This window comes from Xyrauchen texanus, chromosome 47 (assembly GCF_025860055.1).
Source record: "Xyrauchen texanus isolate HMW12.3.18 chromosome 47, RBS_HiC_50CHRs, whole genome shotgun sequence".
NCBI lineage: Eukaryota > Metazoa > Chordata > Actinopteri > Cypriniformes > Catostomidae > Xyrauchen > Xyrauchen texanus.
This window is the reverse complement of record NC_068322.1, coordinates 21792046-21934408: the sequence shown is the minus strand read 5'-3', so window position 1 is coordinate 21934408 and position 142363 is coordinate 21792046. Positions and strand designations below refer to the sequence as shown.

The 142363-nt window shown below is 38.8% G+C and overlaps 4 protein-coding genes and 1 long non-coding RNA gene across 8 annotated transcripts; 4 read left to right on the top strand and 1 right to left on the bottom strand.

The window, feature by feature from the left end:
- Nucleotides 1-1241: 1241 nt before the first annotated feature.
- Nucleotides 1242-5532, top strand: ndufa12 (NADH:ubiquinone oxidoreductase subunit A12). The gene is made up of 4 exons (XM_052121029.1): nucleotides 1242-1360; nucleotides 3193-3275; nucleotides 4109-4196; nucleotides 5248-5532. Exons 1-4 carry the CDS (start codon nucleotides 1272-1274, stop codon nucleotides 5420-5422), a joined length of 435 nt encoding a protein of 144 aa, XP_051976989.1. The 5' UTR covers nucleotides 1242-1271; the 3' UTR covers nucleotides 5423-5532.
- A 24128-nt stretch (nucleotides 5533-29660) lies between these two features.
- On the top strand, nucleotides 29661-58178 carry tmcc3 (transmembrane and coiled-coil domain family 3). Its single transcript, XM_052120280.1, has 4 exons — nucleotides 29661-29894; nucleotides 52828-53783; nucleotides 54618-54753; nucleotides 57238-58178. The coding sequence occupies exons 1-4, from the start codon at nucleotides 29832-29834 to the stop codon at nucleotides 57538-57540; spliced, it is 1458 nt and encodes a 485-aa protein (XP_051976240.1). The 5' UTR covers nucleotides 29661-29831; the 3' UTR covers nucleotides 57541-58178.
- Nucleotides 58179-65251: 7073 nt separating this feature from the next.
- On the bottom strand, nucleotides 65252-118671 carry lamb1b (laminin, beta 1b). Of its 2 annotated transcripts, XM_052120681.1 has the most exons (32): nucleotides 118551-118671; nucleotides 117480-117652; nucleotides 114152-114287; nucleotides 108575-108648; nucleotides 108227-108415; nucleotides 108037-108100; nucleotides 107526-107722; nucleotides 107322-107442; nucleotides 103985-104173; nucleotides 102784-102960; nucleotides 102559-102671; nucleotides 102157-102236; nucleotides 101906-102041; nucleotides 101429-101587; nucleotides 101186-101307; nucleotides 98141-98261; nucleotides 97174-97363; nucleotides 96795-96938; nucleotides 96271-96502; nucleotides 93350-93738; nucleotides 91430-91644; nucleotides 91143-91239; nucleotides 80872-81241; nucleotides 72291-72475; nucleotides 71964-72205; nucleotides 71184-71384; nucleotides 68407-68551; nucleotides 68021-68225; nucleotides 67510-67651; nucleotides 67208-67384; nucleotides 65700-65859; nucleotides 65252-65609 (listed from the first exon to the last, which is right to left on the bottom strand). In XM_052120681.1, the coding sequence occupies exons 1-32, from the start codon at nucleotides 118582-118584 to the stop codon at nucleotides 65473-65475; spliced, it is 5316 nt and encodes a 1771-aa protein (XP_051976641.1). In that variant the 5' UTR covers nucleotides 118585-118671; the 3' UTR covers nucleotides 65252-65472. The 2 variants fall into 2 exon arrangements, with proteins under 2 accessions (XP_051976641.1, XP_051976643.1); XM_052120683.1 differs by lacking the exons at nucleotides 65252-65609; nucleotides 65700-65859; nucleotides 67208-67384 and having other exon boundaries at nucleotides 67514-67651; nucleotides 68007-68225.
- Nucleotides 118672-121863: 3192 nt separating this feature from the next.
- LOC127638878 (G2/M phase-specific E3 ubiquitin-protein ligase-like) lies at nucleotides 121864-123735 on the top strand. Its single transcript, XM_052120601.1, has 4 exons — nucleotides 121864-122124; nucleotides 122309-122463; nucleotides 122650-122906; nucleotides 123485-123735. The coding sequence occupies exons 1-4, from the start codon at nucleotides 121864-121866 to the stop codon at nucleotides 123733-123735; spliced, it is 924 nt and encodes a 307-aa protein (XP_051976561.1).
- A 210-nt stretch (nucleotides 123736-123945) lies between these two features.
- On the top strand, nucleotides 123946-131115 carry LOC127639168 (uncharacterized). 3 transcript variants are annotated; one of them, XR_007969936.1, is made up of 6 exons: nucleotides 123946-124120; nucleotides 125010-125370; nucleotides 126563-127055; nucleotides 127279-127491; nucleotides 128523-128621; nucleotides 129938-131115. It is a non-coding gene; the product is annotated as an uncharacterized LOC127639168 (long non-coding RNA). The 3 variants fall into 3 exon arrangements; XR_007969935.1 differs by having other exon boundaries at nucleotides 126563-126718; nucleotides 126846-127491; nucleotides 129938-131114; XR_007969934.1 differs by having other exon boundaries at nucleotides 126563-127491; nucleotides 129938-131114.
- The last annotated feature ends 11248 nt before the right edge of the window (nucleotides 131116-142363 follow it).

Sequence of the window (142363 nt, the reverse complement as noted above, 5' to 3'; positions counted from 1 at the left end):
GTCATTTCATTCAGAATTCATCAATAAATAATTTTGCCCAGATTTTTTAAATTCAGCCCCCCCCCCGTTTTCGTCCGTCCCGAATTTTACCAATTCTGATCTGGTCACCCTATTAATAGCTCTTCCGCCCCTTTTCTCTCCAAGATGAACAAGGTAGACTCACATGCCGATGCTGAAGTAAAGGAACAACATACACCTCTCATTCAGCCGGTCTGTACTAGTACCAGGTCATTCAGTTTGTTTATGAATAAGAAGTTTTACGAATGCCGCTTCTTACTTTGCATGCGTCGCTGAAGCAAAGCACGTGATTGGTCGTAGCTGTAACCAATCAAGAGATCTGCCTCTGTTGGACCATGATTGCCAAGCACACGATTGGCTGCTGCTGTAATCAATCATGAGGGTGTAAGCGCCCTTAACCTCAGATGTTGTTTCACAATGCGCAGCCACCAGCAGTGAAAGACTATACAAATGTGTGTATTTGACTTCTATTCCGAGTCAGATCGTTACTATGTTTTGTGCTTGTAACGGAAATATTGCTAGCAACACAGTCAAATGGTTATATTAATATTTTCCAGGACAAATCATTGTTTCCATGACATTTAGGTATTTTTCAAATTTTCCATGACTGGACAACTGCATTGCAAAATTCCAGGTTTTACAGGACGCGTGGGAACCCTGGATAAGTGTGTACATTTGTACAGCGATTATTTTACCTCTAAAGAACTAAATTGTGCCAAAAAATTACCAAAACAATTACTAAAACAGCAATTGCGAGTGGGGTGGCCAATGGATGGCTATGCTTCGGTGCCCTTGCTCCGGACATATCAACATCTCGAAAAAAGCTTCCAACATTTCGTTTTAGTGAACCACCACTTTAAAAAGTATGGGTGTCTGAAGTATTACTTATTCCCATAAATTGCCCTTTTAATAAAAACGTTATGGATCTTACGTGGGTTTTCTGCGTCAAATATATAATAAAAAGGGATTCAAAGGCAAATATGCCGGAATATATATTATATTGTGAAGGAACTCATGAAAGATTATTAGTTTGTGAGGTGATGCAAGGCAGAGATGCAGTAATATAATTTCCATGTTATGAGAAATCCCATCTGAGAAAATATTTTCAGTTTTTGAGAGTTTTGATGCAAATAAAAAACACATTAGATATGATTGATTGGGGCATGAACTCTTATCAAGTTCTGTACGACAGCGGAACTGAACACTACATGGTCGTGTGCAGTGGGAACAGTAATAGTGCAGGACAGTCCGTCATGGCGGAGTACGTGAATTTAGTGCGGCGGGCCGCGGGCCAGCTCACCGGTCACGGCGGAGTCAAAGGCTTTCTACTGCAGCTGTTAAGGTGAGTCACTCGAGTAAATGTCACTTAAAGCTTTAGAGAATAATAGTGTAGTGAAATAAAGTGTGCAAAAGCTGTATGACACTGAACCACTGCAATGACCTCTCTGTACATCTGAATGTGAAACACCAAACAAACTGTTTAAAAGGTGTTTCATTGCACATGAACACTGCAAAATAAAAAAAAATAAAATAAAGAACAGAACCGGGTTAGGACATGTAGCATGATATTAATGTTTTTATTTTCTTTTTATACATGTAACATGGTTTTACAGTTATGTATTATGGTATTACTGTGTTTTTAGGACATGTACCATAGTATTACCATGTTTTTTTTTAGACATTATCTTAATTAAGCATTACTTGAAATGCCAAGTTTTTGGCTGATAACTCTGTGTATGTTGCATGAAATTATTTATTTTACAAATCTATAGACTTCGAATTTTAAGTGTTAATAACTCAAATGATTGAGTAAACAATTTAGGCCATGGGGAATACCCATAATGCCCTCCCCTTTGCTTTAGTTGTTCCTCGTTCACAAACTAGTTCAGTTCTCCTTGTGTACATGGGTGCATTTCTGTGGGGAGTTAATTCTATGTAACGATTAACCTAGAATCAAATTAAATCACTTTCGTTTGAGCCGTGTTATTGGATGATCTACACTTAAGTAAATTCAACTCAAATTATTAAGTAGAAACAACAATATTTAAATGACAAATCTGAGATAAGTCTACTTGCACCTAGTTACTTAAATTGTTAAATTCATTATATATGAACATCAAGTTAAGTGAACGTGATTGCACAGGTTTTGGAGATTCCCTCAATTCAGTTGAGGGAATAAGTTGACTCAATCAATTGGGGAGCAAATAAATAAGAGGAACAGCTGAGATGTAATTAATTCAAGCAAATAGAAATATATTGCACATAGGTCAGCATATGTAAGTGTGTTAAGGCAGGCGTACACGGTGCGATTTTCGGCTGACGTGTGAGCTCCCAGTCGGGAGAGATCGCGTGAAAATCGTTGGTGTCGTGTGGTTGCGGCTTGCATCGTGTGAGAGGAATTACAAGCCAAGTGGCTTACAAGCAGCTCACAACCTCTCAATCATTTTTTTAAATGTCTAAAAAAACTTGGACACTGTCGGCTTGAATTCACGAGGGGTGTGTGGTTGAACGAGCTGATTTGGGAATCTGCTTGAAGTGTTCATGAAGCTTTTACACATTTGGAGAAAATGGTTGTGTTAAAACCGTTTCCCCCTTATTATTCCTGACCACATTACTGTGAATTATTCTACAGAAAGGCAATGCTTTTCTCTGCGCTTCAAACAAATCATTTGCCATACGGGTTTGCCATGCTCTAGAAATCAAATGGACGGAGTCATCAAATTTCCGTCATGGTCCAATTTTATTCGTCATACTTGCTTTGGTTTCAGTTCTAGGGCTACATTTAAGAGGGCTTCTTGGTGGAAATGTCTGCCTGTCAATCAACCGCTGCGCTAAAACTAGGGCTGTAAAGTGATATCACTGATGGAGCTTCTCTGTGCTTGTGGCGCATATCCAACTAATCGATAATGAAATTCGAAAAAATGAGGCGCAGCTGTTCATACTATGTGAAGAAATCCTCAGTCTCCACTCGTGTTACCACCTGATACAATCCCTGTTCCATGGTACCACCACAGTACTTTCTGTAGAGGATTAAAAAGGGTTTATAATTTAAGAATTCATTCTGGTTTTATTTGCATATATTCAATTGTTGCAATGTTATTTTGTTTGTTTTATTTTTTATAAAGAATCTTAAGTTTATGTATGATATGTTTGATTAACTTTTTCCTTTCTCAGGGTAAATGATATCAAGACTGGAGCCTTGGTGGGTATCGACAAATATGGCAACAAATACTTCGAGGACAATAGAAACTTCTTCGGTATGACTTTAGCAACCTTTGTAAAGTGTAAAAGTGTTTAACCCTTGTGTGACCTTCGGGAAATTAAAATACATCTATAATGCACTGTGTACACAAAATAGTTACACTCAGGACCTTCAGGACAAAAATGTCCCCATTGAAACTGCAATATTTGATCCCAGTGCCATTAAAGAATAAAATCATCAATTCTATGATATTTTGCTTTCATTCCGGAACTCTGGCTTCATTTCTTTAAATTTTTCATCAGATGGTGCAATTTTTCTTATGTTTAGCCTATGGAGCAAATACATGCTTTTTTCCTATTTTCTGTTTTCTGTATTATGGAGCACTGCAGGCCAATTGAATATATGATGCAGCTAACAATGTGTGGGTGTGTTGGTTTTGATATCAGAGTGTGTTTTGTATGTGTGTATTGAGAAATGTGTGTTTGTTTAAAAAAACAACAGTAGCATTATGTAAACAAACTGGCATTTAAAGGGTTAAAATCATGAAAATGAATGAATATTAGGTAGTTATGATCAGGACTGAAGTCGGCGAAAGTGGAAAATAATATTAATATATAATATTTTTATGGCAGTTTTTTGACACGGACAATCCTGAAAATGAATGAATATTTGGTAGTTAAGAAAAATTAACTAATTGAAAGTGGAAAATAATATTAATATATAATATTATGGTGGCAGTTTTTTTGATGTTTTTATCCTCTAAGGACCTCCTGAGTAAATTTTTTTTATCGACGCACAAGGGTTAAGTAAGATTATTATGCATTCTTTTTAATCACTCTGATTCATGTTCACCTTCTGAATGTGTACTTTTCAATTCATGACTTGCAGGCCGTCACCGATGGGTGATTTACACCACAGAGATGAACGGCAAGAAGACTTTATGGGATGTTGATGGCAGCATGGTCCCTGCTGAATGGTAATATACTGAGTTATTTTAGCCCTGCAATATTCACAGACTTTGTACTTCTGATCTGATAATTTTTTCAAATAATACCATGAATTTTGGGGGGAATAGTGGAATACCTTTATACATGGTATAATTTGTTAAAACAACCTTGGAGAACCTCAATCTTATTAATAGCTAATTGCATGATGAAATTAGCGAAAATATATTAAAAAAAAAATCAAATGCAAGAGGTAAGAGATGAGCAGAACTTTGTGAGTGAGGGGTGTTTATGGAGTTCTGTGCATGCAGATTCAGATTTATGTTGTTTGTTTATTTTATTTTAAATGGGTAGTTCATCCAGAAATGAAAATTCTCTCATTATTTATTCACCCTCACTTAGTTTAATTTCACTTTCACATCTGAAAGAAAGACATCCACATCTTGGATGGCATGAGGGTGAGTAAATGATGTGAGAATTTTCATTTTTGGGTGAACTATTCCTTTAACCTTTAAATGCATGGGTTTTTCACCAAACATTATAAGGGAATATACCTCGGATCTTTAGTGACATGGCAATCACAAATGGGTATTCAAAATGTCCAGACAATGTAACATTTTTAAAGCATTTTCAAGTCAATTAGAAAATAATAGAATGGAATACATATGTTTTATATATTTTTTTTCCACTGTCCAATGGCATCATCAAATGTAAACCATGTCAGTCACTGAAATAACAGTGCCACCTTGAGCAAGTGTACAAAATGTATGTGTACACTTATACTGTATGAGGTGCTGATTATTCAGCATTGTTACGCTGAACCTCTGCATAATATAGTAGTCATTTTTATGAATAAAGTTCTCATTTGTCTTGTAAGAAACAAGGAAATAGATACTATTGATATGAAATAATCATATAAATATAATTTATGAAAGCACAAATATATATATATATATATATATATATATAGTGCAGCACTATTACATATCTCGGGACACTGCTGGCCTTATGTGTGGAATTTGTATATGAATTGTTTCAGAATTAAATCTTATTTTGAAATCCTCACTGCTATGGTTCTTTCAGGCACCGTTGGCTGCACTGCATGACCGATGACCCTCCCACTACTCACCCTCCTGAACCCAAGAAGTTCCTGGCCGAAGTTCATCAGTTTAACCACAGCGGCACGTCTAACTGCTATGTGCCATACTCCACCACCCGCAAGAAGATCCATGAGTGGGTGCCCCCAAAAACTGCCTAGAAATACCCCCCATCCCTAACTCTGTCCCTTTACCACCCATGTTCTGTCTGGGACATTCTGTAAATTGTAGTTCAAATTTATAATCCGAAATAAAATTAAATTGAACTTTGTCTCTGTGTGATTATGTGCATTATTGAAGGATATTTTTTACATTAACCTAAGCATTTGAGATTACAAAGAACTTTTTTTAAAAGTTGATTTTGATAATTTTTCCAGTCTTAAATACTTTTTTTCTATCCCTGCTTGATATGCAGAGACCACTATATAGGTATATCATTCATAGGTTGATTTCTCGGAATAGAGCAAACGCTGTGGAAACTTTGATGCAATCAGTGACGTAACTTTGTGGCGGTGCTATCTGTTTGACCAATGGAAAACCGCAGCAGTATTCATGTTTACTGTTTAAAAACAATGTTTATTTTTGCAATTCCATTTGGTGAGGCTAGTGGCACAGAAATGACCCACTTCAGCTTTGAAGTCAACATGAAATGCAATTTACAGCCCACTTCCATTATGTTCCCCTCCAAAATATGTCACAGGATATCTAACGATAAAATATGTTGTGCGGCACTTGATTTTATCAATCGTACATTATTTGGATCTTAAAGTGGCCTTTAAATAGGAGGTATGAAAAAATATAATGGCTTCATGAAAAGAAAAGTTATTTTATAGATGGAGCAAGTCATTGCGTTTTGATGAGAAATTACGAAAAGACGTTTTTTTTTGTATTTGTTATAACACTGCATAAGACTAGGATTGAATGTAAATAAGATCTGTTTGTATTTCATGTTGACTAATCAATAAATCATGTTTGTATGAATGATCAAAGGAAAATTCCACGTTTAATACAAGTTAAGCTCAAGCAACAGCATTTGATGAATACCCCAAAAACCCTCCTTTTTATTAGAGCAAAGCAATTCTCGGTGACAGTGAGGCGCTTGCAATGGAAGTCAATGGGGCCAGTCTGTAAACATTAAAGTACTCACTGTTTCTAATGTATAGCCACAAGACAAACAATATGTGCGATAACATGATTTTAGAGTGAAAAAATCACTTACTAACCTTTTCTGTGTAAAGTTCTAGCCAATTTTACAACTTCATTGCCATGACGACATAACGCAGTAATCCCACAAAAATTATGATTTAAATGTCACTACAGCTGAAATAATATTCAACTTTTAATAGAATAATTAATCTAAGTGCTTTTGAAAAATTATAAGCTTCAATTTTCTGCCTTTAAACTCTCCAAAAATGTTCCCCAATCACTTGTATTGTAATTGCCTCACCGTTCCCTCGATTTTAGCATTTTATAATGAAAATGAGGGACGAGTAAAAGTTATATTCTGTGCTAATAAACAATATGCCACAAATGCTGTCGATTGAGCTTAACTTGAATTAAACCCAGAATATTCCTTTAAGTATAATTGTGTTTGGCCTCATGTTGCTTTATTTCCTGTGTGACCCAATGTTGAAGAGATCAGTTAGTGTAACTGAAGTATTTCACAGGTCTGTGAGCAGTGCGAATATGTGAGATGGCAATGTATCAGATGACCATAAAATGTGCCATGAACACACCCCACTCCAAAAGTCTGTTATGGTCTTCAACATTTTATGGATCTAATGTTTGGTAGCCACACTCAGGTAAGCCGTGTGAACAGTTTACATGTCTGTGTAGTTTAGCTGTGAGCTAATGTTTATGGATGATTTTAGGATATATATATATATATGAAGTTTAGCTTGTGTTAAACTGAAGTTAAATATATTATATGAGTTGAAATAAAGCTCTTTTTTTGTCTACACATGAAAACTTAAAGGCTTGATGTGTATAGGGGGATTGAAGGAGATGGTTTACATCCGATTATCTCTTTCGCATTGTTTCCTTATTGAGGGTGGGTGAGTGTTTACAATGTGAGCCAGCAGAGGCCGCTGTTTGCATAGTTTGAGGGATTTTGCCTACTAAGGATTTCTGAGTTTATGGGGAAGGGATTTTTGTTATGAAACTAAAGCATGCTTATTGTTCATGTTGAAACCAGAAACCTGCGTGAAAGAAAAACAAGGCCTTTATTTGGCTGGGCTCAAATTTCAGGATTTCTTTTCTCTTTGGAGACATGGTAGGTTAGGGTTGCACCAGCTGTGCTTAAGGTCTTAAGTTGTGGTGAAAAGTTCACACTAATGGCTTAGTTAGTACTTGTTAATTTGTAACTAAGTCAGTGCTTAATTTCTTTGCACCATCTGTTCTTAAGGAAAGAATTAACAATAAGTCATTTTTATTTGTATAGCACTTTTCACAACACACATCTTTTCACAGCAGCTTTACAGAAAGTCATGTATTAACAGAAAATGAAACTGCAATATCTATTATGTCTTAGTCATCATTGTGTAGTTTGATAAAATATGATTGTAAATTAAATAATGATTGTATTTAGAAACCTAGTGAGCAAGCCGAAGGCGACTGTGTCAAGGAACACAAAACTCCAAAAGATGTTGGTTAATGGAGAAAAATAACACTGGGAGTAACCAGACTTACTGTGGGGGCCAGTTTCTCTCTGATAACAGCATGAATATAAAGCCAGTATTACTTCTGTACAGCCCTGGCCATAAGTATTGGCAGTGACATACATTTTGTGTTTTGTAAAGTTTGCTGCTTCAGTATTTGTAGATTATTTTTTCACGTTTCTATAGTATACTGGAAAACAATGATAAGCGTTTCATATGTTTTAAAGTCTTTTATTGGCAAAAACATTCATTATATGCAAAGAGTCAATATTTACAGTGTTGACCCTTGTTCTTCATAACCTCTGCAATTCGCTCTGGCATGCTGGATATCAGCTTCTGGACCAAATCCTGACTAATGCCGATCCATTCTTGCCTTATTAGTGCTTGGACTTGATCACAATTTGTGGGCTTCTGCTTGTCCACTCGCCATTTGAGGATTGACCACAGGTTCTCTATGGGATCATTATCCAGGGAGTTGCCAAACCACGGATCCAAAATTTCAATGTCCACTTCATTATTACTCTTGCCTTGTGACATGGTGCTTCATCATGCTGGAAAATGCAAGGATCATCACTAAATTGCTCCTTGGGAGAAATTGTCCTTGCAGGATGTTTTGATACCATTCTTTATTCATGGCAGTGTTTTTGGGCAGAATTGTGAGAGAGCCCACTCCCTTGGATGAAAAGCAACCCCACACATGGATGGTCTCAGGATGCTTCATTGTTGGCACAACACAGGACTCATGGTAGTGTTTACCTTTTCTTCTCCGGACTATGGATTTTCCAGATGTCCCAAACAGTCGGTCAGAGAAAATAACTTTGCACCAGTCTTCTTCTGTCCAATCCTTGTACTTCCTGCAGAATTTCAGTCTGTCTTTGATGTTTTTCTTGGAGAGAAGTGGCTTCTTTGCTACCCATCTTGACACCAGGCCATTGTCCAAAAGTCTTTGCCTCACTGTGCGTGCAGATGCACTCACACCAACCTGCAGAAATATTGAGCAAGCTCTGCACTGGTGGTGACACAATTCCGTAGCTGACTCCTCAGGAGGAGACTGGTATCTGCTGGACACTGAGATGTCCTGAAGCCTTCTTCACTGCAGTTGAACCTCTCTCCTTGAAGTTCTTGATGATCCGGTAAATGTTTCTTTTAGGTGCAATATTCTTTGCAGCAATTTCCTTGCATGTGAGGCCATTTTGATTCAAAGCCATGATGGCTGCACGTCTTTCTTTAGAGGTAACCATTGCTAACAATAACACAATGACTGGAAGCACTTCTTTCCTCCTTTTATAGCAATCAGTCTACTCTTATAATCCAATCAGAATGATAGATTGATTTCACCTGACTAGTACTCATTCACACTTTCCCAGGTGCTGCTGATTTGATTAGTGAAATGATGTTGGCTGGTCATTTTGTGCCAGGGCCAGAAAACTGTGAAATTTGGGTTTTTGTCATAAAGTAATTTTTTTGGCCAATTAAGCTTTTTGCAATTATTTAAAATGCATCTGATCACTCAGCACAATAATCTAGAAACAAAGTGAATCAACACCACATCTGAAGCAGAAAACTTCACGAAACACAAAATTGATGTCACTACCAATACTTTTGGCCACGGCTGTATAGTTCAAGTCATGGTTTAAAATTATTAAACCAAGTGTTAACGGCCAGTATTTAAACAAAGATTTTGTATGAACTATAATATTAATGACTAATGTCTTTGAAGTCCATCCTGGATTAACTGCAGCAGTTCACATAGATGCATTGTCCTTGTTAGTTGGCTGATGAAGGGTTTTGTTGGCAATTCATTGATAGTCTATGTATTCCATTATAAGAGGTGATGCAGGCAGAAATCGGTGAGGTGCATCGCAGTTCAACCGGCCGGTAATTTCGGTGAGGTCTATCCTAAATCCAAGGTTTAGGCAATGGCATATGATGTATCCCATGTCTTATGGTTGGAGTTGGCATCAGTTCATCCTCTGAAGTCCATCATAATAGACTGAAGTGATGTTTGGCTTCATCGTGAGGCTTGCTTTTAGAGGTTTTTGGTCCAATCATTAGTACCTCTGTTTTGTTGGAATTGAGCAGACGGAAATTTCTGGCCATCCAATCTTTTATTTAATTGATGCACTGGAGAATTGTGAAATTTCATCAGGTTTTGAAGAAATATAAAGTTGGGTATCGTCGACTCTATGCTTCCACCCACCCTGAATAGTATCTCAATGGTCACCACAGAATACGTGTTAATATCCAACATTTAGCCATGCCACGAGGTAGCTGGGTGATGAACTGATCCAGTACCACTAGGGCTACGATGTCCAGAGCGCTGCGGGTCCCCTCAGCCAGCAACCATTTTTGTCAGGCATCCCGGACCTGCTGCACGAAGGGGCAGCCTTGCCATCCCAATCTCAGGGCACAGAAATGTTGGTGACTCTGCTCCGGACTACCACTGACCTATTGCACGATTGCTGTTTTCGGGTCATTGTACATGACGAGGTTAGCGGCAAGGACTTTTTGGGCCGCTAGTTGTGCTTCCCCGGAGAGCAGTGTGACCACTGGTCAGACAGCCATTTCCAAACCTCTGCCACCTTCTCAAAGAGGTCGAGGTAGGCTTCGGGATCATCGGCAGGCCTCATTTTTACTAGGCCAACTGGTATGACAGTCGAGGTGGGGTGCTGACACTCACCGCTAACTAACTCTCTGGCAGACAGACACACCACCATGCCCCCCATCCCCACAGGTACTATGGCAATTCCCTGTTTTCTGAGCACTCACCATGGCACATTTTTTACATGTTCCATGGTAGAACCATGGTATTCTTTGGAGTAAATACCATCCCAGCCAACAAAATGTTACATCATGGTTGTGAGAACAAACAAAGATCAAAATATCAAGTTCTCACATTACTACTCGTGTCAGTAGAACGTTATGTACTGATTAGCATAACATTCTTGAAAATGTGAAAACTTAATTTGACTTCATATTAATAATGTAAAAAAGAATGTTTCTTATTATGCTTTTAATGTCGTAGAGATGTACCATTAATGCTTATTTTAGGAACATTTGTTTGAAAACTTTAAATAATGTTAGCCAAAATTGTTGTTACAGGGAATGGAAACAAATAGTACTGACAATGTGTGTATGACACCAGCAGCTTATGGTTAACACAGCAAGTCAGAGTTGTTTGTAATTGACTGTAAAGTCCCTTTCACACCAAACAAATATTTGACTCTGCTAATATATGATGTGTAGTTTTGTTATGTAGTGTTCTAGCTCACACAAACACATGTTCATTGCAAAATGGTTTGGGCTAATCAGTTACGAATACACACATTAGCATGGTGTCATTTCACTCCGCCAATTGGTTCAAATTTAATAGAGATGAAGTCAATTCCTTTAGGATGAGGTTGGTCTTTTATCAACAGGAAATGGCACAAAACAAACAGCTTTTCCAATCTGGCCACTTCTTGTTGAAAGGATGAACACCACATCCTCAACATTTTCGAACAATGAAGATATATTAATGGGTTCATATTACCATTCTGAAGTAATACTGTAGCTATGAACTGTCTTCTCCACTGTTGTATGTACTGTATACTGTATGTGTGACAGAAAGACACATTGTGAATTGTAAACAGGCCAAAAACAGGAAGAGCATAGAACACAGTGTGAAAGTCTCTGTTTACAATCCGTTTATATTTGTCCTGTTTGCACATTATAAACTTCGTAATATTCCGTGTTAAGATCTATAGAATACCACAGTCAATTAACATAGAAAATAGTTTCGACTTGTACCTTCGTTTGTGATAGAAACAAACAAAAGGAATTGCACCTTAATACATGTTGAAATACACATCATAAGTATAGTCACAAGACTAGTGTGAGAAACTTGCTTACTAACCATGTCTGTGCAAACTTATTCATGCAAAGGCAGTCTTTCAAATCATGTCATGACCATGTAAAGTTGGCAAACTCTGTAACTTTTAGATGACACATGCAAGGATACCAAAAAAGGACATAACATTACTATTCACAAAGTACTGAAAGAGCAAACTCCATCCACAGGAATCACATCGCCAATGCACAACCAGAATTTCATCTCATTTTCATCTGGATTTAGACCATTTTAATGCTCAAATAACACAGAATATGTATAAATATATATATATAACTTATTTATTTACAAAAATATATATTTTTTATATTATGACCATGTATGTTACCTTTTTATTTAGTTTATTTTTATAATAAATATGAATTAATATTTTATTAATTAACTTTTTATATATAAGAAATCAAATAAAATGATTAAATAATAAATAAGTGCATTACTGTAAAAATTATTTTGTAATTGACATTATGACATGCATTAACCATTCCCTCAATCTAACAAAAAGTCCTTTTACTTAAGTTGGGGTTCATGGCTACTCCAGAAAGTGCATCTATGTTTAGAATGTTTAAATGTCAAGAAATGGAGGAGTCACATGATACCATGCGAGGTTCGGACATATGAACAGCGAGCTCTGTCCACTTTGCTAGTTTTAATACTTTTTATGTCATAAACCAGTGTAATTCGATGCACCCTGATTCTTAACAGTTTTATGAAGATAATATGTCAAAGAATTAAAATTCCTCAGGCTCTGAAGATATTAAAAGACACTTAGGTGCTCAAGCTGATACCCCTGACAGGGCCGCAGACAAGGGACTCCGTTTGGATGGTGTGAGGGGAGAAATCCAGCGTCAGATGTCGAGTATGTCTGCAATGCCGGCGAAGGTCATCGCAGACTTGGAGGATTTGGCTTTAATACGTCGATCGATCACTTACATGGAGACCAAGTTGATTACAAGAATGGGGGTCGTCGAAAAACGGATCGATTATCTGGAGTCATCGGAGAGGGAATTTGCTAGCGACCAAGACAGACTTGCAACGTGTTTGGGAAAACTGTAGGATTTGGAGAATCGTAATCGATGAAACAACGTCCGAATTCTTGGAATTCTTAAGCATGAGGAAGGCCGAGATAAGGTAAAATTCTTAGACAAGCTCTTTCCGAGTCTGCTCAACATAACAGGCCATAAGCTGGAAATCGAGCGAGTTCACAGTGCCCAGTTCAGAATTCCGCTGATGTGTGTCAACTACACTTCTCACTACACGTGTCACACTTCTCAGCCTCCCTAGTAAAGTTCACTCCAAGGTGCTGGATAGGAGGGTTCAGCCAATTGTCAAACCTCGGATTGAAGAGGAACAATGCGGGTTCCGTCCTGGCCGTGGAACAATGTACTAGATCTTTACTTTCGCAAGTATCCTGGAGGGGGCCTGGGAGTATGCCCATCCGGTCTACTTGTGTTTTGTGGATCTGGAGAAGGCGTATGACTGGTTCCCCCAGGAGATACTGTGGGAGGTGCTGCAGGAGTACGGGGTGGTGGTGGGGGGGTCCCTTCTTAGGGTGATCAAATCCCTGTACGTCCAAAGCGAGAGCTGTGTCTGGATCCTCGGCATGAAGTCGATTTCATTCCATATGGGGGTTGGTCTCCGCCAGGGCTGCGCTTTGTCACATATCCTGTTTGTGATTTTCATGGACAGGATATCGAGGCATAGTCGGTGTGGGGAAGGGGTGCGGTTCGGAGGGCTGGGGATCTCATCGCTGATTTTGCAGATGATGTGGTCTTCATGTCATCATTGATGCGTGACTTTCAGCTCTCACTGGATCGCTTGGCAGTCGAGTGTGAAGTGGCTAGGATCAGGATTAGCACCTCTAAATCTGAGGCCATGGTTCTCGGCAGGAAACCGATAGAGTGTGCACTCCGGGTAGGGAAGGAGGTATTGCCCCAAGTGAAGGAGTTCAAGTACCTCGGGGTCTTGTACACGAGTGAGGGAACAATGGAGCGTGAGTTTGGCCACAGAATCGTTGCAGCGGGGGCGGCATTGCACTCGTTCTATCGCACCGTTGTCACGAAAAGAGAGCTGAGCCAGAGGGCAAAGCTCTCGATCTACCGGTCAATTTTCATTCCTACCATCACCTATGGTCATGAAGGCTGGGTCATGACCGAAATAACTAGGTCACGAGTACAAGCGGCCGAAATGGGTTTCCTCAGAAGGGTGGCAGGCTTCTCCCTGAGAGATAGGGTGATGAGCTCAGTCATCCGTGAGGAGCTTGGAGTAGAGCCGCTCCTTTGCGTCGAAAGGAACCAGTTGAGTTGGTTTGGGCTTCTGGTAAGGATGCCCCCGGGGCACCTCCCTAGGGAGGTTTTTCAGGCACGTCCAGCTGGGAGGAGGCCTTGGGGAAGACCCAGGAGTAGGTGGAGAGATTACATCTCCAAACTAGACTGGGAACGCCTTGGGGTCCCCCAGTCAGAGCTGGTTAATGTGGCACGCTATAGGGAAGTTTGGGGCCCCCTGCTGGAGCTGCTGCCCCTGTGACCTGATTTCGGATAAGCAGTTGAAGATGGATGGATGGATGGATGGATGGATGGATGGATAAGAGCCAAGAGTTTTGGTTGGAGGATCAATGTGTCATATGTGAAATCTTGAGCATTCAAATTTAGTTTGCAAATTTAATATTTTCTTATTTGTTATTGTTGTTTTGCTTTGGGGTGGGGTGGGGGGGATTTTTTAAATGTTATGTGTGTGTGTGTATTATATTTGTGACCACAGGAGTTTTCGTTGGGAGTCAGGTGGGGTTGGTGATTGGGGAGGAGGAGGGGCTCAATGTATATATGTTGTGTTTTTTCTTTGTTATATGTTTGAGTCAATAAATAATTTTAATTGAAAAGAAAATGTCAAGAAATGGTGGTAGATTAAAGATTTTTTTTATTGGTGATAAAAAAACAGTTGACCATTGTTTACATTAGCACTGGAGAGACATTGATTCTTATATCCATTTTACCATGCAATATAGGTGGAAACGTTTTTTTAGCTGTTTTTAACACAAATTATGTAACTTGAAACCAGAGAAATCGTTAGTGCCTAAGTGACAGTAAACATGATAAAATGCTTTATGAATGCTCATAAGAATTATATCATCCTTGTTTGTCCACATTCAAATAACATATAGATAATTTAGTTATCTATATGTACATTTCCAGTCTCACTGACCTGTAGAAGTCAAATCTTTGGTCATTTCACACACACAAACTGTCTTCATCAATAATTCATTTCTGAATGGTAGACAGGAAGATTAATTATTAATAATGTGACAGTAAGGCTCCTAATGAAATCACCTCTAGAGACTGTTTATGCCTGTGTTTTAGATTTACTGAGCGGAGGTGCGTGTGACATGTCAGATCTTGAGTTCTCATTTTGGGCTTTTGATCCTCAAGACATTAGAGCACAACATGGGTTCTGGAAGTAAAAATCCCATTCTTATGCTCAAAAGGGGAACTTATTTATTTATTATTATTATTATTATTATTTTTTATAAAATCTTTCAAGACAGACCTACCATGAGATATCAGGTTGTTATTTGATGGTATGTGCAATGGTATGAGTTAGTGCAATTACCATTGCATTTTAATAAAAATCATGTTTAAGTGATGAATTCCTGGTAAAGAAATACACTACCCATAATCCTCAAAGGAGATCCACCAATAAGAGAAGACACTGTTACTATAGAGTGCAACAGTGCCTGCTTTCTTCGTTCCAGAAGTATACAAATATACAAGTAGTTTAAGTGCAGCTCGATTGCGTCAATCATAGTACATCATGTGAGTGTGCAGTCACGGCAGAGCTCTTATGCCGTGGGTTGTGACCTGTGGTTCTCTGATTGGTAGATCTCTCTTCAGGATTATGGGCAGTATTGTTTTTCACCAGGAATTCCACCATTAAACATTATTTAAAAAAAGAAATTGAAATAACATGGACTGATGGTTTCAACATCTTTAAAGGTTTATAAGTTAACATTAAAAAAACATATTTGCCTATAGAAAACAAATATTTGTTTAACAGATATAGTAGTAACAAGTGTGATTTAGTTTGTGCGCAAAAATACTTCCAACACCAAGGCAGCATAAATAGCGAGCGGTTGTGCTCTATTCTTGATTTTTAAAAAAAAGCGGGCAGGCTATTTGATGTTTTGGTATTTGGGATGAAATTGCCCCCCTTCGTCTTGGTTGTAAGGGACAGGCTCTTGAATCTGGCATATGTCATGAAAGAAACAGCTAGAGATGAAAGGATGACCAACTGGTGAATTGGTGTGCACATATAGTTGCTCTTTTCATCTCTTCCTTCAGAGGATCAAAACTACATAGTGATGTCATGTCCTGCAGGAGGGCTGAGGGAGCTGAAACGGCAAAGGTCATTTTTCTTTCTTTTATCTTTCAATCTCTTTGTCTCTCTTTCTCTTCTCTTTGCTCTTTTTTGTAGTTGACACCACTAATTCACAAGAGAAGGGACAAAAGTAGCCAAAATGAGTGTGTGAGAGATATTAATGCACAGATAGTGTACCAACTTATACACAGATTCCCAACTGAATATGGAGAAAATATAGTACTTTCTTGATTCTGAATAAATTGCCCAAGGTGATATAAAATTACAAGTGGTCCATTACAAATGACTAATTACCTCTCCCTCTCCTTTTCCATTTTATCTTGTTCCAAAACCTATTTTTCCCCTTCATTGGTGGGAATTGCATGTGGTTTCTGAGTGAGCAGCACTGGTCAATCTTTTAGACACTGTTTTTGGTTAGTTTTCAGTAGAAAAGCTTTCAGTTAGAAAGAAACAGCCTGTGGGAATTCTCATGGATTGGGATTGAGAGAGGTATCTTCTGAACAAACCAATATTTTGCGATAACCATTAAATGGATTGTTCACCCTCATGCCATCCCAGATGTGTATGAATTTCTTTCTTTTGCTGAACACATATGAATATGTTTAGAAGAATATCTCCGCTCTGTAGGTCCATACAATGCAAGTGAATGATGATCAGACCTTTGCGGCTCCAGAAATCACATAAAGGTAATATAGAAGTAATCCATAAAACTCCAGTGGTTACATTTATATCTTCTGAAGAAATATAATAGGTGTGGGTGAGAAACAGATCAATATTTAAGTCCTTAAATCTCCACTTAAATTGAACTTTCAGATGTGAAAGTGAAACTAAACAGGCACCACTTGTGACTTTCAGATGTAAAAGCGAAAGTGGAGATTTAGAGTAAAAAAAGGATTTTAATTTTCACCCACACCTATTATATTGCTTCTGAAGGTATTGATTAAACCACTGGAGTTTTATGGATTACTTCTATATTACCTTTATGTGATTTTTGGAGCTACAAATGTCTGATCACTAGGGCTGGGATAAACGATTATTTTTTAAACAATTAATCTAGCGATTTATTTTTTCGATGCATCGATTAATCTAACGATTCATTTTTTTTTTTCAGTCCGATTCGATTTCGATTCGATTAATCGACTTGTGACAACACCGGTAATACCAGTTTCATCGGGGGTGGGGGCGTATAAAATGTTTTAAAAAAAACATTTGCCGGGAGTTTGATTGACTGGCGATCTGATCAATCAATCATAATACGCAATTTTTGTCCGACAAAGTAGTCAGGAGAGAGAAGATTAACGTCGGTGAATTTGAATAATGGATTGTAGGCTACTGTACTGACATCTTTCCGCGGTTAAAACAACAGTCCTTCTGATGTAGGCTACATTCATGTTTAGCCTATTTGATGCTATAAATTAATCAAGGAAAAGATGATCGGTTCACGAGCAGCTTTAACTGAGGCAATCTGTCACGACACATTAAAGAACCACAAAATAGTAGGCCTATTTATGGTTTAATTTTCTTTGAATGACCAAATTTGAAAGTTGAGACTTTATTAAAGTAGTAGTAGTATGTTTTATTTAATGACATATCAGCGATCAAAGCTATTTTCATGGCAAGAATTCAATTACAAAAAACAAATATCATATAAATACAATAAAAACAAAACAAATATAAATAGCAAGTCATATTATACAATATTTCTTTTAAGATTAATATATGATAAGAAATCCAAAACCTTTTCAGGCACAATCTCATTAAATAAGTCCTTTAACGAGGTAACTTCATAAAAGAGCATTCTACTTGTGTTAAGACCAGGACAATCTAGTAAAATATGTTTGACAGATAAGGGAATATTACAAAACATACATAGGGTTGGGTCTTCACCTTTAAGCAAAAGGCATGGGTCAGATTTGCGTGACCTATACGGCATCTGGTGTAGACCACTTGATCAAATCTTGTTTTAAAATTGATAAAAAGTCTGTTTGAAATTTCCGGATGAATTACATACAACTTATTGTTCTTGCACATATTCCACTCTTCTTGCCACTTATTTAAAATATATCGGTTAATAATCGGTCTGATATCTGAGGGAGGGATTTGACATTCATTAACTTCCTGATTAAGAGCTTCCTTAGCAGCTGCATCAGCTTGTTCATTTCCTGCAAGACCAACATGTCCTGGAACCCAGCAAAAGATAATGCTGAAAAACTGATTTAGTAGATAATCCACTTTGGTTAAGATGCAGTCCACTAAAGGATGGTCAATTTTTAAAGTGTCCATTGCTTGAAGGCAGGATTTAGAGTCAGTAAAAATTATAAAAAATTTTTGCAGAGAATTTTCAATGTGCTCCAAAGCTAAAAGTAAAGCACGAGCCTCAGCAGAGAAAATTGAGCACTGTTTTGGAATACGAATTCCATAGCGTTGATTTCCAGTCACCATTGCTGCCTTTACACTGTTTTTCATCTTCGAGCCATCTGTGAATATAGGTACATGGGAGGGGAATTGGTTTCTTATTTCCAAATATTGCTGTCTATATACATTTGGATGGGTCACTCCTTTCTTCTGATGAGTCAAATCCAAATTGATATTAGGCTTCTTTAGTTTCCAGGGAGATATAGAATTGAATTGTATTTGGGTTAGAATGTTCAAATTTATATTCAAGTTCTCCAAATGAGGTTTAATACGAATACCAAAGGATCTGATACTTTTAGGTTTGCTCTCATACAAAGGAGTAAATTGTGGGTTGAAGATTGAAGAATAAGCGGGGTTGGTTTTATTTGCCTTTATTTTGATAGCATATTGGAGTGAGAGCTTCAATCGTCTGTTTTGAAGTGAAGGTTCATTGGCTTCGATGTACAAGCTTTGCATCGGCGAAGTTCTAAATGCTCCCAAGGCGAGTCGTAAGCCCTGATGATGTACTGAGTCCAACATCCGCTTATATGATTCTCTGGCAGAGTCATAAATTATGCTTCCATAGTCCAGCCGGGAACGAATTAGTGTTCTATAGAGTCTCAAAAGAACCATGTAATCTGCTCCCCATTTTGTTTTTGCCAGTACTTTCATTATATTCATGGCTTTAAGACACCTATTTTTAAGTGCTTTCAAATGAGGAATGAAAGTCATTTTGTTGTCAAGAAGGAGTCCTAAGAACTTAATTTCTTTAACAACATTAATCGGTTCTCTATTAATGAAGAGTTCTGGGTCAAGATGAAGGGATCGCTGGATACAGAAGTGGGTACAGACTGTTTTTGATTTAGAGAATTTGAATCCATTTTCAACTGACCAATGATATATTTTGTGAATGCATAACTGCAGTTGTCTTTCAATTGTACTCATGTTCTTCCCTCTATAGCAGATGCAGAGATCGTCCACATATAAGCTGCAGAATATATTAGATCCAATGATACTCTCAATGCTGTTTATTTTAATACTGAAGAGAGTGACAGAAAGAATGCTTCCCTGAGGAACTCCAGTTTCTTGTTTGTGAATATCCGACAAGGTGTTTCCTACTTGGACTTTGAAATATCTGCTGGTCAAAAAATTGGAAATAAAGATGGGTAATCGTCCTCTAAAACCCATGTGGTAAAGATCTTTCAAAATCCCATACCTCCATGTTGTATCATATGCTTTTTCCAAGACTTTATTAAATGTTACCTGCTTGGTCCTGTCTGTCAGCGCGTTGTCAGTGTCCTCTATGTATTTTTCACGACATTCATAGCTATAAGAGCATTATTAATAGCTATAAGCGAAAACTTTAGGTGTCGACAACGTATTGTAGCCTACTCCAACATCGAGTGCAAAGTGGGGAGTTGGAAAAAACTTACAGTGCTCTGTCATCTGCAGCTGCTCCCGGGTGGTGCCTCTTCAGATGCTGGTGCATTGCCGTGGTGCTAGAATGGAAGGCCATCTCCATTTTGCAAAGACGACATATCACGGAATTGTTTCCTTTTAAATTAAAGAATTCCCATACTTAAGAGGAACGAGTGCATGCCGCCTTGCACTTCGGCGCCGCCATCTTTGTTTTGGGTCCGACGAATCGATGCGCATATTTTGCGTCGACGTATTTTTTGCATCGACGTCATCGATGACGTCGACGCGTTGTCCCAGCCCTACTGATCACCATTCACATGCGTTGTATGGACCTACAGAGCTGAGATAATCTTCTAAAAATCTGAATTTGTGTTCTGCTGAAGAGAGAAAATCATACACATCTGGGATGGTATGAGGTAAGTGATGAGAGAATTTTCATTTTTGGGTGAACTATCCCTTTAAGAGAGTAACTAGATGTATATTTTTAAATTAATGTTGTACTTGCCTATGCTAAACTCACAGCCAAGATGTTAGAGCGTTGTGGGTGGTAGCCAGTGCATTGCTATGCAGTTGCTTAGGTGGTTATTTCCTGGCCAGATGAAAATTGCCCACTCCCAAGTCTCAGGGTGATTTCACTGAATATATACTGAATATTATACAGTACATTATCTATATAATTAAATCAAATCGGTCTGTGTTTAGGTTGAAAAAATGTGCTGCATCTTTTCTTTTGATTACTATGTTGTGTGTGCAGTTGTTTAATATCATAAAATGAATTCTGTGAATGTTGTGAATCGAATGCATTCCTGAAACGTCCACAAACTGATAGTCTAGTGTTTATGGAGAGGAAACTCATTCATATGGTGATTCATTCATTTAATTATGCTTGGCAGTTGGCAGATACAGCCTGTAGGTCACTGAAACCATCTGTCTCTATGTGAGATTGACATCATTATATTAAAATGTCACTCTGCTCTAACAGTTGTGGGAGAGGGACAAAGCTGCTCCACATCATATCAATTTAGAAATTCGCAAAAGTATTCCAATCTAAAACAGTTTTTTTGCCTTTGCTAAAGCCTCTGCCACTATGCTGCAGTGTTCTGGATGGTTGCCATGACACTGCAGTGTGGTTGCTAGGATTTTGTGTGTGGTTACTAGGCTGTTCCTAGCCTGTTCTGTGTGGTTGCTAGGAAGTTGCTATGCAGTTGCTAGGGTGTTCTGAATGGTTTTTAGCATGTTGCTTAGGGTGCTGCTCAGGGTGGTTGTTAGGTTACAAATAACAAATTACTAATTACCTCTCCCTCTCCTTTTCCATTTTATCTTGTTCCAAAACCTATTTTTCCCCTTTATTACTGGGAATTGCATGTGGTTTCTGAGTGAGCAGCGCTTGTCAATCTTTTAGACACTGTTTTTGGTTAGTTTTTAGTAGAAAAGCTTTTAGTTAGAAAGAAACAGCCTGTGGGCATTCTCATGGATTGGGGGCGGGCAGAGAGGGATCTTCTGAACAAACCAATATTTTGCCATAACCATTAAAGGGATTGTGAATGAAAATTGAAAAGTGCTGATAGGGTACTCTGGGAGGTTGTTAGGGTTTTGAGTTGTTTATAGCATGTTGTTAGGGTGCTCAGGATGGTTTTAGGGTGCTCTGGGTGGTTGCTAGCATATTACTACATAGTTGTGAGAGTTTCTGGGTGGTTGCTAGTAGGTTACTTGAGAGCACAGGGTGGTTTCTAGGGTTTGTGAGTGATTGCTAGGTTGTTCATCGGGTGTTCTAGGTGGTTGCTAGCGTGTTACTTTGCGGTTGCTAGGGTGTTCTGGATGGTTGGTCAGGCCTTGCTAAATGATTATTGTTGCTATGCAGTTGTTCTGAGTGGTTTTAACATGTTGCTAGAGTGCTCATTATGGAAGTCGGGGTGTCTAGGTAGTTGTTAGCGTATTGCTATGCCATTGCTAGAGTTTTGTTGATGTTTGGTCAAGCATTGCTAGGTGGTTACGTGGGTCAGGTGATTGCAAGGGTGTTCTGGATCATTGCTAGGGTGCTGATTGGGTGTGCTGTGTTGTTTCTAGCATGTTGCTATGCGGTTGTTAGGGCGTTCAGAGTGGTTTCTAGTGTATTGCTATGCAGTTGCTATTGTGTTCTTAGTGGTTTTTTAACATATTGCTAGGGTGCTCAGGGTGGTACTTAGGATGGTCTAGGTGGCTGCTAGCGTATTGCTATGCGGTTGCTAGGGTTTGTTGATGGATGATTAGGCATTGCTAGGTGTTGGAATGATCTGGGTGGTTGCTAGGCTGTTATTTTGGTGTTCTGGGAGGTTGGTCAGGCATTGCCTCTAAAGCCACAGTTGCCAAACTTAATGAATAATCTATCCATATGCTTGTGCACACACACTATTTGTCATTTTAGACAGACACATCTCCAGACACGGAGTGGTGGTGGTGTAGTGGTGGTGTAGTGGTCTAAAGCACATAACTGGTAATCTGGTAATCAGAAGGTTGTAGGTTCGTTCCCCACAGCCACCACCATTGTGTCCTTGAGCAAGGCACTTAACTCCAGGTTGCTCTGGGGGGATTGTCCCTGTAATAAGTGCACTGTAAGTCGCTTTGGATAAAAGCGACTTACAAAGCGTCTGCCAAATGCATAAATGTAAATGTAATGTAAATGCAGACACATGATCTGCTCTGGTATGAATGTGTGTGCAAGCTCTCACAGGTAAGATATGTGCCGGTGTAATTGTGCAAGATGCTTGTGCATGGAGAGGGAAGCAGGTGTGTGTTAATTTGTGTGTGTGTGTGTGTGTGTGTGTGTGTGTTTGTGTGTGTGTGTCTGACTCTTAATGTGTGAGATATCATTACATTGTCTGTTCAGTTTAGTGCACATCAAGTTTAATGGTGTATCCGTCTGATGGTTCTTTGTGTGTGTGTGTGTGTGTGTGTGTGTGTGTGTTTGTGTGTGTTTGGTGCTACTTACAGGGCAATTTCTCACACTTGAAATAAAGTAGGCCCTTGACGGCAGTATATTTTGTACTGGTGAATATTTTATGTTCTTCCTTTGTTTTAAAAACAGCAGGAGATTAGGTGTTCTAGAACTGGTCATAGTCACAAAAAGTGTGTATTTTCTTATCGCAAAGTCTTTCCACTTGATTTTTGATGTAGAAAATACATTTTGAAGCCGCATGTGAAGTATATGGGAGTTAATTGTGCAAACATTTGAAGGCAACTCTATCTCACACACACACACACACACACACACACACACACACACACACACACGTCCAACATTCTTTTGAATGTCCATGTACTAAAATAAAATAGTTGATGCCATGAGTGGTCATGGAAAATGAAGCAATGTGGTCGCAAAATTTTACCTTAAGTTGTCCGTTAATTTACCTGATGAACTTTCACCTTTTGCTGACCCTTTATGCTTTGCAGAGCTAACGTGTGCTTCTAAAGCACTTGCACCTTTATTAACATCTAACACATAAGTGCCAGCTTTACATGTCATACATTCTGCTTCCAACGGATCTCGACCTTGACGAAAGCATGGGAATTTTTGGTAAATTTGCACTTTCATTTGGCCATTCTTTCCACTCAGCTGTCATTTGCTGCTACTGTCAAGCAACTGTTTGATGCCGAATACAACAGTGCTTCGCGTGTTCACAGAGAGATTGACAGGCAGGAATTTGGCCAATAGTTGCTGCAAGCCTCTTATAATTGACCAATTGTTAGGCAGGACTTACAATGAGGAGTTAAAGCAATGCAAATATGCGTGCACACACAATAAAGTATTAGACCAGATGCACATCATAATGCAACTAAAGCTGAATCCTGGACATTTTCACAAATTTAGAGGTCCGAAGAAGAGGCCGTGTTCACCCTAAGTTACCTAATATTACTCAGTACTTTCTTGGGTAAGTGCACTAAGTATACTAAAAGAACACATACTGTAAAATAAGTGTAATGTGTGCTATTTCTGTATTATTATTTCTGTATCATAATAAATGGCGTTTGATAAGGCAAGCATGACTATTACTATTGCACATACTCATTTGTGTAATGTATTGGTGGGATAGGTGGGATATGTCTCCAACACTTGCCATGGCCAAGTTTGTATCGCACCACAATGACTTTGATTCGCTTGAAATCACGAGTAAAAAGGCAGATTGAACACTTACAATGAACACTGACAAGTCAGATCATAAAACAGGTGAATAATGCCATTAAAGGTGGTGTCTGAGCCATATCTAATAATAATCTAATATAAGGTTCCCTGTCCTTTACTGCATATCGCGGCACCATTTTGTGGTCTGTTCTACATAACGCAGTGGCTCATTGTTGCTTATCGTGGTCCATTCGGCACGTTTTGTGATCGAACCACTGGCCTGCTCGGTTCTCCCGATGGACATTCCATCCCCGATCATCCCAAAAGTGCGTCGGCCCAGCGAGAAAATGCCCGGTATGCCAGATTACCAGTCCAGCCCTGGCAACGCCCTGTAACCACCCACAACACCCTAGTAATCTGGCAATGAGTTTTGCACTTGCAAACACCACTCACATACTGTAAATTATTCTGTGTATTAAAAGAGAACTCATAGTATGGGTTTGTTAACTTATGTAATAAGCAAGTGTATGTCATCTGCTAAATGTGGTCACAAACATATTCAAGATGCCATAGTGTAGCAGTGAGTAGACCTTTGACCTTGTGGTTCTTAACTTCTATAATGTGTGTGTATAAGAGAGAGAGAGAGAGAGAAAGAAAGAGAGAATGGTTTTTAAAGCTTGATACTCCCTGAATGACTCTGGCCTGCACACGTAACTCTGTCAAACCAGCAGATGTTCATTTCAATATTCAGCACTCATTTGAAAAGGGTTTTCCTCTGAAAGATTAATGCTGTTAGATTCTCTATAAAGTTTATTTATGGTTAGGGACAATCGGGTGAAATGTTTTCTAAATTGTAGCTATTGTCTTGGTCAGAGCGTCTATGCAACACTATCACATGGAAAGACGGCATGTTGTTTCCGAAAGTTTCAGCATCCTAGGATCAGCCACATTATGCCAACTCACTGACAAGCGTCATCTCTCGTTAGACATTTTTGCATTGGCTCCAGTGTGTACCTTCCCTTGTGGCATGACAGGATTTGTGTTTTCATCAGCAGTGATCTGGGCTCATATTCCGTGTTGAAACCAGGAAGTAAGTGATGAGTGCAAAATGAAGGATGCATTTTTCCCTCTAACATTCAATTTTTACTCCACTGATGGTTAGGTTCCCTTACGACTTCAGTCCACTTGACATTGTGTTTACTAATGCATATGGGAGTGCCTTCATACACAACCTATTTGAAAACTCTACAAATCTTCTAATATTGGCAATGGTGTTTGAGCCCCACCTGTTTTGGCGCGAAACTGACCGCTCGTTTCAGCGCGAACTGACCGCCATAAAACAGGTGCACAGACACCATTTCCTCAGAATTTCTTCCTTCAAGACAGCGATTACTTTTTGTCTCGAAGCTCTCTACCTTCGCCGTCGATACACACCAGTCAGTGGATGGAATCTTCATGGCAGCGAGAAGACTCTCCGCTCCGCTGCAGTGCTCCGGCAAACATCACTCCGCTACGTCGTTTGATGCTTCGCTGGTGAACGGACCTCAGCATCCTGATTCTCCACAGCACGTCGGCAGGTGTAGAGTATCCTTTTAAAGCAAAATTGTACTTGTGTGTTATAAACACAAGTTATATAAATATAAATCTATATTTGTATTTATATATTTAGAAGAGCCAGTTACGTGTTCGCGTCTTTTTCAAGATGTCGTTCCGTAAATGTTCCTTGAGCGAGAGACACATCCCGCCGTCAGACAAGCATGAGAGCTGCGTTTTCTGTCTGGGCCGTGCCCACGCAGAGTCAGCTCTCATGGAGACAGACTGTCCTCACTGTGAGGACATGAGTCTCAAGTCGCTTCGCTCATGAATCACCCTCATTGTGGTATATATAAACAGCCAAGGTGGAATTAATTCACCGCCACTGTTGAGAATGACACGTCACCCACTCCTATGGAGTGAGCATCATCTCTCCCTGAGAGTGACATATGTTCCAGGTTGCCTGAATTACGGTGCAGGTCTACTGTCACGCTAATGCGTGATACCAGGCGAATGGAGACTTCATCCTCAAATTATACTGAGGATTTGGGAAATATTCGGCAAAGCAGAAATCAATCTATTTGCTTCAGTGGAGAATGCCCACTGTCCCCTCTGTTATTCGAAGTCCCAAGCCCTGCTGGGAAGGGATGCAATGGCACACAAATGGCCGGTGAAAAACAAATATACATTTCCTCCGGTATGCCTGATCCACTCTGCCATATGCAAAGTCTGAGAGGACAAGGAAATGGTTCTATTAGTTGCACCGAAATGGCCAACCAGCCATGGTTTCCGGAAATGATGGAGGTGCTGTACAGATCACCATGGGAAATACCACTGAGGAGGGATCTTCTCTCTTAGGCACACGGCACAATCTGGCATCCCCAGCTGTGGAACCTGCATGTGAGACCCCAGAATGGAGCGCACTACACACACCAGAACTGACGTGTTGAGTCATGAACACCATTTTACAAGCCAGTGCACCGTCCACTAGATGCTTCTACGCACTAAAATGGAAGGTGTTCGATTGGTGTCTCTCACACAGCAAGGACCCAGTAAACTGCCCATACATGAAATTGTAATATATCTTCAAGAGCGATTAGACGCAGGACTCACCCCGTCAACACTCAGTGTATGTGGAAACTATATCTGCGTATCACGCACATGAAACTGGCACCTCTATAGGCAAGCATGATTTAATCATAAAGTTCCTTATAGGAGCAAGACGATTAAACCCACCTCGGCAGGCTACAGTCCCGACTTGGGACTTAACTTTAGTCCTAAAAGCTCTTGCAGGGCCCCCCCTTCGAGATTTGTGTATGCTCTCTAAGAACACACTGCTGCTGGCTCTGGCCTCAGAAAAATGGGTCAGTGACCTACATGCATTATCAGTTGACAATTCAGGTCTGGAGTTTGGCCCTGGTCTTTCAAGAGCCACTGTCAAACCCAGGAAAGGCTATGTACCCAAGGTCCTGTCCACACCCTTCAAAGTGCAGGTGGTTCACCTTCAGGCCTTCTTCCCTACTCCATTTAATTCAGATGAGGAACAATCATTGCATTTGTTATGCCCTGTGCGGGCGCTACATACATACATTGAGCGTACTTGCCAGTTCAGACTGTCTGAACAGCTCTTTACATGCTATTGAGTACACGCAAAAGGAATGTCCGTCTCCAAGCAAAGAATTTCTTACTGGATTGTCAATGCAAATACCCTGGCTTACGAATCGCAGGGTCAGACTTGCCTAATTGGTGTGAAAGCACACTCAACTAGAGGCATGGCCTCCTCATGGGCATGGACAAATGGTGTGTCCTTACAAGCCATATGTTTTGCAGCAGGATGGTCCTCGCAAAACATGTTCACAAGGTTTTACAACTTTGACGTAACGTCTCTTTCTTCACAAGTCCTCTCTGTTTAGAGAACTTGCTATTCATTGGCTATATATATATACAGTATATATATATATATATATATATATATATATATATATATACAGTATATATATATATATATATATATATATATATATATATATATATATATATATATATATATATACTTATGCCCCTTTTTAAGTACGGGCTCTGCATCATTTACACAACCGCCTGCATTCAGGTTGTTATAATTCCATAAGTCACAAGCACGTCATTATAAATAAACTCCCTTCCCGGCCGGGTTCATAAGGAGTAATTCATACTATATGTCTAAAGCTCATATATTCATTATGAGTGCTCTCCTCCTGGCCATCATGAGGCATACACACGTCGGTCGCCATCCCATAAGACTACGCCACCTTGTTGCCTCTCTAGGAAGTGTAATGTCGTGTAATGCGGCATGATGGGATTCTGTTCCCCATATGCGTTAGTAAACGCAATGTCAAGTGGACTGAAGTTGTAAGGGAACGTCTCGTTTACGTGCGTAACCTCTGTTCCCTGAGATGAAGGGAACGAGACATTGTGAACGCTAACCGCACCAGAAGACTCAGAGTTCTTGAAGTACGAGCAATGCGTTCCTTGTTCTCAGTCAGAAATTCTGAGGAAATGTTGTCTGTGCACCAGTTATATAGTGGTCAGTTCGTGCCGAAACGAGTGGTCAGTTTTGCGCCAAAACAGGCAGGGCTCAAACACCATAGCCAATATTAGAATATTGCCGTTATTGTAGAGAGGTTTCAAATAGGTTGTGTATGAAAGCACTCCCATATGCATTAGTAAATGCAATGTCTCGTTCCCTTCGTCTCAGGGAACCGAGGTTACATACATATAACCGAGACATTTTGGTTTGGGGATTGTGTTGAGGGCTTCAGTTTATAAAACATGCATTCCTCTTCACTGTATAACAATATGAACAGATGAAAACAACTCTCTTCACAACTCGCTTTTAGTGCCCCTCCGTGGACATTTCACCCGGAAATTGGAGCTTGCACGCGCACATACCCCCAACAACAGTTACCGCTTTGGCCACCATGGGCAGTGTTTTGCATTTCAGTATTTACAGACCGATTTTATTTAAAGAAATGTCAACCTACTCTTTCTGATTTGTCATTGTGCTTGTTACTATTTACTTTAAGACTTGAGATTTTGATGAAGCTTTAACAAAACACATTGCAATTTATCACACCATTATCAGATGTTCTTCTTTAATTTGCATGGACTGCAGCCAGTTAATGTAAATGCATCATTATGATCTGCTTCATGAAGCTACAGAACAGGCACTATAGGCATAAGTAATGATTTTTGGTTGGATTTAAAAATCCTTCCTTTCCACTGTTTTGTTTTTAACTATATTAAGAAATATATTTTCAAGAATTAAGCATTTAATTTTTTTAACAAATCCACCTTAAATTGAATTGAGTAATATTTAACAACATTAAATAAATTATAATATCATTAGCAATTTACACAGTTCAATTTAAAGGAAATTTGTTATAACGTTGAAATGAGATAATCTTAATCTTAAATTAAAATTAATGTATTATTTGAGTGTACAAAACATAAAAAAAATAATAGCTAAAAGAAAATATAAACAGTTAAATGTAATGATTTTATACTAGCATTTTCTTCATAATATGTTTTCATAATATGTTCATACCCCTAATTTTAGATTTCGCCTCTTAAATCGGTTTCTTGTCTGGTAATTTTTTATTTTTAAGAGGACAATTTATCTCACAAAGGGGCAAACAAGCATGTTCATTTACATAGCCTATGCAAAATGTTTAATTAAATATATTGCAAAAAAAAAAAAAGAAAAGTGTGTGACAATTGAAAAATGGCTGACAACCCCTGAGACGTTGACTTTAATACTAAAAGAATACACATTTTCAGTGGGATCTATTGCCATACTTCTAATATAATTCAGATGTGTGCATATTTATTAATTTCCATATTTTTAAATCTTAAATCGATAAGTTATTATTTGTATGTGTACTTCATTGCAAAAAATAGAAAAGAAAAAAGTACCACCTGTAGCACCTCCCCTTGAATGGCGGTGACGTCATCATAACATTATTCCCCTTTGTCTCTCTCTCCCTATCTCGACAAATGTGTACAAGGATTGAGCGCGCGTGTGTGTTGTGTGTGTGTGTGTGTGTGTGTCTCGCGCAGATTACAAAGAGGATTCTACAGAGAGAGCGCGCGATGTAGCGACGAGATGTAGCGAACCGTGCCACCATTAACACGCGCACGAGAGTCCATTTTCACCGGACCGAGTGGACTGAACTATGCCCGGCGCTGACAGAACTTTACCTGAAGTCGACAGGAACACTTTCTTACACTGCGACATGGTAGTTATACTCGAGTCTTCTCTTAATCTATGCGGCATGTTATCTAACCCACTGTGCTCGAGACCATATGTTCAAATGTGTGTGCGTGTCTCATCTCATTATTCTTTTGATTACGAGCCTTCACTCTCATTCTTACCATGGGATTTGACGCATTACAGTGGTTTTACTATAGTAATGCGGCAGTAACCTTTTTTGTTGTGCTGGAAATCTTGGTTTTGATACCATATAGTATGGCATTTTACTGCTACTATGCTTTTGTTTTACCACGTTTTCCTGCTTGGAATGTTTTTATTGTTTTTTTTATTACTAATACGATAAAGTAGTGTGTAGTTAAAGCATGCTAAATTCTCAGAAGGGGCTTTCTTTAATACTGCATTTAAACTGTGAAACTGGATAGTATTAGCAAAACGGCAATACGTTGTAGATTTGAAAAGTAATATAGGCTACTGTTTTTGCTTTAAGTTGTAAACTTTTCCATATTTCATCAGAATAATGTTTATTCCAGTCCCATGAAAAAATTCCTTCAATTATTCACATCTCTGCTTGTTTTTCAAGTTTATGCCATTCCCATTCAAAAAAAATTTAAGGAATGCAAACAGAATTTCTATAATAAATTGAAACCAAACCTAAAATGATCAAATAAAAATCTTCAAATGTACAAAGATTCAACTGGATGAACTGTATTAAGTCAAAAAATCCTGAAGTAGTTTATAACTTGCAGGGCTGAACATTAAGCATTGTGATTTGCTTGTAAATTGTTATTCACTTTCCCAGTAAAAAAGTTACTTGTCCGGAAACTAAAGACATTTAAGGATTGGTTACATTATAGAACAAGTAGTAACATGTCGAAGTTTCTGTTGTATTTTTTCTAAAATTACGACAGATGCCCAACCTAATAGTATTATACATATGCAACCAACTCGATTCTCTGTGACAGAAATGTAAAGCGCACTGGGTAGTGGAGGAGGTTATTTACAAATGGTTGTTAAATTATTTTATGTATGGTAGTCAAATAAATGAAATGCTCCATCGCCATCATTTACAGCTGGGGTTATCACACTTCTATGTAATGAGATATCATCATGATATACCAGCAAGTTCTACCATGCACAACATTTACACCATCACAATACCAACATTTTAGTAGTCTGAAGTGAAATATGATCATTTGTTAAGAATTGAATAGAACAAATAAAAAACACTAGACCAAAATACTAATTATGAAGAAATAGCTTTTTAACAGCTTTAAAGGTTAAATATTCACTTTAGACATTTTTGAATGGGAATGACAAACATGAAAAACAAGCAGAGTTATAAACTGCTTTACTACTCCAACAACCATTGTTAGAGTGCTTACAAACTTGCTCAGCTCAACAGTGTGTTCAAAGGTAATCAAACCAGACCATAGGAATACTTAAACCAGTTAGACCGGTTTCACTGATGTTTTCAGAAATGGAGGGAGTTCATGTTGATCATTTTATTCATGGAAGTATAAATTCCAAGTATCTGTTACACGTGGCTAAACTGCAATGCATTTGAAACACTGTGGTGATGGTGGCGTGCTGGGGCATGTGCTTGTGTTTTGAGTCAGGCTGTTGTAAGCAGAACAAGTGCTTTAGTGTCCCGTGTATGTGTGTCCTGGTGACCCCCGACCACTGGCACCAAGAACAGTGTGTGTGCCATAGTGATGCTGCACCCACATAATGGCTTGTTTTCAAAGTCTTGGAGAGTGTGTCTTTTTAAACATGTGGCTAGCTCTTGGTCGTGCTGTGTTATGATAAACATTGAGATGGTGTTTAGTGTGCAATTTTGAAAGAATCGTTTGCCTAAAAATTATAATTCTGTCATCATTTACTAATGTTGCATTTAGTTCCAAACCCATTTGACTAACTTTCTTCTGTGGAATACAAAACAAGTTATTGAGCAGAATGTTTAAGCTGCTCTTTTCCTTACAATGAGAGTGAATGGTGACCACAGCTGTCATGGGAAGATATCCAGTGAAAAACTATAAATTTCAGTCTGTTTCTCACAGAAAGAAATGTGATTATTTCAGAAGACTTGGAATTGGGGATTAGCGATACCACTTATTTTCTTTTGGGTCCGATACCAAGTAACTATCAATATCGATTAAATATCAACTCTATTAAATACATTTTTATTTAGCAATTTCTGAGGATAAAATTGACAATTTTAGACATTTAACATTATATTTACAAGCCATGATATTTTATATTTATATTTAGAGCTCTGTCTGCAACTGCTTACAAGTGGCTTTTAGCATTTCCGTGCATTAATGTGAGTGGAGGGAAAAATAGGTCCAAACATAGACATGCATTTGCTTATAATTGTTCATTTTTGTCACTTTGAATCTTATGAAACTCTATCGTTTGTATGGTAAATAAATAATAAAATGACTAGTTTGGCAAACACCTTTAGTATCTATATTTGTATGTGAGTATCATCGTGAAACAACTTCAGCATCGGAAGTATTGATACTTGGAATACAATAACCTAGTTGCTGATATGGCGTTAAAACTAAATAAATAGAAACTTGAAATACAGTGCACAAGTCATATACTGTAGACTAATTGTATTGTTCTTTTTGGAGCTTAAGCCCCCAGCTACAGCCCCCATTCACTTTCATTTAGGACTGGGTTACAGTGAAAAACACTAATTCAACAACATTGTGAATATCACAATGATTTTATTGAGCCTTTAATTTGGCCATTAAGTTTCATAGACTGCATCAGTAGACTACTTTCCCGATCCTTCAGGACTGTATAATTAATCAAAATAACATCAAAATGTCAATATGATCATATGTGATTATTTAACTGCCAAAGGATGTAATTAAAGACAGATAAACAACATGGTCTGTGTGCATTTCAGAATGACCCGGTGATGTGCTGATCTGTGCACACGCGGGGGCAGCGCAGGTCACTTGCATTGTGAAGTACTTCTGGTTCAAGCATTTGCGCAATTCCAAACATTAGCAACCGCTATAAAGTTATTGTACAAATCTACAAATGTGGAACAGTAAAGGAGAGTTTGACAGCGGTTCACAAGATGCGAAACTGTCAAACAAACATCACACTTCTCATTTCATAATAAAAGCTCCTGGTGAAGGTGAAATAAACACGACTGCAAACCCCAGTTTAGGGTGAATTAACTTAAATAGGACAGAAATATATGAATTTATCTTAAACAAATCTTATCCTGAAAACAATAATAATTCATTATTATATTATAATAATAAACTTGACTGGGTTCCACAGTAATAATTTTGTACTATATTCATCTGTTTTCCCAAAATAAGTGAAGTAGTTTCTGCACATCTCGTTCATTCACAAAGAAAAATGTTTTAGTAAAATATATGAAGTAAATAAGATAATGAAAATTATTACATTTTACTCTCTCTTGTGTTAATTTAGTGTAAAACTTTGGGAAACATGTCTTCAACATTTTTAAATAGATTTTGATTTAATGCCTTTAAAATATTCATTCTACATGGCTGCAATGGCTGTTGAAATTATGATTCCTCTGATTTAGAAAAAAGAAAAACAACACTTTCATGCTATTTCAGAGCAAAAACATAATTATCGAGATATATTGAAGTACATTTGCTGAAAAATATAGATAATTTCTGAAGCTACATCGCCCATCCATTCTTTCATTAAACTCTGCCTAAATGTGTGTGAAATATACTGGTCATACTGGTTTGGAATGCCATTATGGTGAATAAATGACAGAATTAACATTTTTGGGTGAGCTATCCCTTTAAATGAAGTGCATTAAGAGCACTTTCTCAGTCTAGTTTTAATGCAGCTTTCAGTGAAAGCACATTTACATACTGTGTTAGCACAGAAGTGAACAGAGGGGGTGCTGATAGATTTAATTGATTGTCTTGAAAGTGTCTGGCTGTTCATGCATTATTAAGCTTGGCGTTAATGGATAGAGAACACAATACTCATTCGATTAACTTTTCGTAATTGCTGTGTGCACAGCCTGATGTTTCATAAACGCATTGCGTTAGTGAAGCTGTCGGTTTGTAGTGATCGAGTATTGATTAAATGACAGATTATACTTGTGTTGAGTCATATGATGGTCAACTGTTTGTAAACATTTATATTTTTCCCATTGGGGATGCCTAATCAAAATATAACGTAGCTACGTTTGTGTATTTCAATTTGGACATACCATAGACTTCACATGATGTTAGTTACTTAAAGCTTAAGCAAGTTTCCCCCTAAAAGGAAAATTTAGCATTTTCAAAACTAAAAAAAGTATGTATTTTTTATTTACTCTTGAGGATGTCCTCAAAGGAGGGATGTTTTGTCAGATTTAGCTCACTTCTGGGAACAGTATTGTCTACAAATTATAGAACACATACATAAAAACACACTCTTAGGAGTGTTCAATTGTTCTTCTGAGGACATTGTAGGGGACATGGGCGTGCTGCACTCCTGTTGTTTCCAGGGAAACACAGAGTCCCCTCGAAACCCCCACCTCAGCATGTGGAAGATCGGCCCATTGAAGCACACTCCCATTATAATTGATCTAGCTGTCTATATGACGACTTGCGATCTCCTCCTTCTCAAGTGTTATTCATTGTGTCCTCTCGTGGCCATAATTTACAACCATACTACTGTGTGTGTGTTCGGCAAATAAGATTGTAGAACTGGCTTTGCCCCAGAAACCTCTATGAAAAGACTTGATTTGTGGATGAGGGTGGATCTGGTATTTTATATCTTCCTACTCTAAAACAATAGAGACTCTGTGTGTTTACTCGTGGAATACAAATCAACAGGATGTTCTGGGTTTAGTACAAGTTTTATCAACTGAATCTGTGACATGCTGTCCATTACTACAGGAATTAAAAAAATGTTTTAAAACAAACAAAAATCTTGTTCAGAAAGTCATGAAAAGTTCCAGCACATCTCAAACTCTGTATTGTGTCTAATAGAAATGTAGGGGAAATGATGCTGATGGAAATTACATTTAAGTTTTTGGGGAAAAAAAGACCAACTTTTTTGTCTTTCTAAGGGTAATTACATAACTTACATTTGATGTACTCTAAACACTAAACTATTTTCACAGTTTTGGCAATTTAGAAAACTTACAGCTTGATTGGAAATGACGCCCAATAAAAATAAAATCTACTCAAAAGTTATATTTACCTTTTTGATATTTATTTGTTTTCTTCAAACATTACTTGTCACATATTTCATCTAAAATTACAAGTGATGCACATATATGGAATTTCAGGCGTGATACGATAACCCACAGCTCATTGTGGCCGATACAGATACCGATAACAGATCACGTTTTAATTTTTCATCCTTCAACCTGGAACTGCTTGCTAATTCATGAAAAGCTTTTAATTTTAAAATAGGTGTAATTTCAGTATCGGCCGATTCCAGTGCTGTTTTTTGCATAATCAGTTTATAATACCTTTACATTATTGTGTGGAACTAATTGGGTGTACTCTTTAATATGTAAAGAAACACAAACCTCTAACTACACATTATTTCATATAAATGTATCGCTTATTAAGAAACACTTTATTGTTAACTAGTATACTGGATAATGTAGCAGCAATATTAACAGTAGTTCCAGTCATCAGTAAAAAAAAAGTGCTGGAAAGTGTTTTTGCAAAAATAAAATTCAACTTGTATCTGGACTTTAAAGGATTCAGTTCTCTTTTTTTGTTCAGTTTAGTTATAAGATATCAGCTCACTTTTCATTCACAGTTATTTTCTGGAACACATTCAACTTAAATATTATTATAATTTGTTTGCAAATTATAATAATATTTAATAATAATATATTATAATAGTAACATATCTCAATCGTGTACCTTTTAACTTTTAAACCTTCAAACCTTCACGCTTTTATTTTGACAATATGAACTCTCCAGGAAGTTCTGTAAGTGTCTGTTTGTAGGCAAGTTCTCAGTAGTTTAATTTGCTGCTTATTTAAATTCTAGTAAAATGCACCTCCAGTGCCTTTCTAAATGCATATTATAAGTGAACCGATCTATTGAGTATCTACATCTGAGATGTTGTTTGTGAGTAGCACTCAAATATTGTGCACCGTTGTGAAGGCTAAAAATAGGCCACGAGTGTGTGTGTGTGTGTGTGTGTGTGTGTGTGTGTGTGTGTGTGTGTGTGTGTGTGTGTGTGTGTGTGTGTGTGTGTGTGTGTGTGTAAACAGAGCAGCGCCATTCACTGACACCCTGGAGCTGCACATATGATATATTTACTTACTAAACACAGATTTGGATCGGGCTTATCGGACCGATACACGATCCGTCTAAAAGCTTCAGTATCGGAGCCAATACTGATCCAGGTATCGGATCGGTGCATCCCTAATTCCTCTAATATCACATTTGTAGTCAGTTGATTGAATTGTGGCACAGAAACACAAGTTTATTAATGCTTAGTAACACAATGTGCATTTATGGAAGTTTTATTTCTTGAGTAGGTACAGATAAGAGATGGGAAGTTGATCTGTTGTCATTACATCTTTGATGTCTGTACGCAGGTATTGATGTTACCTGTGTGTGTGTGTGTGTGTATATAATTAATTTGCATGTTTGTTGCAGAGATATTTGAGCAGCATCAAACATATATACAGTGGGTTCAGAAGTTCACAATACAAACATCTACATGTCTTTGCCCTTCAGTCCTTGAGTTTCTATAGTCTTAGTCACATGACAAGCAAGAATTGGCAAGTTTCTGCACAACCCATATGCTGAACACACCCGAGTGCTTATGTGTGTCTTCATGCAGATATGTGTGTTAGAAGTAACAACGGTGTGATAACGCATTGCTCGTGACGTGTTTGTTTACAGGAAGTATTTAAGATATGGTTATGTCCCGTGTACCAGAATGCTGAAGTGTTTTTGTATAAGAGATGATCGAATCCATATGGCTCTTTTATACTTTAAAGCAGGTAAAAATCTTTTTGCTGGAGTTCAGAAATGTTTGTTGTGGTTTTGATCTAGAAATTAAATTAACTGATCACATTGTGATAATTTTCAATACTCTAGCATGAAACAGTTTAATGTAAAAAAAAAAAAATGGTATAGTATAAGTGTGTTTATTCAATTTAGGTCTACTTTAAATAAAAACAAGTTTTTTTTTCCCCCTGTAATTGTAAGATCTGCTCAACTCTAAGTGTGTAATGTACTAATGTTACTGTTTGAAAATGGTTCGAATCATGTTTTGTGTATTTGTCACACTAAATTGTTTTAGATCTTCAAATGAGATGTAACAAAACTAAGGCAACCTGAGTAAACACAAAATACAGTTTTCATATATATATATTTTTTATTGAAGCAAAAGTTATCAAACACCTATATCACCCATGTGAAAAACTAACTGCCCTCTTAAGCTTAATACAGTTGATATAAAAAGTCTAAACACCCCTGTTAAAATGCCAGGTTTTTGTGATGTAAAAGAATGAGACCAAGATAAATCATGTCAGAAATTTTTCCACCTTTACTGTGACCTATAAAGTGAACAATTCAATTGAAAAACAAACTGAAATCTTTGAGGGGGAAAAAAAATTATAATAAAAAAATCACAATAAGTGACTAAGGTTGCATAAGTGATTTATCTTTGTCTCATTCTTTTACATCACAAAAACCTGGCATTTTAACAGGGGTGTGTAGACTTTTTATATCCACTGTAGCTGGTTTTGCCTCCTTTAGATCAGTCTTTTACAACACTCTGGTGGAATTGTGGCTCACTCATATTTGCAAAACTGATTTAGTGGAGGGTTTTCAAGTATGAACTGCCCGTTTAAGGTCCTGCCACAGCATCTCAATCGGGTTCAAGTCAGAACTTTGACTAGGCCACTCCAAAATTTTGCTTCTTTTGAGCCATTCAGAGGTGGACTTACTCCTATGATTTGGATCATTGTCTTGCTGCATAATCCAGTTGCACTTGAACTTCAACTCATGGAATGCTGACTGGACGTTCTCCTTTAGGATTTTCTGGTAGAGAACAGACTTCATGTTTCCCTCAATTATTGCAAGTAGCCCTGGCCCTGAATCAGCAAAGCATCCCCACACCATCAAACTACCTCCATGCTTGACAGTAGGTGTGTTGTACTTTTTGTGTAATTCTGTGTTTGATTTACGCCAGATGTACCCAGGACCCCTGTCTTAGAAACAGTTCCACTTTCAACTTAACAGTCCACAGAACATTCTCCCAAAAGCTTTAAGAATAATCAAGGTGTGTTTTGGCAAGATTCAGACGAGCCTTAATGTTCTTCTAGGCTAGCAGTTTCTTTTCACCACACCACTCTTCCATGAATGGCGTTTTTGACTAATAGTGGACTCATGAACGGTGACCTTTATTGATTCGAGAGAGGCCTGCAGTTCCTTGGATGTTGCTGGCTTATTTGGCAGTGGGCTTGGATTTTAATGAGCTGAGTGATTTAACTAAAATAATTCTCAATATTGATTGATTAAGGCCAGAAACATACTTTGCACAATTATGCGTATTGCGAGTGCTTGGCCAACACACTGCTAATGCGTGGTCTAGTTGAACACGCCTAACATACGTATTTGCGCTACTGTTTACTAGGGCTGTCAACGAATATTCTAAATTCGAATATATATTCGAATAGTTTTAAAAAACAGAAATTCGAAGGTGAAAATTAATATTCGAATGTGGAAAAAAACAGCGCCCGTGGTAGCAGATGTGCGGCTGTCTGCTTTGCGAGTGGGCGTGCTGCCTGAGGGGTCTTTGTTGTCACATTTCTCGAATTGTGTGCCTCATTTTATTTAACGTTAAACAGAAACATGACTAAAATGTAAGGCTACTGTACTGACTGAATAGATGTTGCATGAATAAGGTAGGTTAGATACAGCAGTTTCATGCACTGCAGGCTTCCACTGGTTTGATTATTTACCGTTTCATGTCAAGGAAAAGTTCCATGTTTACCACAGCACAGCTCGCTCGGAGCGTTCAATGTCGGTTCTATATACTGTAAAACTTCAATTAATGTTAATAATTTGTTTTAATCACTGAATGAAGCCTGCTATATTTGGGACAAGAGTCGCGACCTTATATTGCTTGCACAAAACTCTTGATCAGCACTCAACATTTGTTTATTGTTGTTGTTCTTTTAAACCGTTATGCTAGAGAGCGTGAGGGCGAGAGAGAGAGAAAGAGTGCCTGCGGCGTCGCGGCGAGAGTGAGGTCTTGGCCATTAGTTGATTTACTTGTTTTTGTGTAGGTAATACGTTGTCAAATATGTTTAAACTTAAATAAACTACCTATACAAATAGTTATGTCTCTTTGTATTAATTTGTCCTGTTATTGACGTAATGCGCGTCATTGACCAAATGCGCAACCAGATATTCGAATAGTTCGAATATATGTGTTTTTTTTAGAGGGAATATTCGAATGTCATTTTTGAGCAATTTTGACAGCCCTACTGTTTACGCTACTGTAGTGTTAACAAACCTCAGTACTCGAAGGGGCAATAAAGTTACCTTTAGAAGTCTGTACCATGCGTTATTCAAGTAATGTGCAAACAAAATATTGCTTTTATTGTACATGCTCGGCAATATTCTCTTCAAACTTTTGATCTGCCATGACAGTAGGTGACTTGAAAAAGAAAACTACAGTTCACGCTAATGTCAAGTGAGATAGTAGTGACCGGATTCTGATCATTCTCCATTGACCACATGATACTGATAAAATTACTAATGTTATCAGAAGAGTTACGGCCCCAAATACACCCCACCTGATCTATATGTATAAGAGATGTCATAACTTAATTTTATTGGTTAGCCAATATGTTTGACAATATTTCAATGTCTTGTGGATCAGGGAAATTGGACCGTAACTCATACACTCGCTTGAATCTTTGTTCTTTTTTAAGAATCAGACTGATCCGGGCTTGCATCATGGTTGGCAGAAGCTTTACATTCTTTAATGATGCCGTATAAATTCTAACAAAGTGGAGCTAATACTGTAGCATAAGATCTAAAAAATTCAGCGACCAAGCCATCTGGCATCCGGCCTTAATTACCTTGCTAAAGCTCCTCCAAGGTTATCTCTGAATCAAGAGAATTGTTTTGCTCAGCCATCAATTTAGGAAGTTCTAATGGTTCCACAAAGTTTCTAATGTCCTCATCAGTAGATGAAGATGTGAAACTATAGAGATCAAGATAGAATTCTTTAAACGCATTATTAATATCAATGGCTGCGGTAAAAATTTCACCACCAGCAGATTTCACTGACGGAATGGTAGAAGAAGACTTTTTATGTTTTATGTAACTAGCCAGAAGTTTTCCTGCCTTGTCCTCAGACTCAAAATAGCCCTGAATAGCCAAAACTCCACCTTCCATCACAAAATAGAATTATATCTGTATTTCAATCGGGTGAATTCTCTGAGGCCATTGAATGACATTCGGCACTTCAACTCAGCACTTTTAATATTCCCTTCCAATTCCACAAGTTCTTTTGCTTTGGATTGGATATGGTATGATTCAGCCCTAAGTACTGCCCTAAGTGATATATATATATTATTCATATTCTAGATTAAATCTTATGGATTTATGAAAAAAAATTTTAGTCCCTACCAGATGGGTTCAAAAGTCTCCAAATATCTGTAAGGCTAACATTTGTACACATCCTATGAAGTGTCAATGTTGCTCTAGGGGGCTTGCACATGGTTGCTGCACTATGATCAAGGACTGAGTCCATCAAAAGATTAAAGTCTCCTCCCAAAATTATATCATGAGGCTTGCCAGCAGCTTGCAACATCCCTTCAAGATTGATAAAAAAAGATTGTATCGAATCTCACTGGTTTGTATCATTAAAAGTGTTAAAACTAGCAAAGTACATAGAGCTCGCCGTTCACACGTCCAATCCTCGCATGGTGTCACGTGACTTCCCCCTTGAGACAATGTTGATAAAATGTGGTGTTGTGAATTTGACAAATAACATTTTTAACTTCCATGATATTTTGAGCATGAATAGCTTCTGAACCAATGAATTCTGCAGGCTAACACTTTACAACAATGTACTTGTTAACATTAGTAAATGCATCATTAACAAACAAAAAAACAATATTTTTGGTAATATTGTTTCAATAAGGTTCCTTTAGTTAACATTGGTTGCATTACGTATCATAACCTAACAATGAACTATAAAGTATATTTTTTCATCATTTATTCATCTAAATGTTAATTTATAAAAATACAATTGTTCATTCTTGCTTATTTTAGTTCAAAATTCATAAATGTTTATATATACCATTATATTAAAATATTTTTTAGAATTAATATTAACCAAGATTAATATGTGCTATAAGTATTGTTCATTGTTAGTTTTAAATAACTAATGTAGTTAACTTATGTTGACCATTGCAGCTTTATTGTAAAGTGTTACAGATATTTTGTGGGGTTATAAATTACGAAAACTAAAACTATTCTTAGACTACATAAAAACTAAAGAGACATTTTTGAAAAATAAAAAAATTAAATCTATGCTTTTTCTAAACTGAAATTTTTCTGATGTCTGTACTCTGTCTGCAGTAATTATACATACAAATGGCTTAATATACTAGTAATATGTACTTTCTATGAGAAGTACAATTTTACATTTTGACTGCAAATGTCAAATCCTTAATGCTGCATTGCCCAGAGAAGATACACAATCTCAAGTATTTGATTACGTATTGTATCGTGTATATAGACAAATGATGACCGTAGCTCGACTACGCTAAACCCTCTGTAGCTCGATAATAACTGAGCATTTAAACATACTGACTGATATGACTCTTCATCAAATATGAGTGATGAAAATACAATACATTTGAACATTTGTCAAAAGTACTGTCAATTTCTTTGGGTGTAAAACATTTTACAGTAGAAAAAGTTACTGCACCTTGAAGCCTCTTGACATTTCATAATTTTGTGCGGAACACTTCTGTATTGCAACATTGTTAAACTGCCAGCTCTTTGTCCTTCAACATGAGTTTTTTTTATTCTGCTCGTCTTTTTTCGTTTCCTCTTTCATTTCACTCCATTTGACACATACACACAAATAAACACTTCTCATTTGAATGCAGACTCTACAGTACTTGCAGTGTGTTTTGTTGGTTAACTTGTGATGTGTAAAGTTCTATTAGTTCAGTTTTATGCAGAAAGCTTCACTTCAACAGCTTTTTGCAGCCCTCAGCATTATGTAAAGCATGTGAACAGAATTCATCACACACAAGGGTTTTTATTAGTCTGCTGGCCCATGTGTGTGTGTGTGTGTGTGTGTGTGTGTGTGTGTGTGTGTGTGTGTGTGTGTGTGTGTGTGTAGGAATGTTCTTTACTGAGAGCCCTTCACATGACAAGGCCTCTATGAGGCCACTGGCCACTTGACAACTGTAATCTTTTTTTATCTTTACCGAACACACACACACTCTCTCTATCTGAGTAATAATCCTGTTCTGGATTATAATCTCAGTACACAACCCTTTTTATTTGACTGCTATTTTTATGACAGTCAAAATAGTCTCTACAAAACTGCACAGGGGGTCCAGAGACAGCCAAAGCAGTGGGGTCTGCGGGATCTTTTACACATTTTACCATCTTTTATCAATTGAAATGAATGTTAAAAGATTATCTTTGTTCTGAAGCATAGTGACAGCAGTCCAGTATTTGTTGGAATATCTTTACATTAAAATGAAATATTTATTTATATTTCTTTTAGATTCAGATACCAAAGTATGGGGGCATAGAAGCCCTTGTGACTGTGGAATGATGCTGAATCAGGGGTGTCCCGAGAGAAAATTTAGAAAATGTTTTACATTTATTTTGTATATTTTCATTAAAGTCAGAGACTAGTCTACAACTAGTCATTTTAGTCTTTCCTTATCCATTCCAGACATCTAATTAATTTTCACAAAATTAGAACAAAAATCAATTTGTTTATTCGATTTGTAAAGGTTTGTAACATGCTGATTAATAAATATACATTTAGAAGGGAAAAAGTTATGGTATAAATGTTACTTTGAAACCACGTTAACTCTTGCGGCGCTTCATGTCTACACACATGCAGGGAAAAGAGGCAACGCGTGCGGAGCGGGACAGGAATGATGCATGATGCTGTTGTCCACATCACTGTTGTTCTGTCGCGCTCTTCACTAGAGATGATGAGAGGTCGCAACCGTTGTCATGATGTCTTGTGGTGCGAATGGAATCAATCCGGTGTCCGACGTAACCTAATTGTTAGTAAGGCAGCTAGCATTAGCAAGTTCATCCAGTCTGACCCTACGTTACCACTGGCGCGTTGTGAGCGAAGCTGGAGCGTTTTCAATTAATTCCTATGAAGGCAGAGCGTCATGCTCGCAGGTGGATTGTAGGATTGGCAGCGGGGCGGAGCGAACTCTCTCCTAGCGCTGTGAGCGTCTTTGAGCAGATTCCGTCCGCCCCAGTGGAAACGCAGCCTGAGAAAGCCTAACTGCTTGTGTTTTTAGCGACATGCAATATATATCGAAAATTCCTCAAAAGCTAACTTGAAAACCCGTTTCTTCAATTCTCTCAGTCTCACATAAAGCTGCTCCATCTTCCTCATCCATTTCTCCGACAGATTGTGTACGTGATATGTGAAAAGAATGAGGTGCCCATTTCTTGCATTCGGTGACGGTTTTGCATAACCGTAATACAGGCGATAACCCAAAATGTACACTGGTTGCCAAATTTCAACCTGTCTACCAGTATATTGCCCTCTCCTATCTCCATGTAAACATTATTTTGGGAATAGTTCAAGTCAAGTCCATTTCTAGTGTCCTTGTGCATATCGATCAAAGTTACCAGGTTTACAGATTAGACAATAGAGTTGAAAAACTGGAAGTAATTTTACTTTAACATTTTACACTAGGGGTGTAAAAAATATTGTATTGTATCGTATAAAACATATTATAGTGTAATTAAAACCAAGCAGTGCTTGGAACAACAAAGCAACAGATCTACAGTACATATGTGAGAAGATAGATGGAAAAGACAAAGTAGATTATACTGTAGCATTACAGCTTGTCGAATTTACCAAACAATGGCATCATGTCCTGCCGCTACAGTACATCAAACATTGCGTTTTATTTACTCCAATATCACAGTGCAAATGGATGAAAATGACTTTATTATAGAGCTTTACTTTTTGCTGCCAATGTCAAACAGTGTTGTGTAATTTATGATTTAAAAGACATGCATGTTCAATCCTTGAATAAGTTTAAGTAAAACATTTGTTGGCACTGCTTTTTAATTTTTTATTGTATCGTATCACAAGGCTTTGCATTGTATTGTATAGTCAAATTTGTGTTTCGTTACTTGCCTGTTTTACACAGACACGGGTAGTAAGCAATTGTCTCCAGACTGATCTAAGTGTGAATTCGGTAACCGTAGGCCAAATGTTCTGCTGTTGAAAATGGTCTGCTTACTGAAATTCAAAACATTTCCCACTGTGGCCAAAGCTGGAAGTGCTCTTGAACGTATGGGCATGTGTGAGCTCCAGTTTGCGGGTGAAATGTCCACAGAGTTGCCCCCAGACGTGGCGGCAGCCGATTTTGCCGGGGCTTCAGCCCCGAATGTTTCGAGTGTAGCCCCGAATGAATTTTGAAAAGTTGACTGACAAATATGAAACTGGACAATAGCCTATGTAAACCCCCGAAATCATAAGTTGCCTTATTTCATTGTGCTTTGGCTTTGCACATACTGCATACAGCCTGTAAAAATAGACATAGGCATAATCTAGCCTATAGAATAAGTTTCTTTGCTGTCTGTAGCCTATGGGCGACTCCGTTTCTTCCTCTCTGTTGAATATGCAGCAGGTAGGGAGGAGCTGATATCAACTTACATTACTTAGTGGCGAGTTAACAGCAGTTAGCAGGAAAGACAGCAAAAATGAAGCAAATGAGGCTTCTTAAATTTCCGAAAGAAGTCAGTGCGTAAGAATTCACATTTGTTTTTGTCCTTAAAGTTTAAAGATTATCATCTGGCTGGCTTTCACTCACAGTAGGCTAAACCTCAAAATGACGACTTCAGAGTAGCCTCTAGCCTCGTGGTTAGCACATCCGCCTCTCATGCCGGCGACGGTGGTTCGAGTCCCGTTCTGAGCATAATACTCTTGTTTATCAGGTATTGTTTTCTCTAAGGATAACCAATAAGCATTAGCATAAAATGTATGTGTGACTTGTTTTGTGATATTAGTTTGTAGTAAATATACACTTTGAGGGTAGCAAAGATGTGCCAGAATCAGGCATGGAAACTGGTAACAATTAATCAGTCACTTTACTTTAGAGAAAGTTAAAAGTGAAACATTGTTTATCCCAATGATCCTAATGAAAGGATTTTGACAGATGAACATGGAGAATTATATACAGTTCGATACCATGGTGTGTCAATGAACTTAGACTAAAGTCATTCATACTATTTATGTCAAAAAATATAAATTATTTATATTAAAAAAATGTTTTACCTCACTTTACTCACTATAATATAACTCTTTTGTGATGACTTTATGTTAATGTACATGAAAATTCAAGAATCATGATAGATATTAGGGCAATCCCACTGATCTGCTCTTCTTCAATGGTATTGGTCTACAATTTGAAATATGTAGCACTTGATGAATTAGTTGTTTGAAGCTGATTTGCAATAAGTTATGTGCTGTATCTGTTCTTTTGCATCACAGATGATTCAGGGAGGAGAGAGGATGAGTTAGTCGAGGATAGTACTAGAATGGAAGATTTGGGAACTGTAGAAACAGGCCCAGCCAGAGCAAAACTCAAAGAATACCCTCTCACCAGCTTTGGACTACAGGGAATTGGTTGCTAGTGTGAAAATAAAATGGTCTGGGCTAAGCCCCGGATGTCCTTCAATGATGGAAACACCTCTGGTTGCCCCAAAAGCAAAACTTATTTTTTGTTGTAAATGATGTTGTACAGTCAACAGGAATACATATTTTATTAAACATATAGCCTAAACCTAACCATCAGTGAACTAAAAATTGAATTTTAGAGCGAAAATGCAACCTCAGAATCGTGCTCACTATTGTTTATGTTTATGTATTGTTTCTCATAAAACCGAATCCTCAACTCATCCGCATTTAAATTTCAGAATGCTGTATATTTCATTGGAGACGTTTTTAATAAAATATTATAAAAAATAGATAACTGCAAGAATGGAAATCAGCTCAGTATCATAAAAACATTTTTGAAATCCTCATCCAGTAATAAAGACTAATTGGCCCAACACTTACTAGCGCTGAGAAAAGTGACAGGTACCATGTGACATCCCCGTCTATGCATTGTTTCGGTACTGGTATGGAACTCTGGACTAATATATATATATATATATATATATATATATATATATATATATATTATAGCTCACCTAAAAATGACAATTTCTAAAATTATTTACTCACCCTCATTGTTCAAAACCATTATGAACATCTTTGTTTACTTGAGCCAGCGCTCCTGACACCAGGAGCTGTCCACTGCTTCGTGGAGTGTGTGCAAAAGACTTGCTGCTGTGCCAGGCGAGTTTAAACAATGTAGTAGAAAAGGCAGAGGAGACAAAATTGTGTGCATTGGTTTTTACTGGTATTCTGTTACTATTTTTGTTAAACGTGTGAAAGTGAACTAGTTATTAGAACGGGGCATTCTTCCACACCCCCCTTACAATACGCCACACAATTCGAGAACCACTGGTTTATTAGAATGCAATTAATTTCCGGATCACATGGGACCAGAACTCATGTCTCTGAGGGCGCTCGCTATCAGTAGCGCCAAAGGAAAAAGTAACCACATTTGAGTTGATGTAAAAATGTCTGTTCAGGTGTGGCATTTGTCAGTAATTCGGTAGAATGGGGGTCGATTTCAGGATACATGAAATTTCTCTAGCAACATGTCGATTTTCCAGTTGATCATGTTGTTCTGTCACACAAATAGTGATATTTCGGCCTATATTAGCCTTTCACCGATATATCATATCGGCAAATATGTTCACCGATATGAGCAGATATGAAAACATTTTTTCAGAACATAATGCAGAAAACAATGCTTTAGAATTGGTGTCATAATTTAGTTTGTCCAGCAGAGCACACTCCGACTCCATTGTTTACAGAGCTGACTCTGAACTGACAGTAGCTCTGCAGACAGTGCGGAGTTAAGCGGTGTCTTCACGATAAGTTGATAACTAGTTTGTGAAATACATACTGGAAAGTTAATAAACAATGACCCCATCATTTTCCCTTTTCAATATAATTAATATAATATTAACCATGTCCCTGACAACCATGTCACATGTTTGTTTGCTGAAAGCCATCAATAGTTTGTTAGTCCATTCTTTAAAGTAGCTGATTGAAAGGTAAACATCAGAGCATCTTTTTGCAGCTCAGCAGACAACGATGCGGTGGTGGATTGTGTCTGTTGTGTGTTGATTTCACGCTATGCTGTTACCTAGTTGGTGAAATGCAATGCTGGTCCATCTTTTGCTCTCTGTGACAACAAGCTTATAGCTAACTAGCTAACCACGTAGCTACTTACAATGCTTTTCAGCTAATGTTTAAACATGTATTAACCAAACTGTTTTGTTCAGGATTCACAGTTTGGTACACCTTCAATCGAACAATTCCAGTCGTTGCATTTATAAAATGTAATATTTAAAAGTTTTTCACCGTTGAAAGTTTAATGGTCAGCAACTGACTGATACTAAACAGTACTGATGTTTATTTAGCTATTTATTTTTATTTATTCTTTATATTAATGGTCAGCAACTGACTGATACTAAACAGTACTGATGTTTATTTAGCTATTTATTTTTATTTATTCTTTATATTAATGGTCAGCAACTGACTGATACTAAACAGTACTGATGTTTATTTAGCTATTTATTTTTATTTATTCTTTATATTAATGGTCAGCAACTGACTGATACTAAACAGTACTGATGTTTATTTAGCTATTTATTTTTATTTATTCTTTATTTTAATGGTCAGCAACTGACTGATGGACCAAGGACAAGTTTGAAATCATGTTGTGTGTTTTACTACATGTTATGACCCCAGAAAATAGATTAAGTTCAGATGAGAACATCTGGTTCTGATCATATGAGTCAGATATGTAAGCTTATGTCATGGGAAGGAGAAAGTAAACCGAGGAGCCAGACTTACTCTTACACATTTGATATGACTGACCTAGTTGAAGACATCAATACAGTCAGTCAGAGTCTAACACACACACACACACACACACACGATGACACTTACGTAAACATAATCCTTTTCAAGCATTAATCCCTATTCACAATCTACACAGTAAAAGTGTGTATCTGGGAATTAATGCTACATCTTGAATGTATAGTTTTGATATATATTCATACAATTGGAAATCATGTTAAAAGTGGTTGTGAAGGGGTTTCCAAGTTGCTACACTGCATGCAAAAAATATATATTTATTTTTAAAAGAAAATATCCAAATCTTTTGTTTCAGTTAATAGTATTTTAAGTATGCTTACACATACAAGGAATTTGTCTTGGTGACAGGAGCTTCCAGTCTACAACAATACAAACAATACCAAAAACAGCAGCAAGACATAGGTAATTAAAAACAAAAAAGAATAAAAAATTAATAATTATACATATACGTACATAATGGCAGAAGTGGATATGTTGGATAATATAAATAGACTAAGTTGTGTATTGCACATAATTATTGCTCAATGGGGAAAATGTAATTGTTCATTAGATGAATAGCCTGAGGGAAAAACTGTTCCTGTGTCTGACGGTTCTGGTGTTCAGAGCTCTGAAGCGCCGGCCAGAAGGCAACAGTTCAAAAAGGTAGTGGGCTGGGTGAGTGGGGTCCAGAGTGATTTTACCAGCCTTTTTCCTCACTCTGGAAGTGTATAGTTCTTGAAGGGGGGGCAGGGGGCAACCAATAATCCTCTCAGCAGACCGAACTGTCCTTTGTAGTCTTCTGATGTCTGATTTTGTAGCTGCACCAATCCAGACAGTTATTGAAGTGCAGAGGACAGACTCAATGACTGCTGAGTAGAACTGTTTCAGCAGCACCTGTGGCAGGTTGAACTTCTTCAGCTGCCGAAGGAAGTACAACCTCTGCTGGGCCCTTTTCACAATGGAGTCGATTTTTATTATAAGCTATCACTTTCTATTTTTTCTTTCATAAGATTTATAGAAATGTATCTGGAATCAGAGTCCCTGGGTCAAAACACAGTCGATTCAAGAAAATTCTGGAATCAAGCTGCATAGACAACATGCAACTGCTGAGAACAAACAACACTCAGGCTTGCTTGATGCTGGTGACAGCACAAAATGAGAATGAGTACTTGTGTTCAAACACAGCTGGACAGAGCGGAATATTGAATGCAGGGATTTCGAGATACGTTTTTCTAAGTTTAAAACTTCGTTTAACTTGACGCAGCGGCCTAAAAATGCAGTGTTTTTGACTCAAGGCAACCAAAGTAAGATGCTTCAAAAGCATCCGTCTGACACAAGTGTACGGTGGCGCGTCCTTATAAAAGCCTCGGACAGATTGACAAACTAATTAGCAAAATGGATTTCTGTGGACTGTATGATCAATAAAGAAGACATATTGCCTTTTAAAACCACTTTGTTTTGTCTCTTTTGTATTTGATTGTGTTGCCAGAATATAGGTTTCAAATTTCTCATATGGTGACGATTTTCCCGCACAATGAAAATGTCTCGGACAGAATGGTCTCTTCTCCGTACGGACAGTGCCGTTTCAGCCTTGGTAGTGTTTGGATTTAGGTGTTTTTTAAATAGCAATATTTTATTATACAGAGAAATACATCGTTTTGATATTTTATATCCTGTAACCCTACACCATAATATAGATATTTTGAGTGGCTAATCCTAACCAATTGTCAATAATATTAGGCCTAACAGCAGATACAAGTACATTCACAATAAATTGTTCCAAAAAATGCTCTGCAAAAGTATGCCAAATGGCAAACATGATAAAGCAATTTGTAAACGATTACAGAATTTGTGTTAAGTAATTCTCCAGACTGAGTCGAATACTAAATGTCACTCCGAGTGACATTTAAACAGACCAAGGGTGACATTATGGTGATGCAGACAAGGAAGGATATAAAAAAACTGAAAGGAAACTAGAATAAGTGATGACTGTTCTTGTACTGACATTTTGAAACTTCTGTTAACAGAAATACATCATATTCTCAACTGTTCAAGGCCAAAGTACGATTCGTTGTGTATTTATAAAATAATTGTTGTTCAGATTTATAAAGAGTGTCAATAATTCTTGAGTTGACTATCACTCATTCCCTGTAGTCTGTATTTGCTTGTTTTTGCAAGCTGCTTATCTTCTTTTTCTTCCAGTGCGGTAGAGTCGTAAAAGCCAGTGTCCCTGATCTCTGACGGTCTGTTGCCGCTTGATGACTGGCTGTCATGGAAACAGACACATTTGATTTCATTGCAGATATCTGACAACTGTATCAAACTTTATACAAGCATATACAACCTTAAGAGCTGATCAGAAGATTTCTTGTGCACTGAAAAGAGCCATAGAGATGCCTCATAATTTATAATGTAATAAAGAAATTACAGCTCCATCTGTCTCCGGGTGGTGTGTCTGCGTGTTCTTATGTATTATGTAAATTTTATTGCACTTTGACTTTGTACAGACAGAAAATTGTCTGTGGTGATCAATAGCATGTCACAGATGTGGTCCATAGAGATTAACTTTATTTAACCTGGAACATACTTTTCACATTTGCTTGAATGCCTTTTCTGTCTCTGGAGAGTTGGATAATGTCAGCCCATTGCACAAGCTCATAAACAGGCCTTTCCCAGAGCTACATTCATTCAGAACCTTATTGTGTTTACTGGCCTAATTTGTATATCAGTTTGTCCACAGCTTGTTAAAGCAGTCGAGAAATGTTGACCTTGTTTTCCTATAAGTCATGTGACTGTGTGACAAAAAAAATTGTCTTATTTCCGATTCCAATAAATGCCGCATTTTACGCAAGTGCATGTAGTAGGCAATTTTGTGGCTATGTTTTTTGGGTCTTGTCCATATGTTATCTATTGGCTGACCACAATATTCATTAACAAGGTTCCTAATTGTTTACACGGCCTTCAGAGACATGTAGTCTTTAGCAAAAAAATCAATTATGTAGCCTTTTAAAGACCTTCATGTACTTTCACTCTTGTTTTCATTTAAGGCTCTTCCTAGAAAAAGGATAAAGTGTAAGCTGTGCCACTCACTATTTTACTTGTGAAATGATTTGCTTGTAAGTGAAGCCCATTTTTACAGCCATTAAGATTGTTTTACACTTCCATTTAATTTTCAATACAGTTAACCATTTTACCCCCAAATCTAATTCTTAAACTCTATAAAAGCATTTTTGTTTTCAGCAAATGGTCAGTGAAAGGATGTACTTCAGGAAGTTGAAAAAAAAACAGTGCTTTTATTTTACATGTTTATCATTATTATGTTTTGGGGAAAATTGGTAATAAACATTCAAATTAAATTGACAAAATTAGCAAGTAATGGGGTTTCTATACTCAGTAGTATCAATTAGTGTAGGATCAAATGTTTATTTTTAGTTACTGATAAACTTATATTTTCCAATAATTTGAAAATATTTGATCATTTTCTTCAAAAACACACTTTTCTTGCAATAACGTTGGAGTGGTTGAGCTCAACTGTATTTGGTAATCAAATTTATTGATCGTTTTTTAGGGGCTGTTTACACGACAAAGGTTTCAACTAAAAACGGAAAACTTATGCGTTTTGGCTGTTCGTTTACAGGACAACGGCGTTTTGGGGCCTGAAACGTAAACTTGTGAAAACGGGGTTCAAATTGCAATTTTTTGAAAACGATGTCGTTATCATCTCCGTGTAAACGTACAAAAAGGCGAATTTGTGAAAACGATGAAGTCATGCACACTTATATTACGTGTTCAGTCTATAGGCATGAACTTAGAGAACTTTGTCCTTACCTCCAGGGCGAACAGACCAACATGAGATCACCAGTTGGAGTCCTTAAACAGGTGGCGTGTTTTATAGTCCAGGGTCACTTGTGTAGAAATTAAGCAACCTCATCGTCCATCCAGACAAAATTGCTAGATGCTTTCGCCATCTTCAATGTTTGTGTTCACCGCTCGTTGGAAGAATGCATATGTGCGCAGGCGCGTAGTGTTGATTTAGTGACCTCGCTAACTACTGGCCTGGCATGCATATTACAGCGTTTTTAGGCGTTTTCACTGATACGTGTGAACTGTGAACGGGATTGTTTTGACGACGTTGTCGTCTATACGCTAAACTTTTCAAAAAAGCAATGGAAAATGGTTTACGTTTTAGTACATCGTTGTCGTGTAAACGTACACTTAATTACAATGTATTCGATATTCAATTCAGAAAATAATGTTCTTAGATAATGTTGTCTCCAGAAAATGTTTACACATAATAATTTATCTTGTATAGCTAGAAGTTCTCAATACACAAAAGCATGTGATTTGTGCCTGTAATGCTTTGAAAGAATAGTTCATCCCAAAATGAAAATTCTCTCATCATTAGTCATATTCATGCCATCCCAGATGTGCATTACATACTTTCTACTGTAGAACACAAAAAACAAAGATTTTTAGAAGAATATTTCAGCGTTGTAGGTCCATACAATGCAAGTGAATGGTGACCAGAACTTAGAAGGGCCAAAAAGCAAATAAAGGCAGCATAAATGTAATCCATATGGCTCCAGTTCTGTTTTCTTTGTGCTTTTTGGAACTTCTAAGTTCTGGTCACCATTCACTTGCATTGTATGGACCTACAATGCTGAAATATTCTTCTAAAAATATTATTGTTGTTATATAATGAATATATGTTATTAATTTTAGTCTCTGTTTCTTTTCAGGTGGATCGGGGTGGCGATGTGAACACACTCAGCGTGCCGATGGTCATGCGTAGAGGAGGCTCGGAGACATGCTTAGACCTGGACACAACAGACATGGTGGGACGAGACACCCCGCGATCTCGTTCTGGCCTGGACAGCCTGCAGCAGAAAGTTCTCAAGTTGAAAGAGCAGCTGCGAATAGAGCAAAATTTGCAGGATGAGAACGTGGCTGAGTATCTCAAGCTCATTAACAGTGCCGATAAGCAGCAAAGCAGCCGCATCAAACAAGTTTTTGAGAAAAAGAACCAGAAAACAGTGCAAAATATCGCTCAACTACAGAAGAAGCTGGAGCAGTATCAGCGTAAGATGAAGGAGTACGACGTCTCGAATGGGACCAAACAAACGCCACCACACTCCAAAGACTACAATGAGTTGCCCAAAGACAACCTCAAGGAGAGCATGGTCACAGGTAGTGGGCGGCTCCTACATTTGGATAAGGTCAAAACGATTGGCCCGGGAGTCTCGCTGTCACCGCCTTTCTTCTTCAGCAAGCCCAGAGAAATTGCAAACCTCATTCGTAACAAGTTTGGCAGTGCGGACAACATTGCACACCTAAAGAGCTCGATGGAGACTGGAAGTGGGCTGCAGGCTGAAGGGGGAAGTCGAGCTTTGAGTGGCAGTGCTACACTAACCTCTAAACCTAAATATCCCAGTGATGATGAGTGCTCCACGGAGACGTCAGTATCGGTGGAAAGTAACGGCCATGTGAGTGGATCAGGTGCGATGGGTCAGCACAGTGGATCTGGAAAGGAAGGAGGACATAACGACGGCAGTAGCCGAATAGTGGAGGCCTGGGAGGAAATCAGGGAGTTGAGGGAGGCTCAGAATCTGCTGGCTGAAGACGTCGAGAGCTTGAAGACCCAGTTTAAATGTGAATTTGAGCATGTTACGCAAACACTTCAAGAGGAGCGGTACAGGTTAGTATATGATTTTACAATCACATTTGAATTCAAATCTTTTTGTTTTAGTGATGCTTTACATGTACCTTGCCTCATTCCACTCCCTTGTTCCTCATGAGTATATCATAAACATTTGGGCACAAGCATTTATTCATTTATTTATTTTTTCACTAAACATTTGAACCTTGATGACTCAATTAATTGCTGTGCAATTACAAGTCCCATTCAAATGTAGTTGGTATTTATCAACAACATTGCAACAACACATTCAAAGATGTCTCTTTTAGCTCATTAAATATCGGTATCGGTCAATTAAAGCAATTATCGAAGCTATCAAATATAGGCCGATTGGTTGGGTGACAATAACAGTAAAGAAGCAGATTGTAAGCTTTGCAATGGTAAAATTTAAATTTAAAACATTTAATAAAACAAAATATATTTTTAGTTAAAGGCCTTAAGGCTTGACATAACAAGGAATATGATGTGTTAAATTTAAGGCAGATGGTGATTAAACATGGTTGCATTAAATAAAGAAAACTATTGGCAGATGTTCTAAATAATCGGATATCGGTATCGGCACACAAAATGTATTCCTTTGCATCCCTAATGTTCACTGAAACTCTTCCTTTCCAATGCAGCTCTCAAATTAATTATAATTCACATGTGCACATATTCAAACCTGGCAACTGACTATGCATCAAGCCAGGTTTTATGTCATTGTCATCAAATGTCATGATTTCTTGCTTGACTCATGACGAGTCGTGATGGGGCAGATTGTTTTGTTTACTCTATATTTTTTTATTATAGGCTCTTTCTTTCTCTTACACACTAACACACTTAATGTTGTTTCAGGTGTGAGCGGTTGGAAGACCAGCTAAACGACCTAACAGAGCTCCATCAGAACGAGACAGCGAACCTCAAACAAGAGCTAGCAAGCATTGAGGAGAAGATAGCCTATCAGGCCTATGAACGAGCCAGAGATATACAGGTAAAGAAGCAGTTGCAGGACTGTATACACACCCAATCAAACTCAGATGCACTGACCCTTTCATTCAGCTTGAGACACATTTTGCCCATTTTTATTCTGGAATGTTTGGGCTAAAGAGAAGTAAAATAACACTACAGAATTGAGAGGACTTCTCATTTTGCTAAAATCAGAACAGCACACTATTCTTTAACAAATTTTTATTGGAAACCTAATTGAAGCTATCAAAATAAGGAATTGCCAATAGGGGTTGATCGATTGTCAGTCTGGCCGATAATCGGATCCGATATTCAGAATTTATCTAATTATCGGAATAAATTTATTGGCTGATCTGATTGCTGATTGACAAATTATAAAATGTGCCCCTTTGGCTCTGATGCCACCGCCTCTCTCTGAAAGGTTACTGCTTTTAGTCTGGCTCAATGTCTCGCCCACAGTGTTATTGTATTGGCTATATGTCACAAGTAAATGGCCAATCAACACTGTACTCTGTATTCATGGGGAGAGGTGGGAAAGAGGAAAGCAGCGAGAGAAAAATTAATCACTGAGTGGACAAGCTGTTTTCAAACGTAAGAATTCAGATACTGAAGTTGCAATAAACATCACAATACTCTATGCCAGCGGTCACCAATTAGCGGGACCAAGAACATAATTCTAGATATCTACTGCGGACAAAGCGTGGGTTCCCATGAACAGTGTTCTCAGAAAACTGACACCTGCCGAGTTGACTACTGCCATCGGATGCTCCCACAACATTTCCGAGAGACTGAGGAAATCTCACAGCTTCTAATCAAACATGTAGCTTGAAATTGTGGTATGTCAATCATAAACATAATTACTGTAAAATACTGTTCATTTTTATTATTTGTAATGCTTATTAACTATCTGTTAATAAATGCATGAATAAAGTAGGTTTTCCCCAGATTTCTACTAGCCCTAGCTCTGTAACCAGTGGAACCTCAAACTCAGAAAATTTTAAGTTCCTATCTGGTCCCACACCAGAGATAATCAACCCGAAAATGAGGGGGAAATGTTAAAAAATTGCACTTTCTTTCCCCATAGAAAAAGAGAAGTCTCAAATCTGAAATGTTCTGCATGCACACTATACCTACCTAGGCACCCACTCAATTTTTTTTAGGACTTGACTCTAAACACTTCCAATTATAAATTAACCCTAAAAGTGGAACTTTCAGTGATCTTGATCATTACATTAGTACTTAAGTTCTAAGTCTAAGGAACAAGAATGTGCAAAATATATATATTTTTAGAGATCAGTTTTTGTTCCAAGGAGCTAGGACCATCTTGAGCCGAGATATTGAGGTGTCCATAAACATCTGTATAACCAAAATTTGTCATGCTCCATGACACAAAGATGGCTGCCGTAGTTAAACCAAGTAAAAAATAAAAATAAAAACTGGTGGTTTACCAATACATTTAAAATGGAAAATTAGATATGGTCAAGCAACCTATGTTGGACCACTTGAAATGGATTAACCCAAAAAATAATGTTGATATGTTGTTTTGCAGTATTTCATTAAGCACGTGTTCAGTCATTTAAAGAACGTTTTGTTTTGGAGTTTGTGTTTTGAAACTACAATTTTCATTTTTACTGCCAATGTATGTCGGCCCCAAATATCCATTATCGGTCTCCTTGATTAATAATAATCGGTATCAGCCCTGAAAAAAAAACATCAGTCAACTCCTTATTGCCAGTCTATGTGCAACATTTCTGTAGTATCATGCTGGGTTGTCCTGCCTACACTTGAGTCTCATTGGTTCAAATTCTCGCTCCAATGAACTGTATTTTAAACATCAAGTATGTTCTCATTGGCTTATTGGCTAGATTTGATCACTTCATCGCTGCATTTCACTTTCAGCATTAGGCCGATAATCAGTTTGATGGTATTTAGTTTTTTTACAGATATTTCCACTTTTCTAATTAATCTGTTCTTTAATATTGAGTTTACAAATAAATGGTGTGCCCTCAATAGTAATGTAACTAACACAAAACAAGTTAATGATAATATTTATAATACATTTTGTTATTGATGTAATCTAATGATTATTATTGCGTTAAAAAAAACATAAAATAATAGTGAAAAGTCTGAATGCATTTCAGCTCATGTACACTTAAACATATAAATAATCTGTATCAGCCCTGAAAAAGAAACAATATCGCGATCTCTATTCGTGTCAAAGAAAAATTACATCGAAAACTAGAGATTTACTGATATTACTTTATATGTGTTACTGATATAGTGTAGTACACATTTAAAAATTACAATTTTGTCATCATTTGCTCATCCTAATTTTCTTCCATTGAACTCAGACACAACCACAATATATATATTGGTCGAACTGCTTGTCTGAAAGAAAAACATCGGTCAGCCTCTACTGAAAACCTGCCTTGTTGTATCTGGTTTTGACAGTTATTTGACAATGAAATACTATAACTTAACTCAGCATTTACTCTGTCTCTCTCTGCAGGACGCGTTGGAGGTTTGTCAGACGCGAGTGAGCAAGTTAGAGTTGCAGCAACAGCAGCAGCAGGTCTTGCAGTTAGAAAGCGCAGATGCCAAAGTGCTGCTGGGAAAATGTATCAACATCATGTTGGCCATTGTCACGGTGATATTGGTGTGCGTCTCCACAGCTGCTAAGTTCTCCGCACCGCTACTACGGAGTCGTCTCCACATGTTTGGAACCTTTGTATGTGTGTGTCTACTGGCGTTTGGCTGGAGCAACTGGGAGCATTTGCAGTGTGCTGTAGAACGAATGCTGCTGCCCAGATGAGGGATGACAAACGTGTTTCTATGTGCGTCACTAGCATTGTTTAAAAAACTCCTTCATGGACTTCCCACTTCCGCATTGTGACTGTCCGAGGACAATGTCTTTAATAAACTGTGTGTGTGTGTGTGTGTGTGTGTGTGTGTAGAGAGAGAGTATTCATGATGTACTGTAGCAGAAACGGGTCCATCTCTCTGACTGTATTGTGTTCATGCGATTAACATGTTTCTATTTGTTTGTTGTGTCTTAAAAGTAAAGGTTCACATTTTTACCCTTCTGTTTTATGTACCTTTTTAAGTAGGACTTGATATGTGGTAACGGCGTGTTTAGGTAATTCTTATGAAAAATATATCTGGGTCATTTTCTCTCCAAAATACATGGAACAATTTAAAGATATATTTTGTATAAAGAAAATGGTGCTGTTTTTGTTCCATTAAAAAATGTGTTTGTGTTTTTTTTTTTTTTTTTTTTGCATTTGAAAATAATTTTCATGAAAATTAAGCACATTTCCACAAAAGTTGTCATTACTGTAATGCATCTGGATGTTTGTATTTACCATCATTTATATAAACATTCTCAATGAAGATTTTATTAAATTTTTATTTAAAGCATCATAATTAACATACATTAAACCACTATGATTTATAAATACATTACAATTTATATTTAATATTTTTTTTGCATTACGGTTTTTTTATATATATATATATATTAGAGGGATTAGTTTGGTGATTTCCCCACTTCAATAGCCTTTTGGGCATGAGGTGGGAATTCTCAATGGAGAACAACTTAGCTGCTTCATAGCAGCTCCTCAGCAATCACTCAGAATCCTCAAGAAACCACAAGGTAATGCACTTAAAAGCACTGAGAATACCTTAGCAACTACATACCAACATCTATGCAACCACTCAGAACACTAGCAACCATGGAAACATTTACCAGAAAGTACAGAGAACACCTTAGCAACTAAAATTGGTGGCCAAAAGTTTGGAATAATGTACAGAATTTGCTCTTATGGAAAGAAATGTTTTCTTTTATTCACCAAAGTGGAATTGATCTGATCACAATGTATAGTCAGGACATGAATAATGTGAAAAATTACTATTACAATTTGAAATTTTATTTCAGAACTTCTTAAATTTCTTCAGTGTTTTTATCAAAAAAAATCCTCCACGTGCAGCAATGACAGCTTTGCAGATTCTTGACATTCTTGCTGTCAGATTGTCCAGATACTCGGGTGACATTTCACCCCACACTTCCTGTAACACGTGCCATAGATGTGACTGTCTTGTCGGGCACTTCTCACACACCTTACAGTCTAGCTGATCCCACAAACGCTCAATGGAGTTAAGATCCATAACACTCTTTTCCAATTATCTGTAGTCCAATAGCTGTTTCATTGCCCACTCTAACCTTTCATTTTTGTTTCAAATGTGTCTTTTTCTTTGCAATTCTTCCCATAATACCTGCACCCCTGAGTCTTCTCTTTACTGTTGTACATGAAACTGGTGTTTAGCGGGTAGAATTCAATGAAGCTGTAAGCGGAGGACATGTGAGGCATCTATTTCTCAAACTAGAGACTCTGATGTACTTATCCTCTTGTTTAGTTGTACATCTGGTCTTCCACATCTCTTTCTGTTCTTCTTTGGCAATTTCATGCATTGTTTAGCCTTCATTCTTCAAAACAATGATTGACTGATGAGTTTCTAGAGAAAGCTGTTTTTGCCATTTTTGACTTAATATTGACCTGCCAGTCTATTGCATACTGTGGCAACTCAAAAACAAACACAAATACAATGTTAAGCTTCATTTAACTTCATTTTCTAGTACTAAATTATTAATTTAGCATAATTACTAAAGGATAAGGTGTTGGAGTGATGGCTGCTGGTAATGGGGTCTGTCTAGATTTGATCAAAAATTTATTTTTTTCAAATAGTGATGGTGCTGTTTTTTACATCAGTAATGTTCTGACTATATTTTGTGATCAGTTGAATTCCACTTTGGTGAATTAAAGTACCAATTTCCTTCTTAAACAGCAAAATCTGTACATTATTCCAGACGTTTGGCCGCCAGTGTAGCAACGCCTCTGCAACCACTCAGAACAACAGCAACCATAGAAAAATATACCAAAAAGCATTGAGAACACCGTAGAAAATGAATAGCAATGCCTCAGCAACCACTCAGAACACTCAAGCAACCACAAAGCATTTCATTAAAAGGCATTAAGAACACCTTTGCAATTACACGGCAATGCCCGACAACCACTCAGAACACTAGCAACCAAAAAAGCAATGTTTTAAAAATCACTGAGCACACCTTAGAAACTGCATAGCAACACCAAGGTCAGTGTATCCCAACCTTTTGTTCTGCCAACAGTTTTTACGATAAAAAATACCATGGCACACCACTATCCCACATAACCACTGTCGATAGTTTTCCTTTTCAAAAACGTTTCCATGTTTTCTGTCCATCTTGAAAGTCACGTAAGTGTGTTGTATAATGAGGTCACAGATGGCAAGAGCAACACACACAGAATTAAATTATTAAATTATATGTCTCTACCCCTGAACACCCAAAAGTCCAAATACCTGCCACATTTCTTGTTATATGCATCCAAACTGCCAAGCCATCTATAAGACATCCCTTCAAATTACTCTACCTTGCCCAATTTGGTGCACCATTCATTAAAAGAGGGCTGATTTCCATCCCCTTAGAATTATCTGTCTCCCAATCATCACACTGGTGAGGACCCACCTTTTTACATATTTATCAGTTATAGCAATAACCGCCCTATGACCCAACACACAAAGTCCGGACCGAACAGAATTTGAGTGCCCAGGACCTCTCAAACAAAATTCTGGAGTCTCAACCAAAACTCCTGAATCCTAGTACAAGACAAGAAAGCATGGGTAATATCTCATCCTCTAAGTGGCATCTCCAGCAGGTAGGTATATCTTTTAGACCCAGCCTAAATAACATGGAGAGAGTCCAGTAGAAGTGTGATATCTTAAATTGCATAAGGCGAACCCTTGCATCTCTGGGCATGATCTTAACATTTTTCAAAATCCTTCTCCACACTCCATCTTCCAATATCATAACCTCTTAAGAGATGTTAACGCCCCATCCCCAAGATTCTGGATCAATAAGGAATTATATGCTGAAGCTTCATGACCTTTTATAAAAGCAGCAACCTCCTCAAGGGTATCTGCTGCTTTAAGGAGCTGCGTACTACTCCCAAAGGTGGTACAGAGTAGATGGCGCAACTGTAAGTACCTGAAGAATTGAGATCTGGGAATCCCAAAATGTTGAACCATATTTTCAAAGGATCTCAACACTCCACTCTCATATAGGTCACCGAGTGTATTCATCTCCCTCACAATCCACTCTGACCAGCAGAAAGAGGACTTATTAATACATCATTTTGGGTTCAGCCACTTGCTCGAGGCAACATTTAAATAATTGTCTGAATTAAACACTCTGGACACTTTTGTCCAGAGTGCAAATGCAAGATAATGGGGTTGTCACGATTCAATGTTGTCTGCCCTGTGTTTTGCCTATGCAATCTATTCCTCCCAGACTACATTTCCCATAATTCCCTACCCTCATCACTGCCAGCTGTCCTTGATTGTTTCTCACCTGTGTCTCATTCTCCTCATTAGTCTTTGTGTATTTAAAGCCCTGTTGTTTCCTTGTCAGATGTTGTATGTTTTTCCCCCATTGTGGATGTTGTCTTTGTTCCTGTGTTTACCCTGTTATTCTGTACTTTGTTTATTTTTTATTAAATACTTTTTGCTCCATTTAGATTCTGCTATGCTATCAGTTTGATTTAAATAAGAGAGGGGTACTATAGGGAGGGATTGTAGCAGGTAGTTGAATTTTGGAATACAGTTCATTTTAATAACATTAACCTTCCAAATCATAGATAAATGTAAAGAAGCCCACATGCCCACATCTCTTGAAAACCTCTAAATTATATAAATTTGCTGGGAATAAAATACCCAAATACTTAATGCCCTTTTTGGGCCATTGGAAGGTGCCCGGCTGAAAATCCATCACCGGGCAGTATGCTGTCAGAGCCAAAGCTTTGGATTTAGACCAATTCACTCTGTATGCTGAGAATTTAGAAAAGGAATTAATAATTATGTGGAGGCAAGGCATAAATCTAGTGGGGTTGGAGATGAATAATAAAACATCATCTGTGTAAAGCAAAAGCTTATGCACCACACCTCCCGCCACCACGTGGTGCCCCTATCCAGAGAAAATAATCTGAAATTAATCCATTTGTTTATACATGTCCATAAAGTAACTTAATCCATTCAATAAAAGTATTCCCAAACCCATACATTTCCACAATCTTAAAATAATAACATTCTACCATATCAAACGCCTTTTCGCCATCAAGTGCAATAGTAATGACCGGAGTCTGATCATTTGCCACTGACCACATGATATTGATCAACACCTAATGTTATCAGAAGCGCTGCGGCCCACGCTAATGGTTCCATGAAGTTTCTAGTATCTTCATCAGTAGAAGAAGACGTGGAACTATAAGATCAAGATAGAATATTTTAAAAGCATTATTAATATCAATGGCCGAGGTAAAAATGTAATGGTAATGGTAGAAAAAGACTCCCCTGCTTTATATATCTATCCAAAAGCTTTCCTGCTTTGTCCCCTGACTCAAAGTATGACTGTCTTGCTAAATAACCAAAACTCCACCTTCTGCGACAAAGTAGTATTATATCTGTATTTCAATCTGATCAATTCTCTGAGGTCATTAGTCAACATTCGTTGCTTCAGCTCTGCCTTGGCATCTTTAAGATTCTCGTCCAACTCCACAAGTTCTTGTGCTTCGGATTTTTGGATGAATAAGGTGTTGCCTCCCAAGCCACACCCACAGAGGATGCTGAGGACCAGTTGGTCTTCTTATAGACTTTGATTTCAGCATTTAACATTTGTTGGAATTCAGGATTTTGAAAAAGGGATACATTAATGTGCCAGCTATATGATTTCTTTTTCTCCATATGTGTAATACCAGATGGGTTCAAAAGTCTCCAAATATCTGTAAGACCAAGATTTTTACACATCCTGTGAAGTGTCAATGTTGATCTAGGGGGCTTACACACTTTTGCTCCACTATGATCAAGGACTGATTCAATCAAAAGATTAAAGTCTCCTCCCAATATTATATCATGAGGGGTGCCAGCGGCTTGCAACATCCCTTTAAGATCTATAAAAAAAAGCCTTGATCATCAACGTTAGGTAAGTGAATATTTGCCAAAATAAGACTTTACCTCTGAATTTCTGCAAAAACAGTAATGACTCTTCCTAATTTATCTTTACTCTGTTTAAGACATTTGAATTGTAGATATTTATTTATCAGTATAATGACTCCCCTGCTCTTACTTGAGCCAGCACTAAAGAAAACATGCCCATCCCATATTCTCCCAAATTTTTCAGCTTCCTGCAGAGAAAGATGCATTTCTTGTAGAAACACTATATCACATTTCTTATGCTTTAGAAGAGAAATAACCTTGTTTCTTTTTATGGGGTGCCCCAACCCATTCACATTCCACATGGAGAGAATCCACTCATATTAGCATTTGACATAATGACATATAAGAAAAAATGCTCAAGTGCAGTGTTTTCATACAAGTTTTGTGAGACAGAATTACACAGCAAAAGATCATCTATAAAACAAACTCCAGCCAATAGGTGGAATAAGCACAAAGAATATTTAGATTCATCCATAAAACTGTCCTGAAGGTGTGACACTCTACAAAATAAACACAAAAAATTTTGCAGATTCCTCAAACAGTCAAGTGAATGTTCAGTGAGCCGGTCTACTTGGCTGCAACGTGAGTAAAACAAGATGACTTACTCCATTGACTTTATGAAGGACAATGCTTGCTGTGGGAAGGTGAATGTTTTATGGCCATCCTTAGCATCTGTTCTGTGACCTTCCGTTGATGTAAAAGTTTCTTGCATTCCTTGAATCAATCACGTTTCTCTCTTGTCGATTCGCAAAGTCTGGGAACAAGAAAATGTTGTGGTTCTTCCAAGAAAGCCTTCCTTTAATCCTCGCCTTGCGTAACACGAGATCTTGATCGGATAATCTCAGAAATTTGGACAGAATTGATCAGGGCCTGTCTCCCTCCGTGGATCGCCGAGCAGGAACCCTGTGAGCTCGCTCAATTTCCAGCTTATGGCCTGTTATGTTGAGCAGATTCGGAAGGAGCCCATCCAGGAATTTCACCATACACTGTCCCTCTTCGCATGTGCAATGAGTGAGTCATTGAATAATTTTGAGATGTTAACGGACACAATTTGCCATGGTACTTTATGGTATTTTAACATAATAAGAACAAAGGAGATCTAGTTTTCCTTTAGTTTGAGCATTATTTTTCATCCAACAAGACAACAATAATAGTCTAATAATAGTGAGTTTCAATAACGTCCTTCTCCTTTATTAAAAGTTGCATGGCTACAAATCTACTGACTTAAGTAGAATGTTTAAGCATTATAAGAAGAAAGCAGATATACTGTATCATTTTCCTACAATATTTAAACTGTTGGGCATTACTTTCATAAGAAAATACAACAATAATAGCCTAATAATAATAATTTTGAGTTTCAATAATGTCCTTTGGTCATTGTAAAGCACATTTTACATGAGTTGAGTCGAGGAGTCAATGCTCCGTTCAACACCAGCTTCAAGCGCCGCATCGCCCTCCACATGACGACATATGCAGAAAGTGTCACGAAGGAGAATTTTACGAGTTTGCTGCACAAGAAAGTAGGAGATGTGCACAATAAACAATGAAAACATGTATTTGGAAGAGAGCGAGAAAAAACTGTCAGTTGTTTTGATAGCAGAAATAATTAAAGGACTTGTTCATGTTTAGGTCGAAGCATTTTTTGGATGGTCAGAAACGATAAGGTAATATTTAATTAAAAGAAATTATGAGACATCTCTTGGACAGTTTTTCTTGTTGCTTCGAACTCTTAAAGACATTACTGGTGAAGCAAAAACATGTGTGTGAAAAACACTGTTGTGACGTCACTTCACAGACTTCAATGTATTCTGCAGCGCTGACGTGAGTCATGTGATGACCCTTAACACGTATAAATATCAGTCACATTTGTACATTAATTGTAGCTCTTCACAGTTACAAAAGTGACCGATTATGGTTTCAAATGACGAATTTCATCAAAAGGTGAGCAATTTGCATCCCTGTAAATTATTTTATTTATGCATTTATTTATTTTGTGGAATTTTCTAATTTTTCATGGCACACCTTACAATCTTTCACGGCACACTTGTGTGCTATGGGCCTAGGCAACAACTCAGAACACTGAAGCAACCACAAAGCAATGCTTTGTGAACACTTTAACATCCATAGAGAAATGCTTGAAAAATAATTCAGAACACCTTGGCAACTGCATAGCAACACACTGGCAACCATTCTGAACACTCTAGCATTGCTCAGAAAAGTAAAAATCTCATATTCATAAAATGTAAAAAATATTGATTTGATACTGATAATAATGTTGTTATTTTTTTCTGTTTGTTTTCTTCAGTATCCAATGATAATGTCAGTGTTCAAAAGGTAAAGAAACCATTAGAGATGATCATTCGATTTTCACAACCTTCACAAATGTCTTAACCCCGACCCTGCCCATGGCAGGAAGACACAATAAAACTGAGTGAGCTTCTTTTGACTTTTTCTTTAATACAAATGTTGCTGTGATACAAAGACTGTTTACATTCAGAAAAGGTGTGCTCAAATACATTGTTTTTCAAATGACCTAACACCAATTAAATGAATTGCAGTCAGGCAGTTAGTTATACAGTATATTTTTGACATTATACATTTTGCGTGCATGGTTCATGACAACTTTGCAGTTGAACCTTGATCAATATTTCAGTGATAGTTATTAAGCGCAGGTGCTGTAGATGGCGACTTTCTGACTCATTTCTTGCAAAACGTCTCTGGCTTCATTCTCCAGTCCATCCAGCTCCTGAACTTTCTCCACCAGAGTCCGCTGATTTACTGTAAAAGATCTCTCCAGTTCTAAGAAGGAAAAGTGAGGAAGAATCAATCATAGTTTAATTTCACAGTTCATGATAAATATGAGAGTGCATAAGCGGTCTTTGTGTTCACCTCTTAGTCTCTGTAGTTTGTTTGTGGCATCTATTAATAGGTCTTTTGCCTCCTGTCGTAGTTGTTCCGCCCTCTGACGTGCATCAAACACGCCTGCTGCGTTTTGATCAATCAGACCACTAACCAGTTGGTACTTAGGCTGCACCTGTGAGTCAAAATCCTAAAAATACACAAATATGCACATAAAGGCTCATTTCAATATATAGATACAAATCTATTGTTGAACATATATGAGGTTGATAAAAAAAGCAGCAATGCATCTACACACCATATTTAAAGGAAGCCTGTTTCCGCCACATAAAAAGAGATTTGTTATATCATAATCACAAGATACAAATTCAAAAAGTTTAGATACGTTGGAAAAAGTCAAAATTCTGAGATTCTAAGTTATAATAATGAGATTTAAAAAGTCTAAATTATAAGACAAAAAGTCATAATTATGAGTTAGTCAAAATTTTGAGAAACAATAAAAAATTATGAGACAGACATAATTATAAAATAAAAAGTCAAAATGATTAGATAAAAAGTCATAATTATAAGGTAAATGTCAAAATAATGAGATAATAAGTCCTAAAGCATACTACGTGATTAAAAAAGTAAACATTCTCAAATAAGTCAAAATGTATGTAAAAAGTCATAATTATGAGGCATAATTATGAGATTTAAAAAAGTCAAAATTCTGAGATACTAAGGCATAATTATGAGAATTTAAAAAATTATAATTTTGAGATAAAAAGTCAAACTTATGTGATAAAAATTGAATTATGAGATGAAAATGGAAATTATGAGATTATTATTTAATAACTCATAATTATGATTTAGCATCTCATTTTCAAATTTTATCTAATAATTGTGACTTTTTATCTCATAATTATGACTTATCTTAAAGTTATGAATTTGTATGTCATAATTATGACTTAACAAAACCCTTTTTCATGTACGGAAATGGACTTCCATACTGATTTTAATGTATGCGAGTGTGAATGAGATTTGAGAACTATTACTGGGGACAAAATGTATCATTGACAGTTGTGACTAACATTGAGTCTGTTCTTTACACAAAGTTATCGTATGGCTTCATAATTCTGGTACTTGGAATATAGCACAAAAGTCATACTGTAGACCAGGGCTGGACTGGGAAGAGAAATCTGCACTGGATTTTCCATGGCTGCTGGCCCAAAACTTGTTGAGAGGGCGGGGGTGATCAAAAAGTTGTTCTCTGTCCTTTTCTGTATATCGCGCTGACCTACCGGCCCGCTCGGTTCTCCCGATGGCCAGTCCGTCCCTGAACGTCCCCAAAGTGTGTCGGCCCACCGGGAAAATGCCCAGTATTCCAGATTACCAGTCCAGCCCTGCTGTAGACTGCAATTTGGGTACTACTTAGGTGCTGTTTTGTCTTTTTTAGAGTGTCATATGGGTTTGCAAAGACATGGGTAAATGATGGCTGAATTTTCTATTTCTTTAAATAGCAATCGCAAAGTAATTTTAATTAACGTAATTTTTTTTACCCGTTTGGTATGCTCATTTTCTGCTGTGATGTATTCAGATTGTCTGTGAGTTAGCTCTGTGCTGCTGGACAGGTCTAGAGTTTGCTGTCGGAGTTCGTTCACCTCACTCTCAAGATCTAAAAATCTTCCTGTGCCGCTACTCAGTTGGAACTCAGTTGCTTCTGTCTTAGACTGGACCTGTAAACACGCACACATACAGAAACATAATTACAAATATTTCAAAGGTGGAGAACACAAGCTGATCATGTTTAAAGGGGTTGTATCCAGGGCCGCAATAACACACGCAGCATATTCACACTTACAGAATCGATTTGCTGTCTTGAGAGGTCCATGTCACTTTCAACCTCTTTCAGTTTTTCACTGGCAGCAGACTGAGCGCGCTCGGTATCATCTAGAGTTTCCTTTATCTCATCAGTGACATGTTTAAGTGCTGTAGTTCTCTCACTGTAATAAACACAAAACACTTTTGAAATGTAATATGTGTGTGTCTGTAATAAATTCTGATCTTGGCCTTCATCAAGCTTTCAAGTGGATTTAGCTTCAATGTGTGCTGTTTGGAGTTGTTTATGTTGTGTTTGATGGTAATGGTGTAATGATGTGATGATAATTCATTTTTTTTGTTTTTGTAGAACAAATTTGATAAGCCATGATCAGAAACTTGCGGCGGATTCACATCTTTGATAATATTCAGAACAGCAATCTTGCTTGTGTGATATGGCTTCAATAAAACTAGAATGATTGTTTTATTATTATTATTTTCCAAGGGGACTAAAAAATAAATAATAAAAATAATCCTCACACATGTGTGTTCACCTGGCAGCCTGTGCTCGTTGCAGGAGTCCCTCTGCAGTGTTGGCATGCTCTGCCGTCTGGGTGAGAATATCATCCACGGTGGTCAGTCGGGCCACATGGTGGCGAATCTCTGTGGTGACGTTCTTTAACACTTCGGGCAACACTGGCAAACTCAGATTCAACACCTTATCAGCTATTTTCTCTATACGCATTGGATCTGTGGCATCTACACACACACACACACACACACACACACACACACACACACACACACACACACACACACACACACACACACAAACACACATGGTCATAAAACGCAATTAATATTTAATGCGATATGATAATATGATATGATAAAGTTGTACTTATCCAACAATAGTTTTGAGTATCTGTGATTAAAGTACTTGTGAGAAAGTCTCGTATTTGCTGAATGAGTTCTCTGAGCTCCTCATTGGTCTGATCCACTCGTACTTTGCTCTGATTGGCTCTTACTAACACATCCTGAGCACTGAGTTTGGCTTCATCTGCACGTCCTCGAGCAGGTGACACCTGGAAAAAAAACATATGTACTTACAAAAGCGCTTACCTAACCTAATGTTAACTGATAACATTAAATGACATCTTGAGTTCACTGATTACAGTACATCGTGAGTGAACTAAATATTAAACTACTAAAATATTAAAGGTGCACTCTGAAAATGTTTCCTCATTAAAAATGTTTTACACCTAAAGAAATGAATTGCAATTTTGAAACATGTATAAAATCATGAGCACTCACATGTGAGGAAGACTCCCGTCACCTTATAAAAGTGGTTTTACTCTATATATGGAGAGGGTCCCCTCATGGGAGCCGCCATGTTAGAATCACATGACCAGTCACATACTACTCGCTTAATCTCAGTAACTGCCCTATTATTGGAACCTTTCACTCTTGGGCTAAATGAATCATTACTGATTGTGAATAGTGAATAATTAATTCCTATAATGTCATCTCTTAACTAAAAACTACTGATTTTGAATGATGATGCATCCACGCCGCTAGGTGTCAGTGTAAGGCCAGTAAGTTTCTGAGTGCACCTTTAAAGGGATAGTTCACCCCAAAATGAAAATTCTCTCATCATTTACTCTCCCTTTTTCCATCCCAGATGTGTATGACTTTCTTCTGCACAATTAAGATTTTTAGAAGAATATTTCAGCTCTGTAGGTCCATACATTACAAGTGAATGGGTGCCAAAATTTTGACACTCCAAAAATCACATAAAAGCATAAAAGTAATCCACATGACTACAGTGGTTAAATCCATGAATTCTGAAGTGATATAATAAGTGCGGGTGAGAAACAGAACAATATTTAAGTCAATTCTGCCCAGTAGGGGGGCGAAATGCATGAAGAATGTGAATCACCAAAAACACAAGAAGAAGAAAGTGAAATTTAAAGTGCAGCCTGACTTAACAGGAAGGAGAATTTATAGAACAAATGGACTTAAATATTGATCTGTTTCTCACCCACACCTATCAAATTGCTTCTGAAGACCACTGGAGTTCTGTGGATGAATTTTATGCTGATTTATGTGTTTTTTGTAGTTGGCACCTATTCACTTGCATTGTATGGGCCAAAAGAGCAGACATTTTTTCTAATATCTTTATTTGTGTTCTGCTGAACAAAGAAAGTCAGACACATCCGGGATGGCATGAGAGTGTGTAAATGATGAGAGAATTTAAATTTTTGGGGGAACTGTCCCTTTAAGCTAAATCAATGTTAATTCATAACAATAAACTACTTTTGTGAACTGAACATTAAATTACTCCTTGAGTAAACTAAGACTATTAAACTTCTCATGTTACAAGAATTGTTAACCCAAAAATGACAATTCTGTCATAATTTACTCACTTTCATGTTGTTCAAAACCCATTAGATTTTTCTTTATGCAGAACACAAAAGGAAAGACTTTAATGAATATTCCAGACTGTCTTTTTAAAATAATGGCAGTTAATAATGACTTTAAATCTTACAAAGGAAGTATTCATGCGAGCATTCACTTTTATTAAGAAATATTGATAAATGAGTCAAAGTTCCTACATTACATGATATTAAAGCTTGTTTAACATAAAATATGTTATATTATAGCATTGCAGCATTGTTTATCAGTTGGGTTGCTAAGAGACTTCTCTGGTTAAAGTCAAACCCCTGCTAACCTAACGGGAGCATTGCAGTATTGTTTCCTTAAACGTCATCTTCCGAGCATCTGGCAATGGAATGCCTTTATGGTCAGAGATCGGAGATAACAAGTAGGAATATCCCAAATCCAACTTGAATGAAACAGCAATTGTCCTCCATATTTGGGCAGATAGTCATGTGGTCAATCACTGTAATTACGTATGGCCACCAGGAGATGGCGACAAGTACATGACAGACCCAATGAGGAATCAAATGGCACAGAATGAAATTCATTCTGTGAAATCTCATTACTAAAATCATATCTGCGTGCTATGCAAACCTTTAGTCATTGTTGTGTTTGCATGTGTAATTATTTGTTATGTACTATTATTATGTTTGTTTGGAGAGGCTTTTGGACACTTGGAGATGTTTTTGGAAACTAGAACAAATCATATTTGTAATGAGATAACCTTTGATTGCTTTGTTGTATCAACACAAAATTTTTCTCAATTAAATGTGACATGATTGGGAACAAAACCAAAGCAGTTTTTCGGAGCCACCTTATTTAAACCAGAGGTATATAAAGTCAAATCAGAAAAATAAGAAAAAATGTACATTTTTGTGATTTTTCAACAGTTTCTTAGGCTGAGAGTCTCAGAATTCATCATAATCTATATTATAATTGTTTGGGAACAATTTTGGTTAAGCCACTGAAACAGGAAATCTTTTAAAAACACCCTCAGAGCCTAAAGGGTTAAAACACTACCAACTGCCATTGAAACCAGGATATTCATAAATGCACAAAACAAAAAGTCATACAGTTTGGAACAACACAAGGGTGGATAAATTATGATAATATTAATTTTTTTTTGGGTGAACTATTCCTTTAAATACATTAAAGTCTTTAAAATTCAGTTTTTTTCTTGACATACTTGTAATATTTCAACCAAAGGAATATCAGAAAAAATGAAACAAACAAAATGTAACAAAACTGCAAATGAATTCTATATTATTGAGTACCAACCATCTTGTGAAGATTGTCTACTTCTCTTAAAGCACGTAGGATCTCTTGGTCAAAGTTTTTAGCTTTGTTCAAGGCGTCTTGAGATCGAGTCACTATAGTCTCACACCCTTCACCCCCACACTGAGTCACGCCGTCCTCACTCACACAGCCCAGACCACCACAGGCACCACAGCCATCTAGACCTGACGCCCCTCCACACACCTATACAAACACACTCACATTTTACATTATACCAGAAGCTCATGAGAACATGTGTATGACACATTACAATAATCAGAATTCTGTGAACTGCATGAAAACTGATTTCTGAACTTATAAGTGACCGCCCACTTTTTCAGGATAGATCTGTTATATTATTAATAGCAATTAAACTAAAAATTGAAATTGTATTGAAATTGGAATCAAATCGAATCAAGAACAATCTGGATCCTGTATCAATACCAGCACTAATTGTGTGATCGCTGCTAAGGTCTTTTCTAATGTCTAAATTATGTTTTTGTAGTATCAGAGACTGTTCTGATTGGTGGATCTCTCTTGAGGATTATGGGTAGTGTAGTTCTTCACTGGCTAATAGCGAGAAGTATCAATTAACTATCACTGAGCTCATAGTGGGTCTGTATTGAAATGTTTACAAGTTACCTTTTCTCAGTTTCAATATGAAGAAAATGAATGAGATTTTAACTTCCGAAACCTAATTGCTGTAAATATGAATACCCCTTAAAAGTCCAAATGAATTGAGCTAAAGGACAGGCTCTAAAATCAGATAATGTGTTGATTTACCTGATGGCTTAGTTCTGAAAGGTCTTTGGAGTTCAGTTCAGATGTAATTTTGTCCAGACTCTGTCCATGCATCTGATGTTTCAGGTTGAACTCGTTCTCTGTTGTGTCTAGTTTGGCTTCAGCAGCTCCACGTGTTCTGGCAGACTGTTTCACCGTACTGTCTGAATCAGTTACGGCTTGACTGGTATGAGACTCAGCCTCTGCAGACTCCCCGTAATACTTTTTGATACTGTCCATTGCACCTAAAGGAGATAATGGTGACATGTTTCAGACATGCCATTTTATGGATGTGAAGGTGTAATTTGAGCATTTGTGTACTTTGCTCACCTCTGAGGTCTGAGTTTTTGATGTTCAGAACCTGTTGTTGTTTATCCACGGCGGTCTTCTGGAAGTTCTGAACCTCCTCTGAAAGACTGTTCAGGTTTTCTGAGGCTTTCTGATAATCATTCGATATCTGCTCCAGATCCGCTTTAGATCGTTCCATAGACTTTCTTAGAACTGATGCCATCTCACTGAGATTCATCCAAAAATGAAAATTCTGTCATCATTTAATCATGTCATTCCAAACCTGTATAATTTATTTAGGAGTTATTTCACTTAATGTCCATGCTGCTCTTTTTCACACTGAAAGTGAAAGGTAAAGGATGCTGTCAAGCTCCAAAACGAACTAAAAAGCACCAGAAAAGTATAATAAAAGTAGCTCATAGAGAGTAACTGGTTCCGGACATAAAAATGCCATTTATTTTCCCAGAAGAACAACTGATTTTTTTTTCCCAGATTACATTTAAATTTACATTTATGCATTTGGCAGACACTTTTATCCAAAGCAACTTACAGTGCACTTATTACAGGGACAATCCCCCGGAGTAACCTGGAGTTAAGTGCTTTGCTCAAGGACACAATGGTGGTGGCTGTGGGGATTGAACCAGCGACCTTCTGATTAACAGTTATGTGCTTTAGCCCACAACGCCACCACCACCACCATTTTTTAAAGAAAAACAAAACATAGACACATTGAATCAACATTTAACTCCCACTACTACCCCACTGTGACTCCCAACAAACATCCCCATGGTCACACATAAGAACCCACACACACGCACGCACACACACACACACACACACACACACACACACACACACACACACATTATTATAATAATAAACATCTAAAACTATGCCTCTCTCTCCACAGCCCCTACCCAAGAGTCCCCCCAAAATGCCAAATAATTGCCCCATTTTACATCAAATGAATCCCAGGTCTCCAGCTTTCTACATCACACCTCCTTGTAAACTGCCACCCTACCCATTTCCATGCACCACTCTCGAAATGAGGGTGCTCCAGACGACTTCCATCCTCTTCAAACAATCTGCCTGCCTGTCATAACACTGGTTAGAACAGAATCTGAGAGTCTAGGGCAAAACGAAACCAGAGTGCCCAACACGTCACACACAAAACTCTGAACCTTCAACCAAAATTCTTGGATCTTAAAACACCACCAAAAAACATGGGTTGTGTCTCCATCTTCTGATTGGCATCGCCAGCACATGGGTGTGCCTTTAAACCAAGCCTATACAATCTAGAGGGGGTTGAATAGAATCTATATAAAATCTTGAATTGCATAAGGTGAACCCTTGCATTTCTAGATAAAGACTTGACGATTATTAGAATTCTTGCCCACACTACCTCCTTCAATACCAAGTTTAAATCTTTCTCCCATAATCTTTTGATAGAAGTTAAGTTCCGTCCCGCAGATTCTGAACTAGCAGGGAGTAATATACTGATGCCTCATGACCTTTTCCAAAAGCAGTAATCACCACTCCCAGGGGATCTGCCTCTTTAGGGGGGTGTATGCTACTCCCAAGAATAGTACAGAGCAGATGGTGCATCTGTAAATACCTGAAGAATTGAGATCTGGGAATCACAAAATGTTGAACTAAATTTTCAAATGATCTCAACACTCCACTCTCATATAGGTCACCGAGCGTATTAATCTCCCTCACAATCCACTCTGACCAGCAGAAAGTTGACTTATTAATACATAATTTGGGTTCAGCCATATGCTCGAGGCAACATTTAAATAAATGTCTGAAATAAACACTCTGGACACTTTTGTCCATACCAAGTACAAATGCGAGATAACAGGGTGAAACTTAACTTCTCCAATTAGTTTGATAGAAAGGCTTTGTAATGGCCTTCGTGGAGAGCACCCCTCTCCACTCGTCACACCGCCACAGGCTCGTCCGCCCTCGCCACCCTCGATGGCGGAGCGCGCCACGGGTACGCGGCGATTCCCCAGGTGGATAGGGCGGTTGCGATCCATCTATGCCCCGGTACCCCTACCACCTGGCGAGATCGCCCCGTACTCCCTTCCCGGACCTGTAGAGTAACCTCCTCACTGACAGCGAAGGCCTACAGCGCCACCGGACGCGCCGCTTCCGCCCTGCATGCCATGGCTCTCCTGCAGGTCCACCAAGCCAAGGCACTTCGCAACATGCACGGGGGTGGCCCTGATCCCGACACGCTGCAGGAACTGCGCTCAGCGACCGACCTCGCCCTGAGAGCGACGAAGGTCACAGCGCAAGCGCTCGGGCAGGCGATGGCCACGCTAGTGGTCCAGGAACGTCAACTGTGGCTGAACATGGTCGAGATGCGTGAAGCCGACAAGACTCGCTTCCTCAACGCCCCTGTCTCCCAGTTCGGCCTCTTCGGCAACACCGTCGAGGACTTTGCCCAGCAGTTCTCCACGGTAAAGAAGCAGACGGAGGCCATCTCTCACATCATGCCTCGCCGTAAGCCTGCCACCACGGCCCATGCCCTGTCTGCTCGCCGAGGGTGTCCTCCGCGCCAGAAGACAAGCTCCTGCTCCTCAACCGGGCCCAGCTCTCAGCCCCAGCTCGAGCAAACCGCGGAAGCGCGCCTGTCTCACGGACCCCTCGAGGACCCGAAGGCTCCAGGCTCCTGAGACAATGCACCCAGAGTCCAAGAAGTTAGTTCCGGAGGTGGTAAGACCGCTCCGTCCCCCGGTGGAGGGCCGGGAGAAGAATCCTTTGTTTTTTCATTTGCTGCACCCCTTAACGGGGGCTGTGGTACCCAAATTCTCAATAAAAGACCTATTTCCTTTGTCTCTGGGGCATATGGCCCGCAAATGCCGTTCTCACGGCACTCTGCTTTCAGGCCTCAACAGTCCCGGCTCCATGGACGCGGTGTCCCCGCCTTCAGCCCCACGACTGTTCCCCGGCCGGCCGGTTCAGACGAGTCCAGAGGACGCCAGCATCAGACCTCCTCCTCAGTCACGAACCCGCCCCCCTGCCGGGTGCGCGGAGCAAGGTAAGTGCTTTGAGTTTATTCTCAGCACCAGAGCCTCGGGACGCCACGTTGCCTCCCGATGCCACGTTACCTGTTCCGAAGCCCCGCCGGGTACGTCCACAAAACACGTCCCTTTGGTGCCCCTAGCACGGAGTTTAGAGGCATGGCTTTCACTGCCCAACCCGTCACACTGGCTGCACTGGACCATTCGACTCGGTTACGCAATTCAGTTTGCCAGGTCTCCGCCCCCCCTTGTGGGCGTACATTTTTCCGCAGTACACGGCCAACATGCCCATTCCCTGCGCGAAGAAATCGCCTCCCTTCTATTAAAGGACACGATAGAGCCTGTCCCTCCAACCGAAACGAAGAAGGGTTTCTACAGCACTTACTTTGTTGTACCCAAGAAAGGCGGCGGCTTAAGACCGATCTTGGACCTGCGAGTTTTCAATCGGACCTTGTCCAAACTCCCGTTCAAAATGCTCACCCAGAAACAAATTCTATCTGGCGTCCGGCATCTAGATTGGTTCGCAGCGGTAGACCTGATGGACGCGTACTTCCACGTCTCAATTTGCCCTCAACATCGACCCTTCCTATGGTTCGCGTTCGATGGGCAGGCGTATCAGTACAAAGACCTCCCCTTCGCCCTGTCTCTGTCCCCTCGCGTCTTCACGAAAGTCGCAGAGGCAGCTCTTGCCCCGCTCCGAGTAGCCGGCATACGCATACTCAATTACCTCGACGACTGGCTCATACTGGCTCACTCTCGAGAGTTACTATGTGCACACAGAGACCAGGTGCTCAGGCACCTCAGCCGTTTGGGGCTTCAGGTCAACTGGGAAAAGAGCAAGCTCTCCCCGGTCCAGAGCATCTCTTTTCTCGGTCTGGAGTTAGACTCAGTCCCAATGACAGCACGCCTCTCCAACGAGCGTGCTCAGTCAGTGCTGAAATGCCTCGCTTCCTTCAAGCCAGGTGCTGTGGTCCCGCTAAAACGTTTCCAACAGCTCCTGGGGCATATGGCATCCTCCGCGGCGGCCGCGGCGCTGGGGTTGATGCATATGAGACCACTTCAGCACTGGCTCCAGACTCGAGTCCCGAGACGAGCATGGCGCCCCGGCACGCACAACGTAAAAGTTACCTCTGCCTGCCACCAGACCTTCAAACCCTGGACAGACCTTTGCTTTCTAAGGGCTGGAGTACCCTTGCAGCAGGTGTCCCGACGCGTTCTGGTCACGACTGACGCCCCCAAATTGGGTTGGGGCGCCGTGTGCAACGGGCGCGCAGCCGCAGGCCGGTGGAACCGAGGCCCGCTGTGCTGGCACATCAACTGCCTAGAGCTGCTGGCTGTTTTTCTGGCCCTGCAGAAGTTTCTTCCATTAATTCGGCACAAACACGTCTTAGTCAGGACAGACAGCACCACGGTCGTAGCCTACATAAACCGCCAAGGCGGAGTATGCTCCCTCCACATGTCACAGCTCGCCCGTCGTCTCCTCCTATGGAGTCAGCAGCGACTGGAGTCACTGCGCGCCACTCACATCCCCGGCAACCTCAATGTGATGGCGGACGCGCTGTCAAGACAAAGCTTGCCCAGCGGAGAGTGGAGACTCCACCCCCAGTCGGTCCAGCTGATTTGGGACCGGTTCGGCAAGGCCCAGGTAGACCTGTTTGCCTCCCAAGAAACCTCCCACTGCCCGCTCTGGTATGCCCGGAAAGAGGCTCCCCTCGGGGCAGATGCGCTGGCACACAGCTGGCCCACAGGGCTGCGCAAGTACGCATTTCCCCCAGTGAGCCTTCTTGCACAGGTGCTATGCAAGGTCAGGGAGGACGAGGAGCAAGTCACTCTGGTAGCCCCCTACTGGCCGGACTTGGTCTTCGGACCTCACACTCCTCACGACAGCCCCTCCCTGGCGAATTCCCCTGAGTAAGGACCTTCTTTCTCAGGGACGGGGCACGCTCTGGCACCCGCACCCAGACCTCTGGAACCTCCACGTCTGGCCCCTGGATGGAATGCGGAAGATCTAGCCGGCCTACCATCTGCCGTCGTAGATATAATCAATCAAGCCAGAGCCCCCTCTACCAGGGATCTTTACGCCCCAAAGTGGCGTCTGTTCGCGGACTGGTGTTCTTCCCGAGCCGAAGACCCGCAGAAGTGCGCAGTTAGGTCAGTGCTCGTGTTTCTTCAGGAGAGGCTGGAGAGGAGGCTGTCCCCCTCCACCCTCAAGGTGTATGTCGCCGCTATCGCGGCCCACCACAACACGGTAGACGGAAAGTCTCTTGGTAAGCACGACTTAATCGTCAGGTTCCTAAAAGGTGCCCGGAGGATAGCTTCCTCCCGGCCTAACCTGTTCCCCTCCTGGGACTTCTCGGTCGTCCTCACGGGACTCCAGAGACCCCCTTCGAGCCGCTTGACTCAGTTGGACTCAGGGCCCTCTCTCTCAAGACCGCCCTGCTGATCGCGCTCGCTTCCATCAAGAGGGTCGGGGACCTGCATGCATTCTCTGTTAGCGACGCTTGCCTGGAGTTTGGTCCGGCAGACACGTTCGTGATCCTAAGACCGCTGACCGGGCTATGTGCCCAAGGTTCCTACCACACCCTTCAGGGATCAGGTAGTGAACCTGCAAGCTGCCCCGGAGGAGGCAGATCCAGCCCTTTCACTGCTGTGTCCAGTACGTGCCTTACGTATCTACCTGGACCGCACACAGAGCACTAGACGCTCTGAGCAGCTCTTCGTCTGCTTTGGGGGACAGCAGAAAGGGAATGCTGTCTCCAAGCAGAGACTCGCCCACTGGGTTGTCGACACCATTTCCCTGGCTTATCACACCCAGGCCGTGCCCCCCCCTTTGCGGGTCCGAGCCCACTCCACCAGGAGTGTTGCGTCCTCATGGGCACTGGCTAGGGGCACTGCCCTAGCAGACATTTGTAGAGCAGCGGGCTGGGCAACACCGAACACTTTTGCGAGATTCTACAATCTCTGAGTTGAGTCAGTATCGTCCCGTTTTCTCTCAGGTACCGAGCCCGTAGAACTCGGTGGCAAGCCCACGATCTGACCGGGTGAATCACTTGCATCTAGCACCCTTCCCCCTAACCAGGGGAAACAGTGCGCCTTCATTCCCAGGAGATCTCAGGTTTGGGACACTGGTTGATTCCTCCCTAGCCCTCGTGGGTCGCAGTTCAGCGGAGGAACTCGCCGACCCAAGCCACTGCGGGTACCGCAAGCTACCCTGCACTGGTATAGGTGCTCCACAGGTAAGGCCTCCTTCAGACTCCCCCTACTGAGTCCCCCATGGTTCTGTCCCCTCTGGCGAGTGGACTCCCGTACTTCCCTTAGGCAGTCACGGCTGCCTCGGTTGCCGTGCTGTATGTTCCCCCCTCTATAGGCTGGATCCACCACCGCACCGACTTTTCCACATAGGCCCTAAGTCAGGCCTCTGATGGTTTTGCCACTTAAACTTGCCTCCCTCTCGGGTAGGCATGGCCTCCGCAGGATCTTCTCCACCCTGAATAAGGGCTAAGACCCCCTTCCCTCAATGCGTGTAAGGGCCCGGCCTAAGTTGCTCTATCACGAGAAACATAGAGAGAAAAGAGGCCCGGCCAGGCTTGGCCCGTTCCCAGGTTGGCGGCCAGCACCTTGTTCCCCCCTACAGGGTAACGATAAGGAATCCTGATGGCTTAAATGGGGCATTAGGGAAGGGTACGTGCAGCCTGATACAGTTGGTCGTCCTGCACGTAAGAATACCTGCTCACTCCTGTATCAGCAGTTCACGTACATGGCTCACCGCGTGGCGCTTTTATAAGTGGACCCCTAGTGTCGCTTCTCTGACACAACGTGGAGAGAGCGACAGAAGGGGAACGTCTAGGTTACGTATGTAACCTCCGTTCCCTGATGGAGGGAACGAGACATTGTGTCTCCCCTGCCACGTCGCTGAGCCGTGCCACTGTTGTGGCCGGACCATTTCCGGCTCCTCAGAAAAATCCTGAATGAACTCCCGTATTTGCGCCGCTTAAATACCCGTATGTCCGGGGGCGGGACATGCAAATACTGGTTGCCAACTCTCATTGGCCTTATTTCATAGTTCAGAGGTGAATATCGGCACTCAAGAGAGACCCCTAGTGTTGCTTCTCTGACACAACGTCTCGTTCCCTCCATCAGAGAACGGAGGTTACATACGTAACCTAGACGTTATCAGAAGAGCTGCTGCCCCGAATAAACCTGATGTAAATATACAGTATAAGAGATGTCATAACTTAATCGGTTAGCCAGAATTTTTGACAATATTTTTACGTCCCGCTGGATCAGTGAAATTGGACGGTGACTCTTACACTCACTTGGATCTTTGTCCTTTTTAAGAATCAGACTGATCCAGGCTTGTGTCATGGTTGGCAGAAGCTTTCCATTCTTTAATGATTCCATATAAACTTCTATCAAACATGGAGCCAGATCTAAGCATAAGATCTAAACAATTCTGTGGCAAAGCCCCAGAGCCTTGCCTGTAGGCAAGGCCTTAATTACCTTGCCAAGCTCCTCCAAGGTTATCTCAGAATCAAGAGAATTTGTTTGTTCAGTCATCATTTTAGAGAGTTCTAATGGTTCCACAAAAGTAGGGGAAGATGTGGAACTAAAGAGATCAAGATTTTTAAAAAGGGACTTTAAAAGCATTATTTTCAATGGCTGAGGTAAATATTTGACCACCAGCAGATTTCACTAAGGGAATGGTAGAAAAAAAATCTCTCTCTGCTTTATATATCTAGCCAAAAGCTTCCCTGCTTTGTCTTTCCCTGAATAACCAAAACACCACCTTCTGCGACAAAATAGTATTATATCTGTATTTCAGTCGGGTTAATTCGCCCGATTGAAGGCCATCAGACAAAATTCGGCACTTCAGCTCTGCCTTGGCACTTTTAATATTCCCTTCCAACTCATGAGTTCTCATGCTTTGGATTCTTATAGCTTAATTCCTGACGAAGAACTACATTACTCATGATCCTCCAGAGAAATCAGAGAATTGTGGTCAACAAAGTGCACCAAAAGTGCTCTGCACCGACATGTTGGTCTCCCTACATACTTAAACTACTTATATATTTCTAAATATCTGAGTATTTGGCAATAAACCTAAAATATATTGATTCTATAGCTATAATAAACAACTTTAAATCAATGGTTTTAAATCTTTCCATCATTTTGTAGTTAATTTCCTTCATGTCTGATTTTCTTTTTTTTGCTTCAATTACAAGTTTGTAAATTACCTCTAATCTGGTTGGTTTGGTTCTTGGCTTAAAACGTAATTTGGGAAAATAGAGCACTGTTGTGCTGCAATCTGATTGGAGCTTGCTTTTTTTCAAGTGCTTTCCATTTTGGTGTGCCATATGCATCAGATGGTCAATGAATGGACTGTGGATGGCTAGTTTTACGGTGCTTTTATGGAGCTTGACATCTCTTGGTAATATAGCAGTGTGAGCATTTTACAAAATATATTGGATAGAAGAAAGAAAGTCACATAGGCTTGGAACAACATGGGTGTGAGTTAATAATTACATTATTTGTTTATTTATTTTTGGGGGGTTCCTTTAAAGGAGAGAGGAAAGTGTATAGTGTGCTATACATACTTAGTTTGCCGCATCACCATCTCTGTGTGTGTCAAAGTTTGATAAGCTTTATCATCATCCAATATTTGCCTGAGCTGTGTGGTTACGTCTTCTAGACTGGATATGGTGTCTTTATAGTGAGTCATCACACCCGACTCTTTTAACCCCTCCACTGTGTCCACCAGCCTCTGAGTGTGATTGGTCAGTTCTCCAACATTAACATCCCAATCGTGGAAGCATTGATGACACGGCTCACAGTCAGGGAATGTCCCCAAATAGCCACGCCCACAGGAGTCACACCGCCGTCCGGCCACACCCTCTACACAAACACACTCTCCAGATATTTTATTGCACTGTTGAGTGGCAGTGCCTCGTGGGTCACAGCTGCATGCTGGGGAAAACAAACAAAAAGCATGCACAAGTAGATTTAAAAAGAATCATGTCATTTTTATTTCATTTTATTTAAAATGTTAAAAATTAGGACTGGAAGGAACAGTGAATTGTGTGTGTGTGTGTGTGTGTGTGTGTACTGCAAAAAAATATTTTCTTCCTGAATATTGATCTTGTTTTCAAGTCAAAATATCGAAACTTCCTTAAAATGGGATGAATTTACATAAAAAGCAAAATTACATAATATAGTTTGTCTTGTTTTCAGAGAAATCTAGCAAAATTGTGTAATGTTTAAGCTTATAATAAGAAAAAATATATTTGCAGATGGTGGCAATCTTTTTATTTGTTTAAGCATAAACCAACTTTTGTTAGGATTTCTGAAAACAAGACTTAATATTTGAACATCTAAGTCATTCTGCTACTCAATTTGTTTTGTTTAAAGGTTGTTTAGATATTTTTACTGAAAAAAAACAGACAAAATGCTCAACATGAAAATAGTTATTTAAATTTTTTTTTCAGTGTGTACTTGCCTGTAGTATGGGGACAAACGGTACCCATAAGTGAGCTAAATTGGACAAAACTTTTTTTTTTACATCCTTATTTGGAAAAACGATCCATACATAAATAATGATTTTTTTTTTTAATTCTAAAAATGCTAAAGGTTTTCGGTTAGGGTTAGTCTATAGTTTCGGTTGGGGGTCAATGTGGATGTACCGATCCTGTGCAGGGGTTGTTACTTGTGGTCTGCCACTGCAAGGATGATCAGCTGTCCTTCCTGTCTCCCTGTAACAGTACGGACATTGCAATTTATTGTCCTGGCCACATCTGCAGTCCTCATGCCTCCATACTGTATGCTTAAGGCACGTTCACGCAGATGAGCAGGGACCCTGGGGATCTTTCTTTTGGTGTTTTTCAGAGTCAGTAGAAAGGTCTCTTTAATGTCCTAAGTTTCTATAACTGTGACCATAATTGCCTACCGTCTGTAAGCTGTTAGTGTCTGAACGACTGTTCCACAGGTGCATGTTCATTAATTGTTTATGGTTCATTGAACAAGGAAAACATTGCTTAAACCCTTTACCATGAAGATCTGTAATGTTATTTGGATATTTACAAAATTATCTTTAAAATACAGTGTCCTTAAAAAGAGACGTTTCTTTTTTGCTGAGTTTTAAAAACAACAGAAGTCTATGATATTTCCTCATTTAGATAAAGCTAAGTTAACCATGTGTATGTGTGTATCAGTTAGATATGTCATACTTTGTATTCTTTAATATTTGTTTGCCAAGAAAAATGGTCAATTATTCAGTTTAGTGTTCATTATAAAAAAATATTTGACTGCAGAATGTTGCAACTGAAGATTGTTAGTTTAACATTTATAGTAATAGATTTAAAATGTTCCCCATCTGCCATAGTGCTGAAATCTCTTCCACGCTAGTGAATACTTAAATACTGTTGCCAAGTAAACTTGATATCATGATGGAGTACTCCAGTTTTCTGTTACTTCTATGCAGCGCCAATGACAAACAACTCTATGCATAAATTCAAATCCACAGGCTGGTCTCAGCGATCAAGATCCAAATCCAAAATTGGACTGTACTACAGTTCTTCAAGATTCAGTTTACGTTGGATGAAGTTAATGATGCAGGTGGTAAACAATATTATTATTACCACCATAACTATTGCTAGCATAGAGCGCAACAGTGCCTGACCACTATCTCAGCCATCTTGTTTACAGATGTGTTTTTCCGATTAATTTTTTCCATAGGGGGTTCATAAAGTCCTTAATGATAGAGTTCTAAGCCATGAACCAAACCAACCAGCTCTGAGGCAAATCACAACATTACAAACTTTGATAAATACAAATATTGCCTGCAAGATCTCTTGAATGCCATAATCCAATTTTCAAGAAATCAACTGACTGACCAGTGAACTGTAACTGTATCTTCAGCAATGAGTGACGTTCAGAACTCCAGCAGAGGTTCTACTGTGATGTCATAAAGAACACTTTGCTGAGTATCATTGCCTTGTGTATTTCCTGTCACCAAGATTCCACTAACTAAAATATAAAATATATTATTTTAATTTGTCATGTTTTTTATTACTGTAATCAAAATGTGGAGGTTAAAATGTTTTGCATGATGATAATGGTATCGAGAGTGCTTAAAGAGTATAATCTTTAAAATATATCTTTCTTCTTTTGACCAGTGATATCTCATGAATTTTCCAGTCATTTGGGATTGCTAGATACAGATAAAATACAATTTTGATTCACACCTATTTGTAAATTAATCATTCAAGTTTTATTTTGCACAAGAGCAAAATCTAGCTGATGAGATATTTTTAAGCATTAGAAAACTATATATATATATATATATATATATATATATATATATATATATATATATATATATATATATATATATATATATATATATATATATATATACACACACACATTTTTCTAGTTTTCTAATGTTTAAAAATATCTCATCAGCTAGATTTAGGAAAAGTCATGGTAATTAATAAAATCTCAAAAATGGCAGAAAATTAATGGACAATATATATACAGCCATGGCCAAAAGTATTGGCAGTGACATACATTTTGTATTTCGCAAAGTTTTCTGCTTCAGATGTGGTGTTGATTCACATTGTTTCTAGATTATTGTGCTGAGTGATCAGATGCATTTTAAATAATTGCAAAAAGCTTAATTGGCCTTAACTTAACTTTATCACAAAAACCCAAACTTCACAGTTTTTTGGCCCTGACACAAAATGACCAGCCAACATCAATTCACTAATCAAATCAGCAGCTCCTGGGAAAGTGTGAATGAGTACTAGTCAGGTGAAAATCATTCTGATTGGATTACAAGAACAGACTGATTGCTATAAAAAGGAGGAAAGAAGTGCTTCCAGTCATTGTGTTATTGTTAGCAATGGTTACCTCTAAAGAAAGACGTGCAGCCATCGTCGCTTTGCATCAAAATTGACTCACATGCAAGGAAATTGCTGCAAAGAATATTGCACCTGAAAGAACCATTTACCGGATCATCAAGAACTTCAAGGAGAGAGGTTCAACTGCAGTGAAGAATGCTTCAGGATATCCCAGAGTGTCCAGCAAGCGCCAGGACCGTCTCCTCAGAGTCAGCTACGGAATCATGTCACCACCAGTGCAGAGCTTGCTCAATATTTCTGCAGGTTGGTGTGAGTGCATCTGCACGCACAGTGAGGCAAAGACTTCTGGACAATGGCCAGGTGTCAAGAAGGGCAGCAAAGAAGCCACTTCTCTCCAAGAAAAACATCAAGGACAGACTGAAATTCTGCAGGAAGTACAAGGATTGGACAGAAGACTGGTGCAAAGTTATTTTCTCTGATGAAGTCTCCTTCCGACTGTTTAGGACATCTGGAAAATCAACAGTCTGGAGAATAAAAGGTAAACACTACCATGAGTCCTGTGTCGTGTCAACAGTGAAGCATCCTGAGACCATCCATGTGTGGGGTTGCTTTTCATCCAAGGGAGTGGGCTCTCTCACAATTCTGCCCAAAAACACTGCCATGAATAAAGAATGGTATCAAAACGTCCTGCAAGAGCAACTTCTCCCAACGATCCAGGAGCAATTTGGTGATGATCCGTGCATTTTCCAGCTTGATGGAGCACCATGTCACAAGGCAAGAGTGATAATGAAGTGGCTCAGAGATCAATTCATTGAAATTCTGGATCTGTGGCCAGGCAACTCCCCGGATCTTAATTCCATAGAGAACCTGTGGTCAATCCTCAAAGGACGAGTGGACAAGCACAAACCCCCAAATTGTGATCAACTCTGAGCACAAATAAAGCAAGAATGGATCATCAGTCAGGATTTGGTCCAGAAGCTGATATCCAGAATGTCAGAGCGAGTTGCAGAGGTTATGAAGAACAAGGGTCAACACTGTAAATATTGACTCTTTGCATATAATGAATGTTTTTGCCAATAAAAGCCTTTAAAACTCATGAAATGCTTATCATTGTTTTTCAGTATACCACAGAAACATGTGAAAAAAAAAATCTACAAATACTGAAGCAGAAAACTTTGCAAAACACAAAATGTATGTCACTGCCAATACTTATGGCCACGGCTGTATATATATAGTCCATGACTTTTCTGCAGTTTGCGAGATTTTATAAATTACCATGACTTTTCCAGGCCTGGAAATCACAAAGGCAGCAGACAGAAATGTAAGTCCATTTCATGTTTTTACAGCCTTAAAAAAAATCAATCACTGTTAAATAATCTACTATAATATAATGAAATATATATTTAATTTGTCAATTCCAAAAAAAACTAAAAACAACAACAACAAAAAATAATCAGAATAAACAGCTACATTGGAATGGCCATCAATGGCAAAGGATGTTTTTGCCTGCATAATTGTGTAACTGCTACCAATCAGTGAATTTGTAAGCTAACTAGCCAAAATGAAGTCTCATTGCTTCTTGCGATTAATGTGTTGGGACTCATGTGCTCAGATAGGAGACAAAGGCAGGCCTACACAAAGTCATAAAGCCAGACTGAGGCCTGTAGGAACACTCAAAGCCTGATAACACAAAAACGGCACCAAAATCAAACAAAGGGAGTCCAAGCAGACTGCAGATCCCATCAAGCCTTGCTCACTTTACACCTAGGTGTGAAATTATGAAGGATCGAACTCTCAACTCCTATTAGATGAAACGCATGACAGAACACATCCCTCAACCATGTTGTCGTCGAGAGATAAAACCCCAGAGATTCCTCCTAAGCCTTGCTTCCAGCGACAGTATTTGCAGCATCTAGTTGCAGCCCTGCTGTTCCCAGATGTAGCCTCGCTGCCCAAGGAAGTAACGTACGGGTGTTTCGCCACAAGATTCGCTGTGTTGTTGTCTGTGTTGGCACACTGAGTTTATCCATTAAAGTACCAACGACCATATGAGCGTTCACTGCCTCTTTGAGTGATAAAACAAACGATTGCAATCTCTCACACAATCGCTAAACCGGCTTTGGTGCCGTCACACTGTTCTCACTTTCTCGTACTAACCACACACATACACAACCCCTCACAAAGATTCCCGCACACACTATTGGCAAACAGATATCTTGGCGATAGAGCCCAGCTTTTCCCTTAAGTTATCTTACCAGCAGAGACACGTGTTAAACGGGCAGACGCCATTAACAAGTCTCTCTGCCCACATTCGCATCCACATTCGCTGGCCTCATGTGACAACGTAAAGAGAAGTGTTTTGGTATTGTTCTGCGTGCATCTTTGCCTAGGGCTGGCAGGGGATGTCATTACTTTGATTCAAGCCTTCATTGTTCCCCGTTTGAATGACGATGTTCTCCGGATGTTGACATTCCTAAGAGAACAATCCTATATTGAGACTGTAGTACTTTCTGGTTATTAGTCCCTAATTCCAGGGTGATGCCCCGGCAATATTAATTCGTATTAATATTCTATTGATTTTGATAATTGATAGTTATCTCAGATTATTGTTGATTTGAAGGATTAATAAGATAATGTTGATTCTATCAATGTTCTATTGATTTTAATAATTAATAATTATCTTTGATAATTATTAATTGTTGCTAATAACAAACCCACTCCTAAACGAAGCCCCAACAAATGGTTTTGTGAACGATTGCGACACCAAGGTTTGAATATGCCAAGGTGTGAGTGAGAGCAGTCTTCACATGCTGAATGCTTTCACCTCAACTTAAACATCTTTTTTTATTTGACAGGTCTACATGGGATTACTTTCAAATTTAACAATCCATGAAAGAGCAGGTAGGGGGTTAGTGCTTAACTTTACTTGAAAGAGTGATACAATGATTGATACTCAATGTAAAAACTTAACAATATACAGATACTCAGTTTATAGGATATTTCCCCCACATTTTTTGTAATCCACTAGGCAAAATCCTCAAGTTATTTGGATAAGTAATAGTACAATTCTCCTAAACAAGCCACACAGTTTGAGGTATTCACATCCAAAGCATAAACGATGCAGGAAGAGTTCCGTGCTTACATTTAATGCTTAGTATAATCAATAGCATTGGTGATGGTTGTCTTGGTAAAAACCATTAAAAAAACAGTCAGGATAATTTCCATGATTGTTATAGTAATGAACATCTAATGAGAATCATCAAGATGATATCAGTATGTTTATATGACTAATGTAAATTACAAACAAACTCAAAAGTAAAACATACAGCATTACAGTTATGATAATTAGAGGATTTCTTTTTATTATTCTGCAGTGAATATGACACAGATATGTTTCAGTGAGATTCACTTGTATGCATATGTTAGTGTTTGTGTGTCTGGTTCTGTTGCAACTGTGTTCAGGACATTTGGTTGGAATGCTGTGGGAATGTTCGAACGGAAATGGGAAATTCCTATATTATCTTTTTTTATAAAACATATTTTGGCTTGATGAGAGTTTACGACCCGACTTCGGATAAGCGGTTGAAGATGGATGGATGGATGGATGGATGGATGGAGAGTTTATGTATCTTTTCTGGAATTTTCTCTTTAATTACACAACATTTTAATGTCACCTTTGGTTTAGTGTGCTAGCCTAATATTGTAGTGAATGTTATATTAGCTCTATTTTGGTAAATGGTCTAGATAGCATTAAAATGCTGACAGAATGCAGATTAAGACATGTTGCATATACAAAGCAAAATCTGGATAATAGGTACAAAATCTGTGTGTGTATATCGGTTTTTAGTTAAACTGTTTATGACTTTTCTCTGACAAAAGAACACCATTTAAGGTGTTTACATGACTGAATCAGTCTACGATCGCACATGTAAACTGACTCATTGTTGCATGTAAACACACTTTGTCCCCAAATCAGTGAAATACACTTCTAATGTGTCTAAAATGTTTTGTAATAATGCATACTAAAATCTGCAAGAGATAAAAGACAGGAAAAGATAAAACGACAGAGAGAGAGAGAGAGAGAGAGTGTGTGTGTGTGTGTATGTGTGAGCGTGTATTTATCACTTTGTGGGGACCAAATGTCCCCATAAGGATAGTAAAACCCGAAATGTTTGACCTTGTGGGGACATTTTGTCGGTCCCCATGAGGAAAACAGCTTATAAATCATACTAAATTATGTTTTTTGAAAATGTAAAAATGCAGAAAGTTTTCTGTGAGGTTTAGGTTTAGGGGTAGGGTTAGGTTTAGGGGATAGAATATAAAGTTTGTACAGTATAAAACCCATTATGTCTATGGAAAGTCCCCATAAAACATGGAAACACAACATGTGTGTGTGTGTGTGTGTGTGTGTGTGTGTGTGTGTGTGTGTGTGTGTGTGTGTGTGTGTGTGTGTGTGTGTGTGTGTTGGTTGAATTCAACAAGATCACTCATGTACATTAATGCTTAAAAGTATAACAAGTACAACAAACTCTTTTTCAAATAAACACAGGGTCTTTTTGACTCAGCCTTTGAAGAATATCAGAGAGCAGAGAATACCTCACATAGAGACAAATAAACAGTTACACAAATACTTTCTAAGCAGTTTAAACATTCCCATAGTTTGTTTACTCGAGTTCATGCCTTTGAAGCAGTCTAGGGTCAAAAATAGAAACTTTATCAGTGCAGCACGAAAACATCGCTCTGAAAATGTTTGATGTTTTAGGTAAGTTTTGATCTTAGGCTTTGTTTCTGCGTGAATTCAATTTTGCATCAGAGCTACTTGCTGTTGCTATAACACTAAGCACACATCTTGTTTTCTGTGCATGGGAATCAACACACAATGGCCTGTTCACGTTGGATGCATATTTTTTGTTAAACATTAATGCAGAAATGCACCAGACTGACGTTTCTGGCAGTTGCGTGATGATTTTCAGTTTTTCAGCATCTTATGCCATGAGTGAATTGGAATTTTAAATGCAAAAACTGATTTACAATGACATTACTGCTGTCTATTCAGTTCAATTCAATGCCAAAGACATGCAAAAAAAAAAAATCAGTGTTCATTAAAAACTAAAATAGCACACCTACTGACTAAAATTATCTACAAAACAAAGTTGGAATGGATTCTGTACAGTAAGTAGTTTTGCCCAGTGTTGGGGATTCACTAACTAAAAGTAGCGATGCAACTAACTTAAATAAATTTTTCAGTAGCATGATGGTAGTTAAACTTTTTACCAGCAATGATATTTTCCAACGAGTAGCGCTGTAGTGTCACAAATCATTACATTTGCCACATTGCATTGCAGCAATTGATACGAGGGAGTAGTCGAACACGCTCACCTAATGGTGTGTTCACATATAACGCGAAACAAGCATTTCACGCGGCGCGAATGAAGTGAATGGCGCGACTTGAACAAACTAAATCGATTATTTTGTGTATCAGCCCTATCACCATTGAGATTGTCCGGATGTCACTGGCGTACTGACGTAGTAGCAAAAGAAATCTGGATTCTTAACCCTTTTGTTCTGTTTGGACCTTTTTGCCTGATTTGATAATTTTTTTCATGCATAAAAATAGTCATTCAACTGAGTAGTCTGGGTCTTTGTGACTTTTCCTCTTTTTACCATCTTAATGCACAAAAATAAAAAACATAAAAAATTAAAAATCCTGAAAAAATTCCATCATGATTAGTACATTTGACTAAAATTCACACTCATACTGCTCCTGGACAAATATGTCCGACCACAGAAACCAATGGAAAGATCATTGTGTGAGTCCAGAACAAAGAGACACAATGCAGACCAAACCCATACAACACACACAGACACACATAAATGGAAATAGTCTGAAAAAAAGGTGAAATAAATAGAAATGAATGGGTGAGAATATGACACAGCCACAATTTAGAACACAAACCACACACATCACACTCCATTACACACATCATCACACATATGAACACACTAAAATAACTAAATGTCTGACCCCTCTTTTGGAAGTGTTTAACCATTCAGACAAAACATGGCATTTTGTTTTGTTTTGAAAACACTTATATTACCATGCAAAACAGTTTTTCCTCACAGATTTGAGTTTATTTAATTATATTATTGAATGATGTTTGCAAAATAAATGGTAGATAAAAAATGTATGTTTATATACTTTTATAAAAATACTTCTTTAAGTCTTCTCTTTGTAACACCATGGTCAGGTTTGACTGTACATTAAGCACTACATGAGATATTGCTGCAAAAACTGAAAAACTGAAAATTTCAGAGCAAGTGGATTCAAAAATAGCTACACTTTGACAAAGAACTGTCTTTAAAAAAAAACAAATATATATATAAAAATGTATAACTAGTGATAACATCTATTAATTAGGTTACAGCAGTGGGTTACAGACAGCATTTAACAATAAGGTAAACACTGAGGCCACCTACTGGCTATACTTGACATTGCTATGAAACCGTTACATTTTGTCATGTTTTTCCAGCAGATGGCAGCAAACACTCCTAATGGATGACACCTAGCCACCTTTTAATAAATATTTGATATAAAAATGTAATGGTGTAATTTGAGCTAACTGAGTTCTATATCCATAACGTACAAGTGTTACTCCAATATGAACAGAACAAAAGGGTTAAATATTTTCTTCTTTAAATAGCTTCAAAGCTACATAAGGTTAGGTAAGGTTAACCAGAATGTTTTAGGAATATCAATACATTGCTCCTTTGCACTGTAATCACATAAAAGGCCACAGCTGTCAAAGGCATCCAAAGATATCTGACATTTCTCAGCAAGAGGTCCAAGGATAACCAAGGCTTCATGGAATCTTCCGAAACGAGGATAAAAACATTACCAAAGCAACGTTTTAATGGTGTACAAATAAATGTCAGCAACATTCCCTTTGTGAGAGTGAACAAGTGTAACATGTGTTGTTTCTTTGTATGTAATACATGTGCTCGATACTCACCATGACATTTGTCCTCAGGATCACCCCAGAACAGCTCCCTGCACTCCTCACACGTCCTGCCTCCAAAACCAGCCTCACAAGAACACTGACCTGACACCTGAGATAATCGGACACAAATAGAAAACAGTGTCAGTTGTCAGTTTGACAAGAATGGATTTATGATGTATTTTGTCAACTGTTGATGGGTAAATTTAGGCCCTGTTTGCATGTGGTATTCACAGTTATAATTCAGATGTTAATAAATCAATACCAGGAGTGAACAGGGCCTTATCTGTGTGTGTTCATACCAGGTCACAGGAAGAACTGTAGGAGTATTCAGGGTGGCAATGACAGGGTTGGCAGCCTTTTCCACTGTTGATATTCCATGTATTGGGTGCGCAGCGGTCACACTGCTGACCCTCAACGCCGGGCAGACACGGGCACTGCCCACTAATCCTGTCACAGTCACATACACCATCAGTACAGCTGTGCTTAACACTGCCCACTGGATGGCACATACACCCTGAACACAAAACGAAAAGAATATAGGCCTTGGACTGTTTGATAAATATATAGTCACAGACTTTCACTGTGACCAAATCACTGAGGAATTGCTTTTATGTATTGTTATAAGTAGTATTACAGGAAATATTAAGAGTGGAAACATGGAAAAAAAACATGGAAAAAAGCATGCCAAAATGTGGGATTTGAACCCGGGTCATCAGCACGAAACAACACATTCGCACCACTGTTACACCCTGAACCACCACATCAGCACACAAGGGTTTCAATTGTCGTAGGCGCCGGTGTTTATGGAGAGCAAATAGTCACTTAGTGCTCGGTTCTCTTAACCCACTAAATGTGTAACCCGTTAACCAGTTCAACATCTCTAACCCATCGTGGAAAATTAAAATATGCCCACATTCATTTAACTAGCAACTGACCTCTAAAAACATTGTCATTGCTGTCTTGAGTTTGGTCTGAGCAGTGGTGGACAGAGTTAGTGTAAATATTCTTGCCAACAAGACGGGCTACTTGCACTTAGTGTAAAGACTGTTTATTTATACTAAGCACTTTATTGGACAAGGAGGGAATACATTTTTTCGGAAATATTTTGCATCTCCTAACAAAAAGTTTTGCATTCCATCATAATAGTTTGCCTTCCCTTGTAATACACTTTGTGGTCCCTTGTAATAGTTTGTGTTCGCTCTCACTTGTTTGCATTACCTTGCAATAGATTGTGTTCCCTCGCAATGTGTTTTCCATTCCCTCGCAAAAAAGGTTTGCATTCCATTGCATTAGTTTGTTCCCCCGCAATATGTTTTGTGTTCCCCCACAAAAGATTGCATTCCCCAAAATAGTTTACGTTCCCTCGCAATACACTTTGCTTTCCTTTGCAATAGTTTTGCTTTCCCTGGCAATAGTTAATTTCCCCTTGCAATACATTATGTGTTCCTTCACAACAGTTTGTGTTCTCTGACAACAGTTTACTTTATCTCCCAATAGTGTTGCGTTCCCACACACTAGATTGTGTTACCTTGCAATATAATTTGAGTTCCCTTGCAATAGTTTACATTATCTTGCAATCATTTGTGTTTAATTATTTATTTATTATTTGTGTTATAATAGTGTCCGTTACCTTGCGCTTTAGAAGAATGGCAAAACAAAGAGTGGGCACACTGTGTCATCAAAGGATGTGAAACTCGGACTAGAAAATGGTCCATTTAGTGTTAAAAAAGCTATCTCAGGCAAGTCATTTGAGCATCCATGTCATGTGTCATCCGATAATAGATTAACAGAAAAATAAAACTTTATTTGTTTACACTTGTTATCTATTTGTATGACTTTTGCCCAATGTGAGAAACAAATGCGGGATTTCGGGAATGGGAGCTGTTGGGAAGAAAATCGCTGCAGGCAGAGAGCTGGTGAACATGTAAAGTTCAGCAGGATCATCCGGGTATGGGATAGAAACATTCCTGCGCAGACATCTATTTGTGTTCCCTTGCAACAAGTTTTGCATTCTCTTGCAATACTTTACTATAATTGAACCATTATACTTTTTTGTTAAGTCGTGTTTTTTGGTTGAATCCATGGTTTTAAAACCATACTTGCTACTAGAGTAAACATTTCTTAACCAATATAGCATGTCACCCACATGACAAATTTAAAAAAAAGTATTTCATGCCAACTACCCATCTAGCCAATTAAAAGCATGAATGCATACTTACTTCTGCAGTTCTGTGTACTGGCATCTCCATAGTAACCGTGCATACAGAACTGGCACGTAATGCCACCTGTGTTAAACAGGCATTTGAGACAGACACCAGTGTGGGCGTCACAGGACTCCGGGTCTTGTAAGTTAATGTTGCCATTACATTGGCATGGGTGGCACTGCCCACCTGGCACCTGAGGGTTACCGTAGTAACCGGGGGCACATTCCTCACACCTGTATCCTTTATAACCTGGGCTGCAAACACAGACTGTTTGAAGGGAGTGAGGACTTTGGTAACAGCTCTCAGCAAACTGCCTGCCACTTCCTGGTCCATCAGGACACATACAGGGCCGACACTGCTCTCTGGAATCCAACGATGGATTGCCATGATAACCACTCACACATCTGGAAGAGAGAGTTTCAGGAAATGTGTTGGTTCAGGAAGTGCACTCATTAGGTAAAGCTAATTAACTTATACAAAATGAAACCTTATAAAAGAGCTATTTCACATTGTAAATTAATTAGGATATGTGTTGTGCAACAACAATAGCAGAGCCACAGTACTATTATTTAGTACTATTTTCTTAGTACTGTATTTTAATTATTAAGAAAGGGCAATATTTCTTATACTTTTATTCACCAAAGTGGCATTCATCTGATCACAATGTATAGTCAGGACATTAATTACATGAAAAATTACTATTACAATTAGAATTTTTTATTTCTGAACTTCTTAAACTACTTCAAAGAGTTCTCTTAAATGTAGCAATGACAGCTTTGCAGAGCCTTGGCATTCTAGCTGTCAGTTTGTCCAGACATATCACCTCACGCATCCTGTAGCACTTTCCATAGATGTGTCTGTCTTGTCGGGCACTTCTCACACACCTTACAGTCTAGATGATCCCACAAAAACTCAATGGGGTTAAGATCCATAACACTTTTTTCCAATTATCTGTTGTCCAATGTCTGCGTTTATTTGCCCACGCTAACTTTTTCTTTTTGATTTTCTGTATCAAAAGTGGCTATTTCTTTGCAATTCTTGCCATAATGCCTGCACCCCTGAGTCTTCTCTTTACTGTTGTACATGAAACTGGTGTTTAGCGGGTAGAATTCAATGAAGCTGTCAGCTGAGAACATGTGAGGTGTCTATTTCTCAAACTAGAGACTCTGATGTACTTTTCCTCTTGTGTACATCTGGGCTTCCACATCTCTTTCTGTCCTTGTTAGAGCCAGTTGTCCTTTGTCTTTGAAGACTGTAGTGTACACTTTTGTATGAAATTGTCTGTTTTTTTTTTGGGGCAATTGCAAGTATTGTATAGCCTTCAGTCCTCAAAATAATTTATTGACTGACGAGTTTCTAGAGAAAGCTGCTCCTGATGCCCCCCAAAAAGAAAATGCCAATAGTTCAATGCCAGGGAAGTGGCTCCAGGAAGGGAGCGGGGTTCGGGGAGAGCAGCTCCAGGCTGGGTGATGGGCTCTGTGACCAGAAGCGCTTACATGGGAAGGCCTCCTCAGCCGTGAGCACTGGCAGCGGCAGAGCCACAGGAGTAATAATCTCAGGAGGAGGAGTGGTCGAGGTGGTTTTTGGAACCACCAGAGCTAGGAGCAGAGGGGCCTCCGGAACCACTAGAGCTAGGAGCAGAGGGGTCTCCATCGAGGAGGTCTCTGGAACCACTGGAGGTGTGGTTGGGCCACTGAGGAAGGGACCACTGGAGTACATTTACATTTATGCATTTGGCAGATGCTTTTATCCAAAGCGACTTACAGGGCCTTATTACAGGGACAATCCCCCTGGAGCAACCTGGAGTTAAGTGTCTTGCTCAAGGACACAATGGTGGTTGCTGTGGGGCTTGAACCAGGGTTCTTCTGATTACCAGTTATGTGCTTAGACCACTACACCACCAAGAGACAGACGATCACAGTCTTAAAGAACTTCCTCACAGGGCCATTAAGTCCCAACCAGAACATAGCTCTGAGGGATCTCTCATTCCAGTTCAATTGGGCAGCCAGATTCAAAAATTTGGAGCAATACTCAGCTGCAGGAGTGGACCCTTGGGAAAACCGCTCAATCTGTTCTGCTGGATCCATGTTTCAGGTCAGTTCTTCTGTCAGAGATGATTGAGGAAATTTGAAAATGTGCATACATAAATGCATAAGTACTTTTTGAATGTGCCTGATATCACAATAAAGTGTCAAAGATGAGAAGCACACACATCTCTGAAGCTCTTAAGCATATACTCTTCTAAAATAACTGACAATTCTGCTCTAAACGTAATGTTTGCACTAAGATTAAATGCACTTTCAATGCAAACAATGTACTTTCATTTTATTCTACTTTTTTGCACTTTATTATAATAAAGTAACACACTAATCATGCAGTTACACACTAACATAATGACTGATGTATGTAGTCATTAATTCAGAGACCCTCTCCTCGAAATCCGAAAACAGTTGGTCAAAAGAAAAGCATATATTACCAGGAGGTAATGTGCCTGTTAATATACATCTTAATACTACCAGGCAATAAACAGGGCTCACACACACACACACAGTCAAAACTGATGCACTAGGTGAGAGGTCATATTTTTTTAACCGTCAAAATTACTGACAACATTTGAAATCGGTAAATAATGTAGAATTTTCAGTAAACGCAACCCCTGTTTTGACATTTACTCTCACACCTCACAGTGATGGCCCATTGATTCAAGAAGCAGAGCTACATCATAGGGCCCATTTAGCCAAAATGCAGAACTGCTCCATGAACCCTACTGAACCCAGAAGAAAAGCTGCACCATGAGGCCCACTGAGCCCAACGATGGAGCTACACCACAGAGCCCACTGAGCCCAGAGTTGGAGCTGCACCACACAGCCCACTGAACAATACTTACCTCAGAGACTTTAAAATATTTTGTGAACTAATTTGATATTTACTCTCACCTCTCACAATGATGGCCGGTGGTGTGGCCCCTGCAGTCCAAACACTCGCCTGTACGTGGGTGGCACTGGTCACTGTGTCCGTTACAGAAGCAGGGCTGACACTGAGGGAAGCCCCAGTGGCTAGGCTTACAATTGGCACACTGGCGCCCATATGCCCCTGGCACACACAAACACTGTCCCGTAGCGTGGTGGCAGAAAGCGTTCTGAGAGCCAAGCCGGTCACAGTCACATGCTGAGAAGTAAATGATCAGAAAGTCATTTTATGCTGATTAATGCTGTCACATGGCTTTATGCATTTTTGGTCAAATTTGTGAATGTGCGTCATTTCAAAATGTTCAGAATATAATACCAGCATCATAATTTGTGCATACAGTGCAGTACTCTACTATTTATAATAAATAGATGTGGTATTTAATGATAATGTTATTTTTTGGAATTGAGGTTCGTACAGTACACAGAACGGATTTTTACATTCTAAAAAGTATCCATGTAAATGTGTGCATGTGTGTGAAGTTTACACTCACGTCTACACCCTGAGGGTCCGAACAGGTAGGTTGAAGGGGCACAGGCATCACAGTTCCTGCCTGATACATTGGGTCGACACTGGCACCGTCCGCCACTAGAGTCACAGACTGAGCTCAGAGAGCCATGTAGGTCACAACTGCACTCTACGCTCATGACATTATAAATTATTGAAAGACAAATAGAAATAAGTGAAGTTAAAAAATAGAAAACAAATAGAGAGGTCAAACAATGATTGTATGGATAGGCCTTATTCAAGTGACCCCTGAAGGTCACGTGTGTTTGTTAATCTGGTCTTGATTATTGTACTTGTACAAATGCTTGTTCCTGGTCTTTTTGTGAACAATTCATTGGTTACAAATAACTATCTGAGTGTCTCACCCAGAGCTCCATTGTGCATTAGTGTAGACACACTGAAGATGTAATCTCTGCAAATATCCGACAGGGGGGTTTTAATGACACTTTGGCTGCGCTCCATACATCGGTACTTCTGGAACATTTCCCAGTCTGGGAACTGGTGTTGTCCTCCTGAAAACAGGTCAAGATCCTGCACCTCTGGCATCAACACGATCTATAGAGGTCAAAGGTCTAGTCATTTGGCATGAATATAGCAATAAAGCAACTGTTTTTAATAGTTGTTGAGATAATAATTGTGAGAAGATTGATTATGGATTTGCATCGTTTATTAGTGAGTGTGTGGATATTTGTATATGTAAGCTGGTTTTGCTCTCCTCATGGAGCTGACATTTCCAAAAATTCCTCCCACAAGGTTAAAACTGTTAAAGAAGTTAAAGATGTTAAAACTTGACAAATGAACCTTTCAAATAGACATTCTAAATAATGGTAAATGGTCTGCACTTATATAGCACTTTTTTCTAACCTCAGAGGTTACCAAAGCGCTTTACACTGTGTCCCAATCACCCATTCACACACACACTCATACACCAATGGCGGGCAGAGCTGCCATGCAAGGCGCTAGCCTACCATTGGGAGCAACTTGGGGTTCAGTGTCTTGCCCAAGGACACTTCGGCATGTGGAGTCATGTGGGCCAGGATTCGAACCACCAACCCTGCGATTAGCAGCCGACACGCTCTACCACCTGAGCCACAGCCGCCCTCATAATAATGTTATAATTCATATCTAAAAATATCCAAAGTTGTATTTTAGCACATTAGGGATGTCGCTTCAAAGATTGTTCTTAGTCATTGAATAAAGAAAATAAGAAATTAGAAGCTACATTTATCAAAACGTTCTTTTTGGGATGTCCTCAAAATATAATAATTCATAAAGTAAATAATTTTTGATTCTGTTAGGGTTAGGGGTTAGGTAAGGTTAATCAGTACTTACTGAATCGATGAGTGTGTGTGGAGAGGAGTGATGGCTGTATGATGAATATAATGGGAAGCTTATTTTCACTGTGTAGTTCTGACCCTTCTCCAAACACACTGGATTAGGAAGAACCAAATATCTGAAACACAATCACACACACACACACACACACACACACACACACACACACACACACACACACACACACACACACACACACACACACACACACATCAGAGAGTTAAATACACACTTCACATAACTACACACTAAATGCCAGTGGTTCTAAAGGGGTGGGTCATAGCCAATGTAAATTACTGTAAAATACTCAAAAAGTAACAGATTACAAAATTTTAATTACTTATATTTAAATGTAAAATTCATCTCATTACTCATTTGACATTTACTCTCACCTCTCACAGAGGTTGAGCAGCTTCACAGGGCCCAATGAACCCTAATGTGGAGCTGCATCATGAGGCCCACTATGGGGCCCATTGAGGCTAAATGCAGAGCTTTGCACAATAAACCCCACAGACCCAGAGGCAGAGCTGCACCGTGAGACCCATTTAGCCCAGAGGTTTAAATGTAATCAGATTACTTTGTTAATGACTTTATTAGAAAAGTAACCACAAACTCATCTGACAACTCTTACCTCAAAGTGGCGGCCAGCTCAGTCTAAGTTATTTCAAAAATTAATCCACAAAATTTTTTAATTTCTCTTTAAATGTAATAAGATTAATTTGTTTGTGTTTTACAGAATAAAAATTACGTAAATTACTTTCTAAAACACTTTTCACAGAAAAGTTTTAGTTTTACTGCTCAACAAACTCAAAATGTTGACATTTTCTTGTTCATTGTCACTTACCCTTCAACTGAAATGCGTACAAGTGTAAAATGCGTGCATTGAAACATATTAATTTATATTTTAAATGTATTATACACAATTTTTTTAAAAATGTATACAGTAACTCAAGTAATGGAGTTAAAAGTAATTACCTTTAAAGTAAAAATTCAGTAACTGTAATTGATTACATGAAATATAAATTATTACAAGAGTTAAAATGTAATTATTTACAGTAATTTTTACAGTAATTAATTACTTTGTAATCAGATTACACCAAAAACTGGATGTGACCCAAAATGTGTTGCAGGACAGTTCTGATAAAGTCGAGAACAGCTAATGCTAAATGCAAATGCCAACATGTACAGGTTGCATGACGCCCTCATCCTAAGAAAACATATGCACAGGGATATACAGTACAATACAACCCAAACTACACTGGTGGCCAAAAGTTTGGAATTCTGTACAGATTTTGATGTTTCTGTACAATGCTTGAAATTGCCAAAAAACATCTTGGTTACTAATGTAACCTCCGTTCCCTGATGGAAGGAACGAGACGTTGTGTTGATGAGTTGACACCAGGGGTCCCTCCTGCAGAGCCCAGACATCTCTGATCTTAAGAAAAGGCCAATGGAAATTGGCGTGTGGAATTTGCATGCCAATCCCCCGGACATACGGGTATAAAAGGAGTGACACTGCAAACACACATCAGGTATCGCACTGAGGAGCAGTGCCAAAGACCCGGCCATTTCAGCGGTTGGTCCAGCGGTTGGTTCAGCGCTTCCATTCCGCTGTCCACAGAAGCAGACAAAGAGCTGCTCGGAGCTTCTAAAGCTCTGCGTGTGATACAAGTAGATGCGAAGAGTGCGCACTGAACACAGCAACGCCAAGGCTGGGTCTGCCTCCTCCTGGGGCAGCGCTTGCAGGTTCACCACCTGATCCCTGTATGGGGTCGTGGGAACCTTGGGCACGTAGCCCGGTCGGGGTCTCAGGATGACGTGAGAGTAAGCCGGACCGAACTCTAGGCACAGTTCGCTGACAGAGAACGCCTGCAGGTCCCCTACCCTCTTGATGGAGGTGAACGCCGCCAGGAGGGCGGTCTTCAGAGAGAGCACCTTTAGCTCTGCTGACTCAAGGGGCTCGAAGGGAGGTCCCACGAGGGAACGAGACACGGCCTGGGGGGGTTTAACCTCCTTGTGCCTCTCAGGAACCTGATGATCAAATCGTGCTTCCCTAAATACTTACCTTCCACTGCATCGTGATGTGCCGCTATGGCGGTCACATACACTTTCAAGGTGGAGGGGGACAGCCGTCCTTCCAACTTTTCCTGCAGAAAGGAAAGCACTGACCCGCCTGCGCATCTCTGGGGTCTTCACCTCGGGAAGAACACCACTGAGCAAACAGACGCCACTTCAGGCTGTAAAGGCACCTCGTTGAGGGGGGCCCTCGCCTGAGTGATCGTATCTACCACCGCGGGTGGTAGGCCACCTAAGTCTTCCACGTCCCGTCCAAGGGCCAGACATGGAGATTCCAGTGGTCCTTCCGAAGTAGGGAGGCGATCTCCGCGTGCAAAACAGCGCAGAGATCCGTCTGGCCAGGATATGTTGTGTGGCCTCCGTCTGCTTCCTCACCATTGAGAACTGCCGCTACTGCTTGGTCCACCTGGGGAATCGGCATGAAGCCCCTTGCCGCCCCGCCGTTGAGGGTAGTGAGAGCGGAGGAGCTCACGGATCGCGTGAGTGAAAGGTGCCTGCCACGAGCGCGTGAGCTCTTCATGCACCTCCGGGAAGAAAGGAACGGGGGTGGAGCATAGCCGTAGGGGTGTGTGCTCAGCACAACGTAGTATGCGAGGGGGAGAACCGCTGGAAAGCGCTGTAGATCCAACAGGGTGTCGAGATGAATGGATGCAGAGGAACTCAGCTTGTGGCTTGATCGCTCGGCTCTGAAGAAGATATCTGATGTGTGTTTGCAGCGTCACTCCTTTTATACTCGTATGTATGGGGAAGTGGCATGCAAATTCCACACAGTCTTTTCTCAAGATCAAAGATGTCTGGGCTCCGCAGGAGCGACCCCTAGTGTCAACTCATTGACACAACGTCGAGTGAGTGACAGATAGGGAACTCAAGATTTCATACAAAGGTGTACACTACAGTCTTCAAAGATAAAGGACAACTGGCTCTAACAAGGACAGAAAGAGACTATTGGAGTGCAAATAGCCTCACCTGGATCCAGGTTGCAATGAAACAGTCTGTTCATCATTGTATGTAGATGTACAGTGAGCTGAGGGGTAACCAGTCCTGGGTCGTTCAACAGTTACCACAACCTGCTCCCATTCATCTGGCAACTACAAAAAATGCCAAATATATGTGCATGTTTAAGTATATGTCTGTCCATATACAGTATGACACCTATAAGATGTAATGACTAAGTAATAAGTTTAATATCGTTTGTTTATGTAAATTTACCTGTGGTTCATAGCGGATCATTAAATTGTATTCCATAGACCGAGGGAAACTGTGAACGTTGAATCTCAGTGTTTCCCCCTCTGGTACATTCACAAAGCCTGTACCAGTCCAGGTGGGCTTATGATCCAAAGGTAATGGTCTTTGAACCACTTTCACTGCCTGTACAGTCAATAAACACTCTGAATATACTTATCCAAACTGGTTCTGCTACGTGTTTGAGGAATGTTCTGGGTTCAAGTAAAGCTGATTCGACAGCATAGATCAACACAGAAAATAAGATAAAGGTAAGCACTTTTTTCACATTTTTCTCATGTTTACACCAATAATTAGCTATACTTTTGAAATAGTGTGTATTTTAAAATGAATCCCAGTGCTATGCCTTACCCCATTGACGTCCTTAGCAAGTGTGTTACTGCAAACACAATTTTTGCATGCTTTTAAACACTGAAGGTGGAATGGAAATTGTCAGACACTTACTGGTCTGAAGGAAGCTTGTTCAGCTTCATAGGTGTAGTGGTCCAGTTCTGCAAAGTAGTACCCGGACTGCACCCGATCACAACGTCTGCCAAACATGTGCTCCTTGCAGACACACTGTCCCGTCTCTGAAGAACAACTAGCGCAAGAGAAAAAATTTGGACTTGGATATTCAGTTTGGCTTGAATGAAACCATTTATCAGAGAATCAGCTATTCACGGTAGTTATATTAAAGGTAATAATTTGGTTCTTACTTATTATTCAAAGCTCCGCCTATGTCACATTCACATGGTCTGCAGCCATCCATATCTGTACTGAGACCCCAGTGCTGAGGCTGAAAGGAAGAATTGTGTTAGGATTTGCTCGGAATAGCACACTAGCGATGTTTCCATCCAATTTGCGAATTTACTTGGAAAATAACAGTTATAACTTGATGCCACTCACATGCAACACAATGATGTCATGTGACAACAATGTCCCTTATTACGAATTCGATTGCATCGTTGAATAATACAGTTTCAAAGTACTATTTATTTTTTTAATAGTACGCAGTATACAGTGTTTACTGCACACTATGCGGTAAGTAGTAAGCTAGTCCATTCAGTACATAGCCAAATCCACAAACCAAAACACATTCACCCATAATACTCTCTCACCAGACACTGGTCACAGATTTGTCCAGTAACAAGACGTTTACAGTAACATCTTCCTGTCTGTATATCACAGGGACGGCCTGCCGGGAGTGTGCCGAGAGCATTACAGCTGCATGCTGGGGCACAAAAGAAAAAATAACACAGATTTGATCATACTAACTGACTACAAACAAACAGGAAGTCTTTCACAAGTTTTTCAAAGCCTTAAAGGATGTGTATGTAACTCACGCCGACAGCCCAATGGATCATCGCTGAGGCCGTGTTGTCCTTTCTTACAGTGGTCACAGCGTTCTCCCTCCACATTAGCTTTGCAGCGACACTGTCCAGCAATCATATCTCTGAGCACATCCGTGGCACTGTCACATAAGCCTCCATTCAGAGACCCTCGGGGGTCACAGTCACAGGCTAAACACAAACACACAGATTACACAAATATTAAAATCAAAACTGTTATTTGAAGTAATATTTCAGGTAAAATACAACTTAAACTATAAGGAAATTAACTCTATTACCACAGGAAATAATTTAGTCTTGTCCCTCAGTTTATAAAAACAACCAAAAATTTGGTTTTAAGTAATGTACTTACAATGGAAGTCTATAGGGCAAGTGTACAGCACAAAAATCTTCTTCCAGCAGCTCCTGTTAGGGGTCGCCACAGCAGACCATCTATGATCTGATTATTTGACTTGGCACAGGTTTTACACCAGATGCCCTTCATGATGCAAACCCCAGTGGCTGGGGGACCCTCACTCACATCTACAGGGCAATTTAGAATCTCCAATTCGCTTAACCTGTTTTTGGACTTGTGGGGGAAACCTGAGCACCTGGAGGAAACCCACGCAAACATGGGGACAACCTGCAAACTCCACACAGAAAGGCCCAATTGAGCCGGGACTCAAACCAAGGACCTTCTTTCTGTGAGGCAGCAGGGCCAACTACTTTAGTTAGCTACACATAAGTTACTATCAAAAAGTAGCTAACTATAGTGCTGTGGAAAATTATATGCCCCCATCCTGATTTCTGCTGTTTTTGTGTATATTTCATCCCAAGTTGTTTTTTTTTAAATGATAGTATTATTTATTGAAGAACAAAATGTATCCAATACCAACCGGGCATGTGTGAAAAAGTATTTGCCCCCTTCAATCCTTTTCAATCACATCAACACCTAAACACAACTTTTGCAGCAGTATGAAGATAAAGGTCTCACCCAGTAGCACACTATGAAACACTATGAAATCCACAGAAATTGCATGTAAAACATAACTTAGATCTGCCTAGAAAAGTATTTCCACCTCAAAAGGACGATCTAGACAACTTTACAACTAAAATATCAAATTTTTGCATGGAAGAATTAACATAAGTGCTTTAATCAAAGTACAAATGGTACCAGCGGTATGAATTTAAATCGTATTTAGTTAAACACACTTACGCTGACAGATGTTGGGGTCTCTGATGTCTCTCTCCGGGTGCTTGTAATAGAAGGGTTTACAGCTCTCACACCATTGGCCCTGTGTGTTGTGTTGACAATCCTCACACACTCCTCCACTCATGTTCCCCGATGACTGATACATCGCCATGTCAAAGTGACACGAGCGTGAGTGACCATTACACTCACATTCTGGGACAGAGAGGCAAGATGACAGGTGGAAAAGAAAAGAAAACATTTAAATACAACATTAAAGGGCATTCGCAAAGCATTTTACTTCTATAATGTAACGTAACTCTGAGTGAAGCAGACGATTCAGAGTGAAACAATGTGGAGCGGGACTTGATTTTATCCACTGGGGATTGATTGGATTGTTAAAACTGGGCTATTATTTTATTGGTTTATATTCTTTTCCCCCACCCATGTGGTCTTGGTGACATCAGTAGAACAGGAAATTTGTTCGTAGCCTTGCCTGTAGGTAAGGACTTAATTTCCTCGTCAAGCTCCTCCAAGATTATCTCAGAATCAAGATAGTTTTTTTGCTCAGTCATCAGTTTAGGGACTTCTAATGATTCCACAAAGTTTCTAATATCTTCATCAATAGACGAAGAACTATAAAGATCAAGATAGAACTCTTTAGAGGCATTATTAATATCAATGACTGAGGTAAAAATTTCACCACCAGCAGATTTCCCTGAGGGAATGGTAGAAAAAGACTCTCTCTGCTTTATAGATCTAGCCAAAAGCTTCCCTGCTTTGTCCCCTGACTCTCTTGGTCGGTCTTGCCCTAAATAACCAAAACTCCACTTTCCGTGACAAAATAGTATTATATCTGTATTTTAATCGGGTCAATTCTCTGAGGCCATCAACCGATATTCGGCCTATGCACTTTTAATAGTCCCATCTAACTCCACAAGTTCTCGTACCTTGGATCTCTTGCTGAATGAGGCATACTGAATGATCCGACCCCTAAGAACTGCCTTAAGTACCTCCCAAGCCACGCCCACAGAAGATACTGAAGACCAGTTGGTCTCCATATAAACATTTATTTCAGTCTTTAACATTTGTTGGAAATCAAGATTTTGCAAAAGGGATACATTAAAGTGCACACTATATGATTTATTTTTCTCTGTATGCAGCAACACTTCTAAACTCACCAGGGCATGATCTGAGACTACGATGTTTCCAATTGAACAATCATCAACAGATGAAATGAGGGAAAAAATCTATTCTAGAATAAATCTAATGGACTGATAAAAAAAATGTATAGTCTCTACCAGATGGGTTCAAAATTAGCAAAAAATCTGCAAGACCAAGATTTTTACACATCCTGTGAAGCGTCGATGTTGCTCTAGGGGGCTTACACACTTTTGCTTCACTATAATCAAGGACTGAGTCCATCAATAGATTAAAGTATCCTCCCAATATTATATCATGAGGGGTACCAGCGGCTTGCAACATCCCTTCGAGATCAATAAAAAAACCTTGATCTTCAACGTTAGGTGCGTAAATATTAGCCAAATTCAACCTTTGCCCCTGAATTTCTGCTAAAACAATAAAGATTCTCCCTAATTTATCTTTAATCTGTTGAGTCATTTGAAATGTAGATGTTTTTTTTTTTTTATCAATGTAATGACTCCCCTGCTCTTACTTGAGCCAGCACTAAAGAAAACATGTCCACCCCATATCTTCACAAATTTTTCAGCTTCCTTTGGAAAAAGATGTGTTTCTTGAAGAAACACTATATCACATTTCTTACTCTTAAGAAAATAAATAACCTTCCTTCTTTATATGGGGTGCCCCAACCCATCACATTGCATGGGGAGAAAGATAACCCACTCATATTAACATTTTACATTTTTATATAATAAAAAAAATATTGTGTGTCAAAAATAAGATTATACAGACCATTCCAACATTACACAACATCCAGCAGATGACGTAATCATTCCAATGTCTCACAAAAATACTCCACAAAACACAAATTTTGAGCATAGCAACAGTGAATAAATCATTTTGGGCAGCAATAATAAATTAAAAAGTACTATGAAATCCTGGTGGGACTGATTCAAGAAGCAAAAGTGCATAAGACACTGTAATAAGGCAAATGTTTTTTTTTTATGCGTAAAAAAAAAAAAAACTAAATTAATGCAGTATCTGTTTTTTGTTTTGTTTTTACCTTCTGGGCCTTCACGCAATAGGAGAAAGTTGTCTCGAGATCTTCCTGGCTATTCAGTCTTACAGGTACCAATTAGTGTGAGCATCTGCTGCCTGCCAGGAACAAACCCAGGCACTTTTGTACAATGGGCGAAACTTCAATGTTTTTCCCCACTTTATGTGGCTATCATTGGCATACATACATTTTAAGCAGAAACACACTCAGCTTAACTGTACATCCTCAAAGAGCAGCTGATTGTGTAAAGCAGTGCATGCATATTCATTATGCCCCAGACACATGCCCCTTTCATAAAAAGTATGGGGGGATTAACTGTGTGGAAAATATAGACTTCACCCACCCACGTGAGTGAGACCCAGTGTGTGTGTGTGTGTGTGTGTGGGACTGAGAAGGACCTGGATGTTCAGGTATACTTGTAGAGACTGAACGACAGCCAGACAAAAGAATAGTTTTAAGATATTTAACTTTAGAAAATTAAATTTAAGCATTCAATATGTTTTCTATCTGTATGTATAGTGTTTAATAAAGCATTGGCAATGTACACTTAAGTTTCTCTTGCAAATAAAGTTTGATATTAATTGAAAATAACAATTTGATCCTATTATTAAAAAGTCCACTGGAAATCGGCAGAAGAGTTTGCCCAAATTGTAATTACATGTCCACTGATTTTAAGGCATGTAAACATATACTTGTTTCAAAGATTAATACTTGTACAATGTGTCTAATTAACTCTAATTAATGTACATATTTAAGTAATTAAAATAAAGTTCTCTGAGACAAAGCATAAAGTAAATATATTGTTTTTATAATAATTTTTTTAATGTTTGTTGTAATGTATCATGTACCATGATTTATCGTGATTAATTAGTTAACATTTTTAATCGATTCACAGCCCTAATAAATAATAATAATAAAACAAAATCATTCTGCCAAAGAGGTAAGAAACTTAATTCAAGAAATATTCTCTGAAAACGTACCTTAATATATTCTGTAATTTTGCTTTTCCGAGTAAATTTATATTGTTTTTAGATTCAATATTTTTACTAGTTAAGATGACAAAAATGTTGTAGGGTCAGTTATTATTTCATGGTGTTTTGTTTTTGTTTTTTAGTTTTTTATTATTATTGAAAATATGTGTTTAAGCTGCGTGTGTGTTTGTCGTACTCTTGCATGCGTTTGTGTTGCGGCCCTCTGCTGGTCTCCAGGGCAGATCATGGTAAAAGTCCTCACACTGCTCACAGTTCAGTCCAGAAGTGTGGTGATTACACACACACTTACTATGAACCTGCACACACACACACACACACGTACATAACAGTGAGATGTGAAGAGTAGCCACTTTTATTGTTATTAATGTTGTTTACTCACCATGCCTTCGACTCCCACGTCAGTGTAGAGTGGTGCACACTTGGAGGCATGGCCATAGCAGAAACAGTTGCCACGGACGATCATGTCATAAAGAGAATAGTATGTTTCTTTCAACTTCTCTCGATCATCGAACAGATTATGACCATGAGTGTGTATCTTCTCCATCCGAATGCGCAAGTTTGTGATCTTTAGGAAGTCTACACACACAAACATAAATCAGTGCATCATAATTACATAACAATGATAATCAGTGATTAGTAAGTCCAAAAATAGACAGTACAAAAAAATTATAAAAATAGAGTAAAAAAAAAAAAATATATAAAAAAAAATATATATATATAATTTAAATAATTAAAAAATAATTGTATTAAAAAATATAATAAAAAATAAAAAAGAAGCATTCTATTTTTCCTTATTTACATCTTAACTTCTTGACCCTACAAGAATGACACGCATACACAAATGCACAAAGCTTCTTTTGGGTTGCCGTGGAGACATGATAATAACTTACTCTGAATATGTGGACTGTAAGGGTCGGGAATCACAAATGTAGGATCAAGCGCCTTGAAAATCACCTATGCACAAGAAGAGTGGCAGTGAGTTTACAGTATATACTAAATCTGTTTGCTAGAGATTAAGTTTATTAAGTGTGCATGAGCACGTATGTTTTCCAAAACATGTGTGTTTATATGGATATGTACTTCTCCCTCTGTTGATGGCTCAATGCCAGAATAGCGACTGTCACATATGACATCATCCACTTTTTTGATTGGCCCTTGAGGGATGTGTGGGTAGGATTTGGTGCAGTTAAAAGCATAGTAACGGTACACCTGCCAGCTTTGTCCAAAATCTGACGAACGCTCGATCACCATGGCGGCAGGACGATAGGTCTGTGAAACACAGCAAAAACATAAAATGTACACATCTGCTTCAAATCCTGACACGAGAAGCACTTCAAACATATCTCCACCTATGCTCAACATTCCTCAAGAATGTGCTCTGGTTAGTGTTCGCTCTGCTTCAGTGAATATTTAGTGTGTTTATTTCACCTTAAATGTCATGATGAGGTGTGTGAAGTGGAATTCAGCCTCGAAGTTCAGCTGAATGGTCACATTTTCAACTCCTGATAAAGAGATGTAGAAGTGAGTGCGGAAAGGAGAAAGAGAGCAGGAGAGATATTTAGTACAGTAGTATATATACTATATAACTTTTAAATTAATTTTTAAAATTAAGATATAAAATTATTTCATTCATACTGAAATAGTAATGACTTTCAAACAAGTTTCCAAACACTCCATCTTCAATTGGTCACCCAAACAGAACGCATGCCATTGGCTGAGCCAATACTGCTTAAATTGTTTTGACACACACACACACACACACACACACACACACACACACACACACACACACAGAGATATATATATATATATATATATATTAAGGCTGTCGATTTAACGCGTTAATTCAGTGCGATTAATTAAAAAAAATATAACGCGTTAAAATAATTTACACAATTACTTGCATGCCCCCGGACCATAATAAGAAAGATTCCTGAGAAATGCAAGCTTGTAGTACCACCTGTTTATTCCAGTGGGCAGTAAGTGAAATTTCAGCTGTATGAGCAACACACAGTTTAAACAGTGAAGAAAACACTTCAGTAGGCAGAACAACACAAACATGCGTTACATTCTTAAGTTCAAGACACTTAATGGAGCGCAAATCCGAACTAAGGGATCTCAAGATGTGTTTAAAGATTGAGTATTAAACTATATTTAACTTGACACAGTGACCTAAACATTTTATGTTTATGACAAAACACACATGAGACGCTACACAAGCATGTCTGATGCAGGTGTAAATTGATGGGTCCTTAAACAAGCCCTCATGAAAAATCTCCACAAATTCACTTGTGAAATGGATTGCTGTGAACTGTACGCTGTGAACTGTATATATATATATATATATATAATTTTTAAATATTTTAAGATAATTATGTATAATTATATATTGATATAAATATGTATAATCATTATATATTGAGTTTTTATATGAGGGGCTTTCTCAGCAAATATTTGTATATGCGATTAATCGCGATTAATTAATCGGGACACCGTGTATGTGTGTATATATATATATATATATATATATATATATATATATATATATATATATACACACACACACACACACACACACACACACACACTGATCAGTCACAACATTAAAACCACCTGCCTAATATTGTGTAGGTCCCCCTCGTGCCACCAAAACAGCACCAACCCACATCTCTGAATAGCATTCTGATATGATATTCTTCTCACTACAATTGTACAGAGCGGTTATCTGAGTTACTGTAGACTTTGTCAGTTCAAACCAGTCTGGCCATTCTCTGTTGCCCTCTCTCATCAACAAGACATTTCCTTCCACAGAACTGCTGCTCACTGGATGTTTTTTGTTTTTGGCACCATTCTGAGTAAATTCTAGAGACTGTTGTGTGTGAAAATCCCAGGAGAGTGTTTTCGCAGCACAATATTAGGCAGGTGGTTTAAATGTTGTATATATATATATATATATATATATATATATATATATATATATATACACACACACACACACACACACACCAGTGCATTTAAAAAATTAGAATATCGTAATATTTTATTTCCGTAATTTAATTCAAAAAGTGGAACTTTCATATATTCTAGATACATTACACATAAAGTGAAATATTTCAAGCCTCACTTCATGCTTCCATCTGCTGACAAGCTTTATGGAGATGCTGATTTCCTTTTCCAGCAGGACTTGGCACCTGTCCACAGTGCCAAAACTATGAGCAACTGGTTTGCTGACCATTATTACTGTGCTTGTTTGGCCAGCCAACTCACCTGACCTGAACCCCATAGAGAATCTATTGGGTACTGTCAAGAGGAAAAGAGAGACACCAGACCCAAAAATACAGATGAGCTGAAAGCCGCTATCAAAGCAAACTGGGCTTCCATAACACCTAAGCAGTGCCACATGCTGATTGCCTCCATACCACGCAGCATTGATACAGTAAATCATGCAAATGGAGCCCCAACCAAGTATTTAGTGCATAAATTAACATACTTTTCAGAAGGTTGACATTTCTATATTATAAATTCTTTATTCTAATATTCTGAGATACTGGATTATATATACACGTATATATTGTAAGGTTTTCCCTAGGGACCACTAGAGGTCACCATGTATGTTTATTGTCCATCCCTTGTCTTGTGTTTGATTATGGGTTTTGTAGTTCTTTTCTTTGTCTTTGTTCATTGGTTCTTGTGTTCATTAGTGTCGGGTGTCCCTTGTTTGCGTATTGGTCTCTGTGTATTTAACCCTTGTTTTTTCTTCTGTTCTTTGTCAGTTCTTTTCTGTTTTAGGCTGTAATGGTTTGTTCAGTTCTTTGATTTGGTTTTTCATTCAAATAAGCTGCGTTTAGATCCTGCTGTCTTGCCTAATCTCTCCACAACTGTTACAGCAGAATTGATGCCTTCACATGGATCTAGAGGCTTTACAACTTCTGTCTCTCTGGCAGGGGTCAAACTCTATATAGGACGTCACCGGTTTTGAGCCTTGGCAAGCTGTGTTAATTGGGGAGACATTGCGCTGAAGGACATTTATAGATTTGGACTCAACGAGCCTGTGAAATCCTGTCTGCCAGAAGGCAGATGTGAAATTTGAATTAATTGACGATGCTTTGAGGCACACATTCTCCCCTTACACTGTGGGGTATGGCAGTTATCCCATGCTGCTGTCAGTGCCCGAAGCCTGCCACAGTCAACGAGCCAGCACCCGAAGCCTGCCACGGTCAATGAGCCAGCGCCAGAAGCCTCGTCCATCTCAGCTCCCTCGGCCACGGAGGCCACTCCCACAGCACAGTTCCTGCCAGTGCTTCTGGCCATGGAGGCTGTCGACAAGTCTGTCCAGTTCCCAGCAGCCATCGATCAGTCTGTTGTTCAGTCCAGTGGCCAACACCTGTCAGACACCAGCCATCAGTCTGTTGCTCAGCTCGGAAACCAGCACCCGTCAGACACTTGCTACCAGTCCATCCAGCTCTGTAAGGCCCCTGACCAGCTCTCCAAGTCCCCTGAGTCTCTGCCTCCTGAGGCCTCATACCTTGAGTCTCCCATGACTCCACCCCTTGAATCCCTTATTTGCTTATTAATCGCTGTACTTTCCTCTGTTCCTTGTCAAGTTTTCCGTTTCAGTTCTTACAAACTTCCTCTCCAGTCAAAAAAGATTTATGGAAACTATGCAAAACCTCTTGTTCTGAGATTGCTGGATTTCTGATATCATAGACTCAAATGAACATGTTCAGCATTAAGCAACTAAAAATTGCTTAATTTTTAGAAAAATTGCTTAATTGTAGTCATCACTACAAATGACTAGTACTAGTAATACTTTAATAATATAGCCTAAAATTATTATCCAATTACTGACTTTACTGATTGCTTCCTCAAAAGCAATCACATTACTATTTTAAGTTACTTTCTTAAACTCTTTTCATAGTTTTTGTTTTCTGCTCAAATTCAAAATGTCTTTTCAGCTGTCAAAGAAACACGAACTCAGTTGATGTTTTAAGTATATTCTACCAATATTATTTAACAATTATGCGAAATTCATAAAGCAATGTAATGCATTGTAATCATATTTACAAGAATTTAAAATGCAAGTTTACTCAATTGGCAGGTGATCGAAAATGAGAAATGCAGGAAACCATTGCCAGTGAACCAAAACTATACACGAAGTTAATTCACTTTCATTTTAAATATATAAAATCTCAATATGCTTGTAACATAATGGAAAAAAATGTGTTTGTGCGTTTCATCTGCATTTACTCTGAGGGAATCTGGGTGTAACAAAACAAACACGCTGCCAAATAAAGTATCCAAACTCATACATTCCTAGAATTAGTGATGCCGTGCCACATCTGTGGAGTCTGAGAGCAGGCCAGCTGTTTCCCACGCCCAGCGGCTTCACCCATCCCATCCCAGCTCTCACTTTCCCATTCACTCTACTTCCTGTGTGTTCATCCTCAGAGCTAAACTGTTTCTTTTCCTTATTTCTCCTTCCATCCTCCCCCTCTCACTTTATCCAAGTTTCTCTCTCAAGAGACAGTGTGTTCTTCTAATGGAAATTCTTTGTGGACTGAAGACATGAGAATTGATGTGTTTCTTAAAATCATTGGGATATAAATGTCCATTTGTGAAAATGCTACTCTTTTGTTATTTTCCTCATTTTGCTTTACAATCAACAGTTTGAGTTGTAAGCTGAAATGAAAAATGTATATGCCTTTTAAATTTCTTAGTATTTGGTATATCCCCCTTCAGGCTTTAATGACAGCATGCACTCGAGCTGTCACTGACTCAAATGCAAAACTTGATTCATATTATAATTGAGAATGTTCCAAACAGCATCTAGTGTGCGTCAATGCCTCAAAAACAAATCTGAAAAATCTTCTGTTCAATGTAGTTAACATCATAATCTCCACTTTAACTTTCACTCTCAGATGTAAAAGTGAAACTAAACAGGTGCCAAATGTGACTTTTAGCAAATAAATAAAGGGAAAGTGAAAGTATAGATTTGCAGTAATACAAGTGACTTTAATATTGTTCTGTTTCTCACCCACACTTATTTTATCTCTCTTGAAGATATGGAATAAACCACTGGAGTCTTATGGATTACTTCAATGTTTCCTTTATGTGAGTTTTGGAGCTACACAGATCTTATCACCATTCACTTGCATTGTATGGACCTACAGAACTGAGATATTCTTCTAAAAATCTTTGTTTGTGTTCTGCTGAAGAAATACATTTTTACACATCTGGGATGGGATGTGGGTGTGTAAATGATGAGAGAATTAAATATTTTGGGTGAACTATCCCTTTAAGAAATATAGACATACTTTTGAAATCGTTATGTGAATAAACAAAAGCTTTTCTAGGGGTTTTAGAAAGTTGCTTAAGAGTAGTAGAAATGTGACTACTTTTTCATGAAGTAATATTTTTAATTATTTGATGGTATATTACTATATTATTTGAAGTAATTAGATATCTTAAATGTATGACTTTTTTGGAGTAACATTGTTCAGAACATTTGAGTTCTATAATGAACGGCAAGATCATAATTTGATTTACCGTTATCAGTTACGTTTCATGAATGTCTCTGAATTTTGTCTCTGATATTTCTCCTAACAATTGCTGGCTAACAGTGAAAGTATATACAAGCTATACAATTATATTTGATAATATGGACTTGGAAAAACGTTAAAAGACATTTTTACATTTATATTGAGATCTCTGACTTTAGATTGCAGACTTTGGTATTCCAGTAATTCTGAGCGCAGTTTGAGATGTTGAGAACTGTTCAGAAACTTTAAAGGAAATATAGAATACTGTGATCTTTTTCTCAGGAGAAAACACAAACAGGAGACTGAAGCAAAAGTCTCACTTTGATCTCCATGTCATTACTGTCTAGGAGAAAACACTGAAATATTAAATATTAAATAAATGAATATATACCTCATTTGTGATTTTTCTTTCATGTAGAAGTTTGAACTGCATGTGTATTTTGACTTGGTTCACACACACTCTTACCGTTCTGGGACTGCCACCAGGTTTTGAGACGATTGGGAGCGAAGGTTGTCACCACATTCTCAATAGTATGGCTGATGGGAGAGGTAAACTCATTGTACATCTTTCGGGAATCACATTCAAAACATTTCTTCTCATCCTGAAGATGAACAGAGAGAGAAATGCAGATGTTAGTGGACTGTGTGAGAGATATACTGTAGAGTCTTTTGTGGACTGGCGGAGTGAAAAACACATTAATGTGGACAGTAGGACTCAAGATGTTCTGAATGTGCACGGTCCACTACTCGCTCACTAACAAACACACACATGAACACTCACATGCACACACACATATTAACATATTAAGTGTTAACATAAACTCAGCAAAAAAGAAACGTCTTTCAGCAAACTAAACGTGTAAATATTTGTATGAACATAAAAAGATTCAACAACTAAGACATAAACTGAACTGAACTTTCACAGACATGTGACTAACAGAATGGAATAATGTGTCCCTGAACAAAGGCGGGGTTAAAATCAAAATTTACATTCAGTATCTGGTGTGGCCACCAGCTGCATTAAGTACTGCAGTGCATCTCCTCCTCATGGACTGCACCAGATTTGCCAGTTCTTGCTGTGAGATGTTAAACTATTCTTCCACCAAGGCACTTGCAAGTTGCTGGAAATTTCTGGGGGGAATGGCCCTAGCCCTCACCCTCCTCCTCTCCAACAGGTCCCAGATGTGCTTAATGGGATTGAGATCTGGGCTCTTTTCTGGCCATCATGTCTTGCAGGAAATCATGCACAGAATGAGTATGGCTGGTAGTATTGTCATGCTGGAGGGTCATGTCATGATGAGCATGCAGGAAGGGTACCACATGAGGGAGGAGGATGTCTTCCCTGTAAGGCACAGTGTTGAGTTTGCCGGCAATGACAACAAGTTCAGTCCGATGATGTGTGACACACTGCCCCAGACCATGACAGACCCTCCACCTCCAAATCGATCCCGCTCCAGAGTACAGGCCTCGGTGTACTCGTTTTTAACTCGGCCATTACCCCTGGTGAGAAAAAAACGCGGCTCATCAGTGAAGAGCACTTTATGCCAGTCTGGTCCAGTGAAGGTGGGTTTGTGCCCATAGGCGACATTGTTGCTGATGATGTCTGGTAAGGACCTGCCTTACAACAGACCTACAAGCCCTCAGTCCAGCCTCTCTCAGCCTATTGCGGACAGACTGAGCGTTCCTGGTGTAACTCGGGCAGTTGTTGTTGCCATCCTGTACCTGTCCCGCAGGTGTGATATGTGGATGTACCGATCCTGTGCAGGGGTTGTTACACATGGTCTGCCACTGCGAGGACGATCAGCTGTCCTTACTACACCTTACTTAGGTGTGTTACAGTACGGACATTGCAATTTATTGTCCTGGCCACATCTGCAGTCCTCATGCCTCCATACAGTATGCTTAAGGCACATTCACGCAGATGAGCGGGAACCCTGGGCATCTTTCTTTTGGAGTTTTTCCAGAGTCAGTAGAAAGTTCTCTTAAGTGTCTTAAGTTTCTATAACTGTGACCATAATTGCCTACCGTCTGTAAGCTGTTAGTGTCTGAACGACTGTTCCACAGGTGTATGTTCATTAATTGTTTATGGTTCATTGAACAAGAATGGAAAACATTGTTTAAACCCTTTACAATAAAGATCTGAAAAGTTATTTGGATTTTACAAATTTACCGGTACCTTTTAAATACATTGTCCTGAAAAAGAGATGTTTCTTTTTTTGCTGAATTTATAACTTCTGAATAACTGCCGTATAAAATAATATTTGCAAAACAGATCCTGGATCTTTGCAGTGCCACAACAGGAAAGGGAGGGAATTTGTTTTCTGAAATAGTTTTGTGTTCCCTCGCATTAATGCGAGTTTCCTTGTAATACCCTTTGCATTCCTTTGCAATAGTTTGCGTTTCATTGCAATAGTTTTCGTTTCCCCACAATACGCTTCACGTTCCCTTGCAATAGTCTGAGTTTCCTCGCATTTCACTTTGCGCTCCCTCGCAATCGTTTTTTACCTCGCAATAGTTTATGTTTCCTCACAATACACTTTTGTGTTCCCTTGCAATAGTTTGCGTTCTAGTTTGCAGGACTGCGCAATAGTTTGCGTTTCCTTACAATTCACTTTGCGTTCCCTCACAATAATTTACGCTCCTTTGCAAAGAGCTTTGCATTTCCTTGCCATAGTTTGTTTCCTCACAATATGCTTTGTGTTCCTTCAGAATAGTTTGCATTCCATCACATTATGTTGTGCATCCCATTGCAAAATTCCTAATTTTGTTTTCCACAGCAGAAAGAAAGACAAAGTTGTTTGGAATGACATTAGTGTGAGTAAATAATGACAGAATTTTCATTTTTGGGTTAACTATTCCTTTAAAATTTTATAAGATCTTGTATTTACAAATTAAGATGAGTAGATTAGCTTATGTGTGCTAGATGTATTGAAGCATTACATTCAGCGCCTTTTCTGATCATTCTGTAATCCTAGCCGAGGTTGCTGTTGTTAACGGGAATGTGTGGGGGGGGGACTTCTCACATGATTTGATGCATGGAATGGAAAAGATAGGCCACACAGATCGTTTAAAGGGCAAAACAGTGGCCTGAAGGGTTCTGGAGCATTTCTGAGAGAGGGGCCTTCATCAATCCTCCCTCCCATTACATATTCTGCACACAGAGATCTGATTGTTCATCAAACAGTGAATTAAAGAGTGGGCAGAGAAACTGAACGTTGTAATACCCACCACAACAACAAGACTATGATCAAATCACTGGTGGTTTTATTTTGCATGCATAACGTACAAGAGGTGGATGAAATGAGTGAAAAACATTCAAATACATTTAAATCAAAAATATTATATGGGGAATATCTAGACTTATCACAGTGTAAATTCGTTGAAACTGGTGAATTCTAAAACCTTGAATCTTTTTTATGTCTCCAGATGGTTACACCACTTAGAATTTCTTTTTTATTTTAAGCCCCAAGGAAAAATTAGAAAATGACTTTGTATTCAGTAGTTGAAAAAAATGCTTATCAAAGAGGTGTATTTAAGTAATAAGTTAGTGTGAATTGCATTTTTTTATGTATTTTCAAATAACATTAGATTCAGACAAAAAAATTAGTGTCATGTCCTCACTGACACAAGTCCTTCAATCAATCAATCAATCAATCAATCAGTCAATCAGTCAGTCTGTGTATCTTGGTAAATGTAAATCAAATAGACATGATTTGGAGATATTTTATTGTAATTCTTAACAGCATGTCTGTCTTGTATAGCACAAGGAGTTTGTCACAGCAATGTTACATTACCTGCAGATGACTCACAATGCAGAATGTCTCTGGGCCATCCAATCCACAGGTAGAGGAGGCAATAAGCCGATGTGCTCTGCCGATCAGCAGATCGCCAGTACTGGGGTAACAGCTCCCTTCTGTACACTTGTCATTTTGATCTGGATTTTGTGCCAGAACACACAAACCAGTAACTATGAGAGAAAATATATGTAAGATGCTGGACTGGGATTCTACAACAGAAGCTTGACACATAACTGTCATATTGATTTTATTAATAAGACCGTGCTCTTAATTATTCAAAATACATGAGTTGCGTAATTTTAGAGATATTATCCAAATGTACAAATCCATTATATAAACATTACATAAAAATTTGCAATAAAATGGATAACATTTTTATTCCCTTAACTGTTTCTGAAACAGTTGAAACTTTGTGTGAACTATTCATGTGGTTCAATTATTTTGGCTTCTGTGTTACAATAGAGTCTGTTTCTAATTATTGAAATGAATGCCACATGGAATGACTTTTGAACCAATGAAGAGTTGAATGTGGCAAGGAGAAAACCAGATGATGTGCACACAACACCAAACGTGACACTATCTAATGTGCCTCCTCAATAAATATATAAACAAACAGATAAGGTTGGATGCTGATTTTAAACCACAGACTATATTTGATCACACTCCAAACAAATAATGGAAAACATAACTGAACCTTTCTTTCCTAACACACAGTTTCCCATGCTTTTATAATTTAAATGCAGGCAGAATATCAATACTCTTACAAATAAATCAAATTACAACCATAAATTGTTTTACAGCCTGATACCACATGAGAACCTTATCAAGTTCCAAAAAGAACTTGTTATTCTCTAGTCCCTTTACTAAATAATGTATGTATTGGTGCTTTAAAGAACGCAGAGTGCACTAATCTGAAAAATATGTAATGTAACATTTAAACGTTTAAAATCTTAATTTAACCATAGAAGCAACTTAAGACAGTTCTTAGCAAAACATTTATTTTCACAATGTATATAAAAGAAGCAGAGTCAGATTTATGAACTGACAGCACAAATAAAAAAATCTTACCTATTGTAAGAGCTGCAATCCTAAATATCCACATTTTGCTCTTTCTCCAACACTGTTTCCCAGAGCTGCGCAGAGCTTTTTCCAAGCCCTTCACACGTGAGAGAACTGGAGTTCCCGCCCATGATACAAAACAGCACTCATTTACGCATGTTGTGCTGCTCCGAACACTAAGAATCACGCCAAACAGTCTGGCAGTGTGTCAAAACTTGGTGAACTGCCTACTAAAGACAGCATTATTTAGGTGCATTGTTGGCACGAGCTTTCAAACGCAGCTAGATGGAGCGCGACGGAATGAAACAGCGCAGATACGCTATGGCAGGCCCGGAGTGGCCATCGGGAGCACCGGGACAATTCCCGCTGGCCTGGCGACTAAGTTGGCCTGCTGCCAGCCAGCGGGTTTTTTTTTTTTTTTTTTTTAAATTATTATTATTTTATATTACTACCTTTACCAGTGATCATTTTTGAATTCGTCATTCAATACAATTATTATTAATAACAATAAAAAAAAAAAAAAAAATCATGAATCTGTTAGTCTTGACTGGCAAGGCTACGATTCGACTTTACGCCTCAGACAAACGGTTAAACAGAAAATGCGAGCAGCATCCGATGATGGAGAGAAAACGACCAGGTGGAGCAGAGAGGGAAAGGACAAAAAAAAAAAGGAAGCACTCCAAGAAGAAGCAGCAAAATGTTGCAAAATTACGGACCTGTTCAGGGCTTCAAGTGCAGGTCAGTTTCATCTGTAAATACTGTACTTTTTTCTTCGTTAACTTAGTATTGAACTGCTAGCAAATGTAAGTGGTAGCGCCCGTCTAACGTTACATTCGTGGAGAAATCAAAACAAATGAGTGCACACAGAAAACTCACAGAAGAAATGTACTGAGGTAAAAATTCTAGTTGTTGTTTTTTTTATTTATAACATATGATTTAGTTTAACATAACACAACTAAGGGAGCTGTTTTGCTGAATATTATCACGATTGAAAATGTTACATTGAATTTATTGTTCAATAAACAAGTAGCGTAGTTAATATTTATTATTAAGTTACTTACATTTTAGACACAAACCATATTAACTGTTTTTGTTCCATTTCACCGGCTAAAATAGTTCCAAAGGAAAGCTACAGCAGCGTGGTGTTTTGTTACTGAATGATTCAGCGTTTTGAACAAATCTTTTGTATGAATGACTCACTAATTAAGACGGTCACTTGCCGCCACCTATTGGCGGTTTAGTTTAATGTTTAAGTATTGCATTTTTTTATATTCAAACATTTATTTAAAACATCAATCTCATAACATTATTTATTGCAGTTGTAATTGCAGTGCACTTTTTTTTATTTGATGGGTAATAGCCCTATAGTGTCTTATTATTATAACTGAATTTATTGATCAAATGTATGAATTTGACATGAAAGATGATGCATACATTTAATAAGGTAAGACAAATTTCCTTTTTTTTTTCATCAAATGAAGATGGAGACAGCCAACCTAGCACTAGCTGTGGTGCAATGATCACACATCAGATTCAGCCAGGGAGTGAGATGACAGGTAGAAGCAAAATAAGAAAAGAAAAAAATTAACATATTGTATGAAATACAAGGTTGTCCGTGTTTCTAAATTTTATTTTGGTGCATAGGATGGCCTGGATGGGTGTAGGATTTCCCGGCCTGAAATTGTGTCCCAGTCCGGCCCTGCGCTATGGTTATATTTGTGCCACAATTCTGCACGCAAGATTATATTTTGAGCGCACAAAAATGTTCTGTGCGCGCAATATTATGTTCGCAATAAGTTGCAAGAAAATACATTGCTTTACAAAAATGTGTTTAAAGGCTAGTTTATTGGCAGTTCACACACCTTGAATTTATTATTCTATTTTGAACAGAGGCAGTTGCGTTTGATTCTCTCTCTCTCTCTCTCTCTCTCTCTCTCTCTCTCTCTCTCTCTCTCTCTCTCTCTCTTATGGTTACTGCAGTGTTGAATTGTGGTCTATATAATTCAGTATTGGGTACACAATATTTATTTGAATGTCAACATGTCATACTTTAATATAGGTAAAATGTTTCTCTCCATGTGGTATGTTAATGGAATGGGGCACCTGGGGTGTATGGCGGGCCGGAAGGTCCAAAAATAGGACTAATGATTTGTCGTAGGAAGTCACTATACTATAGCCACTAGCTACTGACTTTCCCACTGATAGGCCAGCGGTGGATCTGTATACGTACCCTCCTCACACAGCGAGCGACTCACTTTCCTCACACAGCGGGCGACCTATTCTCCTCAGCGAGCGACTCATTCTCCTCACACAGCGGGCGACTCACGCTCCTCACACAGCGGGCGACCCATTCTCCTCAGCGAGCGACTCACTTTCCTCAGCGAGCGACTCATTCTCCTCAGCGAGCGACTCATGTTCCTCAGCAAGCGACTCACACAACGGGCGACTCATGTTCCTCAGCGAGCGACTCACTCTCCTCACACAGCGGGCGACTCACTTTCCTCACACAGCGGGCGACTCACTTTCCTCACACAGCGAGCGACTCACTCTCCTTACGCAGAGAGTCATGTACATTGGCCTAATATTATAATAAAATCATACCCTTTGCAAATACTGTGGTGGTGCAATAACTAAATACTTCAGTAAAGTGTTTAATTTGTGTTTTGTAAATGTAAATTTATTTTGAACCAGTATAAAGTCGTTATTTATAATAATTATAATAATAATTATTATTAAATAATTAAAATAATAATTGTTTTGTGTAAATGAGCGGCCAGATCGCATTAAGGGTTTTCTGTTAGAACGGTGTCGTGTAAACGGCCCCTAAGTTAATAATTAATGATCTTTGTAATGGAAGTGAATTAATCAAAACTAACTTTATCTGGACAATAACTTTATTCTAGAGCTGCTGTAAAGCCTAAACAATCTGTTACTTTAATTTCCTATAATCACTGTAAAGCTGCTTTGAAACAATCTATATTGTTAAGAAGCGCTATTTAAATGAAGGTGACTTGACTTGATTTGACCTTAGTTAATGTTACAAATGGAATTTTATTATAAAGTTTTAATACTTCATAGAAATCCAAACTGTTATGCTTAAGGAGGGCCAGGAATTTATGAATATCTCGGGCTATAGCATTGTAAATCCTCTCTGTCACCATCAAATGCCTGCTTTGTGCATTTAAAATGAAACAGATTTCTGATGTCTGTTTTTTTTTTTTTTTTTAAGACAGTACAAGGTGTAAGAGAATTGTTAAATAACTTATGTTGTTGTTTGATTATTACTATCACAACTATTTATTTAATTTGTTATAGGCTTTTGATGAAGGAGGTCCGATCATCCTTAGGAGTTTTTGAGGGACAGGAAGGAAACCTCTTTTTTACATATGACCAGTCATCTTTAGAGCAGGGCAGGTACTATACTGCAGGGAAACTGACTGCCTGGTCTCTGATTCATGGAGGACCAGGCCTTAAAGCACTGGACCCAGCATTGTATTTGCTAATGTGCGGTCAAGATGCAGATGTACAGAACTTCCAGTTTGAGGTGTTGCCAGACAGGGAGGTGCAGGAAAATGTCCAAAAGGTATTCACCATTTTAGTTAAAGTCCCCCTGTAGTCAATAATCTTATCCCTTAAAGGAACACACCAACTTTTTGGGACTTTAGCCTATTCACCATGTCCCCCAGAGGTTAAAAGTTTGTTTTAAAATGATATTTCTCTGTTTGGAATATCTGCTTTGAACAACTTGTTCTCATTTATTACAAAAGATTAAGCAGTGCAGCACAGAAGATGATTTGGTGAAGCTTAAACAAGATCTTGGGGAATGGATCGCTGAATGTGGAGTGCCACAGATATACAACGCTAACCTTGAATGCCTTCCCCAAATTTATGGACAGATTGTGAAGCACTTCATTTTTCACAGGTATTATTATCAATTACATAGTTTAAATGTCATGTTTTTTTAAGACACAATGAAACACGCAGTGACAAATCTTTGCTTCCTTATTGTTGGGTAAATCTAGGTGTAACGTCTATTGAAAAAAAAAATATTTTGCTGAAAAAAACTTTTTTCTTTTGAGTGGAAATTACTGAGGAAACATTTTTACAGTGCCGTTTTAACTACCAGATCATCGAACATGATAACGCAGTTTAAACAAGGGCTCAACTCTTGTGGCCAGCTGTGGGAGACGGTGGAAAGGCACTGGAATGCCTTCAGGCCACTATTTACCCACAAAGAGGGACAACTTACAAGGTTGTCATTCCGAGCTCTTTTTAAAGTTGTCTGGAGTGAGGAGGGTTCCAACAGGCGGGAAGCGGAGGAGGACACAATGTTTTCTTGGGAGTGTCTTCTCAGTTCAATTGAAGGTACTTTTACAAGACATAGTTTTTAGCTATCTTCAAGGATACTTCACCAACAAAATAAAAATTCAGTTGTCATTTACTCACTGTCATGTTCCAAATGCTCTACAAAATGTGAATGCACGTTTGAGCTTGTATAAAGCATGAGAGAATATTAAAAATGTTTTTTTTTTTTTTTTGTCGTTGATGAATGAACGTTTTATGGGTTTGGAAAATGCATGTCTGACTAAATAATGACAGAATGTGCATTTTGGGTGAACTATCCGTTTAACACATGCAATTTTATTATTAATGAACAAACAAGCGAGCCTTCAAATATTGTAATTTGTTTGTTTGCTTGTTTGTGTATAACTGGGGTTCCTATAACTTGTAAACATTAGGATTGACTTATTTTCAGGGACTGTATAGTCAGATCGTGAAGTATTAGTGCACTATGGCATATAACATTACAAATAATAGGCAATACATTTGGCAATTCTTTGTGTTTAGGCCTAATTAACATTTAGTACATTAATAGATTACTCTTGGAAAGAAACTACTGAGCAATTAAACTGTATTTTTGTGATGTAACTTGTAATGTACAGAAAAACGGGTGCAGCTGACCTTTGAAGACCTCCTTACATTTGTAACTGGAGCAGATGCTGTGCCACCCCTTGGATTTCCACAGCAGCCTGAAATTCAATTCTATGACCAAGAGGGTGAATTGAAACGGTTTCCCTATGCCTCTACTTGTTCTACTGTGCTGTACCTACCTAGAGGTAGTTCTTCTGAGGATGACCTTTTTGAAATAATTATAGAGGCAGTTCATGGATCGGCTGGTTTTGGCAAAATTTAATTTGAACCTGTGTGATCTATATGTAATTCATTGCCAAATTTCTCTGTTCATCCTCAAAGTATTAGTTGTTGCAAGAAACAAATTGAACATTTATGAAGTTTCTCAATAAATTGATTAATTTTGCCATTAATCTGGTATTACTTGCTCTTTGGTGTCGTCAGAGTCAGCCACACCCTCAGCACCAGATTTACACCCCATCCACTTGTTCACATTCACAATCACCTGAGTTCTGATCAGCAGCACCTGCATTCACTCATCACCGCACTACCTTTAAAACGCTTACATGTTTGGTCCTCTTTTTGAACTCTTTAGTCGTTTTATGTCATACAGTCAGCAGGCATCTCCACCTACAACAGATAACAATTTCCTGCATCATGTCTGAACGGTAAGAGAGTTGGTCATGTACTGAATGAACTATTTTACTGCAATTTGGCACTTTTACTTTTCTTGCTTTCCTAATTTTGAGTAGCGCTAGCGACCAACAAAATTATACAATATTTACTCCTAAACAAATGTAAGTTATAGATGGGCGATAATAACATTAGCACATTTTTATCTGCAGAATTGTTGTTTTGGGATGACCAGACATACTAGGGACTTACCTTAATCAAAGAGTAGCCTGTAGAAGCCAGTAGTCAAAATTATGCTTGTATCATATTTGTCATTTAAGTTTTTATCAAAGAATTATTGTAGATGGTGAATAAAATGTAGTCCATTCATTTTGGATAACGTTAGCTGTATGCTATGCTAAGTTACTATCTAAGCTAACAACAACAACACCAAAAAAAAAAAAAAAACAATAACGAGTTCTGTGTACCGGTAATTTCACAATCAATAGCTTCGGTTATACTAGTATAACGGTATGTAACATTTAAGTTAAAATAAATGAACGTAGTTCAAACTACTTGTTTAATAAAGTGATGTCTGATTTTTAACCAGGCACTAGAGCGATTAACGTTACCCATAAAACGTGCTTTAAACAGGAAAATTATTAATGATGCAAACAATTTTGATGTTCAATTTGGATGTAAAGCTGCTCTAAAAAGAAAGTGTTGTCTGCAGCTTCAAATCGGAATACAGGTTTGTCTTTCTCCAAATGCAAATGTCAACAATCAACTTCAGATTTCTATTACAAATATTTTTTGAACAAATTTTAAAGTTTAAATCCTCTGGTTTTGCTTCTCAATATATAGCTAGCAGGTAACTAATTCACATGTCTTTGTCCAAAAAAAAAAAAAATGTAAATTTACATTTGCTGTTTAACTGTACTGCAGGACTGGACTGTCTCAAGACGTTGCAGCCCACATTGCAGAATTCCTCATATCTTTAGGGCAGAGAATTGAAGGCCCTGTTTCAGACGATGATGTGGATAGTATACTCTACCAAATAGAGAATGTGGTCAGTCTACTTGGGAAATGTGCTGACCGTTCATCATTTGGAAACTTAGACAATGTTTTGGAGAAGTTACAGGAGCTACTTGCATCAACAAGGGATACAACAAGTCATGGTTACGAAGCTCTAGTTCTTAAACAAACTGGTGAGAAGGGACGGCCTGCCTGTAACATCACCATGGATCAGCTTGAATACCTCCTTGAGCTAGACTTTACTGTTCCTGAGATATCCCGTCTGTTGCATGTGAGTTTAAGCACGGTGAAGAGAAGATTGAAGGAATATGGGCTTTCTGTGAAGCAAACATACAGCCAGATTTCTGCTGAAGACTTGAGAAAAGTTGTTAGCGACTTCATTCAACGTTGTCCAAATTCAGGATATGCCATGGTATCTGGATATCTTAAGAGTACAGGCATTAAGATATTCTGTGTTTTTTTTAGCTTTGATATATTGAACTAATATATTTGGATCGTGTAGTTCTTTGTCCTTACAGCCATTATCATTATGCCCACAAGTTATTAACATTTCCTAATGAATTAAGGCCAATTCACACCACACAGACAGATGCCAACAAACAAGTTTGATGTTGGATTTTAAAATTTTATGAAAAAAAAACTGTCATGTTCACACTGTCCCAACAAACTTCGAGTCAGAGATCGTCAAGCCTGACTGTAGGGAATCAATGGATGATCCTGTAAACGGAATCAAAATTTTACTATTCCTAATGTCGAGTAAAACTAAAGAGGCTGTGGGTTTCAGCACCTTCAGATGGTGACACCAATCATTCAAAGGCTAACTACAAATTTCAGAGATTCGATTTCACCCGGTGAACGCCTAATGATAACTCTTCGCTTCTTGGCAACTGGTAATAGGATATGTTATAATGTATTCGTGTAATGATGTCTTCCAAACCATGTGAGCAAACTAAAGGTGATGGAGAAACTATTCAATTAATAAGTTAAATGGATAGTTCACCAAAAAATAAAAATTAGCCCATGATTTACTCACACTGAAGTCATCCTAGGTGTATATGATATTCTTCTTTCAGACACAATCATAGTTATATTAAAAAAAATGTCCTGTCTCTTACAAGGTTGATAATGGCAGTGAATGGCTGGATGACTTAGGAAGTCCTTTAAAGTGCATCTATTCCAATGTAATGAGTGTTCACCTGTTACTTTGACATACCCTAATTTTTTTTTTTTTTCTTTTTTTTTTTTTTTTACTTTCTCCCTATTGTTCCATGGACCCCTAACCCTTCCCATTCCAGGCTGCAGTTTTTAAATTGGTTTAAGAGAATGTATAGAGAACTGAAGCCTACAGAACACTATACTTTGTTATCCTGACACATTTTGTTATTAAAAAGTGAAGGTAAAGATTAAGTTACAGTACAAACTTGAAGTGCTGATGCTAACAGTTGTCCTCTCCACTCTTATAGAGTTACACGATCTACAGTTCGGGAAACTCTGAAGGCTGTGGATCCAGTGGGCACCCTACTGCGTGGATTGCACCTTAATTTCGTTCATAGAAGGGTATATTCAGTTCCTTCACCTTTGTCTCTTTGGCACATTGGTGGAAACCACAGACTGATCAAGTAGGTAGACATTTTTACTAAAAAAAAAACAGTGTTTACAGTGACTTTGAATTTGGTGCCCGACATGTAATTTTTATAATTGTACATAGAAAGTGTGCTCAACAGTTAAAACTGTGCTTCCAATAAGGTGGCGCATCGTCATACACGGGGGTATAGATGGATTCAGCCGTAAAATAATGTATTTGAAGGCTTCCACCAACAACCAGGCCGCAACAGTTTTGGAGGCATTTTTGGAAGCTGTTGAGCAGTTTGGTTTGCCAAGCAGAGTGAGGAGTGATAAGGGTGGTGAGAATGTTGATGTGGCAAGATATGTTGGAGCATCCTCTTCGTGGACCAGGTAACATGCATTTTGCCTCTCAATTTATACAATGGGGGTAATGGAAGGGGAAAAGCTGGCCCCAAAAAAAGGCTGAGGACCACTGAGAAGTTTACAATGACGTTGGAAGATGTTTGTAGCCAAATGTTCATCTGGTAGTGTGCATATTTATACACGCTATTAGACCATTTCTTGTTGTAATATGGACTGTTTGTTTTCTTTATTCCTTCTGTTTACAACTTAGGGAAGACCAGCTATATTACTGGAAGAAGTGTCCACAACCAAAGAATTGAGCGTCTGTGGCGGGATGTCTGGTGTGCGGTCACATCAAATTATTGTGCAGCTTTCCAGTATCTGCAGGATATTGGAGCACTGGACCCAGACAATGAAAAACGCCTAATCTGTCTACACTGTCATGGTGCCGAGACTGAATATGGACCTTGACCTGTTCAGACAGGTGTGTATGGGGTCAGAATTGTTGCAATATTCTAAATTAATGGATTAAGATCCACAAATAAATTTAAAGAGTTTCACAAAAATTAAATCATATTCACAAATAAATAAAATGAGATTTATTAGGCCCATTAAATTGGTACAGAAAAAGATGTTTGGATTTCGTTTAGAATTAGACCATTAGACTATCTATCAAGCCAAGCCACAGTATTTTATGAGCCTTTGAAAATGCCGTAGAAACGAGGAACCACGCGAGAAGGCTTTACTGATCATGATGCTCGGGATCTGTGATAAATTTGTGTATAATCCTGAGTTTATATTTTCATCGTAATCAGTGAATCAAGATAATGAAGCCTTAAACTACAGTAGTCTTTTGGAAACAGGGTGTTTTAACCACACAAACAACAGCTCAGCTCAGTTTGAACAAAGTGTCCATAGATTTCAGCTCCTTTTAGGGGTACAAAAGGAATCTGTTCCCACCCTGAGTGTAAGCCTACGGAAGCGTATTGCATTCACTTGAAGAAAAAAAAATCTACTGTTTTTCTGAATTAATGAGTTAATTATCTCAGAATTATGAGATATATATTTCTTAAAACATTTTTTCTCTGTTTTTATGAATTAATATCTCATAATTCTGAGATAATTAACTCGTTAATTCAGAAAAACAGATTTTATTTCCTCAAGTGAGTGCAATACGCTTCCGTATAAGCCTAATTTGTTGTAGCAAAAACCTGCTACGGCTGGTCAGCTCAATGTGGCCTTTATTTGATTGGCTTGAGTAAATGGTGGGTGGAGTCCACTTATTTGTGGAGTTGTCTGCACGTTGTCTGCACTTTGACTTGAAGTGTTTTAAAATCCACAGATGCATGCGTGGATTTGCAAATGAATGGCAGCCAGAGTTGTGTTTGTGACATAAAATGAGATTTGAAAATAAAAACAAATATTTATAAATGGGTTTTATTTATTTATGAATTTGATCCTTTTTTTTTTTTTTGTGAATCTTTCCATTTATTTGTGACAATTCTCACCCTATAGGTGTGGGACCGACATCCCCTCTCATCAGAAGGCAACAAATCTCCGCAACAGTTGTGGGTTTCAGGTCAACTGTTGAATACAGATGCTCCAGCTGATCCAGTAAGTTGGATGAAAACAACATTAGATAATTAGGCAGGTTTTGGATTAGTGTGACCACCTGGTTATTGTTCTGTTGCAGGACAGTAGATGTGATTTGTGACATGTGAGATCAATTTACTACTATTATACTATGTAAATATGGATTTGCGTTATTTGAAAAGCTTATTTTCCACCCTGTTGGATGATAACGTTTTAATAATCTCATAATTGTGACTGGCACTCAATGCTTTGTTACTGAACAAACGGTAAGTAGTAAATAGTAATTTGAAATAATTTAATAACATTGTTAAATGCAATTTATCCTCATAAAAAATAAATCTCCATGTTAAAATAAACTAAAATAAACCCTTAAAGGGACAGTTCACCCAAAGATGAATATTGTCATAATTTACTCACACCTCATGTTATTTCAAACCTGTATGACTTTTTGTCTTCTGTTGAACATAGAAGAAAATATGTAGAAAAATGTTAGTAACCTAACAGTTTTGCTTACCATGAACTTAAAATGTTTGGGCAAATAAAACATAATATCTTGTCTTCCACAGAAGAAAGGAAGTCATGCTTCACTCACGTCTCCGAACGCATGTCAGATTTTTGGGTGAACTGACCTTTTAGAACTATGTCCTGGTTAGGGTTTAGGGTTAGTGATGTCACTAACACGGGAGGAATGTTGTGTAGTCCCTACCAGCCGTTTGTTGTAGTCCTTTTCTTAAAAGCAAATATCTTCCTTTGCTTTGAACTTTGAGCATTGTAACTTTGCAGATGTTTATGCTCAAACAGCAACATTTCACACTAACTAAAGTTAGAAAAGTGAAATCACAATCAACCACCCCTTTAACAAACTGAAACCATCACACTTAAAAAAAAAAAAAAAAAGTAATGTGTGTGGTTGTTTTTTTTTTTTAATATCTTATGACACAGAATTCTGGTCCTTGATATTGATTGGCTGATCTGTGATCGAAGCCATTGAGCCATCAGTCACACCTGTGACAATTACATCAGCATACTGTGCCACTGTGTTGCTTGGCAACCATTCTAAATGCTGCTGAAGATCTAAATTACATAGAAGAATTATTAGTTATTAATAAATTACAGTTTGTTTGCTTTGTGTTTATATTATGGAAACTTGCATTTTATTTTGGAACTGCTAAGGGGGTTTAGGTACTCGGCACTACGGGGTGTGCCTGAGAATGTGCTGTGTGTGTGTGTGTGTGTGTGTGTGTGTGAGATAAAAATGTGTAACGATTTGGTTCCTTTTTAACAGTAGTTATTCCAAACTAAACTCCTTCCCTCCTTATTTTATTTGGTTGTAACAGATGGATTTCACTAACTTTGGAGTGGACTGGGATGGTCCTATTCCTGCAATGGATTGTGGTGGTGTTGCAGTTCCTGAGGCCCCCGCATCCCGTCAGGAGGTTGTACTGGAAGAAGTCACCCACCACATCCATCCCCTAATGTCAAGTCAATGTTTTGGCTTAGATCTATACTTCGAGGCACTAAGATTGAGTAAAATGGTCACTATTTAGGGGCCCAAGCTGTGTAGGTGAGCATTATGCAAATGCAATAAGTTGTGATGTGTGAACCTCACGAAAATAGATTTGAAGTCCAAAGACTTTTTTGAGCGGTTCAGAGTCGACTTTGAATAGACTATTTATGAAGCACTTTTAGCTTTACAACTTTGCATACTGTGTTCATTCACATACAGCTACATTACACACTGCATGAATGGTATTTTTCAAAAATCCATAATAGGGGCACTTTAATTGATAATTACAAGTTAAATAGAAAAATATTTTGTTTCTCAATACGAATTAATGTAAGGACTGCTGCTGGCAGCTGCTTTAACTCAAAATGGAGACAAGTTCTCTTTATTTTGGGCTATTTGCTCTGTGTAAACCATCCCCCAAAGTTTAACTTGCAGACACGAGTTAAATGAATGTTTAAACTCAAGTACTCATTATGTATTTAAGTTAATTTCCATAAATATAACTTCATGGGGCATTCATGTTGAATGGTTTTATCAAATAATTGTTTTAAAATAATAGACAAAAACACAAACCATACAGTTAACAAATGTGATATTTACAAAAACAATGGTGTATGTAACTTTTCAATGTGTTTTACCTATTTTGATACCAATGTGAATCAAATGGAAGTGTCACTTTTCAGATTATTCTATTTTAAGGATAATTTATAAAATCCACAAAAGCTTTACAGATGTCTATTTTAAAGTGGCTTTTTAATGCTTGTTTTGCATATAAAATTTCTTGAATATCTAAATGCCACCTCTGATGCAGATTGTTTTCTCTGCAGTGGGAAAAATATTTTTGTTGATAGTCAATTTGGTTGGTAAAAGCCATATAGTGACTTAATGTATATCATTTGACATGAAAGATGACAGTTGGGGTGAAATTGCCTTTTATAAAGGTAAAAAAAAAATGCAATGGCAATCATTTTAGGTTGATTCTGATCTTAATTACCATCTTTCTCTTTTTGTCTCTGTTGTGAAGCTTTCTGAAATTGTGTCATTGGCCAAAGAGGCCCAGGTTGATGTCAAGTTCCAGCTGCCCATCTAATAGAACAGACCTACAAGCACCTCACTAATCAAACCATCTTATATGATCTAAATCTAAGCCCATCATCTGAGCTAGTCTTGTCTCAGACCCTCCAATAGAGTTCTACACAATTCAGTGTCCTGCTAAAGCTTCTGTAGACTGTCATTTCTGTCTCTTGGTTCTCTGTGCATTCTGTTTCATCAGTGCTTTCAGATTGTAAAAGCACACGTGTTTCTGCATGGTGCCGCTTTCATTTCATCAGATCAACCTCATCCAGTGCAGAGCCCCATCAAATCAGTCCACTAACATACTGTTAAGGTTTTTTTTGTTCCATTGGTTTAGATCGGCTCATTGTTACTACTGCTTTTTGTTTTGTCAATGTTATTGTTTGCTTGATGTAAGTGGAGGATGTTTCTATGTGGGACTGTATTTATACTGTTGAAATGTACATGAAGAGATGATTCTGTTGATATATAATGTCTCTGAAACACCTGTACTATTGCCACATATATATATATATGACGTTTACAACACACATGTAACACTTAAAGCTGCGTACACACTGCCAGTGACTTTGTCGCTGCAGGTCGCCAGTGGGTCTGGGTCCATAAAATCCCTGCGATCTCAGATACACCTTTACACGCAGTATTTTTCTTTAAAATGTCCTTGTACGTGGGAAGAGACATATCATAGAGCACTGGAAAATTTCTAACAGCAAGAATTAGCCTTTCATCCATCTTTCCCTTACTGCAGGAGCTGAGAGAGAGAAGGATCACGTGAGCTCTCCCGTTGTCTCTCCTATTGGCTGTCGCTTCCGTTAGTCGCTCCAAAGTTGAACTTTTCTCAACTTTGTCGCGTCGCTGGACACGCCCACATCTAGCGCCAATGGTCGCGACAGCTCGTGTCGCCGGAAGTCGCTGTGCTCGCATTGAAAATTAATGGTATTGAGTCGCTGTCGCGCGCGATGTCGCTGGCAGCGTGTACGCACCTTTAAGCAGCGGGCGACTCACTCTCCTTACGCAGAGTCATGTACATTGGCCTAATATTATAATAAAATCATACCCTTTGCAAATACTGTGGTGGTGCAATAACTGAATTGTAAAGGTGCGTACACACTGCCGGCGACATCGCGCGCGACAGCGACGCAATACCATTCATTTTCAGTGCAAGCACAGCGACTTCCGGCGACACAAGCTGTCGCGACCGTTGGCGCTAGATGTGGGCGTGTCCAGCGACGCGACAAAGTTGAGAAAAGTTCAACTTTGGAGCGACTAACGGAAGCGACAGCCAATAGGAGAGACGACGGGAGAGCTCACGTGGTCCTTCTCTCTCTCTCTCCTGCAGTAACGGAAAGATGGATGAAAGGCTAATTCTTGCTGTTAGAAATTTTCCAGTGCTCTATGATATGTCTCTTCCCACGTACAAGGACATTTTAAAGAAAAATACTGCGTGGAAAGGTGTATCTGAGATCGCGGGGATTTTATGGACCCAGACAGACCGACATTTGCATTTTCGCCGCAGATAAACAGCCACTCTGGCAAACAGCACGACTTGTTTCTCATTCATCTTTGATATAAAGCATTTTATGTACTGATCCCATATATATTTAGTCTTTTCCCTCCAAAATGTTTGTTTTTAGTGGCAAGAAAAGAGATTCGCTGTCAACAGCAATGGAATGACATCCGTGAATGTCATTTATATACGTTACTAGGCAACCAGTAGTGGGAACACCCACTAGCGACCTGCAGCGATAAAGTCGCTGGCAGTGTGTACGCAGCTTCAGGAGAGTGAGTCGCTTGCTGAGGAACATGAGTCGCCCCCTGTGTGAGGAGAGTGAGTCGCTTGCTGAGGAACATGAGTCGCCCGCTGTGTGAGGAGAGTGAGTCGCTTGCTGAGGAACATGAGTCGCCCCCTGTGTGAGGAGAGTGAGTCGCTTGCTGAGGAACATGAGTCGCCCGCTGTGTGAGGAGAGTGAGTCGCTTGCTGAGGAACATGAGTCGCCCCCTGTGTGAGGAGAGTGAGTCGCTTGCTGAGGAACATGAGTCGCCCCCTGTGTGAGGAGAGTGAGTCGCTTGCTGAGGAACATGAGTCGCCCGCTGTGTGAGGAGAGTGAGTCGCTTGCTGAGGAACGTGAGTCGCCCGCTGTGTGAGGAGAGTGAGTCGCTCGCTGTGTGAGGAGAATGGGTCGCCCGCTGTGTGAGGAGAATGGGTCGCCCGCTGTGTGAGGAGAGTGAGTCGCTCGCTGTGTGAGGAGAGTGAGTCGCTCGCTGTGTGAGGAGAGTGGGTCGCCCGCTGTGTGAGGAGAGTGAGTCGCTCGCTGTGTGAGGAGAGTGAGTCGCCCGCTGTGTGAGGAGAGTGGGTCGCCCGCTGTGTGAGGAGAGTGGGTCGCCCGCTGTGTGAGGAGAGTGAGTCGCTAGCTGAGGAACATGAGTCGCCCGCTGTGTGAGGAGAGTGGGTCGCCCGCTGTGTGAGGAGAGTGAGTCGCCCGCTGTGTGAGGAGAATGGGTCGCCCGCTGTGTGGAGGGTACGTATACAGATCCACCGCTGGCCTATCAGTGGGAAAGTCAGTAGCTAGTGGCTATAGTATAGTGACTTCCTACGACAAATCATTAGTCCTATTTTTGGACCTTCCGGCCCGCCATAGGTGTGTAGGCCTATACTGCTTTTACACTGTCGTTTCACGTTATTGACGTTTCACGTTATTGATCTATGAGGAAACGTATTTAGCTGTGCTAATTCATTATGGAGAAAATATTAAACTTGTGCATAATGGGATTATTAGAAGAAATGTATTGGAATAACAAATTACCACAGATTGCAATGCTCTATTACTCTCTTGAATTAAAAAATACATTAAAGTTTTATCATTTTATTTGTAGCCTACTTCTGGAAAATATATCCCAAAATGTGGGGCTACACTTTTCCCAGTTAGAGATCATATCATTCCCAGCTTTCAACATTGTTTTGAAAATGTTTTATTCGTTTTTTAGCTATGACATGTCTCTTCATAAGGAATATTATTGGATTAATTTTCTGCTTTTGTTGGCAAAGTTTAGTATTCATAAATATAAGTATGGTGGTTATAAACCATTAGTTCTACCTTGACCCTTTAGGGGCTCAGAAGCATAGATATTCCTGGCGGTTAATGTCATCAAACAACCAGAAACAACTCCCGTTGTCACACTTCACAAAGAATGCCATATACATAGTAACCTGAGGTATACTCATTTCATTTTGGGATCTCAAGTATTGGTAGACTCTCAAACATTATATATGTCTCTTTCCTTGATTATGATTTGCAAAATATTCCTTTGTATTTTACAACAATAAAAATAAAGAGATAAAAGCTGTCATCTGTCACCTTAAGCAGAAGATGCTCACTGATAGTGGCACCTGGTGGTCGAGGATGCTAATTGTTAGCTAGCAAGCAAAAACACATTTTTTCTAATAATTATCAAGTGTTGCCTCTGGAGAAAAAGAATTGAGAGAGAGATAATGAGAATGAAGTCATAGCATTATGAAATTAAATTCAGAATATTTTGAGAATAAAGGCAAAATGACCATAAACAGCGAGTCACTATCACAATGATAGAACGCAGAGCCAGCAGCTTCATCAATACAAGAAATGGATGTGGATGATTTAGATAAATCAACAAAGAAATCCTTTGTCATCTTTTGGCAAATCAGCACTAAGTTATTATTAGGATCCGGACACTGCAGTGTTTATGTAGGAATTTTATTTATTCAGGAGAAAGAACCAAACAGACATTCGTGCAGTCCCGCGCAGAGTGGGTGATGCTTGGACTGGGTTTACCAAAGCTATTTGAACATTAGTAACACTTAAATTGTACTTACTACAGCAAGTTTCACAAAAGCACCTTTATGTAAGTAGCATGTAAAAACACTTGTATTGACCGCTCTTAAGTCCATAAATTACTACACATATTGATCATGCATCTTTCACAGTTGATCAGATATAAATGGACATTTAATAAATTATATTAATATATTTTGATAATTGGAATGGTTCCAGAGGATAAACAATGTTGAAAAAATTTATTGGGCTTCTTATGATAAGCATAATTATAATGGTAACAGAAAGATATGCTTTTATTGAACAGATTTGCTTTGAAGACATATTTGAGTAATGTGACCCTTCAATTTAAAACTTAAATAGGCCAAAATAAATTATTAAAATATGGTTAACAAAGGAGATTATAGTGAGAGTGTGCAATGAGTGATTCATTCTCTCTCTTCCTCCTCTTCTTCCTCCCTCCAATGGATGATTCATATAGTCCTAGTCTGTTTACACGGCAGTCACAAATTGGATGCTGCATAATGGCTACAAGTACACAGTAGGGCTGGTCGATATGAAATAATTATATTCATGATATTTTCCAAAAATGTATATTTATTGCAATATCCGATTAGTACATTGAGTTGGGGGGGCAAGGCAGAGAAGCTTCTTGCAAGATACATAAAACCGAGAGAGTTTTTTTTCACCATTCCTTCAGTGAAGTTGTTGCCAGATAGACCGGTTTGTGTATTTCTTTAACTGCTGATCTCCTGGGATTTACACACACAACAGTCACTATAATTTACTCCGAATGGTGCCAAAAACAAAAAACATCCAGTGAGCTGCAGTTCTGTGGATGGAAATGTCTTGTTGATGAGAGAGGTCAACAGAGAATGGTCAGACTGGTTTTAACTGACAAAGTCTACGCTAACTCAGATAACCGCTCTGTACAATTGTGGTGAGAACAATAGCATCTCAGAATGCTATTCAACCAAATTAAGCACTGACTTAGTTACAAACAAACTAGTAGTTACTAAGCACTTAGTGTGAACTTACATCCTAACTTATGTGAGAACTTATGCACAGCTGGTGCAACCCTACCCTGGTGATAATGCTGGCTAACCAGTCCCTTGGCAATACAACCTCAGCTCTAAGCAGTCTACCAAGCAGAATCAAGTCTTGGTTCAGGTTTTGGGTTTGTTTGCGGTTTCCATAGTCTTTGGCTATTATATTTCCTAGTTTTTGGTCCTTTGCCATTTACATGCATGATATGGCATCCATATGAAAATCAGCAGTTGTTCTAAGTGATTGCGACAGGACAAACACTTTTGCGAGAGCTGGAGAGATGCTAGGACCACAGCTGTGATCACCAGATATCTATACAGTGGCACAAGACTGGCAGCTCTCATGGGACCTAGACAAAAATCAGAAGTACCCACAGCATATCATCAATACAACGTTGAGGCTAGACCTCTGAGTCAAACAAGACGTTTACTAGGCCATGGGAGGATCATCTGAAAGAAGCCCCGAAGAGGAATATGGCCAAGTATGAAGAAATGGTCAACAAATGTACAAAAATAAGGTGTATGCAAATTGAGGTCCGGTGCAGAGATTTTATTGGCAATCCTTCTTTAAGGCCCTTAACTTACTGGGATCACTGAAACAATGAGGAGGAGACATCCTCAGTTACATCCAAGAGGCAGCTGAAAAAGTCTCAAGATGACTTAGGATGAAGGGGGGACTCAAAATCACATCAAATGTCAGATTTGCTTTAATGGCCCTCTTTGTCAAGTTTGTCTAGAAAATATAGAATTTTGTCTATATAATATGAAAAAAAAAAAAAATCTGGTAAAAATTAAGATATCACATAAAAGTACAAAAGACTGTAAATGTTCTGAATTACCTCAACGTAAAAAGAGTCAACACCTGCCAATTTCAGCTTTTCTGGAAAGATGTACTCTAGTGCCATGGAGATGCAAGAAGGGCAGAGCGTAACTCAAACAAACCACCACAGGTCCAGCGCTCCTTTATTTTTTGAAACTTGACACTGACAATGAACTATGAACTGTCAAAAAGCAGTGATACATTTTTGAGTGCACTATGCAAATTAACTCAAAAAATTATCAACCACTTAAAAAATGTAACTATGGTAACCATCATTTCAACCCATATGCCATAATGAGTTATTGTTACAATAAAACTATAGAACCTTGGCCTAAGCTACCACTCTCATAAAACACACACACACACACACACACACACACACACACACACACATATATACAGTATATATCATGGTGAAACTATGGTTACTGTAGAAAAACCAAGGTTATTTTAGGTAAGGTTAGGGTTGGGGTAGGGGTTAATGTAGTGTGTCTGTGGGAAGACTCGATTTGAGCGGAAGACAATTGTGGCCACATCATGATCGAATTCCATATGATCCCCAGATAGGTAGTTTTCTGAGTGGGAGAGAGGACGCTTTTCTTGACGTTGAGCCTCAAACCCAGAGAAACCAGAGCTAAGAGCTAAGACGATATCCCTGTGCTTTAATGCTAGTTCTTGTGACTGTGCAAGTATCAGCCAGTCGTCTATATAATTCAGAATGTGGATGCCCCGGATTCACAAAGGAGCCAGTGCTGCATCTATTCACTTCGTGAATGTGCGGGGAGATAAGGCTAGGCCGAATGGAAGAACCAGATATTGGAAAACTTCTCTCCGAAAGCGAACCTCAGGAACTTCCTGTGTTGTGGCAGAATTTCTATATGAATGTAAGCATCCACGAGATCGATCGTGACCAACCAATCGTGATGTTGGATTTGAGACACGACCATTTTGATGGTTAGCATCTTGAATGCCTTGACTGAGCGATTCAAGCCTCGAAGGTCTAAAATCGGACGCAACCCCCCATCCTTCTTGGGAACCAGGAATTATCTGCTGTAGTAACCTGACTCTCTCTCTGGAAGGGGAACATGTTCTATGGCCCCTTTGACCATGTGATTTTGCAGTTCTTTCCACAGTAGACATGCTTGTTCCAGTTTCACGGTAGTGGGAAGTGGGTAGTTCAAACGCTGAGGACGGCGAACAAATTGAATTCTGTAGCCTTTTTCTACTGTTCTCAGGACCCACATTGAAACACAGAAATAGATGTGGCGCATCTATTTATAGCCCCTGTACCGGCGCATACTGATGATGTCACCGGCAGAGGCTATAAATTCTAGTCAATTTAATTTACGTGTTGCACACATATTCACAGCTGGTCACTCCTAAAGATGTTCCCAAAGCGCTAAATCAAGCGCAGCATCAAAGTGTAGCTTTTGATAGGAAACCATTATTTGCACCAGGTTGAAAACAGCATCTGCCTAAATAAATAAATGATGACAAAGATTCTTTTTACACTTTTGGAAGGAGATTCCTTGTTAATTTCACAGCACTCAAATTAATTACTTAATATTACTACGTACATATTGTAGCACTGTAGTTACTATGGTGTTTTGGTGAAAACTATGGTTAACTTGGCATTTTATAACTTATATATAATTTATCAGACCAACTGATTGAAGCTTACCTTAAGCAAATCAGATTGTTCACACAGTGTATTCATTTGAAAAATGTTCCATGTCACATAGAGAGTTTTATTAAGAATTAAAAATAATTTTAAATAAATTCCTCATAATTGCGTTTATGTCATACCACAGCATCTTGTTTTCTTGTTTTTGAAAAAGCCTCTTTTGATATTTAAAAGAAACGGCCTTTGAAATTAGACTTTAATTGCTATTGTGACTGCTGTATCTTTTAAGGCAAAATGAATAATTCAAATAAGATGCTATAGTGAAAAATGTTGCCTCAGTGTTATTATATGGATGGTAGACAGAAGATATTTCATTCAAGGTCTAAATACTTGTAATAAGATACTGATCCTGATGTGTTTGGACATGTATTATGCCGATGGCAAATTTTTTTTTACCTCTGACGCAGTCTTTTTTTTCTCAATTTGACATGTTTATGAAATTACATTGACACATTTTCTAAAAGATTTATTTCTATTTCACAACCTGGTGGTGCTACTAGCGTTACAATTGGAGGTAAACATAAAATTTCAGTCTCCCCTATTGTAAAACAAAAAATACCAGTGCCTGGCAATCACTGGTATTGTCTTCTAGAAATGCAACTGTATTTATTTTTGCAATTGAATTTTGTGGAACAGAAAAAAGCCTATAGTAGAATTTAAACACACCTGACATAGCACACACACATCTCTGAGATGCCTTTTTTAGATCTTTTCATCTGGAAAGCATCACAATCTAATAAACATCTGCTAAACATCTTTAAAAGATCAAATTTACAAACACTCTTAATCATAAATGTCTCAAAAGACATCTGATGCATGTCTTTTTGACATCCAAGGCATACATATTGATATACATCTTATAAATGTATTGCAGATGAGAAAACGACATAAAAAATATGTCTCCCAGATTTAAACGCACACATCAAATGTACCCTGTTAGCACACCCACATCACCCAGATGTCTATTTGAAGTGTGTGTTTACATCTGGAAGACTTATTTTTGATGTAGTCTGCTATTCTGCAATACGTCTGTAAGACATTTCCTCTCGGAAGTCAAGACATTCAGCAGAGGATTTTGATTTAGAATGTTTGTAAATCTGATATTTTTAAGATAATTAGGAGATGTTATTTATATTACTATATAATATTATTGATAAAAGATCTAAAACAGACATTTCAGAGATGTGTGCAATCTGGGAAGTCTCTTAAAACAAGAAGAGACCATGCACAAACAGTTATTAGAACACTTGTCAATCCACTAATCACCAAATTCAAGCTAGAAGTATAACCAAATTTCTGCTTTCTCTGTTTGATGATTGCACAGTTTTGTCCCACTTTTAGAGCGTTTGGCTTCTCATAGCATGACATGGTTTGTTGCTGTTTATCAGTATGCTGCTTTATACCATTTTTAACACTTCCAAGCAATTCAAAGAAACATCTGACTACTTGTGGAAATGCCATTAACCATATGGTCGAAACCCATATGACATTCTTTACTGTCTGGAAAGGATTCTGGAAAGAAATGACAATGAAAGTGAATGTGACGGGATTGGAGATTGGACATTCTGCCAAAATACCTTAAGGCAACCTGTGTGTGACTATAGAAACTATAGACAGAAGATCTCCTGTGCAGAGTGTCCAAAGATCTTTTATTATGAATATGTCCTGATCATATCGCTGCCTGCTCATGTATAATGCTGGTTATGAAATGTGACCTTTGACAGATATACAGGCACGTTTAACTGTAACTTTGCATTCTCATTTTACAGTGATAAAAACTTGACTTGCAGTTACACCATAACAAAGTCAATCCAGTCTGTGACACCTTGATATGCAAAAATGTATGGAAGTGTGCAATTCATGGTAATAACCACTAGATGAGGTATTCTGTTCATGTGTGAATGTTGCTTCTTCAATTTTATCATTCAAGTGAGTGCAGTGCCATGTGAAAGTGATATCCTGCTCATTAATATTAAAAACCTGTTGTTTGGATTACAGATGTTTCTTCATTGAACCCCCATGATTCCACACAAGCCATGTTAACTTGTGTTCCACTCCAGTTTTTAAACATTTCTGTCTACATGTCCTCTTCTCACACTCTCAAAATACAAAAATGTGATGAACTGTGCAATGATGGTAAATACAGTGTGACGTTGGAAATGTATCAGCCAGTAGAGATTTTATTATACTATTTATAATTCAATATTGTCTACCATCAGAGGCATTTTTGCATCATGTTGAATGTGGCTTATCCAATCAGAATTTAGAGGAAGAGCTATCCATTTGGTCTTTTATTTTTAACTTACATAATGTGTGACTTTCAAACCAATAGAACCCACAGAATACAAAGAACACAAAATAAGCTTTGGCAGATAAGTTAGGGGCGGATGGCCTCAGTCACGATTCATTTCATTGTATCTTTATTCCATACAATGAAAGTGAAAGCTGAGACTGAATATTCTGCCTAACATATCCAATCATCATGAAGGTGATTGGAGAATTATAATTTTTTTGTGAACAGTCCGTTTAATGCATTCTACCTACTTGATTTTAAAGAGGGATTTATCAACAGGAACCAAGTGACTTCCACTAAAGCCGCCGCCACACTAGCAGACTCAAAACAACTTGATTTTGTCTTGAGGGTGTCACACATGCAGACTGTTTTGCTGAGATCTTGCTCTTTTCTGTTGGAGGTATGACACTCTTGCAGATATGAAATGGTGGAGGATTGGCAGACATGCCAACTCACAGCAACTCTTTCTCTGAATCTTTGTCACATGGAGCTCGCCAAAATAACAACAGGAGTTATGAGCATAAGCAATTGTAAACAGAGCCATACTGAAATCTGATATACAGCATGGCAATATATGTCAAATACATTCAGTATAATATGTATGTTCATAGCCTATATGGTTTTCACTGATTTAAAAAAGGTCAAGTTTGAAAGTACTATAAAAATTATTTCATGTAACACACTGGCGGCCAAAAGTTTGGAATAGTGTACAAATTTTGCACTTATGGAAAGAAAGTGGCATTCATCTGATCATAATGTATTGTCAGGACATTAATAACAGGAGCATTACTATTACAATTTAAAAAAACATTTTCAGAACTTCTTAAACTACTTCAAAGCGTCATCATCAAATCCTCCATATGCAGCAATGACAGCTTTGCAGATTCTCAGCATTCCAGCTGTCAGTTTGTTCAGATACTCAGGTGACATTTCACCCCACACTTCCTGTAGCACTTGCCATAGATGTGACTGTCTTGTCAGGCACTTCTCACACATCTTACAGTCTAGCTGATCCCACAAAAGTTTCATGGGGTTAAGATTCATAACACTCTTTTCCAATTATCTGTTTTCCAATTATATTGACCTTAAGGCATGCCAGTCTATTGCACACTGTGGCAACTCAAAAACAAACACAAAAACAATGTTAAGCTTTATTTAATGAACCAAATAGATTTCAACTGTGTTTGATATAATGACAAGTGATTTTCTAGTACCATCCATCTTCAACAGCTTATCCGAAGTCAGGTCACGGGGACAGCAGCTCCAGCAGGGGGCCCAAAACTTCCCTATCCTGAGTTACATTATCCAGCTCTGACTGGGGGACCCCCGAGGCGTTCCCAGGCCAGTGTGGAGATGTAATATCTCCAACTAGTCCTGGGTCTTCCCCGAGGCCTCCTCCCAGCTGGACGTGCCTGAAACACCTTCCTAGGGAAGCGCCCAGGGGGCATCCTTACCAGATGCCCAAACCACCTCAACTGGCACCTTTCGATGCAAATGAGCAGCGGCTCTATTCCGAGCTCCTCACGGATA

Coding starts and splice junctions, on each gene's coding strand:
- ndufa12 (XM_052121029.1), top strand. CDS start 1,272: ATGGCGGAGTACGTGAATTTAGTGCGGCGGGCCGCGGGCCAGCTCACC. Junction 1,361..3,192: donor TTTCTACTGCAGCTGTTAAG/GTGAGTCACTCG, acceptor TTCCTTTCTCAG/GGTAAATGATATCAAGACTG. Junction 3,276..4,108: donor GGACAATAGAAACTTCTTCG/GTATGACTTTAG, acceptor CATGACTTGCAG/GCCGTCACCGATGGGTGATT.
- tmcc3 (XM_052120280.1), top strand. CDS start 29,832: ATGCCCGGCGCTGACAGAACTTTACCTGAAGTCGACAGGAACACTTTC. Junction 29,895..52,827: donor CTTTCTTACACTGCGACATG/GTAGTTATACTC, acceptor GTTTCTTTTCAG/GTGGATCGGGGTGGCGATGT. Junction 54,754..57,237: donor AACGAGCCAGAGATATACAG/GTAAAGAAGCAG, acceptor CTCTCTCTGCAG/GACGCGTTGGAGGTTTGTCA.
- lamb1b (XM_052120681.1), bottom strand. CDS start 118,584: ATGTGGATATTTAGGATTGCAGCTCTTACAATAG. Junction 72,206..72,290: donor CAAAAACTCAGACCTCAGAG/GTGAGCAAAGTA, acceptor TATCTCCTTTAG/GTGCAATGGACAGTATCAAA. Junction 67,652..68,020: donor CAACGAGCACAGGCTGCCAG/GTGAACACACAT, acceptor TGTTTATTACAG/TGAGAGAACTACAGCACTTA.
- LOC127638878 (XM_052120601.1), top strand. CDS start 121,864: ATGAAGGAGGTCCGATCATCCTTAGGAGTTTTTGAGGGACAGGAAGGA. Junction 122,125..122,308: donor TGCAGGAAAATGTCCAAAAG/GTATTCACCATT, acceptor TTATTACAAAAG/ATTAAGCAGTGCAGCACAGA. Junction 122,907..123,484: donor TCTTCTCAGTTCAATTGAAG/GTACTTTTACAA, acceptor TGTAATGTACAG/AAAAACGGGTGCAGCTGACC.